The following is a 131,522-nucleotide window of genomic DNA, read 5'->3' on the forward strand; positions in this document are numbered from 1 at the left end:
AATCATCAAAACCTTATAAAATAAAAAATCCAATTTTATTGGACTCCACATGAGTAGATATATGCAGTGAACATATGATATGATATAATTTAGTAAAAAAAAATTATTGTACTTTTAGATATATACTTTTCTATAATTAATTCATAGCTACAGTTCCGTGATCCAATTATGGTGAAACTTTTATGGTGGGCTAATAATTATATGATTGAGCTGTAGTAAAAAGTTCATGCTCATTGGATTTTGTATGCTTGAGAAGCTGAAGAATCTCTGATATAGCATGAAATTTAGTTGCTCAAGCATAAATGATAAAATGAGTACAAAATTTTTACTATAGCTCAATCATATAATGATCAGCCCACCATAAAAATTTTACCACAATTGGATCACGTAAACTGTAGCTATGAATTAATTACAGAAAAGTATATATCTAAAAGTATAATAATATTTTTATGAAATTATATCATACAATATGTTCACTGCATGGATCTACTTATGTGGATTCAAAAAATTTGAATGTTCCATTTTATGATTTTTTAATAATTTACTATAATTTTTAAAGATCCAGCTAAAATAAATATAAACAAAAAGGAGAAAAACACTGAGAAAAACCAGTTAGGGAGGTTATGTGTCTAATATCGGGAGTGCAAAGAGTTTAGGTAGACGGTTTTGTTGTCTGTTTCCACGGATTCGTCCAAAAGTTAGGAAGCTAAAAATAATTTTTTCCTTCGACCATCAGTTGTCTTTGATCCAGATGGAGCCGGTTGGCAACCCTATAGCAAGGCGGGCCCGATTTTGATGGGAGCCTAGCCCATGAGAAACACGACACGGCCCAAACCTGGCCACACGGAAGCCCAATCCGCTAAAGCCCACAACACCGCCGCCCCGAATCAGCGCCGCCGGTCTCCGCCTGAACCAGCGCTGTCCTCGTCGGCTCCTGCGCTCCGCGGCCTCCCACTCCCGCCTGCCTCCACCCCTTCTCCCACCGCGCCGGCGACCTCCTCTAATCTACTCTCCGCTCACGACACGCCCCCTTCGTCCTCGGCGTCGACGGCCCCCGGCAACTCCTCGCAATTCTGGCCCCCACCGGTAAGAAACCCTAAACCCTGGAAGGAATTCGCAGCCCCTCAGGACCTCTGGCGATGCATCTCACTCTCGAATTCGGGTAATACTTCTTCCAGCACTTCTCCCTTTCCTCCCGATTTTCCACTCGCCTTTGTGTTTTACTCTGCGCGAGCGCGCGGTTCCTGACGAGCAAAGCTGGTTTTGGGTTTGCAGGGGTGGGCTGGAGCTGCTCCTTAAGAGCTCCACCAAGGTGCACAAGGTGGAGGTCCCGCCCAAGGACGGCGAAGGCAAGGTTACGATGAAGGGTTTGCTCTCCTGGGTCAAGGCCAATCTGATCAAGGAGCGCCCGGAGATGTTCGTCAAGGGAGATTCCGTGTATGTGCCTGCCTTGCCCCCGTTTCTCTCAATCTCTCTTCATCGATTCGTGTAGGTGTAGTATTGATGATTCCAGTTGCTGCCGTTCCTCTTATGGATGGCGATTTCCTGATAGCACTAGTGCGGATTCTTGCAGTGGTGGAGCCAGGATTTAGAAATTAGGTATTCCCATATCAAAAGAAATATTTCCAATACAAAAATTCTAAGAGTTCGCAGTGCTACAAAACCATTCAAATTAAAGATGTTCCATGCAATAAAAAGAGATTACAATTATTTATAATTTCTCATGTGTTCATATCTAAATCCCATTTGACAAAAGTATTTGCACCAGAACAATTAGTTTTATGCTTCAACAAGTAGCAAACTAAATAGAATGCACCTAGCTCCACAAAGATTTTAAATCACTGAATTGTTATTCATTTTACAGCTCCAAAATCCATGTTAAAAGAACATACACTGCTTAAAACTATATATTAATAGTTATTGTGCAAGAAAATCAGAAATTGGGATGTGAGGTTCCATCACCAATGGTGCTAGTGTTAGTGCTAGCCAGATGGCTGATGCTCGATTAAACTAGGAGCTGCTGCTGGTCCATGCCCTGCTGCTGGCCTGCTACGGTGCTACCTCGTTCTGATGCTCCTGGTAAGAGTGTGGTATGGGCACTTGATGACGTTGGGTGTTGCCGGCCTAGGAGAGTGGTGGGAGTGCTGCTGAGTGGGAGAGATATCGGCCTCCTGGGCTGTCAGCTGTGGCCAGCGGGCTGGTCTAGGAGTTAGTAGTGCTCTTTATCGGCGTTGGGCTGATTTATAAGTTAAAAACTAGAGATTTTGACCCAATATAATATATACATGTTTGTATGCTTGACATATACTTGATCTTTTGGTAAAATAGTTAGGTATTCCCAGGAATACCCATGCATCAATACTGACTCCGCCCCTGGATTCTTGGGAGATAACGTGCTCTGATGGTAGCCTAGTTCATACCAGTTAAACGGTAGCCTGTTTGCTATTCACTTCTACTTTTGATGCTGTTATGTAGTTCAAATTGTTTTGGACCTCTCTGTGATTTCATTTGACTACACACACAATTTTTTTTTAACACCAATTAGACAAGGCTTTAACTACAGCCAGATGCTAGCCTCAGGATTAGGGCTTCAAAGCGCTACCCATTTACAATGTAAAATAAGAGGTCTTTCTCACGGACTGCAGTTGGTGCAGAATACCTGGGACCATTCAGCCCTGAGCTAGGTAGGCTTTACTAGCTGTTGTTATTATTTCTTTCCAGTTGATTATTTTGAGCATGTTCATGCGGTGTGATGTAACTTATCTACATGTTCCTTTGTTACAAAGTTGCTCAGCCTCCCATGTAGACAAGTAGTCAAGCAAAAAGAAAGAAATACCAATCAAACTTACTGATGGAATATAAAAAGTTAGCATTTACATAATGCTCATCTAGATGCTAGCTTTCACTCTCTTCTTTTTGAGGAGGGCAAATATAGGTACAAAGACATAACGCCAACCCACAAAGCTGTAGAGCATTAGAGCTAGCTGCCAAGCACAGCTAGGTGTTCAATTTGGATTCCGGGGCACAGGCACAGGCACAGGCACAAGCAATCTGCTTATTAAGACTTCATAGCGCACAATCTAGTGCTTAGCATTGCAGTAGCCAGTAGAGCAGTAGAGGGCAACACAGCATGAAAATGATACCTGTCCGCCTTTTCCGGTTATTTTTTTCCTTGCAAATGATTTGGTAGAAATATATAGGTTGCTTTTCTTGCCCATTAGAGGTGTGTATGCTTTGTCAGTTCAGAAATGTTAGAGCGTATTCAACTATTTCAAAACTAACAGTAGCCAGGTATTTAGTTCTCATGGTTTTTTCTTTGCTTCATGCATACAGGAGGCCTGGGGTTCTTGTCCTGATAAATGACTGTGACTGGGAGCTGTGTGGTGGTCTTGATGCAGAGTTGGAAGAGAAGGATGTGGTGGTTTTCATATCCACTTTACATGGTGGTTAGTTTAATTATCGGGATGTTACATCTTATGATTTTTCTGATAATTGCATCTTGTATCATGTTGGAAAAGGATTGCGAGTCGTGGAACTGAACCTGATGATACCTGTATCATCAACTATAGTTCCATTTTCCTGACTGAAACACAGTCATATAATATTGTACACAACCGATCCTGTATTTTTGCAATACTGCTGTGCTTGCTGTATACATAAGTGGATGGCCAAGTGTTTTTTCATGTCATGACTACGGAATTATCCGAAAAGGGAACAATTTTGATGTATGAACGTGTTATTACTTTTTCTGGTGCTGTGTCAGTTTTAAAGCTAGTGAGAAATCTGGTGATGATTGGTCATGTTGTTTTCGCCATGGGTTTGCTACTGGTGCCACAGTTCATGAAGCAGGGTCAATCACTCGGTAACCTCTCTGCAATGAAGCGTAACATGCTGAAGTACGGATTTTTCTTGTGGCCAAAATAATTTTTACATCTTAATTAATGAACTAAGTAATAGACCCATTTGGCCTCTCCTTTGTTGGGCTGGCCTATTTGTGAAAAAGAAAAACTAGTTCAGATGCTCGAAGTTAGCACGATGGATTTTAGGAGCAAGATGGCCGTCTCATACGTCTCAGGCTCTCAGCCAATGGCCGTCAGGCCAAAGTTGCGTAGAAGGAAGCAAAGGAAAAGGGAAATTAACCAATGGCAAAAGAGCCAAAAGCATCTGGGCACGTCCAAAAATTGGCTAGGCTCGCGCCGATCGGTAACGCACGAGATGCCGTTCTTCCGTTCAGCGTATAGAGTCGAGCATTTGCTGCAAGTGCCGTCGCCTGGCATCGGCCGGCGACATCACCCGCCATCTCGCGCCGCGTCGACGTCACCCCGCACTCGGCCGGCCGCCGCGGCGGCCACGGACAAGACGCTCGCTCCTCCTGCGGAGCTGGCTGCGGGCGGAGTCGAGATGAGAGGAGAGGTTGGGTGGAAGGAGGCGCAGCACGAAGGGGGCGGCGGCACCGCGGCAGTGCAGTTCCGGAGAAGAACGGGGGAACTGGGGATTGGAGGGGGAGTAGCAGGAGTACATTCTCCGCGGCATGGCTGCAGCCGTCGCCGGCGCCGGACGGGAAGGGGAGAGTGCCCGGGGGATTGGAGGGGTGTTTTTGCATAAATCTGGATCGCGATTATTAATCACGATCCGAATCAGGGGGTTTTAGACAAATACGTAGGGCCTATTTTGTAAATAATCGGATCGCGATTAGTAATCGCGATCCAATTTAGGGGCTTTTCGTAAATATTTGGATAGCAATTAAAAATTGCGATCCAAATGAGGGGGCATTTTTGTAAAGTGTGCTTGCCTTCTTCGTCAGCCATGGCTGCTCCGCGCCTCCGCCCCTGAGCTCCGATTCCGGCCGCGGAGTTGGTGGCGGCGGTGTCCAACCCCACCCACCACGTTTTGGTCGTCGGCATACGGCATCAATAAACTGGACGGATCGTCATCAATCTCCGCCTCCTGACGCCGGCGCCATCGGCGACGACCGACGAGGGCAGCGAAATGATGAGATCGGCGGTTGTTCTATGCATTTCCGATTTTCCATTGCTGTCCGGTGCACCGCGTCCACGTAATTGACGAGCTGGCTAGTAGTTTCTGGTACTATATAGGAGTAGGCTGCTGCGCAAGTTCCAGCAGACAGCAGAGCGCCATTTCAGATGGGAGAGATTAGGTCGGGTCGCTACTGAAGTTTTCAGAATAGGATATGTTCCCGTCAAACAAAAGAGAAGATGCCAATTCGGTAGTTTCATTTTCTGCTCAAAACATCGAGTTCTTGTTCAGGCTGGTTACTACTATTCATTTCTGTACCTGGAGATGTGGTCAGTCAAGGGCTGCATGATGAATCAGACGCTGAGAGGGAAAAATTGACAAACTGCTTCCTGCAAACAAATGGTATCTTCTTTTTATTCAGTGGTGTGTCTGAGAAGCAAATGAAAACAAGCAACGCGACCCAACACCAACGCAGTACAATACATCTCGCAGCTCCGTAGCAGGTCGATACACGAACACGAGCTGACGACCATCTAATTAAACTTGTTCTTTTTTTGCACATACTTAGCATCTAAACTTGTCACTAACACACTGGCTATCGCCTAGATGACCATCCAGGTGAACCCTTTTTTTAGATTAAGGACCATCCAGGTGATCAACTTGATGAGATCAATATATCATCAGACTGTGGTTCCATTTTCGTGACTGAAACACAGTCACGGAATCTTGTACGCAACTGTTCCTGTATTTTTGCAGTACTGCTGTGGTTCTCCTTGAGTGCTGTATACATAATTGGATGCCCAAGTGAACTGTTCCTAAAAGTGAACAGTTTTATTAGCGAGATATATTTAGTTATATATATACAGGATGTCACGCACATTTGGCTAAGAGTAGCCAAGATTAGAACGCGGGCAGCGTCGCTGGTGATGGTGGTCGTCATGCATGGCTTCAGATAGTTCAGAGTAAGCGCTGAAGCGCTGCGCGCGCGAGACGCGCCGCCGCGGCGGCGGCCGCCGGGAAGCGCCGGCCGAGGAAGGAGAGAGTCAGGAGGATGGTCCCCACCAACCACAGCAGGAACCCGACGGCGGCATGAGCCACCACGGTGATGACGTGGTCGGCGTCCGCCAGCAGCTGGTCCGGCGGCTCAGCCTCGCCGCCGCCGAGGACGGCGGCGCGCAGGAGGAGCGCGCCGCCCAGCGCCATGTACGTTGCGGCGGAGGCGCGGAGGCGCCGTGCGACGCCGTTGCCACCACGACGTCGGTGGTGGTGATCATCGGGAACGCGCTGGCCGCCACCCGCAGCCGGTGGAGGAGCTTCGTCGTTGAGCTGGCGGCGACGTGCGAACCCGTTGAGGACAGCGGCGGCCGCCATGCCGGGCTAGCTGCTGCCGTGGTACTTGAAATGCTGCGCTGGTGGCTTGGTGCTCTGCTTTGCTCGGCGAGGGAGAAGCACGGGTGCTGGGCCAGCTTATATGGGGCTTCATGAGGTTGGTGTCGTGAGTAGGGGAGCACCTTTGCAAGGAGAAGCTGTGCATATTCCTTTTTGTCTTGATATCCTTATCTCAGTATGGAGTATAGATTTGGAAAACAGTAATCTCAGCACACATTATCCCATTCTTTTTTACTCCTCGTTTTGGTCACTGACATGGTCGTCATGACTTCTAATAAACACGTGCTTGACCATGATCTTTGTAACTATGTAGTAGTATTTGATATTGAAGTCTACAAATTAGAAGTATTTTTAATTTATTAGTATCATACATATATAGAAATGAATTTCAATGCTTCCCTTTTTTCAGTTTGTGCGTGATCAAAGTTTTTAATGTTTGACTGGATCATTCTTGATAAAGCGGCTCTTATATTTTCAAACGGAGGAAGCAAGAAGTCATCTATGTATGCATGCCAGCATCTAATCGGAGAAACTGAGGCCTAATAAGGCTGCCTGCTCAATTCTACGTAAATCCATATGGTCTAACAGTAACAGCAATAACGTGTAGATCTACTCGCTATGTCCCTTTCTGGATGTTTATTTTTTTTGAGCCAATGTCTCTTTCTGGATGTTAACGATACCAATAATTATGTGTTGGAGCAAAAAGTTAAATCTTGGACGTATTCACCACGTCCCTTTCAAAAAGATGATAACGATCACCAGAGTCCAACAGAACAAAAAGGTTACTCTTGCGCATATGTTAACCTCGGCATCTCCTCGAGAGAGTAGGTTATAACGTAACTCCGGCAAAAGAAAAGAAAAGAACTTATGCCACGCTTGTTTCTCAAATTTATGAAACGTGTTTAATTTCTCAGTCAGGTAGCATGTTTATGTTTACACAAAGCTTCTTTGTCAAGTTGATGAAATTAATCTGGCGAGACTGTTTGTAGCAAGTATGCAAACGTCCAAGTTTTTCTGTCAGTCTACAGCGAACTCTGTGTGTGGCTTTGATGTATTACGCACTGGCTTATAGATGCATGATGTATGCATGTTTCCGAGATTTGATCATTCAAACTCTCTTTAATTTATTCTTGAGACGATCGAGCTAGGTTTCCTCATCAGCACACCACTAAAGTATTAGGGCAAAAAGTTAACTCTTGGACATACTCATCGCGACGTCCCTTTCAAAAATGACGATGACGATCATCGATCACCAAAGTCCAGCAGAGCGAAAAAGTAAACTCTTGGACATACTCACCATGTCCCTTTCGGCACCACCCGGAGAAAGAAAAGGTTACAGCCCAGCTTCCCTTAAAAATCAGGAAGGAAATTAAGCATTTGTTCGCGCTATTTTTCCTTTCTCGACTTGATAAGGTATGTTAACTTCTTCTGAACGTATGCGGGTTGACAGGCAGGTAGTCAAGAAACAAAAGGATGCCTGCTGGAATTGCCGGCGTGGAACATCTTCAGGGCGTCCATGTGTCGAGCTGAGGAATGACTGCGAAGCAAAGCTTAGTATATGGTGGTACAAGTCGACATGGACGTGAGATCTAGAATAGCCATGCATAGCAATAATTGGTGTAGGAGATATTAGTTGGGGGTATGTGTGTTCTTGCGCTTGCCCCTACTTTACAGTGCAATAATCGATCCTAGTCAACGCGATTTTGCCCCTAGTGGTCAGGTCAAAACAGGGGCAAAATCGCGTTGAATAGAGGTAAAATCACATTAACCTGTGAATAGCAAGGGTAAAATTATAAAGTTAAGGAAAGCGAGGGTATAATCACAATTGCACCGCAAAGCAGGAGCAGGAACACCGGTTTTCTTTTAGTTGTATATGGCCGGTGATTAATGTGATAGCTAGCAACTCACCGAAAGTTTTTCTGAACTTCAGTTCAGTACAATTCAGTAGCTACCAACCCACGTCGCAGCTTGCTGCCGTCATCGCTCTTCGCTCATCAACTCCCCTCGCCCATCTTCAGCCGCTCCGTAGTTTTGCATGCTTGTATACATATCACCTCCTGGTCATGGTCAAACTTAACCGTCAAACCTGCCATGCTGTCTTTGTTCTCTCTCTCTCTGCCTCAAACATGTAGGTGCACTAATGTGCCCTAGCTACGAGATTAGCCGCTTCAACTTCTTTGCACACAGTACGTGAGTCTCACTTTGCGTAGGCATGGTGTTTGATGAAATTACTGCATGGGAGGCCCTTTTAGTACATATTCATTCATCTATGACTCCATGCACTTTGCACACTATATTCTCGATCATGTTTGATGCAGCATAGTTTCAGTGCCCTTTTCAGAAAGTAAGGACCATTAGGATGGACAACATTGGATCAAATTTGTCCCCAGCCTTAGATTGTCAACGGGCTTTCAATTACAATCATCGATTCTTTTTTGCTTCAATTAGGTCGTGGCAGATAAATCTTGCATTTTAGTCGTCTACAAGTCTTTTTGACTTTTGGGCTCTGTATGTAGTGCCATTCCACGCCGCCGTTCTTCACGGAAGAGCCGAGCATTTTGCCTGAGCGAACGGATCGTCCGATGAAGAACGGATCAACGCGCCGATGCTGCTCGCACACTCTCGGTTCGCTGGCGTCGTCTCGTCTCGTCTCCTCGCATCGGCCGGGGACATCACCCGCCACCTCGCGCCGCGTCGACGTCGTCTCCCCGCGCTGGCCGGCGGCCACGGATACGCACGCCACTACCACTGCGGTGGCCACGGGAAAAGACGCTTCGCCTCCGGAGCGGGCTGCGGGCGGAGTCGAGACAAGAGGAGAGAGGTTGGGTGGACGGAGGCACACCGCGGCGTTGGAAGGCGCAGCAGCAAGAGGAGGGCGGCGGCGGTGCAAGTGGAGATCCGGAGAGGAATGGTGGTTGGGGGGGTGTTCTGGGATTGGAGGTGGAAGTAGCAGTAATCCATTCTCCGCGGCATGGCTGCGGCCGTCGCCGTCGCCGGACGCAAAGGGGAGAGTGCCTGGAAATTCGAGGCAAATTAGGGGGTCGTATGTAAATATGTAGGGTCCATTTTGTAAATAATCGGATCGCGATTAATACTTGCGATCCGATTTAGGGGAGTATTTATAAATATATGGATTGCGATTAATCATCGCGATCCAAATGAGGGGGCATTTTATAAACTATGCTAAAAATTATTGGACTTAATCTTGTCGTTTGTGTCAAGCTGTGTCCAAGTTGGTGTGTCATGTGCGTGTGTATCCGTAGGTGCATGTGTATGAGTTAGTTTGATGAGAGAAGACCATGCTGCATGCTAGTGATTGCATGCAGAAAATCTGCAGGTGCTCGTTGGTTGGACGTTGTGGCCGAGTCAATTCAGTGGAGCATGGATGCGTGGCGTGAAAAGAGGATCAACTAGCTAACTGCATGCATTGGATTGCGGCTGATCGTGGCCGGGTTGTGCGGCTGATCGTGGTGTGTGCGTGCGATTATTTAAGCCATGTAATCAGATGTGTTTAGCTAGTTGTGGTAAAGAGAAATAAAGTGCAAGTGCTGGTGCTGGTGTGCAGCACCGGATACCTTCTCTGTGCGCTTGTCTCGGAGTCTGTGTGTCTTGTGTAGTGCGTGTATCCTTCCATGCATCTAAGAGTGTTTATGGAGTTTGTAAGTTCGTAGAGAACCTGATCAGCGTGATCAGTGCCAACAAAAACTGACTCGCCGGCCATGGCGGCTCCGCCCGAGAGGCGCCGATTCCGGCCGCGCCCTTGTAGGCGGGTAGACCCAGGAAGATCTACCCCTCCGGCGCCGGCGCCGACTCCCACCTCTTCCACGCGTCCTGGTTCTTGCCCATGGTCTTGAGGTCCCTGCACGCACGGCGCGGGCGGCGACCTCTCCTGCCCCGGCCTCGTCGCCAGGACCAGCAGCGAGCTGAGGCTGAGCAACTCCCTGCTGTGGCAGCAGGCGTTCTCGGAGCTCGTTCTTCCCTGACGTCATGCGGCCTGATTTTGGGGAGGACGAGTACCTCCGGTCTCCGGAGCGTTGCGCTCCTATTACCGAAGCAGAGAGCCAGTCAGCCATGTCCAGCGGAAATGATATTTCCTCTGTCAAGCAATATTAATACTCATCTATTTACATTTAAGCTAGGATATCTTATATTTATAAGTGATAATATTTTTCTAATAAAACTGGGGCATTGTTAAAAGAAAAGAGTACTAGAATTGTAACATGGACCCATGGTGATAAATAAAGCAGGAGATTATTCGCGTGATCGTTCTGAAGAACCTGACGACCTGACAGGAGTTTGAACGTCTGCGTTGCGTAGGAGCAACCAATGCAAGAGTCACAAATGCATAAACGATTACTCGAGTCCAGCCCATGCATCATCCCTGCAGCCTTTTTTTTTTTTGCTCCTTTTGTTTGAAGCAGCTGTCCCGTACGGTTTGTACTGCACTAAGTATAGCGTATAATCTCAGATTCTCTCCTAAAATCATTGCTAATATCGCGTTCAGCATGGAGCTAGCGTGGCGTTTAAATGAAAGGATGAACTGTTGTTTGTCTGTCATGTACGTAAATGAAAGGATATTTGGACGAATTGACGCAAATCTAGCTTTTTAATTTCAAACCTGTGAACGTACCGGTGTTTGGAGGATCGAGCAACATGGACTTCACGATGATTGAAAGAAACACCTGCTACGTACGCGCACTCCACTCCACTCCACTCCACGTAGAAGCATTCCCTTGCACAAAAAAGTCCTCGAGGTGTGCACTCTAGCCTACAGTTTTCACTCATGGCACGTTGGAAGGCACCACAACGAAGACAGCAGGAGAAGCAGTGACTTGTGAACAATTCACTTGCGTGGCGTGCATAATCGTAAGGGAAACTGATTTTTGTTTCGCAAATGATTTGAACCATCAGAGCTAGTAGCGAATCCAGCTAAGGAATAAAGAGGGGGTTCATCTTCCTTCTCTTCTTCTTCCCTCCTTCTTCCTTCATTCTTCATAAAAATGGAGGAGAAGTTTAGAGGGTATCTATTAATCTTGCGGAGGTAGGGAGGCTTGCCCCTAGCCCCCTGTAGATCCGCTTCTAATCAGAGCTGTCGTTCATTTTAAATGTGTTGTATGTTCGTGAATCCGTGGTAGAATTTACGATCTTCGTTGGCTCTTTAATTTTCAGATCTTTTTGGAAATAAACAATGGTAAACATCATGTTAATGTGCATTTCTCTGCTGATTGATTGATTGTTTATAGATTTCCAGCTTTTATATGTTAAGGCACATTTCTATGCTGATTTATTGTTTCTAGATTTCCAACTTTATATGTTAAGGCGCATTTGTGTGATCATTAGTTGTTTCTAAATTTCCAGTTTCATATATGTTTTGGTTCCTGGCAAATTAAATCCAAAGACTACCTTAAGAAAGAATCGTGTCATACATTTCCTTCAAGAAACAACCCACAACTTTATTTTTAACAATTATTCAAATACTAGCCTATCAATCTGTGCTCCCGCCGCTCTGCATGGACTAATTAGAATTAATATAAAAATAAAGCTTATATCTAGTAGTTATAATTATCTATCTCACACTCTCTTTCATCTATTAAATATTCTAACACATAGTCTAAAATACATATTTATCATTATCTAGTTGCAAGCCTCCATATGTGTTTGATATATATTTAATTGAAAAATTAGTATTCTTATCTCTTCCATCATACATGAATACATGTTGACACATATCGTGGGTAGTATTTTTATATAAAAAATAACATAGATAATACATTAATAATAATAGAAATAGTAATTTAGAATTTTATATTGGTGCACTTTCATATTTTGTTATAATTGTATAATTTAGATTTAGGGGTTACTTTAATTTTTAATAATGATATAATTGGATAATTTATATGCAAATTTAGGGGATTATTTGCATTATTTTTATAATAGCATTGGTAGGTAATTTACATGAAGATTATGGAGTTACTTTAGATTTTTTATTATAATGGCAGAGGTGGATAATTTAGGGGGATTACTTTAGCCTATTTTCATAATAGCAGAGGTGGGTAATTTATTAGGAAAGATAACAGATCCAAAGACTATTATGATTAGAGTTGTCGGATTGATGGCCGGATATTTCTGATTTCTAGAATTTCTCTATTTTTTAGAGTGTCCACCTAGAATCCTAGGTGGCTTCACGTGAAGACTTCAAAAAGCTTCCGATTAGTAATGGTAATGTAACTGGTTAGTTTGCAGAAACTAGGACCAGTAGATACAAAGAAATTAGAACTATATTAAGGGGAATGGACCTTGGATATGCAACCACACGAAATCTTCTGCGCTGCCATTCATTTTTTCCAGAGGATTTTCTGTGATCTATCTACCTTCTATATGAACTAGATATCATTTCACATCTGCAGGTATTATTTCATATCTTCGTAACCATACACACGCCTTAATTAGGTACAAACCCTTGTGCCTGAAGAAGCTTGTACGGTTCCAAATGTTCATAGGACTTCTTTTTACTAAAACAACACCCATATATATTTCTATTTACCAAGAGGAAAACTCAAGCGTTTATGAAAGGTCACCACACACTCATTTAAATGCGTTATTATTAATTGTAGCAAGCAGGATAGCTCAATCACCGTTTGGTAATATTGCAATTAGTAGCAAATATGTGCAATTTAACGGAAATCATTAAGTAATTTTGCCACAACTGTTGCCAAATCAGCAAGTTATTCGCCGGACTCTTCCCTATTTAAACGCTCCGTCCCCCTCGCCATCTCACTGCATCTCACCAGACCACGCGTCTCCCACACACCAAGAACCGGCCATGGTGCTGACCATGACCACCGGCCAAGAGGACTTCCTCCTCCTGCTCCTCCTCCCGACCACCTCGCCCCTCCCGCCCCTCCTAGCCGCCCTGGTCCTGGTTGCCGTCCTCCTGTGGCTCTCTCCTGGCGGCCCGGCGTGGGCGCTCTCCCGCAGCCGCCGCCCGCCGTCCGGCCCTCCGGGCGTGGTCACCGCGCTCTCCAGCCCCGTGGCGCACAGCACGCTGGCGGCGCTGTCCCGCGCCGTCGACGGCGGCGCGGCGCTGATGTCCTTCTCGGTCGGCCTCACCCGCCTCGTGGTGTCGAGCCAGCCCGGAACGGCGCGCGAGATCCTCGTCAGCCCGGCGTTCGGCGACCGCCCCGTCAAGGACGCGGCGCGCCACCTCCTGTTCCACCGCGCCTTGGGCTTCGCCCCGTCCGGCGACGCGCACTGGCGCGGGCTCCGCCGCCTCGCCGCGCGCACCTGTTCGGCCCGCGCCGCGTGGCGGGGGCCGCGTACCACCGCGCCACGATCGGAGCGGCCATGGCCTCCGACGTCGCCGCTGTCACGGCCCGCCACGGCGAGGTGCCCCTGAAGCGCGTGCTGCACGCCGCGTCGCTCAAGAACATCATGGCCACCGTCTTCGGCAAGCACTGCGACGACCTGGCGAGCCAAGAGGGCGCCTGCTGGAGGAGATGGTGACCGAGGGGTACGACCTCCTGAGGACTTTCAACTGGGCCGACCACCTGCCATTGCTCAAGTGGCTCGACCTCCAGGGCGTGCGCCGCCGCTGCAACAGGTTTGTTCAAAAGGTCGAAGTGTTCGTTGGTAAGATCATTCAGGAGCACAGGGAGAGGCGCGCCAGTGGAGGCGTCGCTGATGAGATCACAGGTGACTTCGTCGACGTCCTTCTCGGCCTCGAGGGAGACGAGAAGATGTCAGGGTCCGACATGATCGCTGTTCTTTGGATACGATCGAGTTTTCTGTGTAGCACAATGCATGCTCTTTAATTTTTTTTGATTGCTTTTGAATTTACGCGCGTTTTCTTCTATATATGTATTTTTTTGTTTTTATCAGGAAATGATCTTCAGAGGTACTGACACGGTGGCAATCCTGATGGAGTGGATCATGGCGAGGATGGTGCTGCACCCTGACATCCAGGCAAAGGCGCAGGCGGAGCAGGACGCCGTGGTGGGACGCGGCCGCGGAGTCGCCGACATCGCCAGCCTCCCCTACATCCAGTCATCGTCAAGGAGACGCTGCATATGCACCCTCCCGGCCCGCTCCTCTCGTGGGCGCGCCTCGCCATCCACTTCGCGCACGTCGGCGGCCACCTGGTCCCCGGCGGCACGACGGCGATGGTGAACATGTGGGCCATCGCGCACGACACGGCCATCTGGGCCGAGCCGGAGGCGTTCCGCCCTGAGCGCTTCCAGGAGGAGGACGTGAGCGTGCTCGGCAGCGACCTCCTCCTGGCCCCCTTCGGCGCCGGCAGCCGCGTGTGCCCGGGCAAGATGCTGGCGCTGGCCACCACCCACCTCTGGATCGCCCAGCTGCTGCACCGGTTCGAGTGGGCGCCCGCGGCCGGCGGCGGCGGCGTCGACCTGTCGGAGCGCCAGAACATGTCGCTGGAGATGGCCACGCCTCTGGTGTGCAAGGCCGTCCCCAGGGCCCAAGCCTGACCAGCCCAGGCCAGCCGCCGCCAGGTCTCCGACGATCCACCTCCATGCATGGCCGCCGCGTCTCGTCTTCTTGAACTGGTCTCTCCGGGCCGACGAAGGAAGCTAGGAGTAGCTACTAATGGTCGCCATGGGTGCCGCCGTGAGAGTATCTCCGATCCTACTACTATATGTGTTCTTGTCCAAGTCCTTTATTTCGCACGCCCCAGCCGCTAGGTTGTGGGTGGTTCGTGTTCTTAGTCGTGTCCGACAATAATGTGGTGTGATCGTTTGTGACCTTGGTTATATGGGTGAACATGAGCGGCAATATTAAGAATGAGTTATGAGAAAAATTTGGCCCAGTCTCTTGTCTTTTTTATTATATATATAAATCTCTAACTAGTTGATGGTTCTTTGTTCCCCATCCTCACGCATGCAAGACGAAATGCATCGATCTGAAATCACGAAAATCCTTAACCTATGTTGAGGAGTACATGGTAGCATGGCTACACGCATGCAAGACGAAATGCAAGGAGCTAGCATGCTATGGGACTTTGCTGAATTTCTCGATGGGAAAAACCCAAGCAACCTGCAATATAAACACGACTGCCATACACGCACCAAAAGTCCAAAAAGCCGCTGCCATGGCGTCCTCCAAGCTCGTCGCCGGCCTCTTCCTCGCCCTGGCGCTGGTCGTCGCCACCACGCCACACCCCTCGCAAACCACCAGGAGCTTGGCCGAGCACGGCTGCTGCGGCACCCCGTCGCCGGCGCCGCCACCAGACGCAAGCCCGCCGGGTCAGGAGCCGGCGACGGCGTCGTGCATGTCGTGGTTCATGGGGATGACCCCGTGCATGGACTTCTTCACCGACGCCAGCGTGCCGGCGCCTTCGAGCGCCTGCTGCAGGGGCCTCGAGTCGCTCGTCGACGGCGCGGCCGTCTGCCTCTGCCACGCCATGAACGGGGACATCGACAACCTCATGCCGGCGAACACGGACTTCACCCGCGTGTCGGACCTCCCGGCGGCCTGCGGCGTCGCGTTGCCGGTGGAAAGGCTCTCCAAATGCGAAAGTGACTCGACCATCTATCTGTGCCTGCGTGTGTCCTACTACTTGAGCAGTTTCATGTTTTTTTTGTGTATATATAGCATCTAATCTATGATGAATGCTGGTCTCATTGAGCAGCGGAACTGGTGCCGCCGTTGTTGCCTCCTAGTCCTGCCCCATAAGCATCTCTCATCACATTGTGTTTCTTCTTCTTTTCAATTACTTCTCTAGCAAATTTTATCGTGTGATGCCAGGGTTGTTAGTGTTCTTATCAAACCATGTATGCATGCTTGTTATGTTTTGCAGGAAAGCCACCACCAGTAGCACGCAGCAGGCGGTTGAAGAACAGCAAATTCAGTTTGGAATAGATTAGCTAGATTAGATTAGATGCGTGGATTGCAGAATTGCAGTAATGTCTCGGAGGAAAAAAGAGTTAGCAGCAGTTACCCAGTGTATTTTGAATAAGAGTTAGCTTTGTGTTAAGAGCACCTGCAAAATTGCATGATATGATCAAAAATAAATTGTTCGAAGTTTACCGGATTCGAATTTGGACTCTTAATTAAAGATGATTACGCTACGGTACCTTTCGTGATTTTTTGCTGCTTACATGTGGCAGAATGGCACGAACTGAGTATAGCTCGGTCATATTTTCTGTGATGAGCCTACCAATTCGGATTTGAGTTTAGACTCCATGAACTAACGACGCTATTCATTGGTAGGCGATCGACATGCTCGTTAACAGAGATACATCTGCGGTGACTTTGTTAATTTCTTAGATCTACTGATGAAGTCGTTCCGAGGTTCTCGTAGGAATGGGCCGGATCTATGCAGATATCCTTGTGATACTAATGTCATTTTTTAAAAGGAATTGATACTAATGTTTTTTGGAGAAACATGTAGTTAAAACGTTTCTGCCACTTTATCTTTTCCTCCTTTCCGGATCTAGCAAAAGTACGTGTTCAGTTATGAGTTTTCTGATTCTTAACTCATCTCTTTTCCTTACTAGCTACTGGTCTTACAAGCAGCAATCCCTGCTTACTAATGTCAGAACTGCTCCAGAAAAGCAAATAAACTTTGTGACGCAATTACATTCTTGTAAATTTCGGACACTGTGGACTGCACTATGTAGGGTACAAATATTCTCAAGTTGCTCACTGCTTCCATTTTTTTAAGGGAACGGCAAGAGAATTGCCATAATTTCTGTTTGAAGAAAGAAGGTTAAAGAAATACAAACAACTCCAAACCCCACGCAACAGGGGAGGAGAGAAAAAAAACAAAAGAAGGAACTCCAGCAGCAACTATGCTAAAAGCAGCAGCAGCAACAACATTTTCTAAAAAGGTAATCTATAAATTCTAAAATCAAATTATGTGCTGAAATCTATTCACATCGATAGGTTTAATCTCTAGATAAATCACCACGCATAAAAGTAGAGAGGTGATAAGAGTCTAATACTTTTGGTAGATAGAGAACCTCGAGATAAACTGATCTTCCGAACAACATGGCATATGTGGTGATTTTTGTCAACCTCAAAATTTGGAAATTCATACGAGTCCAATCTTCTCGGTGCAAGTGCAACCCTTCAAAAAAAAAAATCTTCTCGGCACACGAGACCATGGATGGAAGACCTCGGGATAAACCGATCTTCCGAGCAACAGTTTTGCCGTTTAAATCCTCTATCTCAACACCAAGCCGTCCAATAAATAGAGGCCCCCCTGCACGTACGTCGTCCCACACAACGGAACAATCCCTCGGCACAATCGGCATCCAAGCGATGGCGCCGTCCAAGTGCTCGATCGCGTTCCTCCTCGTCTTCGCCGCCGTGGCAGCCATCCTCCGCCCCTCGTCGGCGGCCAGGGTCCAGCTGGAAGCGGAAGAGGCTGCTCCACAGCCGCCGTCCTTCTGGCGGCCCCGGATACCGCTCCCGCCGATCCCCTGCATCCCCGGTCTGCCGCGTCCCCGGTTCCTGCCCCCCTGCGACGGCTCCGGCGCGCCGCTGCCACCGCTGCCACCGCTGCCGCCACTGCCACCGGCAGGACGGGTGCCGCTCCCGCCGATCCCCTGCATCCCGGGACTGCCGCGCCCCCGGTTCCTGCCACCCTGCAACGACTCCGGCGCGCCGGCGCTGCCGCTGCCGCTCCCGCCGCTCCCTTGCATCCCGGGCCTGCCGCGGCCCAGCTTCCTGCCACCCTGCGACGGCTCCAGCGGCGCCGCGGCGTCGCCGCAGCCGGCGGAGTGCAGCACGTCCCTATCGGGGCTGGCGCCGTGCGCGGACTTCCTCACCGCGAACGCCACCAACTTCCTGGCGGCGCCCGCGGCGGCGTGCTGCGACGGGGTCAGGTCGCTGGTGAAGGACGCGCCCGTCTGCCTGTGCCACGTGATGAGCGGCGACCTCGGCGAGATCCTGCCGGCGCCCGAGCTGCGCCTGCGCGCGGTGGCGCTCCCCCGCGCGTGCGGCGTCGCCGTGCCGTTCGGCACGCTTCGCCAGTGCTTCAGTAAGTCGTATATATATGTATAATTGTATATATATAAATTTCCATGCGTGCGCTAGCTTGATCGAGCTAGCAGTCGACATCATGAATCTATATGTGCCAGTGAAGAAACTTATCCATGTATATATGTTGTGGTTGGACTGAGCAGGGGGGCCTGTGCCGCCGATGGACGCGCCAGCACCGCCGTCGTGAGCGGAGACGGAGCCGACGCCGCCGGCAGCAGATTGATATGCTCGTGGGGTGCAGCAAGCGGCCGGTTGGATGATATGTTTCGTCGTCAGGAGTAGTAGTTAGATTAGATTGGGTAAAGATGTGGCTTGCAGAATCTTAGTAGACAATAGTTACATCGTAGCAGTGTATTAGGGATATCGTTCGTATGCGTTCTTTAGCTAGAGGCATGAGAAGGTCTGTTAAGAAGTAATTGTCGTGTCAATCTGGAGAAGTCATTGCACTGAAGTAACATCCTCAGTTCATGCATTGTTCTCGCTCGCAGGGTGTTATTTTTGCGATTTAATCTACTATTTTAATTTATCCGTGGGATCTGGTTCGCACAAAGTGCGCCTAGCTATGAGATAGATGTGGGCAATAACGTCCGAGCCGTCCAGATAGATTTTACAGCCGAGGCAGAGTTACTCAAACGATGGACGCATTTTTTTTGCCGATAATTTTACAAGTTACATAGGCAGAGCATTTTCTGCCAATAACTTTTAGTATAGTTACATAGGCAGAGCTTGCCCTTTTGCTCGAGGCAAATGACAAATAAACGCGTCGTTGGCCCATGAAGCAATGGTGTTAACAAGAGGGATTCTCGAGTGCCCAACAGATCACCCTTACAAAAACCTCGATTGATCCGTGGATCTTGGACAGGGCTGGCCAAGGCCCGGCCACAGGGGCGCTCCCTTATACAAATTAAAGTAGGTCATGCCATGACGTTTAACCTTGCCAGGCAGCTACCGGGTCCTTCAATTATGCGGCGATCCTACGATGTGGTGCGCGGGGGTCAAAGAAACTCTCTCGGAACATATACAGATTCTGAAAATATTATATGTATAGCTCATATTTAATAAACAGACAAATATAAGTACTATTGATCATATATATAGGCAGGCCGGCCGCGACGTCGGCGAGACGGCAGCCAGGTCACGACACCAAGATCAAAGAGGGTGACGACGAAGCTTGTGCGCTAGAGCTAGAGCAGTTGCAAGCGCGAGCTCCTCGAGCGCAGTCTGTGCGACGCCGGCGGCCACCGCCGCAGCAGGAGCACCGTCCCTGCCATCCACAGCAGGAAGCCCACGACGACGCGGTCGTGGTCGCGGTCGTCGCCGGCGCTGAGCAGTAGTGAGGCGCCCAGCGCCATGTACGAGACCGAGCACGCGCGGAGCCGCCGAGCCACGTGGTGGTCGGCCGGGTCGAGGTCGCGCGCCATCGGGGGGTTGCGGTGGTGGTTGAGAGCCGCCGCGGCGACGGCGGCGAGAACCGCGTCCATCTGCGGCAGCAAGTGGGACCAAGTGGCTATGTATATATGAGATGCGTACTCCTCCGCGGCAACCTCAAGCTGGATACGTGGCTATATAGTCGCGGTGAATCGGTGCTCCCGGCTGGCGGCTGCAAACTTTTTTGCCACTTGATAGTAAAAAACGTGAATTGTTACTACTGGCATGGCCGCCAGTGACATACGCATTGTTACCCTACTGGCGTTCCAAAAGAGCCATTTCAAAATTAAGGAAACACTTCCACAAAAAAAAAAAGGAAAACGACGCTATTTCCACATCACGAAAAAATTAATAGTACTAAATCCATTTATCTAGTCGTAAACTAATAATCCTCATGGGAAGTTTCAGTTTGGCACGAGCCAGCTAATTAGAATACTAACAGTATACCGCAGATGCAGAAGCTTTCTAAATTTATACCATCATCCAACAACTCCATGCACGCTACTCTTAGTTCGCCGAACGTTAGTACATAACGGTCTGCAGGGTCTGCAGGGCTAAAAAAAATTATTACACCAATCCAAACTCTACAATCTGCAGGACTCGAACCCGAGACACCTTGCCTCATGCACAACTTCTTTACCCACCCACCTACATAGCATATGAGATTTTGAATGGGATGCCTTCGTTTTAAATTAACCCATGAAGGACGCTCTAGTCCCGATTGGAGCCACCAACTGGGACTGACTAAAGCTCCCCGCCGCTCCCTAACTGTTGGGCCCGGGATTAAAGCTTTCATTAGTCTCAGGCCCAACAGTAGCCGAGACTAATATCAAGGATCAAAGACCATTTCTGTAGTAGTGGAATAGTGTTTCATAAATTTCAGGTGAAATAAACAAGGACACTTTTTGACAGTTAATACGAATGTTTTTTCTTTTATGTTATAATTGCCAACACTGAATCTATCTACTTTGTTCAGTTTGTAATCATCAAACCCAAAGCAACAGGAGGGTATTTCGGTTGTGCTGCGTTTCGGTATATACCAAACTGAAAGTAGAATAGTGATGGGAATGGGACTGGAGGAGAAGTACTGTATAATGTGACGACGTAGCCAAAGCATATGGGAGCAAAAAGTCTATGAGCGAGCATACCAGTCGTGGAGTAGTTCTTTTATGCGGCAATTATACGCTCCTGGTGTGGGGGATCGGAGCAGTTCGAGAGGATCTTTTCTTCTTATTGTTTTTTTAGAAAAGGTGCACTTGTTCGTATCTAATTAAAAAGGCTGAAATGATGAGCATTATAAAACATATAGATCTGCATCCGCTGACATGATCACTGCTTCGATATCCCTCGGAACATTAAGAACTTACCATGCAATTACCTCAGCTTACCGTGCATTATTGTGTAAATGGAAACTAAAGCTACGACGTTAAAAATCTTAGAAAAGTTCATTATTTCTCATACAGCAATATAAATAGATGAAAGATCCAAGACTATCCATCATTACAAACCTAACTGGATTTGATAAAACATGCACGCCATGAGGCTTAACGTTAACGTACATATCAAAATTTAACTGTAGTATTATATGAATTGTGGTCAGGTAAGAGGATGTTACGTTTTCCACAGAAATTCATATTTATTCAATTGAAGAAGTACAATTACTCAATGTTAGTGCTACAAAACAAAATGATGCGGCTGTGCAGATGTGTAGTTTCTCTATCAGCTAATATTTTCTCCAATTAATTAGTTGTCCCATGCAAAGTTAATGATCTTTTGTTGTTTATTGGCAATGCTTGGTGACAGAACGGAGAGGTTTTTGTCACAAAACAGCAAAAGTTGTTTCCACTATCTATCTCCTCCATCAATCAGCAGTAAGCTTTGTCTTTGGATGATGTTAGATTCTGCGCGGTGACCTGCCGCCGAGCCAATGCTTATGTAACGGCTTGAAAATCAGGGCTCCAAGCAAAGAGTATAAGTGGGCATGCTTTTTGCTTTTCCTAACTTCACACATATAGGCTACGGGTAGTTTCTTAAGACACAAAGGTTTAAAGTGTGACCTGATAAAACTAGAGGACAGTTGCTACCGTTATGAATCACAAAAAATTTACATAGTGCTGTGTGAATTGACATGATGACCACTACTTAGCTTACAAATGTTGTATCCCTAAATCTTGATTCTATTACATATTGGTAAAGATACTCCTTCCCCCTTACCTATTTGTCCATAGCTATACTTATATAACTATGCTTTAGTTATGTCAGCAACAACTGATCGACTAATATCCTCTCCAATCAATTTATCCCCTTAAGTTTTACTGAACTCCATTGGTAACTGACCAACGTCCAATCTTCATCATGGGATGATAGAGAGGTCCGTCATCAAAAGAGGATGATCAGATTGGACAATCTCGTGCTGCAAATATGTTTTTTTGATAAAAAAAATATTGTCTCTATTATTGCCACAAATTAGTGGTAAGCTCAGGCACAGAAGGATGATGTTGGGTTATGCGGTGACCAGCCGATGGGGTGGTGCTCACCTAGATACCATGAAAATCAAACAAAATTCTAAAGAGTACAAGTGGGCATGACTTTCTCTTTGCCAGCTCCAAGTATAGGGGACTATGGCAGTTTCTTGGATGCAAAAGTTTCAAGTGTACCTTTTTGGGGCTTTTTGGGACGTAAGTGGAAGAAGCATTAATGACTCTTTTTTTATTTATTAACTTTCTATGGTTCAGGAAAAAAAGCTCTTGACTTGCGGCCATTCATAACTCGGCTTGATGAAGAATTTATATATGATAGGTATGCCACACTTCAACAGTTTTGATCCATGTGACCTAAGCTTGTCCAGATGGGAGGCGTTGGGAAAATGTCGATTATCAAGATTCAGGAGGCTATGCCAACGAATTACTCAAAACTATCTGTAGAAAGACTCATGGGCTTGGCACTACTCCCACTTTTCAGTAGGTAGGTTCTTGATCTCCCACTTTTCAGTTTCACCGCCACCAGCACCGTGCGGAAGAATCAGATGGATATGCAACATCGCAAAAGGAATGGCGCAGCTTCAAGTCCAAGTCCAAGAGGATATCTGCAGGTTCAATTCGACGAGATTGGCATGCAAAGATCGTCCTTAGCTAGCATGCCAATGAAGTATGAAGTTGCTTGCTGTCCGGTTGCATCGCATGAACGGCTCGCCGTTGGCGAGCGTGCCCAATCCCGGCACCTTGTTCTAGACGGAGCGCGCATCGAAGACAATCTTATCCATGACGTTGTACGCCCCCGCTGAAACGCCATGGACGACGCAGGACGTCCACGCCGTCCGCAGCCGCGGCCTCCATAGTCATGAGGATGCGATGATCCGCCTGCCGGCAAGGTGGCGTCAGCCGTCAAGGAATGGATGGCTCCAGCCTCCAGTTGAAAGCGGCGGCTCAGTTCCGGGGAAAGCAGCATGCGTGGGGGCGCCGGCGCCGGCGCCGGCGCTGGTGCCGCATATGGGCACGCTCGGTTGTGTTGCAGATAAGCCCCTGTTATTTGTCAGATAAGCCCTTCTTCCTCCTCGTTTGGGTTGCCCTGTCCTCGTCGCCACGATCTGCCGACGCCGGCGGCCGCCGCACCTCTCGCCCAGTGCAGGCGCAAGGTCAAACCCATTGCTTCCCCTCAAACCCCATAACCAGCTCTTCCCTCGCCCGTCCCACTTGAGATTTGGTCAGCTCCCGTGCGGCATGGACATCAGAGCCGCGATTCGCTTCGCCGGATCTGGCCGGTCACGCTTCGCTAGATGATCCGCTTACCTCGGCTGATACGTTGTTGAGTTACTGCCGAGGTAATACGATAGAGGCAGGCAGGAATACTCAGCGTAAGCGGGCAGCCATTTTAGCGAGGGCCTGCGCTCCGGCAGTGGTGGTCGGGGCCGGGCATGTAGACGAAGCAGCAGTCGCGCATGCACCGCCGCGTTGAACGGCGTCGGGTGCTTCTCGGTCGACTCGAGGACGACGGAGCCCAGCCTGAGGGGGACGACGATGGAGGAGAACGCGGAAGGACGGGCTGACCGACTGACCAACAGAACTTGGGCTCCTTTTATTGAAGGCCGTCGCAGCGAGCCGGTGGCCTGAGGGGATCCAAATAATGAACGGCAAGGGGCCCACGACGGGGGAGGCGGCCCAATAAAAGGCGGTAGCAAGCTGCCTCTTCTACCATCATTCTCCTCCGTGCGAAAATGAAGTAGTAAAAAAAAGAAAAGAAGAAAAAACTTGTCCGCGCTACAGCTAGTTCATGAGAGGCAACGAGCACATCCTCTAGGAATAGGAGTCACTAGGAAAACCCCAGCCAAGGGATGCTTACGCTTCAGCTGAGGTGCTCCAAAGAGGAGGAGTCCGATTCCACAACCTAGCTTCCAGAGGGCAGGAGCGTTGGCCAACAAGACAAGGCGGAGCACTGACGACGGAGGAGGTACAGCGGCCTTGTGGACTGCGAAAAATGTCCGGCCTTTTGCGATGAGTCTGAGTGGTCTGCCGCCGGAAATGTCATGCGAATCTTCCTCAGCCTGTGACCTTAGCTAGTTTCTTAGGTTTGCAGATCATCAAGCTACTGCCTCTTCTAAGAAACCTCCACGGGCGCCTTTCCGTGCAACAGGGTCAGGAATGGGTGGCATTGGGAAGCTTAGTTGCAGCCACACGGTTGGGGATCGAGTAACATCGCCAGTACGAGAAGCAAGCGCTGCCCTTGGTACGCCTACATTGGCAGAAAAAGACTGCAGTAACGACATCCCAGGGAGTTGAATCGGCGTTTCAATAGAGATAAACGAAAAAAAGGGTTACCCAGTGTTTTATTGCAACATTGTTTACTCGTATACCTCATAAAACTCTACAGGATCATGCATACAAGTGATACCAATCGAGTAGTACAACCTTCGTTCAATGTTCTATGCCTGGAGCTAGTTACACGCATCTTACTGGAAATTCTTAATTCAATCATCTTTTCGAACTGCAAGCCAGATAAGCTCATGCTAAATTACATAAGCAGAAAAAAAAAATTGCGATCCCTTTACAGTCATGCGTTCTGACATAATTTAAGATCACAATCAGCCACGCAGTCGCGGGTAGTCATGAGACTGCAAGGTGTTACCAACAAACCAATAAGCTGGTGCAGGCCAATCCTTAAGTTCAGAGATCCTGGTGTCCATCTTATCAGTCATAAGATGGCCTGGGGGACAGTTGAACATGAATGTATGTTACTATGTTTAAAGAGCATACATTACAAAAAAGCAGCAATATCGAGTAGATATGTAAAGAATAAATGCAAAGGATGATGAAATTAAAGGATAACTGGCCACATCAAGTAGCCTTGATGCAATTGATGGTCTGCTGCGCCAGTCTGAAGTCTGAAGATGAGGAGCATATGGAAAGATCACAAGGATAGCTTCCGTCACTTGATCCTGCCAGCAAACCACCGGTGATGGAGGATGTTGAGTGATGCAGGCATGGCTACTCATGGCCGGAGTAAGATCAGAAGAATGCTAATTGATTTTTTCCAACAAAAATAAAGAAGAACTTAGGAACATCAGCTATTCACAGGTTGACCTGAGTAACTGACTATTTTTGTAGCCAAACAGCTGTTTAGATTATGCTTAGCTTGTCACCTGCAAACTTAATGTACGGTTCTCAAGTTTAAGGACTTAATGTGCACATTTCAGGTTCGAAGACCCACAACACTTCTACACAATCTTAGACACCTACGGTGCACTTCACTCCAAGCAAAAAATGAAGCTACCCTGTTTGTATATGCCTTGTACCCAGAATGTAGACCATGTTTGATTCCCTTGTGCACCTTTACCTCTAGCCAAGTGTAAGCAAGGAGTTGCTTTGATTGAAACCAGAGCTTCCGAAACCAGTAATTTCTGTGCCAGCCATCCTGACTGAGAAAGGGTTGGCAAGGCAACCCAGCATGCCTTAGTTTCCCTGAAACTATGCAAACGCACAACCCCTATATAGTTCTAGGCACCATTCTCTCTTCAGCTTTTGTATTTATATTCTCCAATCCAGCATTCTAGCTGTTGCCTGTTGGTGACCACTATATAATGAGCTAGAAAAGACATGATGTGAAGCAAAAACATATGACAATAAAGGGCAAAGGATATGGGAAAAACATAAGTACTCTGCTATCAACTGCGTATATATTCTTGTGACTTCTCTTTCTAGAGTTATTTTCTGCATTAGAAGAAAGAAAAAAAGAGAGAAGAGAATGCACTCCTCTTGTGAAACCAGGTATGTGTTTGGGAATAAGTGGCATCAGGAACAATCCAGCTACATCAACTGTTGCGTGTTGGGAAATGCATAAAGCCTAGGCAAGTCAGGATATTGAAGCTTCACCACGCAAGAAATAACGTGATGGACATATCAAACAGCAATGCTTGTTTATTCGTAGTAGTCGTGAACTCAGCTTGTGCGTCCAACCACATAGCAGTTACAGAAATCACTTTACGGTATGCAATGTAGTCGGTCATAGTTATCGATACTACAAAATGAGCTAATTAGCTAGTCTCAAGGCAGATGAGCAGTACAAAGGGGGCGATATTGTTTGATTTTGACCTGCAGGTCGGGAATAATAACTTGACAAAAAGCAGCAGATACACAAATAATCCTTGAACAATTCTCTTTGACCAGTCACTGGCTGACGGCTCCCCAGCCTATATCTTTAATATGAATCGGCAATTCATTTGAACAGCTGTGATCCAACTAATCTTGGATTGGACAGTAAAATCCATACTTACTCGTTCCTTTCCTGCTGGATAATCTTTGAGGTATTCGGATCCGTACTTACACATACATTTTCTCAGGCTACAATCGGGGCAGAAAAATGGAAAAAAAAAACAAACCAGAAGAGGAGGGGTGGTTAGTACCAGCAACGGGACAGCAATCTCTGGTCAACTAATCTTGGTGCCGACGTCGGTGCGAGCTCCGGCGGAGGCCCAGGGCGGGGAGCACGTACAGCCACGCCACGGAGGCGCAGAGCACAGCCGCGGCGGCGATCTCCGCCGGCGCCGGCCGCTCGGCGAGGCCGACCCTGCCGGCGCGCCACCGGCGGACGAGGATGTAGAGGGAGGCGACCGCCAGCGCCCTGAAGAAGCGGTCGGTGTGGTGACCGCCCGTCGCCGAGGGCGACGCGACGCCGGCGCCGGCAAGGTGGGTCGAGCTCATGGCGAGATTTTGAGGGAGAGTTGGGGACCAGCGAGTCAAAAGGTCAACCTTTGGAGTTGGGCTAAACAGTCCCCTTTGGTCAACTCCAATAGCTCATTTTCTTCTTTTATTTTTTTTAAAAAAAGCCCATTTCGAGCTTAGCCATATGAAGACTGAGCTGACTAAAAAGAAACAAAAAAGCAGGAAAAGGAAGCAACAGATAAATTACACCATCCAACTATTTACACATGCATGCTCTGTTTTCCTCTTCTCCTCCTACCTGCTGGGGATATGTTGGTCTCCAGGTAATTGTCCAGGGCATTTATTTCCCTTCAATTTTGTTCTGAAACAGCTCATGATAAAAAAGGTTTTAAAGACTCTTCCGCGTGCCGATTGGATATGCGCGTGTTTAATTCTCGGTGCTCTCCTCTCTTTGTGTTCATTCTTTTTTCCAAAAGATGGGAAGTATCTTATACAGTTATACTCCATGCATCGGACTTGCTTAAGAATGAGCTGTGTCAGGAAATCGAGCATACCCATCGACCAGCAGAAAGAAACACGTTGGGACTATCATTTTGCAGTGCTATTGCTACTCTGCAGTGCCACGCTAATTCTTCTCATCAGCAACATTCTAAATAAATCATGGTGCAAATACAGTCTGCGATTTTTACTTGCGAGTAAATCATGTGTAAATTGTTTTCTTCGATGACAGTGTAATTTTTCTGGAACTCAAATGCAAGTAATCCGTCTATATTTTGAGCCAACTCTACTCTTAAGGGACTAACCCCTCCTATTTCTTAAAAGAAAATAGTCGCGGTCAGAGACCGAGCACATCGAATTTTGTCCTGATACAATTGGTTTGCAGGATAGATTCATACTAATAATACATGATTTCTGCAAATTTAAAATCGTTTGACCAATTGTGTGATCTTTTTTTTCGAAGACTTGGTTTCATGCATATGTCCTTGCGTCAATATATTAACATTTTTCAAAGAATCGTTCTCTTCTCTTTTGAAAATGATCGTTCATGGCTTGCATCAAACCAACCAGTAACCACGTACATGCAAGCCACTTGTCTAACTTTATGTCCACCCTAACCAATTAAATCCTACAATAATCGTAGTACTATCGTGATCTGAAAAAAGTTTTACTTGTTAAGTTGTTCAGCTACTTTCCATCAATTATTGTGTGTGCGGTACATACATACTCTCCTCCTTCAGCGTCTGTACACAAACACACCCTTCCTTAAATTAACAGAGGTCACTCTAGCTGCCTTCGCTCACCACATTAACAGAGGTCAGTGATCAGGCTGATAATTATCCCAGGAATACCTGTGTGTGACTGTCCGTGGGGTCCTAGGGAGCCAGGTCAGTAAGGCAGGCACAAGGCCGGCCAGATCAATTGATACCGGATACATGGAGACATCATCATCGAATGTATATCGGAATTGTGGAAATCTGCTTCTTCATTCCTGGATTGCTTGTACTTTTCTTTACCATTTTTGACCTTGTTTTGTGTCATGTTACCATTACTCCATTAGAGCCCACCCGTCCGTTGGTTGCCTCATCGTGGAGACTGACGCGCTAAGGGGGGCGAGAGAGAGAGAGAGAGAGAGAGAGAGAGAGAGAGAGAGAGAGAGAGAGAGAGAGAGAGAGAGAGAGAGAGAGAGAGAGAGAGAGAGATGACTGTCCGTGCGCCGTGCAAGAAGGCTGCACATTTAACCGCTCATTATACATGTGTGTCCAATTAATTTAGCGAAGGTACTGTCAAAATCTGAAACTTTACTCACTCCTTCACCAACTCCCTATCACCAATTACATATTTACATGTATATATGCAGTGCACTCTATTCCTTCGGCTGATGTATATATATAATAATACACCCTATCATCTTGTTGGTGTTGGTTTTCCGCTATATAATTCTAATTCTAAGATACTTCAAAACAATATATAAAAAAATTTCAAAAGCACTCATATTTTTTAAATATATTATAATTATACCTTAGTACTAGTATATAAAAATTAGTAGTATGGTCACATATCCAACGTATATACCATCATAGATGTTCTAGTATGATCACATACTTCACGTACATGCTCTTTGTTAGGTCAGATACGTCCTACATCATGAGATACATATGTAGAAGTAGTTACAAGCGCGTGTAGAATAGATTTTGTTATAATGCACCCACCCTCTCAGTTGCAACCGTGACGGTTCTAGCTGCAACCGGATCGGTTTGAGTTGCAACCGGTTTGTGTCCAGTTGCAACCGGATCTGTCTGAGTGCAACTGTTTCACCACCGGAGGGTGAGTCAGGGCCTAAGATCATGCCGAAAGGCGTAGTTGATGGACAACAGGTTAATATTCCTATACTATCCCTTGTTGGTACGGAGGAGTCTAGGTTAGCCGAAAGATGGTTATAGGTTTAAGGACACAAGATGACACCTACTTTTTCTCAGGGTAAGAAAGGGTAGAGAAAATACCTCGAGCCGAGATCCGAGTACTAAGCGCTGAAGTATGAGCCCTGTGGACTAGCCATTTCTTCTCCACAAGGCTCGTACCAGGCGCTACGGTGCTGAAGTATATAACTCATGCCATACTCCCAGGAAATGATAGTTGCAGCTAATTCGCATCCAGTTGCAACCGGGTCCGTCTGAGTTGTAACTGGTTTGCGTCCGGTTGTAACTGGTTCGCGCCAGTTGCAATCAGTTCTGTCCAGTTGTAATTGGTCTATTCTTCCAGTTACAATCGGTGTAGTCTCTCGGTTGGTAGATGCATTTTGTACAGAGAATGCACCTTGTTGCATTTTAGTCTCTTCGTAGCTATGGTATAATGCACCTAGGTGCATTCAACCCTCGGGTGCGTCAGGCTGAACCACCTAGTGCACCTGACCGAACATGCATGTATGTTTTCTAATTGATTTTTATCACCCGCCAACCATAAAAAGTGACGTAGCACAAAAATTCCACCAACCTGCGTATATGTATGGATGGAATCTTTTGTTGGTTCCATTCATTCAAACAAATTTTCTCCTCAACCGTAGATATGATTATGTTTGTTGCATCTTACTCAAAAAACGTACTTAAAAAAACAAGATCCAATATGAATATATTTTATATCTATTTTGCGAATTGCATCTCCATGTATTACCGATGTCCAGTATCGAGTTGCAACTAGATATAACGATGTGTACTATTTGCATCACGTCACAGTAACCAGGTACACTTGGAACATATATGGTTACAACCAAAGTAGCAAGAGGATTGCAACTAGTATAGCAATTGGGTGCAACTGACCTGTAACTAGTTGGGTTGCAATTGGGTAGTAACCTATTGTACCAGTAGTAATTATATGGTAACGAGTCGTAACCAGTACTAACTGGAGTTGCAACCGTGCACTACAAGTTGTAACTAGCAGGCTAAAACTAAGGTGCAATTCCGTTATTGCTGAGATTGCAATTTAAAGTGCACATAGTTGCAACCATATATTATTATAAAAAATTATTGAAATATACCGTCCATGGATCTCATTTTGTTTGGTACATTTTTTCCAACAACATGCTTCAAATGGATTTGAAATCACATCTACGGTTCAAGAGATATCGCATTTTTTAATTCAAATCAAGGAAAGATTCCTCCGCAATGGTGGTTTATGGAATGACGAGGCCTCACATGGTTGGTTGGCTTTATTATTCTTTTGCTCGTGAGCGCGGATTAGTGCGCTGATAGAATCTGTGCATCCGTAATAGAAAATGCACAGATTTATAATAACCATCACACTTCTACCTATAAATCTATAATAATAAAGCCCCTCCATTCACCGCATGCCTTTGCACACCATTGTCAAGTGTGTGGCAATTGGTCTTGGTCGTCACTGCAACTTGCCCCCTTTGTTTTTCTTTTAGAAATAATGAAAAGCCATCCCCTATGCGCTGATGACTAGCTAGTTTGAGAATAGGTGGCATCAAGGGAGCTGAAGGTTATCCCACAATGCAATGCTGGAGCTTTGTGCTTGCACGCATGTTGCACAAGTGCCGTTGTCCGGGATGAAGTAGACAAAGAAGGAATACAAAGCAAGGGAGAGATTCCTGTAGATCATCTTCTTGCTTGACTTATACCATGAAGTGCACAAAACAACGTAACACTATCGACGGTTACCTTCTTCGTGCGTGTACTTGGAAAGTTGGCATAGAGAGGATAATTATCGGTAGTACGTAGTAGCTAACTAGACTACTGACTAGACAATATCTTGAGGTTAGTTGTTGCAGAAATTCATACGTCATAGGAATAGGTAGGTCAAAGATTATTAACACGATCAATTAAATTGTGTATAATTTATCATTTCGAATTTTGCAACAAACACATCCGATCCACTCCATTGGATCCAATATTTCAGAATGTTTCGTATGAGATAACCATTTTTGACATATGTATGTACACATATGCGCACCTTCCTCTAATGTTCCACATGTATGAAATATGCGCCCCTTCCTCTAATGTTCCACATGTATGAAATAACCAATTTTTCTTCAACAAACAAAGCTTAGTAGACCACACAAATTGCACATGGAAATTTTATTTCATAACACGCCGACGTATGGATGTACATTCAAATGTATTTTCTATGTGCAGATTGTTACTTTTTATTTGACGAGCATTTGCAAACCTAGATCGAATGAACCATCCATCAATATTATCACCGCCGAAAAAAGCCACCGCAAAATTAAAGGAAACAACTGTAATGGGGAAAATCACCTTTTTGACCTTTGATTGCACGGCATCACATTTCATCATGACATCCAAATCAATCATCGAAATCCCTGTGTAAACCATGATCAGCAATTTTTCGGATCCCCACATTCTATTGGAATAGATTCCCAGCCAGGCGAGTGAGTAGTGGCAATTTGGCATCAACTTGCAACAAGCATTGTAAAAAGAAATCATCGATATCATTGGACTTGCTGAAAAGGTAGAAAGGAAATGAACAATATTCCGATCGCAAATTTCATACGCACACGCGATCGAAGAGGTGATAACGGTTGCGCGGCCACCCGCTCCCGCCGCGTGGCGCTCGTCTACTGGCTGGCCCCCACACGACGCGAACGGTTTCGATCACAGCCGTCACCCCGCGCCACCCAGGCGTGAGCGCGAACGCGAGCCACGAACGCCGCGCCCCATCCCCGATTCCCACCGCGCGCGCGCGCCATGGCCGCCACCGCAGCAGCAGCAGCAGCAGCCGGAGGCCTCGTCCACCTCCGGCCTCCGCAATCTGCCGCGTCTCGCTTCGGCGCCTCTGGCGCGCCGCCGCTACGCTCGCGGAGGCCGGGCCAGCACCGGCCTCGCCGCCACGGGGCCGCGCGGTCGGTCGCGGTCGGGGAGGCGGCGTACGCGGAGCCCGAGGCGGCGCTCCTCGAGGCCCTCCTCGGCGTCCAAGGCCGCGGCCGCGCCGTCGCACCTCGCCAACTCCAGGCAAGGAAACTTCTCGGTTGACTTAAGCTGATGACAGCCTCCCCCGCATGCCAGGCGCGCGCCACCTGCTTGATGAAACGCGCGTAGGCGTGCTACTGATGGATTTCTCTGTGGCCCGCGTGTGTGCAGGAGGTGGAGAGCGCCGTGCAGGCCCTCGAGGCCCTGGGAGGCGTGCCTGATCCGGTACCGTTCAATTTCTATGTGCTTTGCTGCATTGTAAATCTAGTCACAGCTTACTGGGGGTGCTTATTAGTGGCTGGTTAGTGAATTCAGTTGTCAATGATTCAGTTTTTGTACTCCAATGGCTTAAACCTTCCTTAGTCAAGTTGAAGCGGAACTGAAACGTTCTGCTGGGGTTTAAGTTTAGATTACCATGTTTACTGACTTGCAGAAATAATATGCTGGAGCTGAGTCTTTGACTGCTTAGAGTTTGGTACGATCTGTTCTTTTGCAGAATGAATCGGTTAACATCTTGAATTTTATATTGCAAACTTGATCCACAAGCTTAACTGCACGGCACTATTGTTCGTTTTGGTAGAATTTGATTGAGGTGACAGTGAATATCTGGAATACCTAGGCAGTAAACTCGGTGATGTGCTGTATTTCTTTGTAAAAATTTAAGAGAAGTGACCCAGAGAAGTTGGAAAAATGTTAGCATGTCTGTGCCTAATAAATCTGAAAAGGTTTAGAAAAAGCATGAGAGCAAAGCTGGCTTCCCTTTTTTTTTAAAGAAAGAAAGTTAGCCTTCTTAGACTTCTTGGTTTCTCTGCAGACAAGTTCAAGTTTAATTGAAGGTAGCTGGCAGCTCATCTTCACTACTAGACCAGGGACAGCATCCCCTATTCAGGTTAAGGAACAAAAATTGCTTCTGTATGAGGGGAATAGTATATTTCATCTACTATTTATCTGGTCTCTAGAGGCATGACTAAAATTATTGCCATTTCACATTGCCTGCAGCGGACTTTTGTTGGAGTTGACTCTTTCAGGATCTTCCAGGAAGTTTACCTCCGGACAGATGATCCAAGGGTGGTTAATGTTGTAAGGTTTTCAGAATCAGTTGGTGATCTGAAAGTAGAGGTAATTTCTGTGTCAATATCACAAAAGTTTTTAACTATGCACAGGGCTTTATAGATTTCCATCCTTCCTATGTGATCCTACATCTTTTGTGATTTTTTCTTTACCAATGCCACCACTTCATTTATTATTATCTTTTGTGTTTAATTATGCCTTTTGGAGCTTGGTTTGCTGAATTCATAATGTATCTGCATTAAATAAAGAGCTTTGCTGGGATGTTGCACTTATATACTATAGTAATGTTTTAGTATCATGTCCTAGGGCAGTCTATTTATTCTTTGATTTCGCTCCCACAAAAATGAAGAAAGATTCCATTTTAGTGTCATGGTGATACAAGCTGATCCATATATAGACTGTTGAAGATTCAACAATCTGTTAATACTTGAAGTCTTGAACAGACTGTTGAAGATTCACTAACATATTGTGGAAGATTCATTAAGTGTTATATCAATCTTGTCAATAATAAAAATAGAGGAGTTTGGAAATAAGGACTTGTACTTCCTTAACGAGAGTTAACTGGAAAGAAATATGCTGATTTTATATCACGGAAAGAAATATGCTGATTTTATATCGGGGCTAATGATACATGCTTCTATGTTACTGCTAAGTGCTACTTTATAGTGCTTTTATAACACTTCTCCATGACCTCATGGTGAGGCATTTTCTGAAAATAAAAACAGGCAGAAGCAACTATTGAGGATGGAAAGCGCATTCTTTTCCGTTTTGACCGAGCAGCATTCACCTTCAAATTTCTGCCATTCAAAGTTCCATACCCAGTGCCATTTAAGCTTCTTGGAGATGAAGCAAAGGGTTGGCTTGACACAACATACTTATCCCATGCTGGGAACATACGTATTTCAAGGGGAAACAAGGTACAATTACATAACCTTGATGTTATTTTACTATCGGCAACATCGGGGTGTTCATACATCCGCCTTGAGGTCATGAATTTAAGGTTTCCATGCTTTGATTTCATCGTCTTTCCAAAACAATCTGTAGTGCAGGGAACCACATTTGTCCTACAGAAGAGTCCAGATGCAAGGCAAATTTTGTTGTCAACTATATCTGCAGGGATAGGAGTAGAAGAGGTGCGTCATTGCAAATTGCATCATCCATTGTCACGCTAAATGAAGTTAGATATGCAATCTTTGTTTTTGGCTAGACAGGTCATTGATGATTTTATTTCAAGCCAAAATGGAGCCGAAGTTGATCTAGACATTCTGGTGGGAGAATGGCAACTACTGTGGGGCTCACAGGTTAGCCAGGATGCTTACTCAACTGGATTCTCATACTACTTATTTGCGTACATTTAGGATCCTCAAGGTATTTAGCCTTTATTTGGGTGTAGATTGAAGGTGAAAGTTGGTCGTCTGTCGCATCTGCCGGTCTCAAGGACTTCCAGGTTAGTTACTTAGTTTCAGAACAAAGTCAAGCCTTGTAAAATGATAAAGTGATAGTGCAATACTGTAATGTGTTTATTGGCTTAGGGTAGCTCACATGACTAACAGTAAAATGGACTTCCATTTAGATTATAAAAGAATGCGGCCAATTGAAGAATTCAGTGAGCCCGTTTCCAGGCGTTAGCCTCAATGCAAGAGGCAACATTTGGTAAGTCTGTAGAGCATGCATGGATTAATTGTTATATGTGTTTCCTGTCGAGGATAGTTTTGCATAGTTGCATCTGATCAGTACATCTTAGTGAAGAAGAAATGGAAGTCTTTACTTCACCTCTTCAGTGTGTGTGATCTATAACTGTTAAAGCAATCTGTCTTCTGTAGTCCTATAATGAAAAAAAACACTAGTCTGCTATACTGACAGTGTTACTGTAGTAAGTGCGAACATGCAAAACAAATTGTACGCTGTGCACGTACAGGGAGGGAAAGTGAACGTTTTGCATTAATACGGGTGAAATCATCACACAAAGTGTGCCTTTTAATTTTCGCACTTTGATTCTCAGTTCTGACTCAGAGCTTTGCATTGCACATGCAGCAAAACAGGGAACAACAATACCTTTAGCGTGTCCATGAAGGAAGCAGCTATTCAAGTTGGTGGTGTGCAGTTTCCCTTGGATGCTAAAGGAGAATTTGTCATGGAAATATTGTACGTCACTCATGATTTCCGGAAATCCAAAAAACGCAAGTTGTATTTAGGAAATATGTGGGTCACTGGTTACTCAGCATAGCAGAGAACTAATGCTTATTCTGAATGAGTTTTTTTTTTTTTGCAGGTATATCGACAACAAGATAAGGATATCCAGGCTGAACCAGCACATGCTAGTCCACTTACGCATCGCAAATGCAACATAAACAACATAAATGAAGGATATGTGGGCATGTTTCTTTTTATCATTGTTGAGCACAGTTTGAATCAATATGATTAGTTTGAGCAATATAATTTTGATTTCTAAGATTGTTCATTGGTGTACAACTAACCCTAGTAAAGCAAAACTCGATTGGTGTTATTCTGTGTCGGCATGATTTACATGTACTCAAACGTTTCTCAAAAATATTGAGCATTTTTCATGTTGATGTTCTGTAAGGCCTGTTTAAACTTCAAAGCCAGATTTCTCAAGGAATTTCTTATGCAACTTCAGACCAAATGAAAATGGCACAAATATTGAAAACAGTGAAAATTCGTTCAAAAACACACCCAACAGGTGCATCTTTGCAAAATGGGCAGAATGTAGAGTTGAATGCCTTTCTTGCAAATGTTTATTTTCTTTTTATTGTGCTGCCGGATTTCTGTAACAGGGTTGAACCGTTTGAAATTGCTTGCCATACTCATAGACTCATATTACGCAGTTGTGTCTGAATTGAATATCAGAGATCGCACGGCAGCACATAACCTGACGAATTCTGGGCTATTGGAACTTGAAAGCCCTTCAAAATCTGCATGACATCTCCACTGCGTCACACAAGAAATGTTCACAGGATCCAGTTCTGAACAAATGGAAGCAATGAAACATTGCCAAAATAAGGAGCTCAACAAGAACTTAGTCAGCAGCAAAGATGATGATGTAACCACATGTTAGCCTGTCGACAACATTCAAACCTAAATTGCAGTACAGTACCTCAGCCAAGATAAAATAATGACTGGTATAAACAATGTCTTCCTATCACTAAAAAATACAACAATGACCGGTGAGAAAAGATTCTACATGATACAGTACTCGTATTATTTGGTCAATTTTGGCTTCACTCAATTGCCCCAAGAGCCAAGAGCAATGCGACATTTGGGGTTGGGGTGGTAAGGGCTACCACAAGCACATGGCAACTCTTCAGAATTTGCAGCTACAAGTTTCAAAGGTACTCATGTAGCACCGATCTTCATTCAAAATTGTCTATGCTGCAGCCAAACTATCGCATAAGGTCTGGTATGCTGCACTGCAATGCTTGAATTTCTCCTCCGCTGTAGCCTGTCCATCGAACAAGACCAATATGCTTAATCAGCTACATAGAACAACAATAGTTAATTACTTGAGTACTAATTGAAGAGAAACATCCAAAACATTGTCTACAAAACTCAACCTCTCCCAGATACAACATTGCAATGGACTCAATCCAAACCAGAATCTCATATCATATCTTCTAATACATCAAGTAGAGGCTAGTTCTGAAAACACGAAACACTGATTAACACATTTGTTGTAAAGAATCAAGGTGCTGCTGACTGATCCTTATTGATCAAACATAGTGAAGATGTATTAGCTATATATACATGATATAGTGCATCACATGAATGACGTAGATGCATTCCGAAATTAATTGGATAAAGAACAGAAGGCGGGGGGGGGGGGGGGGGGGGGGAACAGAATCTGTAACTTCAGTGTCTAATCATTAATTGATGTAGCCATACTGTTTGATGTTCAGTACAATCCTAACTGAAAGTGGCACCTTGTGTGCTCAGGGCATGCCATAGACTACCAGGTACCAGCACGTTATTCAGAGAAAAAGGGAAGTCGCACATAATTTTGTAAAGCAAGTAAAAGATAAACTTTGGATGTCGAACAACTTACCTTAGATGATCCATTGTGGCGATCTGGGTGCCATCTAAGTGCACATGCTCGGTATCTAGTATCATGAGAAAGGAAACAAATGATAAAATAATCTTGGATCAGTTCAAAAAAGAAGTAAATTATACACTATCATGGCACAATCTCTGCCAGAAAGGAAAAAATGACTCAAAGCCATGGAAGTGTTCAAAGATCTTACGCGCTTTTAACATCTTCAAGTTTTAGCGGGCCAGAGTTGCTCAACCCAAGAGCTTGCCGTGCCAAAGATACCTCCGATGGAGTGGATATTTCATCCTCATCGTCTGTTTCAGAACTCCAGTTTCTGGATTTTTCTGAGCGAGCACGTCTGGAGTTTCTCCACTGAAAATTATCAGAGGAAAAAGACCAATAATATGTGTTCTGGTCTCGAAAAGCATCACGAAACAGAATCTCTGGTTCATCCTCATCACTCGTGCAAAACTCAAATCCTCCTGATGCCAAACAAGAAACAAATGAAGTTTAAACTTCGCAAGGTTCATTGTAAAGTCATCCAAGGGTTTCTATTTTCCATAAGACTGAAATACATCTGTAACATTTCTAATAAAAAAAGTTAGACATGACAAGCAGGCTGAAGGAATTTCAATCAAGTTAAGATTTGTAGAGAAGAATAATCACAATATGCTTATAAGATAGGAAAACAGAAAGGCACTGGACCTCTGCTTCTGAAATTCCCGTAATAAAAATCATGTGTACGGAAACCATTGTTGTTTGAATTCCTAACCCAACGATGTCCTCTAAACCATGAAGGTCCACTAGATGCATCAGTCCTCTCGTCTTCATCACGCCAACTCTGAACATCAAGAAAAACATAAGCCATATATAAATGGACCAGAACACTTTATATCTGCATTAAGTATTTGAGAGACATTGTTATTGAAAGCTGCAACCAACGTTGTAGTAAGAACAAATTGCAGACAAATGTCTTAAAAAATGGAAAGCAGACACAGAACAGAGGATAAATAAAGGGTAAAACAAGAAGTTTCTGTTTTATTTTATCCCAAATTTCACATTACTATTGAGTTCCACACTCCTTATAGACATAAAAGCCTCAGAATCTAAAGCATCAAACTACCAAGTCATCTTCCAGGAATATAAACAGCTGATTCTGAACCACTAATGTATTCCAAAATCTCACAGTTCAATTGGCATTTTTGGATCCCATTTGCAATTAACGTGATGTGCTGTGGAATCTAGCAAGAGTTTCTGAACACAGCACACCATTCTAATGCTTTTTAGGATTTGGTCCTCTCTACTTTGCAAAGGAATATGATAAAACATAATAATTAATATGTTGATATAGTTTGAATAATAAAAGTATCACAGACTTACAGGATTTGTGGGAGCTAATAAGCTACCTACTCCTATGTTTTCAACATAATAGGAACATAATTGATACTAAAATAACATGAAAATGTGAAACATTTTCATTACACTGACCTGGAAGAGGTACTCTGCATACTCCGACATATTCCGTACCATCGACCTTTTATTTTCTCTATTCCTCCTACGTTTTGCGTAATAGTTGAATCTCTGCTCAACCAAAAGATAAATTGTGTTGGTTCTTTCTCCATTCAAAGCACAAACTATTTTGCAATACGGAACCACATATCTTGTGAATAGTCAGTTAGCACAAACTTCTAGCCAGATACAATGCTATATATATATTATAGAAACTTAAGTAGGCAGAACAGAGAATCCAGCTGAACAAGCACTGTTGACGAAGTTTCACATATATAACATCTGTAAAAAAAGAAAACCTGAAAATCACAGTGCAATTTTACCACAGTCAAGACCTTATCAATCTGATGAAATTTGGTGGCCAAGTTCCAGATGTAGCATCAAGCACGAAATGAGCAATGCAGAAAGCAGTGCACGAGCACCCAGAGGAATAGAAGATTCACAAGCATCAAAGACCAAGCAAGAGTATCCCCAACTTCTGCATCTATTGCCACCTATAATGCGAAATTGATCCAAAGGGGTCAAGCAAGAACACTGATCCGACGCGGTAATCCCTCCCCAATTGATAATTTTTACCAAGCTCGTGAGTATAAAAGAACAGCAACGGTGCCGCAGACCTGGCTCCATACAGGCATTTCATCAAACAGATTCCCGGCCAGATATGAACCACGTTCGGATCAAACAAAAGGAGGCATCTTTTTACATAAATGAAAACGAGGGCCTGCTACTACCACATCACAAAGAAGGGGCGACGGATGGATGCGAGATTACGTTGTGCCACTGCGTCTTGCGCTTCCGCTGCAGGACGGGGGTGGAGTGGAACGCCGCGGCGCTTCCCAGCTGCTGATGCGGGGCCGCCGCCGACGCCGCCGCCGCGACGAGGGGGTGCCGGCGTTGGCCGGAGAGGAGAGCCGACTTGATGTTGTTCATCGTGGCGGGGTACGGCCGCCCACGGAGACGGCGGAGGAGGAGGCGGGCGTTTACCTCCGGGGACGGGACTTGCGGTGGCGCTCGCTCCGCAAGAGGGGGAGGAATGGCCTGTTTGGGCATTGGCAGATAGCTGGGTCCGGCCCGTTAGAGGCCCAAAAGTTACTTCTATATCTTTTACCGCTTTTAGATAGAGAGAATCAAACAAAGATAGTATTTATTCGTTCTGCATTCAGGAGATAGATGCTTGTGCATGGTGGGCAGAAGTGACGGAAACACTGCCGAGGAACGACCTGATCGCTGTCACTATATGGACTCTTACCAAAGTCCGTTGTCTACACATTGCTTCATCAACAGGTACATAGCTGATCTTGAGCTCATCAAAACCTGAACAAGGAACACCGAGAGGGGTCCAAGAAGCAGTGCCTAGATGGGTCGCTCCACCAGCGAACATGATGAAGATTAAAGTGCACGCAGCGATCTCCAAGCACGGGATGGTGCAGGAACTTTTCAAGGGGCTTCAGTGCTTGTCATTCATGGTGTTACGGACCCAGAAACGATGGAGGCAATTGCTTGCAGAGAGGGTCTTGATCTGGCCAGCGACCTTGCGTTCAGGAAGGTCCGGCTTGCGAGCGACAACGTGAATGTTGTGAGAAGTTTCAAGAGTGATGGCAAAGGAGTCGACGGACATATTGTCCAGGAGATCAAGGCTAGAGCCGGTGGTTTTGAATCTTTTGATTTTGTTCATGAAGGTCGAGTGTCTAATGTAGATGCTCATTGTTTAACTAGAAGTTGTGTTAATTGTGAATTAGGAAGACAAGTGTGGCTGTTATCACCGCCTGACGGTGTTTGTACCTCAGTATTCCTGAACAATCAATAAAGGGTGGTGACTTCCTCAGAAAAAAAAACAAAGATAGTATTTTTGACGAATTCTATTTTTTTCCTGAAAATGGTTCAACATTAACTTACACAGAAAACTGATAATATGCACATTTTACTTGGTTAACATTTTATAAAATAATAGTATTGCGGAAGTGATCCAAAGAGGTATGTATAGTTTAGAGAGCCCCAACATAAATTATCATGATATAAAAAGAAAACAATGAGAAAGAACCATACCAACCTGCAATCCGCTCCTAGCATTGTATAATCTCTATCCCATGACATGAGTGGTTACTGAAACTTATATTTTTTTTATTATTCTATATTACTAAAAAATTGATCCAGTCATAACCAGTCAGATGGAGAAATTAAAGTACTTAACAACAAGATTTATGGTAGCAAAACCTACTCCTAACAACAACTAAGCCGAATGCAGTTCAAGAACACCTCTTTAAACATATGAATTAAGAAAAACAACTATCAGATAAATAGTTAGATCTATATCTATGTCCTTTAAAATGATCGCTCCAATATTAATTGTACAGTTCTACAATATTGTTACCAAATAAATAAATTCAATTGAAAAAAGATTCATAGAAATGTTTCCCTGAGACACTGCAAAAAGAAAAACTTGCTTGCTAATAAGGACTTCAACGCTCTTCAACTCTAGTAAAGTTAGTGTTAAGGTTGAGCAAAATTGATAATCCGGAGCAAACCTTCCGAGACAAAGAGCATGGAAAACACATTAGAGAAATTAAAAAAAGAAGTGGTAAATGCTGAGATGACCTAAAGAGCTTTTCAAAATAAAACTATTTTCTAACATTAGCTCTCACATCCATGTTTTAAAATCATGATCTTTGTAGATCCCATCACGACCAGTCGACCACCATCCATGTTTTGATTCATCTTATCGACTCTTTTATTGCTATCGTTGCCGGCTCCATCCTACCTAAAAGTTTATCCCACTCTTACTTAAGCATCATTTGTTGCCGTTATATCAAGATTTAAATTGATTATTTGGTTGCCGTCACATCATGAATGTTTAGATTGACTAACTGCTCTCATGTGAAGATTTAGATTGACTAGTACAGCGATAGCACGTAATGGCACCATGAAATGATAATTTTGAATGAGTAAATTGCAACCACCATACAACAACTTGTGTGTTAGTATCATTTTGATCCAACAAGTAGCAAACCGTGTAAATGGATGCACGAACTTGTCAAGTGTGTGCATATACGGTCACATATACGCTATATAGTTGTATTTTACCACCCTCACGTAGAGGCTTTATGCATGTAACCCCTACATCTATTTTATTGTTCCGTTGGATGCTTCTGCTTCCTTTTTTTTATCCCACACATATTGTTCTGAGGCAGTTATGTAATTATTGTTTTGAGATTTCTACTAAAAATATGTTTTCATCAACATCTAGTTTGTTTCACTACATGTCTAGCTTTGTTTTTTAAGGCATTTAAGTAATATTTATTACTAAAAGTTGTAACATGTTTATGTGTTGTGTGTTGCGGTAGGTAGGTTCGTTGGATGATTCTTTTACTGCGGAGATACATTCTTAAAGTTTTTTATTGAATTAGGAAAATATGACATATGAATGAGCAGCAATGATACATATTCTGTTTGACCAGAGCATGATCCCGTAGTGATGGCATCCGAGACGATCAACCTAGGCCAACAAAATCCTGATACCTCCTGATCAGGATGCATCTACTGGTATGCTACTGATAGATACTTCAGAGCGTAGGTATATATTTCAACTGTTATGCAGGTGCGCACTAGATTTTAGCAATTTTTTTGAAAAAAAATTCATATCCAAATTTCCTTCGTACTATAGTGGCCAGAGTCTTTTATAATAAACTAATTATCAGTGTAATTGATTTATAAATAATTTAATTTGTACTTAATTGGAATCTCCTACTTCCGTTTGCCCTGGCCCCTCTATGTTGCTCTGTCGGTGGAGGATTTTTTTTATTAGAACGTTGTGGATATAGTTAAGAGTTTGATGGAAACATGGAATAAAAATAGGAAATTATGTGCATAAGAACATCCACGTCACTTACCATTGGATCAAAATACAGTAATATAGAGTACATATGACTGTATATGTGACTGTATATGTACATATTTGATAAGTTTATGTATCCGTTTGCATGTTTTGCTACTTGTTAGACCAAGATGCTACAACCATATAACTTGTTGTATTGTAGGCGTAATTTTTGAGCTTTTAGTTGCTTAGATATTGTTTGAAATTTTGAAGTGGCGTAGTAGTTGCGTAAATCCAATTTCTCCCCACAGTTACACGGCCCGTTTCCTGGCAAAGCGCGTAGTACACCGGCGCAGCATATCCGCCGCCGCCGCCGCCGCTATCTTCCTCGTGCTCGCAAACCCGTCGTCGCTTTGACTCGCAACCGCGGCGGCACAGAAAAAAGAGAGAAAAAAAACGAACCACTTCGAGAAGCCTCCTTCCCATCCCCTCTTCGCCCCTTCCTCGCGAAGCAATCCCAGAGTCCAACTCCGGCCAGATCCGGACCCCACCTCTCCCCCGGGCAAGCCCTAGCATGCCCCGCCGACGGCGGCGATGAGGTCGCTCCGCCGGGTCCTCGTCCCGCTCGTCCTCCTCGCGGGGCTCGCCTTCCGCGTGGACGACGGCGGCGCCGCGCTCCTCCCGCCCCCGCCCCCGCGCTCCCCGCGCCCCCGCCCCGCCTCGCGCTTCCCGGAGGAGCTGTTCCGGAGGACGATGCGGCGGCGGCGGCGGCATCGCGCTCCACGGACATCGCCGCCGCGGGGGCGAGCTCCACCGGGATCGTCGCCCCGGCGTCGCCCAAGAAGCAGAGTCTCCAGGAGCTCTTCGTCCTGCCGCAGCCCAGGCGCCACGAGCCGGCCCGCGCGGTGAGCGGCGAGTCGGAGGCCGAACCCCGGTGGGTCTCCCTCCCCTGTTCCCGTTTGTGGCGGTGGTGTTGGTGTGGGTTTGCCTTGTACGCGGTTGCAGCTTCTTGGCGGAATGGCCGTCCCTGCACCTGAGCTTTTGGACCATTCGGCGAACGAAATGTAGCTAGTAGCATGAGGTTTCTTGTAGCGAAGGGGCCTTCTTGGTTTATCTGTCAAAAGTAGAAGCGCTTTGGGGCTCTTCTTGTTCCGTGCTGCTATGGAGCAAGTCTTGCTGATTAGGTTTCTTGTGATGTAGTCACTTCTTCTGCACCATAGTAGTTGTGGGACTGAGGGTTCCTTACAGACGTTTAGATGATTGTTGGCATGATTTTGGGGCCACTGGAGTGGAAGGAGGCATGTGAGCTATGTTTTGTTGATGGGTCTGATTGATTGACTGGAATTACTTTTGCTTGTTCTGTGAACAGCTCCGTGCTTCAGTTTTACGACAATGGCACAATTCAGCTTGTGGACCGGTCATCACAGTCTCCTCTGTGGGAGATCTCCACAGGGCCTCCGCTTTCAGATCAAATTACTACTGCTGAGTCTGGTCTGAATTACCTCATATATCCTTTGAACGGGAATGAGGACATGAACGGGAATGGGACTGAACTTTGGGAAGTTTATAATGGAAACAATGTGGTATGTTTTTCTCAGGCACAGTGCTTATCTGAAATTTTCCTGATACAGATGTTTGTTTCTCACCCTTGTCTCTATTCCTGCAGATGCTTCCGTGGAAACTGGAGGAATTTGTTGCCAGAAGTCCATACATACGGGATTCTGTTGTTACTGTTGGATCAAAAGCTTCAACTGTTTTTGTAGTTGATGCTGACAGTGGTGAGATTATTTACAAGCGCAGCATTCCAGCTGCCTTGAATGAATTGGAAGGACCAGGGGTTGAAGGAGCACCATCCAAGTTAAATGCTCGTACTAGTGATGACAGTGATAATATCATAGTGGTTGTGAGAACTGACTATTCTCTCAGTGCATCAGATCTTGGCAAGCATTTATTTAACTGGACGAGAACTTCTTTCACTGCAAACTACTATGTGAAATACAACCACCCTGACATGCTTGATCAGTCATCCTGCCTGCGAGGAGATATTCCATGCATTAGAACTGAGGGTTTGCCACTTGCTTTACCTGATTCAGATTCAGCTACTGCAATTATCGTGAGAGATGGGAACCCAATAATCTCCAGGGATGATACTGATGCTCTGAAACCACTTAAAACAGCAAAGAAGCTACCAAAAACTGCTGGTAAATCAAACGTTGTCTTGGATGATGCTCAAAATCAAACCTATGATGGTGCTCGATCTCATTTTATCTCTCCTGATCCTGAAGCTACCAACAAGTCCACTAGGAACACTTATAGATGGTTGTTCCCTGTGTTTCCCATATTTCTGGTCATAGGTTCTCTGCTGAGCTTGACTTCTGCAAGCAAGTCATGTAGGCAGTTTGTGATTCAGTTTATGAAGCCATTGATGCGTGACAATAAACCGGTGGACATTAGAGGCAGGTCAGAGGGAACTCCTAAGAGAAGAAAAACACGGAAGAAAGATGGGCTTGTCAATGGCCATGAGACCTTGTCAGTATCTGAAAAGGAGAGCAGTGAAACTGGTGGGTCAACTGAGGCACCAGTTAGGGAAAATTCTGCACTAACAGATAAGGGGGTCACAGATGGCCTTGGTGGTCGTCAGATTGGTAAACTCTATGTCTCAAATAAAGAAATTGGTAGAGGGAGCAATGGCACAGTTGTTTTTGAAGGATCTTATGATGGTCGTCAAGTTGCTGTGAAACGTCTGCTGCGTTCCCACAATGATATAGCTGAAAAGGAGACTCAGAATCTTATTATATCTGACCGGGATCCTAATATTGTTAGGCTCTATGGTTGTGACCATGACAGTGATTTTGTTTATATCTCCCTTGAGAGGTGCCACTGCAGCTTGGCTGATCTAATCCAAAAACACTCCTCTTTATCTTCTGGAGAATCTATTGCTAGCAATGAAGTTAGTATCAGCATCAAGTCAAAGATTTCAAATGGTAAGCGAATAGATGTGGAATTGTGGACGCAGGATGGGCTTCCTTCAGCACAACTCCTGAAGCTGATGAGGTATGGGAATGGGTTCCCTTTCTGCTTTCCGCTTTCTGCTAGTGACGTTGATTAGGTTTTATGTTGCTGTAGTGCTTATGTGTAATAATTTCAGCACCATTTCCTTCTTGATTTGTAGTGCCTATATTTATTAGATAAATGTTTTTTAAAAGGATCAGGCTCAATTTTCAAAAAATTGCAAATAGTTTGTCTTGTGATGTGCGCTGATCTTAGCGTGGAATCTAAATAGTCAAGGTTTTTTTTTTACCGACTGTAGTACAACTTTTTTTGTTGTTGTTGCCTCTGAAACAGATGTTGCAATTAGTTAAAAACAGAGGACAAAATGTCCTCGTCATGATTAGCAATACAAAACAAAAGGCTCTGATTAAAAGCCACAACAGTTGCTAACATGTCGACTTGTCTGCGTATTGTGCAAGAATGCTTCCGCTACATTCTATTTGGAATGTCCTTAACCTGTAATTGTGTGGCTTCTTATACTTATTGTTATGCTGGGTGGGACATCCTCCGATGCTTACCTGTAATACCTGTAGTTTCACTGATTTTTTGGTTTTTCTTATGCAGAGATGTGGTTGCTGGTCTTGTGCATTTGCACAACTTGGGAATTATACATCGTGATTTGAAGCCTCAGAATGTCTTAATAAGCACAGAAGGACCTATTAGAGCAAAGCTTTCTGATATGGGTATCAGTAAGTTCCTGCAAGATGACATGACTTCTGTTAGCCATCATGGCACAGGTAAGGAGGTTTCTCTTTTCAGAGTTGCATATTAGGAAATACACTCTTGCATGTTTTTTATCACAGTTCTTAGCTAGCAATTTAATCCTTGATAGTGTATTGCAGGATTCGGAAGCTCTGGCTGGCAAGCACCAGAACAGCTTCGTCGTGGTCGTCAAACTCGTGCAATGGATCTGTTTAGTTTGGGCTGCCTTATTTTCTATTGTATCACTAGAGGCAAGCATCCGTTTGGTGAGTACTATGAACGGGATATGAACATTGTAAACAATCGCTTTGATCTCTTTGTTGTGGACTACATACCAGAAGCGGTACATCTTATCTCTCAATTATTGCATCCAAATCCAGAGATGAGGTAAGAACTAAGGTCCTGTACAGTCTAATGTTCTCGATTTTCATAGGTCATGTATCTGTCTTCTTGATTTCACTGAACTGACTTTTTATAACATTAACAGACCAACGGCAATATATGTGATGCATCACCCACTCTTTTGGAGTCCTGAATTGCGCCTTTTGTTTTTAAGGGATACCAGTGACAGAATTGAGAAAACCAGTGAAACTGACCTCATAGATGCACTGGAAAACATAGGACCTGTGGCTTTTGGTGGAAAATGGGGAGATAAATTGGATGCTGCTTTGGTTACAGACATGGGTCGTTATAGAAAATATAACTTTGAGTCCACTCGTGATCTTCTGAGGTATATCAGAAATAAATCAGGTCATTACAGAGAACTTTCAGATGATCTCAAGGTTCGTTGCGCTGCACTTGTTATTGTGTTTGATTTTATCTTTTGATGTATGAATACAGTTAAATTATCGATTTGTTGCTGGCCCAATTAGATAGGCTGCATGCACTACCTGATAGTTTTGGCTAGATTTCACCATCTCAACTGTATGCCAAGGAACATGCAAGAGGAAGAAGTTTGCTAATGAACAATAGAGAGAATTTTATAGGATGGTTAACTGAACAAATTATTGTGAATTAGCTTGTTTTGACATGTCATTTTAACTAAGTTTCTTCTTCATGCCTATCATCTCGTCCTGTTTTATGCCAAGAAATGTTTTGCTTTGCATAAGTGGATGTGTAGAATAGCGGTGCAAAGTTCAACTGTAAGTGGTATTAGGATTCGAAGGAAATACTAGTTCTGTTATGCCTAATTATGGTATGATGACATCTACATTCATCATACATGGGAGCTAAAGCCATGTTGAACCTGATAAGTTTCATAGTTTTCCCTTGGTATTTTAATTACATGGCATTACACTTAGATTTGAAGTATCCTGCCACAGGTGGCATGATGTTGTACTATCATCTTTTTGATTATAGAAGGGCACTGCTTCAGGGATTTCTATGAATTAGGATACTAGGCTACCCGCCTACCATCACCTTCCCCCCCTCACATTTTAGAGAAGTTAAATGCAAACCCTGTGGCAAATTTTAGATAAATTGTGCTTTCTACTACAAATTGATTTGCTCGCTAGTCCAGTCAAGCTTTGTTTTGTTCTCATAAGGCAATGAATTGATCAATATGAAATCCAGGCGATACTTGGGTCACTGCCAGAGGGATTCAATCGCTACTTCGCAAGCCGATTTCCAAAGCTGCTAATCGAGGTCTACAAGGTCATGTGGGTGCATTGCAAGGAAGAGGAAGCTTTCAGTAAATATTTCAATGGAAGCTCGGTATAGCTGCACGGAGGGGATTGCCTTTTCCTCATTGTACAAACTAACACTGATGTAGCGAAAGTTGTATGTACATGTGATATGTGTATACCATAATATCATAGAATAAAAAGAGTTCAATCTGTACATTATGTAGCATAGAACTGTGCTGCCTATAAATCAAAGCTTATTGTTCATTGTGGCCCTTGGAAGTTGGAACACAAGTTGTTGAATTGTTTAGTCTTTGAGTTCGCTGGAAAGTGGAAACCAGTTATTTAGAAGCATTAGATAAACTCATTAGATCCTGTCTTTTGAGCAAGACTCGCTTTGGCCTGTTCGATCTGGACAAGACGTACTCGGATACCACGTCAACACTTGTGTTTGTAGGATCAAGATGTGTTCTCTATGTCTACAAAGAGCAACAAATTTGTATGAATGTTCATGTATGCAAACTATCGGACACTAGAGCACTGTGGCCTGGGTAAATCAATGGTCCTGTGAATGTTGGGTGAAAATGTCGTGAAGTACTATAATTATTTTCAATCACCACCTTTTCATATTAATAAATACTCTCTTCGTCTCACAAACACTGTTTGTTTAGCCTTTAAATTTTATCCTACAAAAAGTGTTCTTTTAAATTATAGTAAAATCCATGTAACTAAAGCAATATCAAATACAAGAAATAATTCCATAGAGAAGGGTATAAAGCCAATCAAATGGTTAAGTAGATGTTATGCATTTGCAGTTATTGAGAATCTAGGGAACTAAATAAACAGCACGGTCTCCAAATAACAATTGTTATAGTTAATTAGGAGTAACATGGTCATTTCCACTTCCACTACCAGTAATATGTCTGAAATTTTATAAACGAACAGTCTTTGTGAGACGGAGGGAGTAGGCACTAGCGCAGGAACTTGTCTCGCTCTATTTTGTTTACATCCCTTCGGATTAATATTGCTTGTCATTAGGGATGCAAGTTATATATATTTTGGATCATTGGTTAACATAAAAAGTTAATGGCATGCAAGTTATATATATTTTGGTTCATTAGGTCGATCCAAAAAGTTAATAAAGTGAACTAGAATGTCAATCTGCTTAAATAATTTAGGAGGAGAAATGAACTAGAATAACATGCCATCATAATTAATTAGTTGATTTAGAAAACGCTATTAGATACCCACTTAGATCCTTGCTATGATGGAAAATAATGCAACAATCTTCTATGCTCTTCGTGCATCACTTCTAATACATACTCCATATTGTGGAGGCCCGCCTAAGGCAAGAAGTGACAACCAGTCAAAAAAAATCTCCAATTGTCGAGTATGTTGAGAGACAACGGATGCGCAAGATGGTGGTGGATCCTAAATGTAGCCCTAAATTTAGATAATGATTTGAATTTGAGTTTCAAATTCTAAATGTAAATTTTAGGTGATAAAATTTCGACATGATTCTAAATGTAAAACAGAAAGCATAGAAATGGGCACATGATAGAGAAGGGATTTTGGTTTGTGATGAGGACTAATGTATTTGCTAAATGCTACTTATTTTGGTTATTGACCGGTTCACATTATTGTATTCTCATAAAAAAATTAGTGCATGCATCAGAGAGTCCAAACAGCCTGGAGTTGGTCGTGAGAGTTCCAGGTGGAGAGGAACAACATGAACATGAGTATACATATATTGTTGCCGTATTCCTTAAATTGTTTTAGATGATATCTTCCTTTTAGAATCTTAATACTGCAAGTGGCACCATGCTTTGTGTAAAAGGTAATAGCATATTGTGCTTTCTGAAAAATGATTGATTCAATTCAGAACACATGAGATGGAGATTAAAAAACATTTTTATTGCTTCTACTGTAATTATTGAGTTAATCACAATCACCTTTAGAATTAGCCAGCATGATCATTGCCTGGACCAATAACTACGAAAATTTCTGTGGTGTTTCAATTTCATACGATATATATGAAATTTTATTTGGTTTTTGATTGCATTTTTTTATCTGCAATTACGACATAGTTCACTTGGCTTTCTTAAAAGTTGCAGTTTTCTTTAGCCCACTGAATGCGAGAGATCTATGCGTACTTATTTTATTATTTATTATACGGAAAATTTTGATATGATGAACTTATGCAATGGGACGGGACAAACTAATAGTTGTAGGTGTTCTAGCATTGTAAGTTGCATTTTATAGAAGCTTTAAGATACATATTTGTTATACGAATAAATTGGATTAGTGTATACAGTTTTTTGTTGCCCGTAACTAGTGAACTTCTAAATTTTCAGGTGAACCCGCAACGTCTCAGGTGGCGACTTCCCGTAACCGTGATGGCGTAAATCCCTGCGCCACGGAAACAGAGCGTAAACCCAAGGCGGCCGCCGACGATGGAGGCGCTCCTCCGGTGGGCGGCCGAGCTTGGCGTCTCCGACTCGCCGCCTCCGCCGTTCCATTCCTCCGCCTCCGCAGCCGCATCCTCCTCGTCTCCGTCCTCCTGCATCGGTCGCTCCCTCGTCGTCGCCGATTTCCCCGATGCCGGCGGGTAAAACACCGGCCCCTCCCATCCGCTCGCGGTTTTTGGTCTCCCAGCGCTCGCCTCACCGCGTTTGCCTGTCTTCCGCCGCAGGAGGGGCCTCGCGGCGGCGCGCGACCTGCGGCGCGGCGAGCTGGTGCTGCGCGTGCCCCGCGCCGCGCTGTTCACAAGCGACCGCGTTATGGCCGACGACCCCCGGGTCGCCGCCTGCGTCAGCGCCCACCGTCACCACCTCTCCTCCGTGCATGTAAGCACGGTTTCTTCCATGAACAGATGTGTTGGAACATGCTCGTTTGAAGCTGCCCTCGATGTTACCAGGAATTTGGGGATATGTGGTGATTAGGATTGGGGCGCACATTATTGCTGTAGCACAATTGTATTAGTGCCACCATGAATTTGGGTCAAATTTGGATGCAAGTTGTGTATGTGCTATACAGTTTGTTGCATCAGATACAGTTGGTGTGCTCAATTTTGCAAACTTATAGCATACCTTTTGCTTATGAAATCAAACTAAATGCAAATTAGAATATTCTGGTTCAGTTACTAGCAAATTGCACAATTATATTTACTGGTACTCATACTGGTGTTTCTGTTTTTTGCTTTCAAAGTGCCAGTATAGACTATTGCTGTTTTCCTTGTTGCGTCTTCTTGAGCATTCCTTTTAGTGCTTACTGACCTTCTCTTTATAATTCTATTACAGATATTGATAGGGTGCTTATTGGCTGAAGTGGGGAAAGGGAGGAATTCCGTCTGGCATACCTATCTGTCTCAGCTGCCCAGCTACTACACTATCTTGTCTACCTTCAATGATTTTGAAATTGAAGCTCTCCAAGTATAGCTCGGTAGTCTGTCAACAAATTCTCTATTCTCCATTATCCTTGGCTATACATCCCAATGCATCCAGTGATTTTGTTATTATCAGGTTGATGATGCCATTTGGGTTGCACAAAAGGCTATCAGTGCCATAAAATCAGACTGGGAAGATGCAACACCACTGATGAAAGAATTGGATTTTAAACCTAAGCTTTTGATGTTTAAATCCTGGATCTGGGCGTTTGCAACGGTACAGTTGCTTTATTCTCAGTTTGTTTCAGTTCTTCAAAGTTGGTATGCTACCTCTGGCTGTTGGTTTAGTTACAATGTGAAATTCGGACTAACTCATGATTCTATTTAGGTTGTTTAGCCCTATATCTTTTTCTATACTGTACCTGTTTGTTTTCTGAAGTTTCATTTTCCCTACATTTAGGTGTCTTCACGCACATTACATATTGCATGGGATGAAGCTGGTTGCCTATGCCCTGTGGGTGATTTGTTCAACTATGCTGCTCCTGATGATACTTCATTTGAGGAAGATGATATAGCTGGAGCTGAGAGATTAACAGATGGTGGGTATGAAGATTCTAATGCGTACTGTTTGTATGCCAGAAAAAATTATAAAAAGGGAGAGCAGGTTTGTTTCTATTTTTTTTTGCCAATATAACATTATCTTGCTTCTTTTTTTCTTTTTAAGTCTGTTTTTTATACACTTACGTTCTTTTGATGTCTCTGTTTTTTGTACACTTATGTCATTTTGTACAGGTTCTACTTGGTTACGGGACATACACAAACTTGGAACTTCTTGAATACTATGGTTTTCTTTTGAGCGAGAACCCTAATGAGAAAACTTTCATGCAATTAGATGTGGATATTTGCTCAATTGGAACTTGGCCAAAAGATTCGTTGTATATTCATCCAAATGGACAACCCTCATTCGCATTGTTGTGTGCATTAAGACTGTGGGCAACTCCCGCAAACCGTAGAAAGGCTGTCAGTCATCAGATTTACTCTGGGTCAATGCTTTCAACTGAAAACGAGATGGAGATTATGAAATGGTTGATCAGCAAATGTGAAGAAACTTTGCAACAATTACCTACTACCGCCGAAATCGATGAAAGTCTGCTTGTCTTCTTACACAAAATACAGAATAGTACCAACTGCAGGACAGACTTGAAGCAGTCAGGTTTTGAGCAGGAGTTTGCTGTGTTCCTCCGTTTCCATCGATTGGACCTGGATTGTTCTGATAACAGTCAGCTCCCGATTCAAATTCTGAGATCTCTGGAAAGATGGGAACTAGCCGTCCAGTGGAGATGCAAATATAAGAAGACGCTGAGGAAATGTATTTCAAACTGTGAAAGTTTAGTTCATGAGCTTTCCTTGCAACTAAACAAACAATAATCAAGGACTACACATCATGTACTAGTAGTTCTTTTTTCCTTTTCTTTCTTTCGATTCTGTAGTAGAGTATCTGCCTTTCTGAACTGAAAGCTAACTTTTACTGCTAAATTGACGGTTCTTGATTGATTCGTGTTTGAACCTCGTGAACTCATCGGCATTTTGGCCGGTTACAACGTGTAATCCTGGTTACACTATCTCAATTATTCCATGTTTGTGAAGCATAAGTCGTTACAGGCTGGATTAGCGCTCATCCTAACGAAAGTTTGTGAGCGCCAACCTAAAAGGGAAATTGAACAGATGGGAGAAATAATAGTCGACCTACAAAAGATGTCGCATGCACCAAATTCAAAACAGCGTGGTACGCCCCTCAAACTGAAACGGCTAGGTGGGGTCCACAGTTAACTTCCTATCACATCATATTCCAGCCAAGATCTGTCTGTACCTAGTAGAAAAACAGCATTACTCTACTCGATCGCAGGCATCTCGCTTGGACAGTGGTACGTGTTACACGACTCTCCAACGAAGAGAAGTGTGATTGCCCTATTCAAATTAGGAATACAAGCAACACCAGTTATCTCAAGGGTTACAGAAAACAGTTCGCCTAAAACATGCGGACATCTCAATCGATAGTCCATCAAACCAAAACAAACCATGTGTGTTAACTTGCTCAGGTTAGCAAGAAACCATTGGCATCCTGGAGACTAAGCGTGTGTCAAGAATTCAAGATACAACTCCGATCCGCCACTTGGAGCACTGGAGACTAAACTTGCCTAGTAACCAAACAGATCATTACTAAGCTACAACTTTACAAAAATATTTCTGGGCTTACTAAAATAGGCGGCTATGCAGATTAGAATCAACAGTTATGTCGAGGATCTGTCAATTATCTGGACCATCCATCAATGAAGTGAACTGTAGTGGAATCGCTTTCATACTAAAAACAGCTACAATGTCAATTATACAGATGAGCAGGAAAATAAATTATATCTCACATTACTGAGCCAGGAAGTATACATCAAGTTACAACTAGAATACATTAATTAACCTTGTCCAGCTAAACAATCTGTCACATGATCTCTGTACATACAGAACAAAAAAAAAGTGGCTTTGCTCACAAACAACTCACCCGAACCGTTTGTACCTTATCACGCGGCTCTCTCACAAAGAGATCGATAGAATCCTTCCTCTACCTTCCTACCGAAACTAGGAAACTCAAGGGAACATAAAGAAAAATCGCCGAATCGCACGGATCTCGGAACTGATCGAGACCGTCCATTCATATCGAGGAACCACCGAAGTGCGCCTCACGCGGAGTGCTGAAGCAGGGCCTGGGGCCACCAGCCCACCACTCGTCCCCTTCCCCACCGAAACGGCCTGGTGGGTCCCACCTGATGACGTCCCGGCGTCTCGTTTCGGCCCCGCCCCCGCTCCCCCCCCCCCCCGCGCGCCTATATATCGGGCCCTCCCCACAGTCAAAGAGTTGCCGGAACAGCTCGCGCAGTGCGTCGAGAACCACGCGACAGAGAAAGAGAGACGGCGCGCGGACGGCGAGGCAGCGGGAGACAGCCGCTCTCTCTCTCTCGGCCGCCGTTTCTCATCTCTCTCGTCGCCGACCGTCACAAGGTTAAACACAGAACAACAATCGGTGTATATATCTTCCAGAATAGTTCTAGTTATTTTTTCTACCATCGCGTATCCGTTGTTCGTGCGTGCTGCTGCCGTGTGGTGCTTGGATCTGCGACGGCGTATTCTGTCTATGTCTCTTTCAGATTGCTTAGATCTTTCTCCTTGTTCGAACATGGGGAAATGATCCAAACCTTCTCGGCCGTCTGTGTGTTTGGCTTCTGCTCCTCTTGTTTGGATTTTGTTCTGCCACAAGGACGCACTGGCGCGCACGGTTTCTCTGAATCTGTGGGGTTTTTGGATCCTTGACTGTTTGTTGGAAGCTTCTAATCATGTTTTTTTTATGGATCTTGTATACTTTAAAAAAAGGACTGTCTTGTGCGATGAGAGCAAGGTTTTCTGGTCTTCCATGGTCTTCGTTGGTTCCTATAGCGTCTGTCGTGGAGATTTTCAATGAGGAATGTTTGTGTAAGTAGGGTCCACCGTCTCTCTTTGTTTTTTTTTAATTCTTTCTTTGTTCCTACACGCTTGGACATTTTATCAGAGGCCTTTCTATACTTCAACAGTCGAGCGTCCGTTCGCATTCGGCGGATTAAAGTTTAATATTCATGCTTCGATCAATGGGTTGAATGAGGCGGCGGCAGCTACCGGCTAATGGAATGCGGCAGTTTTTATAACAAGGATGCGATTTGGTTCAGTTTTTATATTAAGCTACCAGAAAATGGGGAAGGGGGTTTTGGATGGAGTCGGCGGCGGGATGGGAAGATGAGAGGGTTCTGAAATTTATGTCTACTCATTTATGGAATTTTATACAGTACCAATCTCGTTTCACATTTCTTGGATAATGTCAAGATTGGTGAAAAATGTGATTTCTTTCCCATTTTCCGGTTTCCGCCTTCCATAAACCATCGGAGTTTCCGCCGCAGTATCAGTCGTTTCCTTTTCCATGCCCTTCCGCCTCCTTTATCTTAGCTCGAGCGGTTGTTGTTTTGCTTTCCCAGGGTCGTGCGTGACTCGTGAGTACGTGCCATGGCGAGCCATCACCGCGGAGGAGGCCGGGCCGGCGGTGGTGGCGGCCGGGGCCAGGCGAACCCGAACGTCTCTCAGGGGGGCCGGGGCTACGGCGGCGGCGGCGGCGGAGGCCGAGGCGGGCAGTACTACGGTGATGACAGCGGCGGACGCGGTGGCGGCAGAGGCGGTGGCCGTGGCTTTGACGGCCGCGGCGGCGGGTACCAGCAGGGAGGCCGTGACGGAGGCGGTGGTAGAGGCGTCGGCGGCTACCAGGGAGGAGGTCGTGATGGAGGTGGGTTCCGAGGTGCTGGCGGGGGCTACCAAGGAGGCCGTGATGGGGGCGGTGGCCGAGGTGCTGGTGGCTACCACTACCAGGAAGGCCGTGGTGGGGGCAGAGGCGGTGGCGGCTACCAGGAAGCCCGTGGCGGGGGCCGAGGAGGCGGCGGTTACCAGGAAGGCCGTGGCGGCTACCATGGTCACGGTGGTCGTGGATGTGGCGGCGACTACGGACGCGAGCGCGGCCACGGCGGGCAGCCGAGCCAACCCGATCTGCGCCAAGCCGGGCCACCCCTCGTGGAGCGCTACGCAGCCGAGGCCGCCGCGCTGCGGGAGAAGTTCAAGACGATGGACATCCACCGCGACGAGCCCTTGTCGCCGGTGCGCCCCGGGTTCGGCGCCGCCGGGACGCCGTGCGTCGTCAAAGCTAACCACTTCTTCGTCGGCCTCGTCGACAAAGGCCTCCACCACTACGACGTAAGACAACCGCTAGCTCGTTCCGTTCCGCCTTGTCATGTCAGTCGTGGCGTCCGTCTCTCTGACCGCCATTGGCATGGCTATGCGTTTCCGCATGCAGGTGACGATCTCACCGGAGACGACGCTCAAGGGCGTGTACAGGGAGGTCATGTCGAAGCTGGTGTCCGAGAAGCGGCAGACCGAGCTCGGCGGCCGCCTCCCGGCTTACGACGGCAAGAAGTCGCTGTTCACCGCCGGCGAGCTGCCGTTCAAAACCAAGGAGTTCGAGGTCACCTTGCCTGGCAGGACGGAGAGACGGTACAAGGTGCAGATCAAGCACGCCACGGCGGTCAGCCTGCACCAGCTGATGATGCTCATGGCGGGCTACCACACGGACATCCCGGCGCACGCGCTGCAGGTCCTTGACATCGTGCTGCGTGACATCGTGCTCAACGAACGCAACGACATGGAGTAAGCATTTGCTTCTTGGATTTTCTTTTTTCATCTCAGCATTCTTGATGCCAGTTGACTCAAAATCTGTACCTGTTCTCTTGAAAATGCTCAGGTACATTACTGTTGGCCGGTCCTTCTTCTCTCGGATCATAGACACGGTGAGTCTTGGCCAGGGTGTCGAGGCATGGAAAGGTTTCTATCAGAGCATCAGGCCAACGCAGATGGGATTGTCTGTGATCGTAGGTCGGATTTCACTTGTACCTCTGACCTCTTATTATCTATCAAGTTTTCTATGGTGTCTTCAGAAAATGCAACTGGGATGCTTGGATGGTAGAAATGATCAGCCCTGGGGGGGGGGGGGGAATGGATACAATGTATTGCAGGGCAAATTGATTTCATATGGCTAGTTGACATATAGTGGGGTCGATTAGAAGTTCTGAACGTTTGTGATTCAATTGCAAGTAGTCTTTGAAATTCCAGTTCAGATTTTTGCATGTTTTAAGATATCTGATTGCTGCGTATTTTTGATTGCAGACATGTCTTCAACAGCTTTTGTTCGACCCATGTCACTGATTCAATTTGTGATGGAGATTCTGAACAAAGATAACCCGAGGACATTTGGAAATATTACTAATATGGATTATGCCAAGGTAAGCAATTGTTGAATGCCTGGACGCATAGTTCATTGTGCAAAATCACACTTGAGATGGATGTGGTTGTTTTTTTTTCTTTCTGAATTTGCAGCTCAAGAAGGCGCTCAAGGGCGTGAAGGTTGAAGTCACACACCGAGGAGACGCACGCCGGAAGTACCGGATTGCCACCTTGACACATAGTCGTCCTTCTATAATGGAGTAAGACTTCTTTAGTTCTTTTCCTCCATGTTGAACAAAATTCTAGCGGTTAGCACTTATTTTAATATTTTCTCTTGAAATCAACAGCTTTGAATCCTCATCTGGAGTTCGGAAGACTGTCACGGATTACTTCAGAGAGGCCTACCAGATGGAATTACAGTATGGTTTTCTCCCATGTCTCCAAGTTGGCAGTGATCAGAGGCCGATCTATCTCCCTATGGAGGTTGCTAACTTGACTTCAATTTGGTACTCTTTCACTTCCATATCTTCTGTTACTGATTCTGATTCGATTCGTATTTCAGGTTTGCAAGATAGTTCCTGGACAGCAGTACAGGAAGAAGCTGGAAAGCCAACAGGTCTCTAAGCTAATGGACTCAACATGCCAGCGTCCATCTGCCCGTGAGGCAAACATTCGTCAGGTTCTTGCTATTACTACATTTTCTGTTTTATCGGATTTAAAGTGTGTGAAAAACAAACTTTATGTTTTCTCTAAATCCCTTGTGCTTAGGTTGTTAAACGCAATGACTACAATAGCACTGAGCGTTCGAATGAATTTGGCATAGAGGTTGACTATCATCCTACTTCAGTTCAGGCTAGAGTTCTGCCGGCTCCCACTGTAATCCTACTTCCATGTATTATGCAGTTTTGTTTTGTGCTTTTTTAACTTAATGCATTTTTGTGATTATACCATGTTGAATTTTTGTTTATGTAGCTGAAGTACTATGGTACTGGATCTGAAAGTTTGTGCTACCCAAAGGATGGGCAGTGGAACATGATGAAAAAGGTATGTCATGAGCAGCTGAACAACCATTAACATTACAGCTACAGCGGAAACCTGTTTGAAGAACCTTATCAAATCCAATGTATAAATTGATAAATTGATTATGATTTATAATAGAAGCTTGATCGGTTGCTCAAATTTTGTTCTGTCTACACCAGGGGTTTTTTCTGTCATAACCCCAAAGGCTTAGCTAAATATGCACTCAAATGGATGTATTTCTTTGCATTGGAATAATTTAATTAGTGATGTAAAGGTTTGTTATTGATCTCCATTGTTAACATTTTATTTTTGTTATTTTCAGCGAGTAGTAGATGGTGCAAGGGTTTGCAACTGGGCCTGCATTAACTTTTGTCATGATTTACAGATGAATCATGTTAAAAAATTCTGCTCTGATCTGGTTAAATGGTCTCGAAACACTGGAGTGGTAATCCACGTTTTCATTATCCGTTCCATTGTATCATCATCCAAAATATTCTTGCATGACTACTAACATTCCACTCTGTTTTCAGGACATGGATGAGTTGAAGCTTCCTATATTCATTGCTCGTCCTAGTCAAGTTGAAGCTGATCTTAGTAAGCGCTGTCAGGATGCACGGAACCTGCTGGGAGGGCAAAAGATTGGCCTTCTGCTTGCTATATTGCCAGATAAAAATGGTAGCTTATATGGTAATATTTATTATAGCAAACTTAGTTTCTTCACTGATTATGATGTATATGTCATGCCTGACGCTACTCTGAACAACAGGAAATTTCAAAAGGATCTGTGAGACAGAGATTGGGATCATGTCGCAATGTTGTCTGGCGAAATATGTTATTAGTGCAAGTCCTTCGTACTTCGCTAATGTTGCTATTAAGATCAATGCCAAGGTTAACCTAAACTAGATCTCTTCAAGTGTTGAGCAACATGATACTGAGATACTATCTCCACAGGTTGGAGGGAGGAACACAGAATTTGCTAACCCCCAAGAAAGTTTACCGGTTGTTTCGAGCGAACCAACGATTATATTTGGTGCTGATGTTACTCACCCTGCTGCTCTAGATGATACTGCTCCTTCCATTGCTTCTGTAAGATTTTCTTTTCTGTTTACAAAGAGGATAGGCTGTAAGCATCATCTCACTAAAATAACACTTTCTGCCTGGTTCCACATAGGTTGTTGCCTCCCAAGACTGGCCCAAGGTGGCCAAGTATAATGGTGTTGTCCGTGCACAAGGTCACCGTCAAGAGCTCATCAATGGCCTGGAAAACATTGTCAAGTATGATCTTCACGAAGTGCATCTATGAAATTTGAATAACACCCGTTGAGAAGTAACTTAGTTTACAAAAAATTGCAGGGAACTCCTACATGCATTCGAACAAGGGTCTAAGCAGAGACCAAAGAAGCTTATATTCTACAGGTTAGATGTTTCAGCTGCTCTCTTCTGATCACCACACCAAGGCAATTGACAATTTCTTCAACCTCTTTCAACCATAGGGACGGAGTAAGCGAGGGCCAATTCAAACAAGTGTTGGAACAAGAAATCCCGGAGATAGAGAAGGTAAAAACAATTTGAGGGAAAATTTAGCACGTCAAGTGGTCCCTAAATAACAAACGTCGTACTTAATGCTTGCCATTCCTTCTTCAGGCATGGAAATCTCTGTACAATGAGAAGCCACATATCACCTTCGTAGTTGTGCAGAAGAGGCACCACACAAGGATCTTCCCTGACAACCACAATGATCGCCGCTGGGCGGACAAGAGTGGAAATATTCTACCTGGTTAGGAACACAGACTATTTTCAGCTGTTGTTTAGTCCCGTGTTTTGACAATAATTTTGCTCACATGTTCCTGAAATTGCAGGCACTGTAATTGATAAGAATATATGCCACCCAACGGAATTTGATTTCTTCCTGTGCAGCCATGCTGGTATCAAGGTATGTGCCTAATGCGTCGCGACTAATTTGGTCATTCTTCTTGCCAACTGCATCTGAAGATTAGCTGCTTGTGAAAATGCAGGGAACAAGTCGCCCTACGCATTACCATGTGCTGCGGGATGACAACAAGTTCACTGCAGATGGTCTGCAGTCTCTCACATATAACTTGTGCTACTTGTAAGCATGCTCTTCCCTGCCATCCTGTTGCTTGCTCCATTCAGTTGTCTAACGCTTTGTCCTATATTTGTCTTTCAGGTATTCAAGCTGCACTCGCTCGGTATCAATCGGTATGTCCCCTCTTATTACTGAGAATTTTAGTTAAACAGATGTAGCTCTTTTTTTAAAGCATGGTATATATGCAATTTCTAGTGCAAAACTAAATAAAACTGTAGAGTTCTGATCAATATCCATAACCTAATCCCTGTATGTCTGAAGCAGCGTAGAGAGATTACAGAACAGCACAATAAATTGTTCTGCTGTTTTTTTAAATTGTCAGCTCCTCCTGCATACTACGCCCACAAGCTCGCGTTCCGTGCCCGCTTCTACGTCAACCAAGGCTCCGACGTGGCGATGAGTGGCAGCTCCAGCAGTTCATCTGCTCCTACTGCTGGTCCGTTCCCACTTCCAGATATTAAGGATGAGCTGAAGAGGTCCATGTTCTACTGCTAGTCCTTGTCCTCCGACAGCCTCTTCCTGAACTAGGGTTTGCTCTACTGAGGTTCTTGGAATGTGCTCTGATCGAAGGATGGAGGCCTCAGGCCTGGATAAAAACGTCTGCAGTTGCCGCTTTTCTGTTTTCTTTTCTTTTAAGTACTGCTGTTTGCAGTGACCGTGCTACATGCTTGTGGCTCGGGGTGTTCTATGGATAAACATCGAAGTATTTGTCCTAAGTGATTGCTATTTCCAACTATTCAGATCGCCCGAGGGGTGTGTGTTTCCTCAACATGCATGTAGTGGTTTAGCTTGCAGTACTGCTCGATAAAATCTCCAGGAAGTTGTTGCATGATTTGATCATTCACTTTGTTTGACAGCTGAGAGTAAACCATCAACGGTCACCAGTCAAGTCCTGGCAACAATCTGAGCCACCATCTTACCGCCATTGCGTTGCCACGGTCGCGCCGTGCGTCGCGGTGGCTGCTTGCATGCAGGTGGGCATCTCGCCGGAGCCGACGCACAAGGACCTGTGCAGTGCAGGGAGGACGCATCGCGGTTGGTCAATCATTCATCTCACAGCACACAGGCCTATTGGAATCGGAAGCGGTGCTACTCCAATCAGAGTGTCAGCAGAACGGCTTCTCGTCTCCGATTGGTTAGCCGGCGTACGCAGTGGCGGATCGCAGGCGCGTCCTGTCCGTCCGTGTTCTTCGGGTTGGAAAACTTTAATTGGATTGGAACATACACAACCGATGCAAGCCTGAACAAACAAGAGGATGGCATTCTCTGCGTCGTCAGGTTCCACAACGAAGATGGTTCACGACGACCCCACGATCTCCAGCGCGACGGTGCAGCGGCGGTGGCGCGCCGCCGCCCGCGTCTCGGCAGCCGCCGTCTGCGGCGTCAGAGGCAATGGATGGCGGCGTGCTCCGGCAGTACCGTGCTGCGCCGTACGCCCGACCTGCTGTGGCCCGATCCGTTTTGGCAGGGCAACCACACTCCGACGTGCAGTGCTCGTCGACGCGGGTCGCCGCCCTCCGTCTCCGTCGTCCACCGCAACGCAGCCGCGCTCCCTTTCTTCCTCCTCCTCTTCCTCGAGTTCGGCGGAGGCGGCCAGCAACATCAGCGCACTCCGTCCAACGTTGGAGGCTGGAATCCGCATGCTGGGAGCTCCGTCTCGCTCCGCCGGTGTCAAGCTTTTCCCCTCCGTCGATGTTACCGGCCACCGGGCGCAGGGGGACAGTCAAATTCGCAAGTAGGGGGTAATTTGTAAAATCGCGATCCAACATTTTACATATACCCCCCTAAATCGGATCGCGGTAAAATTTAGGGTGGTATATGTAAAATACCGGATCGATATTATTAATTTCGATCTGTTTAGGGTGTTTTATAAAAATAGTGAGGGGGGCATATGTAAACATTTCGAAAAAGATCACAGTATAGCAGTAAAATACCGTGGTTTATTTTTCCTTCACGAGCTCTATATAAGCCGGTGGGGCACGGCGGTGGTGGACCACTTGCTTTCTCCCCTACCCTTTCTTCTCTCCCAGCGTAACACAACACGTGGGTGCTCGCTCAGCGGCGCGCGCGTGGGCAGTTGCTACTTGCGGCCATGGCGCCGGGCAATCACCACGGGGGAGGGCGCCGCGGCGGCCAGCGGCGGGTCAAGGCAAACCCGAGCGACGCTGAGGCGGGGAACCGCGACGGGCACCCCGACGACGACCGCGGGCGCGCCGACCAGAGCCAGCACACCGATCTGCTCCAAGCCGGGCGGACCCTCGCGGCGAGCGACGCGGAGAAGGCTCCCGCACCGCTCCTCGAGGAGTTCGCTGCGCTCGGCATCCGCGTCCGCCGCGCCGAGCCCGTGTTCCCGCCGCGGCCCGGGTACGGCGCCGCGGGGACGCCGTGCGTCGTCAGGGCCAACCACTTCCTCGCCCGCTTCGTCGACGAGGGCCTGCACCACTACGACGTAAGCGCCCGCCGCTCTCTCCTCCGCACTCCGTTGTTGGTTTTGGTCTGATCTCACCGAGCGCCACTGCCGTGTGTTGCCGTGCTTGTGGTGTGGCGGTTCGTTTCGTTTGCAGGTGACTATTTCGCCGGATCCGACGCCGAAGGGCGGGTACAGGGAGGTCATGTCGAAGCTGGTGTCCGAGAACCAGCACACCGAGTTCGGCGGCCGCTTCCCCGCGTACGACGGCCGCGACTCGCTCTTCACCGCGGGCGCGCTGCCGTTCGACACCAAGGAATTCGAGGTCACCCTCTCTGCTTGCGTCGACAAAAGGTACGTAAACTCTGCTTCTCTCGTCCCATGTCGGTCGCTGCGGAGATGCGATGCAAATGCTCGACGAATTGTGCAGGAGGATGAGAGGCAGAAAGTACAAGGTGGTGATCAAACATGCCGCGGGGATCAGCCTGCTGCAGCTGAGGATGCTCTTGGCTGGCTACCCCACGGACATCCCCGCGCAGGCACTGCAGGTCCTCGACAACGTGCTGCGCGATGTTGTCTTCAACAAACGCGATGACATGGAGTAAGTAATTGACCAAACTTTCACTGTTTCCCATTATCTCAGTGTGTTCATGATTTGGTATGAATGTTTCTTCATCTGGACTATGCGCAGATACATTGCGGTTGGCCGATCGTTCTTCTCGCAGAAATTAGGATGTGCCAAGGATGGTACCCTGGGTGCTGAGGCATGGAAGGGGCTCTATGAGAGCATCAGGCCGATGCAGAACGGCGTGTCTGTGCTTGTAGGTCAGTTTTCACTTCGCTTCTGAATTTAGATTTTCTTTTTCAGTATTCCACATTACGATCAGAAACACAGATAGGATGCTTAAATGGCCGATTAGGGGAAATGTAGATATAGTGTGGTACTTTTGTAATTTGATTTCATGTAGTCTTTGGAAATGGAAATAATTTCTACTTCAAATCAAGTGGATCCTGTGATTTCTAGTGAATGCTTGAAAGATAGGATGCTTAATGGCTGAATTGTCCAGTAGGTGAAATGTAGATATAGTGTAGTACTTGTGTAATTTGATTTCATGTAGTCGTTGGAAATGGAAATAATTTCCAGTTCAAATCAAGTGGACTCTGTCATTTCTAGTGAATGTTTGAAAGAGAAACTTGTGATTGCAGTTCTATGTGGCTAGTAATATTGCAGTTCAGATCTTGTGTCTTTGCCAGATGTTTCACGTGCTGCAAATTTTTCATTGTAGACGTGTCTTCATCAGTATTCATTCAACCCCTGCTACTAATTGACTTCGTTCAGAAGACTCTGAAGATAGATGTCCTGAATAGGAAATTGACCAAACCAGAGCATGCCAAGGTATGCGGTTTCTCCTGCCAGGATGCAAAATGCATTGTGCAATGTCTAACTTCACATGTATATTCTTTGCTGTTGTTTTCTGAATTTGCAGCTCTTGAAGGCTGTCAGGGGTGTGAGGATTGAAGTCACACACCGAGGAAGTGAACGCCGTAAGTACAGAATTACTGGCTTGTCAGTGAACCCTACTAAAGTTTTGAGGTAGGATTGCTCTCCTTTGCCTTTCTGTTCAACAAAATATCCTAGCCTCTCTGGTTTAGAGATATATGGTTCCATAAAGTTTTGTCATCAGCATTGTTTCTAATGAAATGTTACTTGGGCCCTTAACATATCAGTTTTAAATCACCGAGTGGAGCTACGAAGACTGTCATTGACTACTTCAGAGAAAAATATAATCTGAAACTGAAGTTCAATTTTCTCCCATGCCTCAATGTTGGCAGCGAGCAGAAGCCAGTCTATCTTCCTATAGAGGTTAGTAATTATGGCCTTCTCAACTTCAACATGATCTATTATGCTTCTATATTCTGCTGCTATTTCGAATGCCATTTTGGAATTCAGGTTTGCAAGATAGTTCCCAGACAGCGTTACCAGAAGAAGCTGGATGGCAGTCAGGTTTCTACTCTAATGAAGTCAACCTGTCAGTTCCAGCCTGAACAGCTATCCATTTGTCAGGTTCGTGATCTCACTGCACTTAGTGCAATAATGTGTCAGCTGTAAACTCTGATCAAACATATCTTTAGTTATCTCTACCTAACTTTCACCTTTCTTAGGTTGTTGAGAGCAAGCAGTACAACAGCACCAAACGTGCAAATGAATTTGGCATAGATGTTGATGACAAATGTACAGTTAATGCTAGAGTTCTGCCGCCTCCAAATGTACTCCTACTTCCAAGAATTCTGATATAGTATTTTAACAGTTTACGATTGTCTTATGTGCTCTCTTTTTGCCTGTCTTGTAGCTTAAGTACCACGATTCTGGATCTGAGAAAACATGGTCTCCAATGAATGGATACTGGAACATGAAAGACAAGGTAAGTCATGAGCGGCTAAACCAGTCTCAATGTTAGAGCTTCAATGAAGATCCATTTTAAGAACCTTTTCCAGTAGTGTCGTTTACTTTCTATTATGCTCTTTATTGAAGTCATGACATCAAGAAAAGTTTTGCTTTAACTTCCCATGGAATTTTGATTAAACATATATTTATTCTTAATCTGTAACATTATTTAAATATTTCATTTGGTTTCTTTTCAGAAAGTAGTAAATGGTGCCAAGATCAGAAACTGGGCATGCGTTAATTTTTGTGAAGATTTATCCAAGAATGCTGTTGAGCAGTTCTGCTTTAAGCTAGCTGAAATGTCTCGTACTACTGGAGTGGTAATATATTTCTTCATCAGCCCTTTTGACTCTATCTCATTATAAACTGTCCAGGCAGTACTCCCAGCTTACTGCTTTCACTTTAATTTCAGGAGTTAGCCGATTTGAAGCTCCCAGTACTCACTGCACGTCCAGATCAAGTTGAAGATGATATTCGTATATGCTATCAGGAGGCGCAGAAAGAGCTGAGGGATCAGAAGATTGACCTACTTCTTGCTATACTGCCAGATAACAATGGCAGCTTATATGGTAATGTTTGTCATAGGATACATAGTTTCTTCACCTCTGTTACATATATGTCACGCCTGATGTTACTTCTAACCACAGGAAATATTAAAAAGATCTGTGAGACAGATATTGGTGTCATGTCACAGTGTTGTCGAAAGTCAATTGTCTTCACGAAATATAACAAGATATTGGCAAATATTGCTATTAAGATCAATGGCAAGGTATTAAACCTCGGGTTCACTTCTTCATGTATTGTTTCAAAAATCTGGCTTATCAACATGATATGATACATTCACCATCTTGTCAGGCTGGAGGAAGGAACTCAGTATTCGAAGATGCACAAAAGAGTTTGCCGGTTGTTTCGAACAAGCCGACGATTATATTTGGTGCTCATGTTACTCATCCTTCTGCTGTTGATCATTCTGCTCCTTCCATTGCTTCTGTAAGATTTTCTTTTGTTTGGAAAACGGATAATACCTTCTCCAGTTTGATCTCATTAAATTAACAGATTCTTCCTGAGGTTCTGTTTACTGTTTAGGTCGTTGCATCCCAAGACTGGCATGAGGTGGACAAGTATAATGGTGTTGTTCGTGCACAAGGTCAACGTGAAGAGATGATCGGTGGCCTTGAAGACATGGTCAAGTAAGACCTTCACTCTATGTAACTATTTGAAACATGCATGGTGCCACATAGGGTTGCATTTTAATTTATTTTACTTTTGAAGGGAGCTCCTTCATGCATTTGAAAAGGAGTCCAACAGGAAGCCCCAGCAGCTGATATTCTACAGGTTCGGATCTTTCGTCTTTATGTGATTTGCTCTTTTGATCATCCTCCCATGAAAATTGACAGTTGATTGCTTTGTTTTGTATTTGGTTGCTAGGGATGGCATAAGCGGGAGCCAGTTGAAGCAGGTTTTTGAAAAAGAAATCCCAGAGATTGAAAAGGTGGCATGATATGAGGGCAAATAATGCTTGCCAAGGTCATGTTTCATAGAACATTTAGTAACAACCATTGCTTCTTCAGGCTTGGAAAGTGCTGTACAATAATGAGGAGCCACAAATCACCTTCATCGCAGTGCAGAAGAGGCATAGCCTAATGCTGTTTCCCAACGACAACAATAAGCGTCATAATTCTAATATGAAAAATGTTGAGCCTGGTTAGAACTTAGAACCACGAGCTTATTCACAGAAGTTATTTTGGTATCCTGTTTCATCAGTCATCTTGATGGTATATTTCTGAGAAAAAAAATTGCAGGCACAGTGGTTGATAGTGAGATCTGTCACCCAGCAGAATTTGATTTCTTCCTTTGCAGCTATGCTGAGATCAAAGTAAGATGTTTATATCACAGATAACTTTAACTGTCTTCTTGAGGATTTTGTATCCTAAAGAATAAAGATTGGGTGATTATGGCAATGCAGGGGCCAAGCCATCCTGTGCAGTACCTTGTGCTGCGAGATGACAACAACTTCACAGCAGATGAACTGCAGGCTCTCACGAATAATCTGTGCTACACGTAAGCATGCTGTTACTAGCCAGTTTCCATGTTGCAGTTTGTGCTGTTTAGGTGCATGACAATTTGTTCTGTACTCCTGTTTTTGTCTTGTCAGTCATGCAAGCTCCACTAAGGCGACGACGATAGGTATGTCATCCTTCTGTGCATTTTCTGATAATTTAGTTTAAACGAACTTGCATCATGTTTTTCCTGCTTAAGCATGGTATCTAGTGAAAATTACATTCAGACTCGAGTCACATACTTCATAAAAACTGAAAAAATTCTTGTTGAATCCATAACCTACATCCATGCATAGATGGAAAAGCACAAGGATATATCTGCATAAGCAGTGGAAATAAATTGTTACTACCACAAGTTTGCCCTGTGTGTGGAAGGAAATTTAACGAGATTCTGCACTGATTGTTTGTAATTGCAGCTCCTCCTGCTCACTACGCTCGCAAGCTCGCACAACGTGCCCACTTGTACCTTGCCCAAGGTCCCGACGTGGCGAAGGCGGTGGGCTCCCGCTCTGCAACTGCTCCTGCTGGTGGTCTAAAGCAACTTCCAGAGATAAAGGATGAGCTGAAGAGGTCCATGTTCTACTGCTAGTCCTCCTCCGCCTCCTGAATGGACGACGCTTTGCTTTGCCGAAAGAACTGAGTGTGGTCTGAGTGAGACCTGGAGACTGATGGCATCTGCAATAGTTGTTCAGTTGCTCTTCTCAGTAGACACGAAATGGACGGATTTTTTTTGTTTGAGAGTTTGTTACGGTTTGGTATTGTATTTCCACTTTTCCGGTGAACAGGATATATGTTTGTTGAAATCTATGTTGGATTAGCGTTTCCAGTAATCGTGTCGTGGAGTGAAATCTGGAGGTGGAGTTGAACCAGACAGTGGCAGACCCACACGGGCTTAGCAAAGTAACTCCATCCCAAAACGGGGGCGTTGCCTTGCCTCTGCTCCTTGCCCCAAGCCGGAGGCCACTGGTGGCTGGCTGGTGCTCAGCCGGTCGGAATCATTCTGCGGTCGGTTTGGCTTGCAGCGCTATGGCACAGCTTAAACTTGTCGGGTGGCAATTTCTTCTTTCTTCTTTCTTCTTCCTCTCCGGAGGGTTGCTCTGGCCTCTCTCATGCTGGTGGGCATGATGCTGACCCATCAAAGGTAATGATAATCAGAATAGTTACCGGCAAAACTGCACATATTGTCATGGCCTTGCAGACGCTGAGGAGAAGTAACAACTCTGAAGACATGCAGTGCTCAAACTCTGAAGAAGCCAAGAAGAAGGCGCCAATGAGCAAGAAAGGAGTTAGGCGTTTTGTGGGCCGGTCGTGGGCAAGTGGAGGTGTGAACGGGCCGAGAGCCCATGTAACGGGTGAACAATATATATATCCCTGGAACTCGCAACCGCCGGACAGGATCTCTGAATGAGACATCATCTTCTTCCCCAGTTCTTCGTCTTCCTCCTACTGCCCCCCTCTGATCCCGTCCAGTTCTTACCCAAATTACCCTACCCCTGCCGCTGGATCCATTAGGATAATAACACATGTGTAGCAATTTTCTTTCTTCTTTTCTCTTTTTCAGATCACGGTGAGTGCAACTCTGAATCGATCTCGATCATCTGGTGTTCTTGGCTGTGGCCCCTGAAAATTCTTTGTCGGGCCTAGCGAGCAGAAACGGCGCACGGTCAACACGGGCCGAGCGTATGCAGTCGAGGGACTTCCTTGGGTTGTCGGTTGCGGAGACAAAGGGGGCTCCATCAACGTCACCTCCTACATATTTGTTGGGGTTGTTTGTTTTTCCTTCTTCACAAACGGGAAAGTGGGGAAAAGAGAGCACGCGACGGAAGAAACGAGTGTCGTGTTCATCCTTTCCGCTGCTTTGGAGTCAATCATTCTTTCAAGTGCCAATCTTCTGCTCTTCTTTTGTCTGATCTCCGATTTGTCCCTGCTTGCTTGAGAAAGGAACGCTAGGGCCTATCTTTATCAAGTTTGCGCTACTGCTCGTTTCGGGCTACCAGCAACTTGCGCCGAATGCCATCATCGCAAACGTTGCTTCTGCATATAGAAATCAAGCGAATGTCTTTGTGTCTTGTGGGCAAAAACCTCAAGTATTATACATTGCTCCCTCCCTCCAAAAAACAAGTCGCTCTAGGATTTAAAATTTGTCCCAAAAACAAGTTATTTTACCCCCATTTAGTGTGCATTCAGCAATCACTTAGCGCTAAATATAGCTAATAAATAGAGGTAAGCAAGATTTCACCTCCTGTCATACAATTTCAAAAATGACTTAGTTTTTTGGACAGAGGGAGTACAAGCTAAGAGTGAAACCATAATGAAAACAATTGTACATGACAGAGTCAAAATTTGTTATATGTGGAGTCATGCGTTTCAGTTTAGTAGTTACATCAGATAAACATATCATCTGCAAATGATTGGGGACATGTATAGTTGATTTGAGGAGCAATAACAAATGTGGTGGGTCAGTTGAGGGGTTAATTCATTAGTTTTTTCCTCTAAAATATTGGATTCGTGCCCGATGGGGTAGGGGTAAAGGGTTTCTTGCATTGTGTTTTGCCCATGTGCGATTGGATTTTGAGGGAAAAGCTATGATTTATCCAAAAAGTATTTAACTACCATAGCAAAAGGTAGCAATTATGACCTAATTGTTTTGGGGGTCTTTTTGGAGATCAGAAGCTTACACCAATGGAAGTTTTTCCTTTTTGCAATGCCAAAGTATGCTTATGTGCGCGTCACCTGCACAAAGCTTTTTTGTCCATGAATCTTACAAAAAGCGTATACTCTTCCTCCATCCAATGGTCCTGAAATTTTTAATCACGACAATAAGAGGAAGGCTCACACATTGTTCCTTAAATATGCCTTCTTCATAAAGATGTTCAAAACCAAATGTATGATGACTCATATCAATTGGTTGTAGCAAAGATAAAGCTTGACCTTGTGTGATTTACCGACAACACCAAAAGGAGAAAAAAAAGGAATAAAAGCTCATATCTTCATCTCAAAGTTATCAATCTTCACCCTCTTATACCTTTTTGGTGTAATAATATTAATGTTCCCATTTCTTTAATTAATCTCTATGTGTGATATAATAGAACAGTACAAATAAATATCTAGGAGTATCCTAGCAATACAGCAAATCATCGTCTTGAGGCCAATGTATATTGCTCAAACTAAGGAAGTGAGCCTAGCTCAACTGATGCAATTGTGCGCCCAATTCCGAGTCCTCTTTAACTTGAATTTGGGTGCATATTTTCTTCTTAATTAAAAAATTACCCAGGTTGGGTTTGGTTCTCAAACTATATAATGTATTTTCTATGTCGTCTAATTGTGGTTGCTATGAATAAAAATATTGCTTCTCCTTGATGTGTGTTATGACTACAGAGGCTTTGTGGAATGGATAATGCCAGTTGATAGGGAGGGTGCCAAGATCATTTTTTTTTCTTCTCTTTAGTTTCTTCTCTTTATTAAACATGCCAAAGGACGCATTCTTGTATTTAATTTCTTTTCTTTTATAAGGTGATTGATGTGAAAGAACGGCTTGTAGTGATTGAAAAATAGAATATAGTTCTTCCCAAGAAGTGACTGATGCAATGCATGCGTAGCCGAAGTTCCTTTAAGAAAAGAGACACAATTGTAAAGAGAACTAATTCCAATTCCATAGACTGGTCTGGTAATATTATAGGAGATGATGCATAGCCAATGTACGATTATCTAGGCAGCTACCTAGCTCTAGTACACAAGAGTTTGTGCAAAATCGTAGATACGAACAATTAACTCTCGTGATTCATCTAGTAAAAAAAAATCAAATCATATGCATAACTGTTTTACGAAAAAAAAATCTTATGCGTAACCTAATAAAGCCACGTAGATACTGACAATGAATTATATGCTGTGCCTTTTTTTTATCTGATTGAGAGATTAACACGTTTTATAAGGCCAACCCCCCTAATAATCAAATCCAGCAAACCCTAACTATGGCTAGTACAAACCCTCTGTTCCTTTTAGCCTAACTATATACATATGCTTAATAGAACAATATTGCCTCGTTCCTGGTCAGTTGCATCTGTTTTTCATAGTTTATCTAACAGCTAGGTAGTGCACTCTAACTCCTATGTTTTTAATCTTATCAGCACAGAACTCATCTAACGTGAGCTAACATAAATATAATTGAACAGACCCAACTAGCTGGATACATATAATTAACACTGTATTGCTTAGTGGGGGTTGACTTGGTTAGTTACTTCGGTAGCTAGCTAGCTAGCTAATACTCCTAACCTGTGCATGGCATATACGGATAAACTCGATAATCGATCATCGTTGACACAAGTCAACTGTAGCCAGTAGATTGTGCTTATATATGATGGTTCCTACCTGTCGATAGCATAGACGTTAGAGAGGCCATTAAGTTTGACACACTGAATTGACCCCTCAATAGGGATAGAAATTAAAAAATATTTGCTTTGGTCACCATGACAGGCCGTACATAGTTGGAGTTAGCTAGGAATGTGTGATACCAGGCACGCTGCGCATTATCGGTTAGCGAAAGTGTCGTGCTAATGGAGGGCCCTGCATTGTAGTGCCAGTGGCACAATATTATACTGGCGTTCTTTGTTTTACATGCCACAAAAGTAGGATGGTGCTGGGCAAGGGGGCTGGAGGAAACTAAAACAAGGAGAACGAAAGGCTGTGTCGTAAAGGGCCTCGATCGGTCGACATTTGTTTAACTAAAAGCAAACTGTAGAGTGAGATTGCTCTCCTTCTTACTACATTCCTTTTGGTTATGGAATGTCTTTCGTATACCTAATTAAAGCTGATTGTACATTCATATCCCTTTGGCTATAGAGTTTTAATTCCCATGACCACTGGCAATGCAAGGTTAATCGGTTTTTACTTTAAAAAAACATGCCATGTGGAGAAACCTATGTATCTGTTCCTTTTATGAGAAAAAAAAAAGGCAAACAGGTGACCCATTGGGTTTTATGTATATTTCACCCAAGAACTTAGGTATTAATTGGGAAAAGTTGGCGACGTATATAGCATAGCTATTGTCGATGGATCTGGTTTCTCATTAAATGATTCATTTGTACATACATATATACATAGCAAGAGTCAGCCCCACTCTAGGTAGCACTCAAGTAAAACTTTAGGGAACCTTTCATACGATGAATTAATATTGAAATGTGAGATGAGGAAGCAGAACGAAACATGATCCTAAAAGCAGGCATGCATATGTAACAAAGTGCATCCTCATAGCGACAGGTGAGCATTGTTGTAGATTAGGACTCATAATAATTGAAGCAAAGAACTAATTGCCGTGAGACGGTGGTTAACAATGGGCGGAAAGCAATCAGCGTAGAGAGGAGAAGAGAGGAGGAGGGCAGAGGGAAGGAAAATAAAAGGAGAGGCTTGCAAAGTGATGAACGCTGAAAAAGCATGCTCAAGTGGAGAGAGATGTCACACGATTGTCTAAGGGGCTAAGGCTCAGGACCAGGGGTGGTGTGTGGGGAGCCACCACTCCCCATCACAACCACCAACCACATCCGGTCTAGCTCAAGCAACACCAAGCTTTTAGCAATGGTGAAGGAGAAAAGCTAGCTTATAGGTGACACTGCAATTCAAAGGGAGAGGGAATAATGTAGCAACTAAACAATTCAAGTGAACTTATGGAAGTCTATCTTCTATCCCTTTGGGAGGAGGGGGGCCTCATTGCAAATTCTTATTCAATTCGAGTGTTGACAAAACTGCGATGATTAGTGCTGCGAGGTTACTTGCTAGTGTTATAAGCTTTGCAAGCCTAACCGCTATGATTGGAGCAAAAGGAATGTTCTTGGATGTGGGGGGAGAAGAAGGTAGAAACTATTTGGCGCTATGCGTTTGAGATGGAATGAAACAAAAAAGTCATCTCGTGCACGCATCAACCCCCATGGTCTATCCGAGTCAAGATCTCACACAGAGCTCATGATCACTAAAGTTATAACAGCAGCGACAAAGCATGTTAACCAGTCAACTAACACTCAAGTGCATCCGTGAACGATTTAGTTTGTAGGTTCACTGTCTACAGTTAGTTAGCTATAGCTCAAGAATGTCCCACATCCTTTGCCTTTGTTGGCAAATTTGACACATATAGGAATTAACCTGTCTTCTCCTTGAAATTTTTCAATGGAGAACAGTGATGGATTCAAGGGCCATATTTGTGTGAAGCAGCATGCAAAAATTGAGTGGATTGTTTTGAGCAAAATCTGAAAGAGTTTATGGGAAACTTGCTACTAGCTATTTAATTCCTTCTGTAGACGATCTTTCGTTATATATCTCAGCTGTCAAACACTAGCTAGTACTAGCTTTTATTTGGTCCACAAGCAGAAAAGGAAAATGAAGTGAATGGCATGGTCTATCCCTTAGAAAGCAGTTTGTCACGGTGAATCCCCGGTTTAGGGAACCCGCTTCTTGGCACATCCGATTTTCGCCGCCCGAATACTCTTTTGTTCCTTCGGTCGGGTGCAAAGGAATGATAGGATAGGAATGGATGCGACGTGGTATTAACAACTAATTAATTTGGACTTCTACATGATGCTGTGATTGTGCATGCATATTTACGTAATAATAGTGTCAACCTCATGGAGATCGACCGGCCGGAGCAGCCCAGCTGGCAGACGACACCCTTTGGCGCGTCCTCGTCGTCGTCCCTGCCGGTAAAAATCGCCGTGAAAGGACGGCGGTGTCGCGCGTGCCCCCGCCACCGGGCAGACAAGTCCAGTCGAGAGCTGTTGGCACGGTCGGCCGCGGCAGCATGTTCGTTCAAACTTCAAAGCGCTCTCAAACGCCACATGAAAAAAAAATGCTCTCTCGTCTTTCAATCCTTCTAATTTGGCACGCATACAGGTTCGAGTATGCATACATGGAAACCCTACCTAGCTTAGCTTGGAGATCGATCAGAGGTGCTGCATGTTCAAAGTGCAATCGTCGTATATGCCTGGCCAAAGGCCGTCGGATGTGAAATGAACGCCTGCGATATAGGGTACTCTTTGGATATTGTCACACTGTATAGTATTTGTGTCGCTCTAGTTAGTGATGGATCGTGCTCTTAGAAATAATCTCCATGTATATATTGGATCTTTGTCCTGTGCTGATCAGCAGTTGTTGTGCTCTTGGTAAATTGAATAATTTAGCATGGTTTATTTTAGCTTCAGCTTCACCAATTTCACGTAAATCGAGATACCGTAGCGTGAAATTATTTATAAGCCCATGCTAAAATAAAATAGAAGCCAGGTGAAGCCAGTTTTTTCACTTCACCGGCTTTGGCTTCACTAGTGAAGCTGTTTTAGGTGAAGCCATGCCAAATGGCTCCATAGTTGTAAGTGCGCTGTACTTTCTTTCTCCGTGCGCGCATGCCGCCCCTGACACTTGATAGGGAGGTTGACAAACCCTAGCTGAGATCCAGCAAAGACCCTTCGGTCACGTGTGGTCTCAGCGCAGGCTGCTACGCCTTACGCCAGCAGTGAGGTACTGTGACAAGATTCCATGCGATTTGCTGCCGCCGCTGCTGCTACGGTTGGTGATTTCGACACTAGCAGCTGGCTGCTAGGGCAGACGATGTGGGTGGTGTGGTCCTCTGAATTCCATGGCGGGCGCGTGTGTGGGCGTGTGGCCGGCTGATGGCGATGTACTGATGCACTCCACCACAAGGGAACAAATTTGACAACAGCACATGCTCATCAGCTCTGGTGACGACGGCAGGAGCACTGCTCTCTGATCCCAGCTGGTAGGTGGTGCAAATGCAGAATTTAGTGGGGCCCAAATGTCTGCTGGCGTTTAGGGTTACAGGAAGAATGCATGTGTTGCTTCTCATCCTAAACGGTTGCTCGAGAGGTAATAAGAGATAATTTTGTTTGTGGTGCTCTAATCTGGGTTTTAAGTATGCTATGTACTTTTTTTTTGCGAAACAAGTATGCATGCTAAGTACTTATGCAGTAAAAAATGATCCTCATAGTGTTGACATTATATTCAATTATTTCAGATTTATATAGAGTTTACACATGTAGATTGTGCAATAAAGTCAAATAGGGGGATCGGTATCTTAATGTGTGCTTCTGTGTGCTCGCATTAATTGCTTGCTAAGATTCTCTTTTAGCATCAATGAATGTGGCCGTTTGCTGTTGGTTTACAGTGCGGGAATGTTGTCAAACAACGAGGTGACACCAACGCTAAGAAAAAATGGCAGAGAAAAGTTCGCTGATTCATGCTAGCTAAGAACCAATAAATGGGAAAATTGGAACAACAAAAAATAAAATGGACCACCACAGGAGGAATATAAATATGTGATGTTGTGAATAAGAGCAAGCATGCACCAAAATCGTCTAATAGAATGAAAGAGAACTCGAACCCAGATGGTGGGTGTGTATGTCCACACTCCCCACAATGCAAACTGAGTTATGCAGCCCCAAAAATTAACACGACAAATAAGTAAGACTGTTTTGGTACTAAATTTTTAGATGGTGATTCTAATACCAGCTATTAAAATTTAAATTGATAGAACACTACTAGTAGTAATTTGGTGCCTCGATGACACCACAAAAAAATTTTGGAACCCTAGTATATAAATCATTTATTGTTGCTTTAGATTATATAAGAACTTGTTATTGATTTATCATTTCTTCAAAGAAAGTCTCAAAGTCCAGGTTGACTTTGAGAAGTAAACATCTCCAAAAAGGTAAAAAAAGCTTACATGTTTTTTCTATTGTCAATCACATTTAGTCAAACTTTTTCTATATGCTCGCTCTATATAGGATATTTTGGGTGCCTCGCATGCTGTTGGTGTTGGAAGCATGCAGAGTGCGATCGACTTGATGAGTGTGCGTAAAGACTAATCTTGGATGGTAGTAGTGAATAAGGTCAGATCTAAAGCATTTCTCCTTTGCCGCAGAATTCAAGCCCACACACTGTCTGACTGCAGCAGCAGCTGTGGTCGCTTTCAGAGCGCATCGTTTGCTCCTTTGACATTCTTCTGTGGTCTTGCATGCACATCCCCTTCAATTCAGTAGTCCAAATCACATCCATATCACCCAGACTTTTTTGCTGCCAAGATACACCAACACCATATCTTGTACACACATCTGTCCCATGAATATATCTAGACACATTGCATATGATATTTTGGAATGACAGGTGGTCAAAAACTCGATAATAAGTCAACCACCAACTTATTAGTGCACACATGCAAACCGCACCAGGTTGACTATTGGCTATACATGAAAGAAGTACGACTGCTACTGGTCATATGAGTTAGCGAAGTATATAATCAAGAAACTATTTATTAGATAGGATGAATTGTATCCAAAGGAAGCACTCAACTTGTGTAGAAATAACTCCGTAATATGAAATGTTTAGCAATAATATGAGGTGCTTTATGTTTTCTTCACCGAAAAAGGTCTTTATACTTGTGAGAAATTTATATTCTAGTGTAACATTTGACAACCATGGACAATCTGAGTTGACACTTGACGCCGATATTAGCGGGCGACACAAACAAATGGGAGAGCGGAGGAGGAAGGCAGCTTTACAAGACTTACTCGAAAACGCGTCTGAAATTATTGGGGAACATGATGACAAGCAATAGATGTCAAGGTTGAAAACTCTTGTTAAGGTTGAAGTCTCCACTTGAGCCACCACTACAACAAGCATGCTTCAACTCGATCGCTTGCCTTTCTTTTTTCCCACTGCACCTTTCAGGCTCCACTAAGAGTTGAGCCTCATAGGTGGAGGTCAAAATTTAGGTAAAGATTCAAATTTTGAATAATAACTGGGTTTTCCGTAACCCGAATAAATCCAAATGTGAATGACTATCATGCCTGGTGATGCGGACCACCACCGATTGTTTTGACAAGGTAAAGGGGAACTAAAAAGATAGATATGCTGACTAGCTGCTGAAGGAGATATTATTTACATGTTGATGTGGACAAAAGATAACTCGCACAGGCCATGATTGGCTTCAGGAACAACTTGGGCATGCACTCTAATCTAGTGCACACAGTTAGTTATAGAGGAATTTGTTTTTGCCTATAACACAACATGGCTCCAAACTTGCCATGTAGTGTAACATTGTTTGTGTCCTCTGATTGCGGTGCACGTAGTCCTCTAATTTTGCTGTGAAATCCAGGTGCATGCATGTAGCATAATTTTGGCATGGTTGGTTAAAAAGACCGTCTTAGGTTGGCAGGCATGGCTTCCTGCAATAGTAATGGGCATGATGGTGAGGAAGAATGTGCAACAGCCAACAGGTAGCACAGCACCAGAAAGGGCAGAATCAGCAGTGATTTCTGTCCGAGATAGGGTAAACTAGCCACTCTTTATCTCTGTGTCCCTCTTTCTACATGAGCATCACTTTCATGGTAGAAAAGCTTGGTATGCGAGAGCCTTTTTGTTGGTACCTACCAATTATTCTAGACCATGCATGGATCTATTATTTGTTATCCAATCGATTGATAAGCATAGCTAATTACAAATTAGTTGTCGGGTCCTATTCTCTTATTAGTGGTAAATCTTGGTTCTAAGCAAAACAAAATGCATGTATTTCTTTTGGGGGTATGTTGACAATCATACTCGACGCACTTGTTCATTTTGGTATAAGTATGACATAATGTCAACATAACGAAGAAAAGGTTTGAGGCCAAGCTAAGAGGCAGTGGAGTTTGATTTGGATGGTGAAACTAGTAAGAAGAAAGGGAAACTAATCCTGTACTTTTTTTGTAAGGAGAATTAATAACTTTGGCATAAGCAGAAGTCATGCACTTTTTGCCCCAACTAGCCAGGACAAGAAAAAAACTGTCTGGTCCATATATGAGAACTGATCCATGTTAAATTCTTATGATCCAAACAGAGTTCTTGGTGGTAGGGTCAGAGATGAGATAGAGAATCCAGTGATAACAATCGAGGGCATGCATGCTCCAAATGATAGTCTGAAGGCATCGTATGCATGTTCAGTTTTACCTTTGACTTCACTGACGAAGGTTTCAGGCGGTCTTTCAGCCGAGTTTCTGCTTGTCCACTTAGATTGCAACAATGGCTCGGATGGAGAGTGTCAGTTGCTTCAGTGCACAAATATGGACCCGTCCACTGAATAATCTTACTGCTAACGTATAACTGAAAATTTGCATGCTTTTAATTAGTGTATATGGAACCAATATATTAATTACTGCAGATATGTGCCCGTCAACCGAACACTAATCTCAGGAGGCAGCCCAAGATTAGCAGAAAGCTAACACCACTTATTAGGCACTTACTGACAAAGCAGGGAGTGACACACACACAGCCAATGCAAAGAGCCCCTGGTCGAAAAGGATTGAGATGTCCAAAGTCACAAGACAGGGACTCTTCCACAGTAGCCCTCCCTGCTAGGGAGGCCGGCTGACGTCACTGCGATGTAGCCATCCATTCCTCCTTTAAAAAGCTAGCCTCAGACTCCCAGCCCACAAGCAGCTCTGCTCCTCTCCCATCACCTCCACTCCACGCACGGCCAAATTCTTTCTCCCACCTCTCTCCTCGATCGACCTCTCCCCCACCACTACCGCAGGAGGAGCTCAGCTCGTCAGCTATAGCCTGCACGAGCTGCTGGTAGCTGCCGTGCCCCGCGCGCGCGTGCATGCAGTGCATGGCGCAGGAGGGCTCCGAGGCATCCGTCGCCAGCTCGCCGCCGCCGCCCCCGCCGTCGGCCTCCTCGTCGACCACGTCCTCCGCGGCCGCGGCCTCCTGGTGGCGCGACAATATGCACCCGGCGGCCTACGGCGCCTGGCCGCCCCCGCCCGCGGCAGCGCGGTGGCCCCTGATGGCGCCGGCGGCGGCGCCCGCGCAGCACCACGGCCGGACGACGTCCTCCGGCGGCGCCGACGACGACCTATCGGCCTCCAACGCCACCATGACGTCCTTCACCAACACCTCCACTACCAACCACTCCGGCCTCAGCATGGACTCCTCCGTCCCCGGCGTCGAGGCCGCCGCCGCCGCCGCCGCCGCCGAGAGCCACCTCTGGAACCAAGTCCTCATGTGAGTACGACACGACACGACACGACACGCGCGCACAAACGTATACCCCTATACTCGCATACATGCATGTATGTCTCCATGAACACATGTCGAGATCAATAATACTACAAAGATTTGCATATTCGATCCGGAGGAGGGTGATGAAAAGATGGCATGCGTCCACTACCCTTTGTCCGAACGCCTCCAAAGCGGCCTCGCTTTGCCTAGCTAGATTCTAGCATCTAATTTCCCGAATAATCTTTGCGCATGTCTAGCGAGCTAGTGACACCGATTTTTACGATTAATCTCGCTTGATTCCGGGCTAGCAAGCTACTAGACTGGAAGAAGTTGAACAAAGCAGAGCAAGAATATGTGCAGCAAAGTTAGTATATGTGTACATGTGCAGTAGTAGCTTCTAGTGGCAGGCCAGGGGAAAAGAAATCACACAAAGCACAAGGATCAGGAACCAAAGCAAAGGGAGAAAGGGGCTTTCGGGTTTCGAAACGGCGCGATATAGCGGGGAAAGGGGCTACATGTGTACCACATAAGTATTGTGATTCTTTGGCTACAAGGTTCTTTGCTTGTAGCCTAGCTACCTCTGGCTAGGTTCTTGCTGCAAAGTGTTAACAAGCTAGACTTGCATATATGCAAGTCCGCTGGGATTATTGGAATTAGCATAGATATATAATTAACAAGTGAGATTGCTTGGAATAGAATTTCTTCTTTGACGGACATGCATGTTAAAGTTGCTGCCACCTAGGGTTGGGTAGAAGTAGAACCTAGCTAGATAACAATGCCAAACTAGCTAAGTAGCCACTAATTATTTTTGTGAAGAAGCAACTAAGATCTGTCTGGTACGGATCACCAAAAAAGTGGAACCATATCAAGCATCCATGTCCCCTTGTTAGTACTTTAATCCAATTCCCAAAGTTGATCTCTCTTTGGCTACTACATTCATTCTCCACACGTACTTAGCTTCGCTTGGAGCAAAGCTTTTCGTCTACTTTAATCGATTGCACAATGATAGATCATCAATGCTAAATTAGTTCTCATAAGCAAGGGTTCATGAACAAAAACTTTCCGGCAGTTCGGTGCAATCAGTGCAGCTTCTGTTTCACCTTTTGCACTCCCTCTCCTCAGGGGCGCCGGCGGCGAGGTCGGGAGGAGCATGCAGGCTGTGCACGACGCCCATGACGACAGCGAGAACTTCCTCGAGCTGCTCAACTCGAGGACGCTCGCGCCGGAGCTCTTCGCCGAGCCGCCGGCCTGCGACTACCTCAAGAAGATGGAGTACGGCAGCAGCCACGGCGGCGGCGGATGGCCGGAACACCAGTTCACGGCAGCCGCGCTGGAGAAGCACCTGAGCTCCGGCTACGGCGCCGCGGTCGCGCACCACCACCACCACGCGGCGGCCGGCGCGCCGGAGCGGCTCACGGCGAACCTGTCCGACCTCGTGAGCAACTGGTCCATCGCGCCGCCCAACCCGTGCCTCGGCGACGCGCGCCACCGTGCCGGCGCCGGCGCGGCATGCGATAACGCCGCGGTGGCCGCCTTGGGCCACGGCGCCAAGGCCGGCTTGTTCCTGGACTCGGGTGGCCTCTGCAAGCACGAGATGGGCGGCCACGGCGCGATGCTGCAGGAAGCAGGCGGGGGCAGCGGCGCCGGCGGCCAGGAGTTCCTCCGGCCCGCGGGGTACAGCTCCATGCTCGGTCTCAGCAGCAGCAGGATGTACGGTTCCGGCCCCGCCGTGGACGTGCCGTGGGGCAACGATGCCGGCGCGGCGAGGAGCCTGTCGGACCTGATTTCTTTCGGCGGAGCGCCGCTGGGAAAGCCGGAGCAGCCGGCGCCCACGGCACCGAAGGCGCAGGCGGAGTACAAGAAGCAAGGGCAGGAGATCTCGTCGCCGGTAAGAACGACTACGACAGCTATAATGCAAGTGACATTCCCGAGCGAGCAATCCGCTGATCGATCTGAGTGTTTCTTCAGGCGAAGACGAGTAGCGGCGGCGGCAGCAAGGGGAGCTCGGAGGGGAAGAAGAAGAGATCGGAGGAGCAGCAGGGGTCGGATGGGAACACCAAGAAGTCCAAGAATGAGGCCTCCTCGCCCACGTCGTCTGTCAAGGTACACACGTAGGCATGCAACGAACCATGCAGGTCTTGTTGTCCATTTATTTGACACGTACATATTCCTACTACATACATATATTTTGGACCGAGCGGAACTCGCTCGCGCGATCCCCAAGTTCTCATCAATCGCCCCACCCACTCCCTTGACCATTAAAAGACGATCCGTAGATTGATGCTCCATACGGATATCTTTGACAAGAAACAAAATTTTCCAAGGAGGTTAGGCTTATCTTGATCCAGATATATATGTATGATCCTGCTATCAGATTCTATGCATTATTGCTTGCTGTTCTCGAATGCAAGCAACTGCAATTAGAGTTGGAACAAAATCTAGTTATTACAAATTAGTATGTGATTCAGCAAGGAGCTCGGTTTTTATAATACTATAATAACTGACTAGACTAGGACAGGACACATTATCAAATGAGCGAGATGCTCACAATCTATCATATTAATAATAATATTGGTCGAGATGTTGATGTTGCTTGCTTTAACAGGCATCGCCGGTGCCAAAAGTGAAGTTAGGAGACAAGATCACTGCACTGCAACAGATCGTTTCACCATTTGGAAAGGTATACGTACGCTCTCGTACTGCGTGCATGGGTAATTGGATTGTAAGTTTCATGAGGTGTTTTCCATATATTGACACTGTTACAACCTCTTATTATGTGTATATGTCTCAGACTGATACGGCGTCAGTTCTGTATGAGGCGATAAATTACATCAAGTGGCTACATGAACAAGTGCAGGTAACAACTTCGACTCTACTTCATGTTTGGTTCTCTTATTGTTTCTTTTTCAAATAGTAGTACTTCTAAATTCTAATAATCCCTGGGAGTTATAGAAAGATACATCGTGAATGTTTATTTTTAGAAATTTATCTTCTGTAATCCAGGGATTATTCACGATTTATCTTTCTACTAACTCACTTTTTCCCAGGGATTATTCACTGAATATTTACTTTTGAAAAAGTATTTTCTGTACCAGTAGCCTAAGTCTTTTGATACCGTCCCTTTTTAGTGCATGTATACGTTGCTTAAAGACTTCAATCAGTGAGAAAGGGTGCCAAAGCTTTCAGCCATTGGCAATTTTTTGTGATGGAGAGACTGTTACAATCTTTTTATGACCTACATAATATGACCAGTGCCATTATTGATTTGCAAAAGGGATATTTTTAAGAAGGCCCAAATTTTGTTACGGAAAAGCCAGTCCTTATTAAGATCAGGGGAGGGCCTGGAATAATGATATGATGCAACGAGACCAACCACCAGGAGACACGTGTCCTACCTCCAAAGCCTATGTCGACTCATACCCTTCCTAGTGGACCCCAGCAAGTTGCCCTTTGCTCGTATTTTGCACAGCATGGATGTTAGTAGTGCTGCTACTTTTGTGTAATGGAATGCATGGTCATGGCCCCCCTTTGGCAGTTTGGCTCTATCACTTCATGATATAAAGAATCGCATTGTGCCTTTCGGGAGTTTTGTTTGAACTGACGACTCCTCCTGGTGTTTGTTGCAGTTGCTGAGTGATCCATACATGAAGACAAGTAGTAGCAAGGTACAATACTAAAGATGCCTAACTCTTTTCCACTGTTGAGTTATGTAGTAAAAATTCGGTGACAAATCACCTTAAAATGGGAGGTATATTACAAGTATGTGATGAAAATGTTGTTATATACTGGCATAGAAAGCTACTATATGTATAACATGTGCTGCAAGTTAAGACGGGAATATTCCTATGTTGAAAGCTTTTATTATTGAATTTGCAGGTGCCCATTATTGAATTGTGGTCTAACGATCAGCACGCTATTTTTATCAGGACTACAATGCATGGGGAGGGTTGGATAGGAAGGAGAAGTCAGAAGCAGAGATGGACCTGCGAAGTAGAGGCCTATGCTTGGTACCCGTCTCATGCACGCCTCAAGTGTACAGGGATAACAATGGCCCGGACTACTGGACGCCCCCGTATAGAAGCTGCTTATACCGATGAATTGATTAGTAACTATTGTTATTCGATTGGTTACCTTAATAATTTGTGGTGAATATATATATATATATATATATATATATATGTGTTAAAGAAGACAAATCATGATTAGCTGCATGAGTTAATTTAAATTAAAACCCTGATGTACCTGGTTCTTAATTAGAAGCTTCGTGACATTAATCGATCTCATCAGCATTGATATTGATGTATTAATTCTTTTGTACTCCAAGTGAGAGAGATATGTTATCACCTTGGTATGATTCAGTTTTGGCTGAGCTAGTTCCTTATTATAATGGTTAGTTAGATCCCTAGCTATCTTTCCCATTTTCCTCTTTGCCAATGGGAATTGAAGGTATCGGAAAATAGAGTAGGAACAAGCAGTTACCTCTTGATCTTCCTTCTAATAGGGAGTTATAATGAAGCATAACTTTATATGTTCTATTATTTGCAATCACGGACAGCATTGAAAGCATGTCTTATAGACATCTTTCAGTAATACAACTTGAAACAAAATGTAAAAATAGATATAAGTCATGGTCCATTGCAAAGGAAGTAATTCAAAACGTCTAATTCATTTGTTATGACCAATGCTGAAAAAGCCATCTTGCTAATAAAAGGCAACAACAGCGACATAAGGCTTGAAACAGATGGATTTGCATGGACAAATCTTCTACGAGTGTTGACAAGGGAGAGAGGTGGGAGACTGGGAGCGATCCAGTGGAGGCACTAGATAGGGGGTGAGCTGCCATTGCTAGCAGAGAAGAAAAGGCAAGATTAAGGAGTGGATGAGGAAGAAAACGATGTCAAGATTTGCTAGGGCAGAGCGAGCAGTTTGAAGAAGGCAACGCCAACGACATCCCATAATGAGGGAAGGCGAAGTGCAGCCGAGATTTGAAGCATGGTAGTGACTGGTTGCTAGGCATGCAGTTGGGAGAGAGGGAGTAATGGGGTGGTAGAATTATACATTAGGATCAATATGGAAGTTTTAGGTACTTCCGTTTATTTTTTACTAGAAAATATGCTCGTATATTGCTATGGCGAAACTCATATATATATATATATTATCATGCTATAATGCTAAACATAATTTTATAAAAATATAATATATTGTACGTTATTTATGCTATTTTTAGATAATTAAAAGAGTAACAATTGTAGTCTCACCACAACTATCGTTTGTGCACAAAACTCTCTAAAAACAAAGCTAAAACGTGAGAGGTACGAGCTTCTAAAGGCCACAAGGGATTAAAAGTAAATAAAAACTAAGAATGAGGGGCTAATAGAAAATATTCATGTAAAGAAGAGGACTACTAATTGGTTCGTGAAGAGATCAGATGCTCTTATGCAAAACTTGGCGCAGTGTGCTGACCAGCCCGGTTTTCCTAGGATCTCACGAGCGGGAAACGGTTTTTCCTAGTCTGGCATTGTTTATCCTTGGTTTCATGCGAGGAGCCGAGGAGGCATTTTCTTCTAGGCTTTATTTTGGTTCTACACGATTTTTTTGCGCGGCGGATGAAACCACATAAACTCTTCTCCTTTTAATAATAATAGAAATATATTGTAGTGGGACCCGTGCACATGAATTAAGGTAAGTGATGCATCATTGTTACTGTTAAGGTGATTGGTTGTTTACCATGATGAATAGATGCATTTATACAGAGGCAAAAAAAAAAGGAAATAGAGGTACAGTGTACCCTAGATTATTGATGGACTATATAAGGGATGAAAGGAAGTAATATATATTGGTTATTAAGGGTGAAAATGAACAGAAATAATGGGTATAACCCCTTCCAATTTCCATTTTCACATTTTGTCTCGAAAAGAAAATAAAAGGCGGGAAGTAACAATTCATAAATCCCCAGCAAGTCAAACACATATAAACACAGTCACATGACACAATTTAGTAGTTTATGGTCTCTAACTTACTCTCGCATAAAATGAACTAAGAAAGCTCGGAAGATAGAAGAAGGAGGATACCTTGACAAAATAGTAGGAAATACGAAAACGGTCAGAAGAAAAAACTAGAATATTTTCCGTCATATTTTCATTTTTTTTGAAAAATGTAAAATGAGCGGGTTAAATGTAGAAAGCAAAATGGAACAGGATGTGATTTGTCTGTTCATTTTCACCCCTACCGCTATATGATCAGCTACTTCTAGTTGCAATATGCAGTGACTCGAAATCCAAGCAAAGTGGTTCAGATCCGCTTTAGAACGAGTGCAAGACTGAAGAAAGAAAATGCAAGTGCACGATGCGAGTTATTGAACATTTTCCTGCCTTAGCCATAAGTCCAAAGCCACTAAGGTAAAAGAACACAGGTTTTTCCTGATAACAAAAATAGAAGGGCAAACACATCAATGAACTCTGCTTTCTCCTCAAAAGAATTGTATTATTATTCTATATATTGAACAATAGCAGCGTCATGTAACATGTATTACCTTAAGTAGCCGATATTTTTTTTACCGAGAAATGTAGTCATGATGCGTTCAACTGTGTCCACCTGGAATAAAATTGCCTGGAGATCTGTATCTCTCTGCCCAGCTGACTCCCCAAGTGTTTTCCTTCGAAAATCCAAGGTGCAAATTCATCTAATTGGTTCCATAGGAGCAAAAAAGTTTAGACTCAACTGTTCCTCCTTTCCTGCACTTGCCAAGACGTAATCTGTCTGATGATTACAAAGTAAGCAACTATGGAGTTTAACAATGTGGAAATTATGTTGACCATATCTGTCCGATGACATCCAAAGATGAAGAAAACAACTACAGAATTTAACAAAATTGAATCCTTGAAAGCATGTATATTAAAAAAATGACCCTCGCCAACTAATAATGTTTGGATTCATCATTACAGCATAATGTCAACAGAATTTCATTATTGACTGTAACTCCAGAAAACAAATCAGACAAACAGGTGATCATGGTAGCATCAGATACCAAGAAATCGACCATACAGGCAGAAAGTAGTATCAGATACCAAGCAGAAAACTGTATGGTCATCACTCAACATATAGTTATATAAATAAAGCGACGGCTCAGACTCTACTGTTAAGCTTGTTGTCAATAAAAATTTTTTCCAGTCAGTTTGATAATCTTAGGTCTTTAACAAGCAAACAAGCTGAATATTGACATCAAAATGTTAACCATACAAAACTACAGCAAATCGTAACACTTTTGAGATTTTTAAGCACTATGCTGGTTAGTAAGTAGAGATACACACAAATCTTCTATCTGGCTTTTTATATCTTGAAGCAAGCCTGACACACTTCTGATCACCAGGCACTTTAGCTCCAGTTTCAGAACCTAAAACTAAATCAACATTTCCTTGTGAAGTATAAGCTGATCCTAAATATTTTGTACATATCATTTCTTGACTAACTGAACTGCAACATTATTCTTTCCACTTTCTATATATGCAACCAGTGCATTATGCGAAGACATAAGCTCATCAGTTCTGTATTCAAGATGAGCAATAGTCCTTAGGCCTTCTGATACTCCAGGTTTCCCATAGCAAGTTGCCAAATGGATGCAAGTAACTGTATCTGGCTTGAGCCCTAAATTATTCATCCGCACAAACAAACTGAAAGCTTTTTCCACCTTCCCGCAGGAAGCATAGACCTTGAAGCAAACATTATATGCCCATGCATCAATTGTCCACTCAGGCCTCAATAACTGCTCACAATTCTCTAGTGCAGCAGCATGCATGCCAGCTATGGAGAACAAAAATGCAACAATAGCTTGCTTGGCAGAACCCTTGCCATCATTATATGCTGACTCTAACTGTAAAACTTCTTCTGCTGAAACATGGCTGTTCTGAAGTAGAGAAAAAATCATTCCAAAAGTTGAGGCATCTGGTGGGATGTTAGCCAAAATCATTTCCTGCACTAACTCTGCACAATCTCTAAGGTTGCCCTTGGCCACATAACAAGCCATAACAGCATTGTATGAAGCACAGTCAGATAGTAAGCCTGATTTATGTAATTCACATGCAACCTTAACGGACTCACTAAGCAAGCCCATGCCCTTGTAGAGGTATACCATGGTAGTGTATGAAACACCATCTGCGTTGTTATTTCTCCTCAGGCTTCCAAAGATTTCTTTTGCCTCAGTGACCATCCCAAGATTTGCATAAAGGTTTAGCATGGCATTGGAGGCAATAATGTCAGGGCCGCCATCCATGTTCTTCATCCTTGAATACAAATTCTGTGCTTCCTTCCAGCAATTGTATTTGCTGTAGGCTTTAATAAGAGAAGTTAGAACAACCTGGTTTGGAGAGATTCCAGATTCTTCCAACAAATTATTATAGTGCAGTGCTTCCTTAACATTTCCTGTCTCTGCAAACATATCAATCAATAGTCCATAAACGATGATATTCGGCTCAACACCAGAGGACTTCATTTCATTGAACAGGCATATGGCCTCTGGAACCAAACAATGGTGGGAATAACTTCTAATGACAGCAGAGTATGTCTCACACTTTGGTTCAAATCCTGCATCTTTCATTTTACCTAATAGTTTCTTAGCTCTCTGTGGAAATCCACCAACAGAAAACATTTGAATCAAGGAATTATATGTGCACTCATCTGGCGAAACACCAGAACCTTCCATGCTCTCAAGCAGAGAAGAAACTCTATCATACTGCTTTGCCCGACCATAAGCCTTTACCATCACATTATACTCCATTATGTCCTTGTTGTTCCCATCTCCTCTTCTCGACAAGAAAATATGCTCGGCTTCTTCCCACAGACCCTTTATTGCAAAAGCATCTATCATGGCAGCAAAATTCTTGGATGAAACCCCTTTTCCTCTGCAATGCCTCTCAAAGAATGTGTTTGCTTCATCAAGCAATCCTAGATCAACATACATCTTCATGACAACAGGCAGGGATTGCTCATGAACAGAACTGCCTGAATTCAGGATCCCTTCAATCACATCTTCTGCTTCACGCACCATCTTCCTCTCGCATAGCACCTGCAGCACAATCCTAGAGCTCACAGCATCCACATGTAGCCCTGCCTTCCCAATTTCCCGGTAATACTTCAGAACTCCATCTAAATCTCCAGTTGATGCAAATAAAGTCATCATCACATTGTATGTCTTAGTGTCAGGATTGATACCCCTAACTACCATGCTGGCAAACAGAGCCTCTGCCTGTGCCATGTTGCCGGATAACCCAAATACGTTGATCAATGTGTTGAATGTATACGTGTCTGGCATAACCCCATGAGCAGGCATATCCAGAAACATGTCCAGTGCGTCCTTCAGCCTCCCAGCCTTCCCATACAGATCAATCAGCGTGTTATACGTTGCCACAAGCTTCGGCTTCCTAGGACCTTCATCAATGGCTAGTGCACCAGAAGCAAAGTTGTCGTCACGGATGTCAGCAAGCAAGAACTGCATCGGGCCGTCGGAATCAATCGCGATGCCGTCAAGATCAAGGAAGTCAACCTCGAACCTGCCGTCACACCAATTGCGGAAGAGGGCGAGCCCGTCGGCGTAGCGGCCCTGATCCTTGAGGACGCGGACGAAGGTGTTCATGGAGACCTCGTCGGGCGCGACGCCCTGGGCGCGCATGTGTCGGAGCAGCAGGAGGGCTCCCCGTGCCAACCCGGCCTTGGCGAGCGTGTCGGCGAGGGCAGCGTAGGCCGGATTGGAGGGCGGGAGGGCCATCCCGAGCCAGGCGCGCCGGAGCTCGGCCCACCGGCGCGCGCGGGCGAGGTGGCGGAGGAGGACGGCGTAGTGGACGGGGTTGGGGGCGTACCCGGGGAGCGCGCGCAGGCGGTCGAAGAGGTCCCGGGCGCGGCGCCAGCAGCGCTGCCGCGAGAGGAGGGAGGTCTGCTCCAGCGGGGACATGGCGGACAGGGCTTCATCGGAGGGGTGGAGGGCGGAGGCGGCGGGGCTGGGGAAGGGGCTGGCGGGGGTGCTGGAGGAAGAGAGGGAAGGTGGCGGGGGCAGGCGGGTAAAGTGGATACGGGAGGCGGCGGGGGGAAGAGTAGGGAAGGGGCCCGAGCGGGCATCTGCGGTCGGTGGCGCGCCGGCTCCGGTGACGGCGGCGCCGGCGGCCGGCGGGCGGTGGGGAACGGGAGGCATTGCTTTCGGGAGAAGGAGACAAGTGACGAGGGGTTTTATGGCACGTGGGGACCACTTCTCAGAGGGAGAAGCCGTCCTCACTCACAGTCTCCTCGCCGCTGCGTGCGAGATGCGTAGACCTGATCGGCGAACGGTTGATTTATCTGGGCTGAATGGATCACATTTAGGCCCAGGCCTTGATAAACTGATGCCCGGAGCAGCCCATTTTCCTGGTCCAGAATTGCAGGGCCCTCGCTCTAAGATCGGCCCAAGAGGAAAGTGTGTGCCTACTTGTCCTTTGGAATGATGCTAAAAAAAAAAAAACTTGTCCTTTTGAATATTTTTCACAGTATAAAGAGGTTTTCAAAGTTGTTGGATCGTGTTACCAAATGGTTTCAAAGTTTCCAAATGGTTTCACCAAATAAATGTGAAATGGGTCTGCGCGCATGCTGCTGTTGTGCACTAGGTCATGCTATTGGGCTCATTGGAATTGCAACTCAATACGAGAAGTGCAGATAGCTAGGCATCCACATTTATTTAGAGCTACCAACGATCAGATCAGCCCATCATATTCATGTTGGTATATCTAGATATTTTTATTAAGTTTCAAATTGCACATAGTTCATGAAGATCAGCTGGGGTGTTGCAACTCATCCAAATGATATGAAACACTAGAGGGCAAGGCGAGACCAACACATGGGCCCAACAAGACAAAAAAGAAAGAAAGAAAGAAACGCATGCAATACACAGCGCATGAACCGGTCTATCTGGATGCAAGTGAATGATCTCATCTTCAAGGAAATCAGCCCTCATCTTAGGCATGCAAGTTCTTGTTCGAGAAAGAGTTTGTTCTGGTTGTTATTAGAGCAAAGGAAGGCTACTTAAACCCGATAAACAATGGATAGAAGCTCTTTAGTAACTTCTTTATTTATTTATTTTTGTTTTTTTCCTCATTGCGCTTTTAATCTTAGTTTGTACTCTTAAGACAAAATGAAAATACAATCTTGAGCAATGACAGTACTGAGGAACACCTTTGCACAAAAGCTCGTAGCAAGGAAAGGAGCAACGGCGAGATAACAACTCCTGAAAAGCAACCACTCAGGTAAACTCAAAATGCTAGGGCAATTGCACAGCAGGTCATAAAACTGACAGTCCTAATTCCTGAAGGTATTCACAAATAAACAAAAAGGAATCCAAAAATGGATCTACCAAAAGAACCATATCTAGCCATTTTACAGCGAAGTCCTAATGCTAATGTGTTGCATTTCTCTTTTCAGAAAATCTACACTGTACAGATCCAACACATTGTCTAGTCCCTTTGAAGCACTAACAAATCTCCTGCAAGGAACATCTTCCCTCCCTCAGATTACTCGGCAAATGTGCTGCTGAAGAAGCTTGACCCGATGTCGGTGCCACATCATTTTTTAAAGAAACCAACAACTGCATTTGTGGAGGATGCATGATACGATATTGCTGCCAGATTAACCTGTTCGAACAAGTAACCACAGGTAGTTGCTTAGTGTGTTGGCAGAGTTTATCTTTGATGTTGAATTTAGGTATTTGGCACATGACAAGATGAACCGTGCTGTTGGATCTTAATGTGCCTAGCTAGTATCCCAGCAACGTACCACGTGCTATCAGCTGAATTGCTATCATAAAACATTTTTATTAGTCTTTTAGTGTTGCTGCTAATTCTTATCACAAAATACATTTGCTCAGGTGCAGCTATTATCAGGGTATTGGCATAGTGTTCACGTTTATATTTACTAATGTATTTTACTATGCTTGATGTACTAATGATTGAGAAACACCTTTAGAAGCAAAAAATATAGATATTTTAAACCTACTATGATATTGAGGCACCTTTTTCTTTCTCTACTTATCGTAACCTTGCTTATATGTTCCTCGTCCACATTAACTTCTTTAATTAATGTAGGGAAAAATCAAACGGGCAGATATATTAGTATGATGCAGGTGAAAAGCTCTAATTAATAAGATTTACCATTAGTTGAACCTCCAGTAGTTGGCCGAGAATTTATATCAGATATTGGAGGATCATCACGGCTGACAAAACTTTCATGGGCTTCGTTATGGCCAACCATAGACTGCTCCCTCATCTCATAGGCTTCTTTCTCCCTGAGTTCGCTTCGCTCCAAAGAACTCAAACTAGGTGCAGCTACCTCACTAGAAGAGGCCTCCATTCTTGTTGGTGAACCCTCTTCTTTGATGCTTGCTTCAGCATCAAGAGTACGAGTATGACCTGCAAGTTTAACTCTGTACTTTAATAAAAAGAATGGCAATGTTATGACATGATCAAAACTGAATAATTATTGCAGTCTTTAGTTACCATCTTGCAGAACAACTTCATCAATTGCTAAACCAATAGGTGTAGGCTTCTCGCTTCCTGAAGGACTTGAATCATAAACAGGATCAGGAATGTGGGTATCATCAATGATCACTGCTTCCCTGGCTAGAAAGTAGGAAAACACTTATAAGATGTGGGAGTCATTATACCAATCGCTAGTTGAAAAAAGAGATATCTCTCTCTGGGGTTACCTGATAATTCAATGTCATTCACTTCAAAAGCATCATTAGTGGTTTCGGATGATGACGACGTCAACTCAAGATCATTTGAGTGTGGGGACATCTGATGCAATCCATTGCTTGCTATATCTATTTCTTGATGGTGTTGCATAACACTAGGATCATCTGATAATGTATTCAGTGAAAAACTGAAATAACTCTGTGATGCTTCTACCCAGTCATTTGTATGTTCACCAGACAGTGATATGTCATCGTCAGAGGAATCGCTAATTAGTACAGGCGGATCCATGTCAAGGGCAAGAGAAACCTCCCTCACATGCCGAGAAATATGTGCATGTTCCTCTGTTTGACTAAATGAAGATTGTTGTCCTTGGTTTGAGAAATCCTCCAAGACATCCTTCTGGCTTTCTTGATCGGCAACTGAAGAAGTACTATCCGAGTCTTGAACAGAACTGGACTTTGAGTTGCTCTTTTCACTAGTTTCTCCTTCAAGAACTGGATCCGCAATTTCTTCATTAGCCATTTTTTCTGTAACGAAGTACGGTTTGAACCGGGAAGGACGTGCATCTTGCCAAAAGTCAGTGAGGAATGGTGCTCCTTCGGTGAAGCTCTCATGCCTCCTTAACAGTGCTCTCCTTTGTAAATGGGATGCTACAGGAATAGGTTCTGCATGGCTTGATTTGGCTCCTCCAGAGGAACTACTCTCATTTTCTTGCTCGTTTGGTAAATCGAACGGGTTTCCTATTTCCAGCAGCGCAGATGGAGCAGAATCTGGGAAGTTATCTTCATTGTAAGGAACATCAAATGGATTTCTCCTAGGAGCAAATACGGCAGGAATTTGAACATTGAACTTTGATAGCTCTTCAACTGTAGGTAAGGAATCACTGCTACCAAAGTCTATCAAGTTCTTGTCTGAGTATTTTCTCGCTCGGCGCCTAGCAATTAAGGTCTCCAACCTTTGGTTACGCTCAATCTCCAAGCATCCAATTTTCAGTATGTTCTTCTGGTCATCAGCAGTCCATGCCACAACTTTAACATGTCCTTTTCCCTCACGTACCTTCCCACCATTGCCCTGATGATTCTCCATTTCATCTTCAATGCTGCTGTCATAGGAGTCATCATCTTCAGAGGACTGTGATGAATTGCTGCCCGACCTAAGAGGATGAAATGCATGTAGCATTGGAATGTTATCAGTATCTGAGCCACCTGATTCACTAGATCCTGGTTCAGAAGAAGAAGCTACAACATGAGATCTCTTCCTAATTTTCTTATCTCTGCTTTTGTGCTTGGCCACTTTCTCTTCTGATGGAATCTTTGGAAGAGGTATATTCGGACACCGAGCTTTGTCAATTTTTTTGTAGACGTGATCCTTTTCAGGATTGTTCGGTTCACCATAAGCAAGGATAAATCCAAGAAAGATGCCGGCAATTAGGAAGATTGGTGATGTGGTCACAAGGAGAGTGAACCAGCCGAAGAAGTACTTGTACAATATAAGTAGAAGCACCAGCAAGCAGAGAACCCAGGGATGGTGCTTGAAGAATCTGCCCGCAGTCCTTAGCGGGGTCATTTCCTTCAAAATCTTTCTCCATTTCATTGTACAGTTTCCCACGTTCTGCATATGTAATAAATGTGTCAGCTTCTATATTAACATTTGACAACACTTAGAAAGCACAACAAGAAATAATTCTTTTGGGGTTATGAATCTCAGGTTTTGCACAATGCACAAGCAAATTAATAATAATTCACACTTTTTATGCCATTACTGCTTTGCACTCACTGAGAATCACACTTTTATGATATTACTACTTTTGTGGTATTACTTCTGATTTTCCCTACCCAACAGCCATTGTAGTTTTTTTTCTGAGCAGAAAAACAATTGCATTTAACTTTCCAATCTAATTAACCTCCTCGGTTGTATTGTATACTTGGGTTTACTGGATCAAGTTTCTGTTTTGAACCAAACCCATTTAAGCTATGGAAACGCAAGGATGGCAAAACTATAGTTCTTCACCGTCTAAAATCTTTATTGTTAGTTTCCCTAACCGTTCCTGATTATTTTTTTAAGATTTTTAGTACTCGGCATGCCACGACCAGTAGCTGGGCACTCAGAATTGGTATTAGGAATTCATGGTGAAACGCATGAATTTTAGGATTGTTTCATAATACCACATTAACAAAAACAAAGTTGAACGCATGGTGAAAACTGAACAAACATGAATTGGCATCACATTATGTGGGGACAACGTTGGGGAAAAAACATTCGCCGGATCGATGAATCATGATGGCTCTAGTCCATCAGGTGCGTAATTTACGTGAATTGGTGCCCTAAAAATCTGGAGAATGTAAACCACCGGGCATCAAACAAACACGTCTGAGCTAGGTTTACGGTTTGGGGCGAAAATAATCGAAGCCCTAGAATCGAGCGCTGACGGTATAGAAAAAGAAATTGCATTTGCAGCAGGAATTCGTACCGACATGAGAAGAGACCGAGCAGAGTCGGGGCGGATCTGCGCTCCACGGCGGCAGCACCCGGGAGGTCGCGGCGAGGACGGCGAGAGCGCCTGCGGCGCGGGAGGAGGAAGGCAGTGTGGGGTAGGAGGATCAAGGTTGAGAGGTGCGGCGAGGCGCGGAAGGCGGTAGAGGGGGGGTGATTATGCATCACTGAAGGTGACAAATTCGCCACGTCACCTGAAGAGTGGAAAGCATAAACACTACGGTCCACGGTGGAGGAAGCAGATGTGTCAAACATCCTGCTTCTATTTTTATTTACACACGTCGTATTAAATTTGTCCTAAATTAATTTTATCTAACTTTAATCAAATTTATAGAAATAATAATAATATTTACAAAACTAAATTTGTTTCATTAAATTTACCATAAAATATATATTTTATCTTAATAGTGTATCAATTGGTTAGTATTGTTATTGCTCTATCTTTTTAAAAAAAATTAGTTAAAGTTAGCCATATTTGATTTAAGACAAACCTAATACGATATGTAAATAAAAATAGAAAGAGTACATGCTTGCAATGATGGATCTAAGAGAGTAGATAAAATAATAGATCCTGAGTGTATCAAATATATGTAAGAAAAGGACACATCATCCCACGTAGAAGAATGTTTGAAAAAAATCTTATAAAATTTAAATCGAATATCCAAATAAAATTTTAATCGCACCATTTAATCTCTTACGACAAAATCTTCTCACTTGACTATATTTGGATAATTTTTTCATAAATATTTTTAATACATAATAATTGATTTCAACTCCAATGAGCAAATATTTGAACAAATAGTTATTTTCTGCAAATAAAATATTACACACAACATGCAAATAATAGTATACCACAAACAAAAATTGAACATCACGCACATTTTATGATATTGGATCACATCACAAACAAATTAATCCATTATGCTTAACAATTTTGTTTACAAAGGGAACAGATAATATAGCATTGTGAATCAATTAGTCTACAAAGTGAACAAAATTATTCGTATACATAAATATGTATAACAAATATTTTAACATCATGGGCGAACAATTTAGTCTATAAAGTAATAGATAATTTAACACCGTGAACAAATTAGTTAATAAAAATGGACAAAACAACAACAGCCCGCATGATCAAATTGTTCTGCGTGACGCAACAATCATGAGTAAATTATTCTTGCAACAAACAAAACATGTGCACTAAATAAGTTAGTACATAAAAAAATAAAGAAGGAAATAAGAGAGAAAGAAATGAACAAACAAACTAGTATTCCAGAAAACAAAAGAGAAAAAGAAATAAAATAGAATAAATTAAAATAAAAATAGAATTACTGTAAAGAAAATAAAAAATAAAGAAATAGAAAAAAATAAAAGGTAGGAAAAGAATATGAGAAGTAACAGAGGAGAAAAAATCAACCAAAATAAAATGGAACATGGGACACATCTTCCTTCTCTCACAGAATAAGTAGAGCAGTGGTTGAGCAACCTCCACGTCCCCCTTTCTCTATTGGGTGAATTTAGTCATCCTTCATATGGGCAAAAGTGGACAGCAGCAAACTGTGCAGGCAGCATCATGTTATTTTGTCATAGAGCAATGTTCGGTGGATGCCTAACAAAAGTATAGGAAGGAATAGTTATCCTGTGGATTTGATCAGTTCTATCAACATAGTAGGTTCGACCCGGTACGTAAAAGTACATCTAGCCTTATTCTTATAAAAATCAGGTCAATTTAGTTTTTTTAACTCACTCCATCATGGTTTTAGCATTTAAAATTTGCATAAGGGTATAGCTATTTATAAATTTTATGGGCGTTTTCAGCCACGAACTATAAAAAAAAATACTCCTCCCATTCATCCGATTTAATTTGATTGCATGTAAATACATTTGGCAGGATGCTCGTGGTAAAAAAACAAATTATCAGTGGGCATATGGACTGAATAAATGAGACAATTTAGACCTCCTTAATATGTTTGAAGAAGTCTAAAACTAAACATATTTTGGGATGGAGGATGTATGCGGAAAGTAAATTCCTTTAGTACTTGTCCGGTTTGAACGGGATTAAAGGGGATTGGAGAGGGTTGGGAGAGATTAAATCCCCAACAAATCCAAATCTCCCTCGATCCCCCTCAATTCTCTTGGGGAAAGAATTAACCGAATAGCGTTTTAGTTGGAGGTTACACTCAATGTCAACCGCTATTACGTACAAACAAATCTCTACTATTACTAAAGCAAGCAATGATTCATTTATCCGTCAATCAGAGTTCTTGTCGGAATCCGGGTGACCATATATTGAGTTAAGAATTCGAAATTATTTAGAATTAGCAGTCGACGAGTAAAATAGAAAAAGATCGAAGTACTCAACCGACATGTACTATGTATTGTTATGAAAAATACATATGGTGAAAAATACATATAGCTAGCAACGTACGGCATATTTGCTAGTATTATATTTAATACGGATATACAAGTTACTTATTATAATAGCGGGCATATTTGCTAGTATTATATTTAATACGGATATACATGTTACTTATTATAATAGATAAAATAGTGCATGAGTTGTCTGCAAACTGTCTAAATAGCACCCAACGGCGATATTGTTGATGAAGTTTATTCAATGTCCGAATAACCCCTAAACTATTTCTTGATTCAATTTACCCTCTAAACTATATTATTTTGTCCTATTTATACCTTAATAAATTTGTATTTTTATTTATCCACATACAAGTGAAGTTTTAAGTTAAAATTTTGCGGGATGATATCAGATAATAATATGTAGGGTGCACTCTACACAGCTTGTAAACAAAGAAGCTAATAAAATTGGCTTCACAATTTTTGGATCAACGGAGAATAGTTAAGCATGTATTTATCATTCTGAAAAGTTGATAATTATTTCACGGTTCACATGCTTTTAATAGGCATATTACAACGTTCCAACTTAGCAAAGTAGTTCAGAGACATCAACCGCAAGACTCCATGATATGATTGTTCATTACAAAATGAACATTAAAGAATAGTTTTATACAACATCTCGTCCCACTTTTTACAAGCAATCTCAAACCAAGAAACTGAACAAAAATGTCAACCACTGCTCAGAAAAATGCCGATCCGTGTTACAGAACATAGGCCAATCTCTTTTTTGCTGAGAGCAGAATATCAGCAGAAACAAGAGAATAATGCTGTGTGACTGGTCAGAGTATATCATTCCCTTTCCAGTGCATGCACCATAATATGGACAGCAATCTTCTGCAACTACTTTTTTCAGCAAATTCTGCAACTACTTCACACTCACATATATTCCCGAACAGGCATTCTTAATTACCCACTAAAAAGTCCAAAAGAATGCTATGTAATTTTGAGTGTGTCAATCTGTGAGCATTAATACAATCTGTTCCAGAGTATGTATGAGAAATATGTACCTCCGTGTAAATTCTGTGGGCAAATACAAAACTTTTTACAGTTAGCAGGAATAGAGATATACAAGAGCGCCGGCTGGTACCTGCCAGGTCCTCAGTATTGAGGAAGGTTGGCTCTGGATAAGTAGTTATTATCCTCAGCAATCAAATCAATAGTAGAAATCTAATGCAAAAGAATGTGCCTCTCCACAATGAACATATATCCAAGCCGGTGAAAATAGTATTTGGTCAGCGCTCAGCACTAGCGTGATGTGTCACCGGTATCTCCCGATTTGCACTTTACTCATGCTGCTCTCTAACCTCTGTATACTTGCAGCAACCCTACCAATATTTGGTTTTGTGTCAACACTGTTATCTTCGCTGCTGACAACACTTCCAGTGTTAGTCTGTACATCGGTGTTCTGGGCATCACTGTTTGCAACAATTCCAGTGTTGGATTTTACATTAGCATTGGTCACATCATTGCTCTTAACACTCCCGCTGATTGGTTTTACGTCCACACACTTGGCATCATCAGCAATGGCAACACTTCTAGTGCTGGGTTTCGTATCCGAGCTTCTGGCATCACTTCTAGCAGTGCTTCCAGCGTTGCACTTCGCATCAAAATTCTTGATATAAGAATTGACAACACTTCTGATGCTGCGCTTCTCTCTGTTGACAACACTGGAAGTGGTGGTGTCCACATTACTGCTCTTGCCATCACTGCTGGAGATGCTGCCAGTGTTGGTCTTCGTATCAATAGTTTTGGAATTTCTATTGGTGATGTTACCTGTGTCCAGCTTTACACTAGAGCTTTTGGTATCGCTGTTGGCTATGCTCCCAACGTTGGGCTTTGTATCAGAATTCTTGGCATCTCTGTTAGTGATGGATCCAATGTTCAGATTTACATCAGCATTTTTGGCAAGTCTGTTGGCAATGCTTCCAATATTGGGCTGCACATCAGCATTAATGGAAGCATTGTTGGTACTGCTACTGGTGTTGTATTTTGCATCAGCAGTCTTGTCACAACTTCCAGATATGCTCCCTTTTTTGCACGTGGCATCAATATTTGTACAGTTGCGAACGGTCCCTGTACTTTGGGCCAGATCAATGTTCTTGGCATCATTATTGTTAACAGATCCACAATTTTTATCCTCCTTACATTGAAGCCATGGATGCTTTAGGCACTCTGTAGCTGTCGGCCTCTTCTCAGGTGCAAAGTCAAGTAAAGGGCAAAGAAATTTGGCAAATTCCTGGGCATCAGATTCAGAAATTTTGTATTTGTCAACAAGGATGCGCTCAATAGATGACATTTTCAGCCTTCTTATCCGCTTTAGATCTCCATGGCGGTCAAAATACTCCTTTGATCGTGTTCCCATGGTGGCAATCTGAACTCATTTAAAAAAAATTATACAGATTAGTTTGGTATTTCAGAAATCAAGGATTGGTACAGAGACGATGTGGCACGTTACCTTTTTTGGCATTTTGCCAAGTAGCTCCATCATTAAAGCCAAGTGATCCTACAATGACAAACCTTCAGTCCTCAGTGAAGTAACTTAAGGTAAAAAAGCTAATGATCAACTAAAATTTTCGAGGCGTGGTGCTCATCCTCCTAGCGTTCACCAAATGCAACTAAAATTTCAGTTCATATATTGGAACTGCACTTCGGAATGTTGCAGATTGATCTAATATTCAAAGTTGAGACCACTAGTAATTTTTAATCACTTGAAGACTTAAAGAAAAACCGTTCCCCGGATAACTTTTGGGTGCACATATTATTTGTTGGTGCTGTTCGAGGTAAACAGGAGTAATAGAATTGTTTGCCCAGCTCCAAATTCTAATGCTAAGCATAGTCATGTTGACTATGACTATTGTCTGATGTTAGACATATACTCGTCTTATGGATGACAGCATGTGCGTCCAAGTCGATGCTTACTTTTTCACAATTTCAATTCATTAAATTGGACAAATCTCTAGTGTGAATGCACTGTAAAATTGAAGCTAACTCGAAGATCAACACAATAGCTAGGCTCATTAGGAATCTGATATGTACCTCATCTTCACTGTATCCATGGCCTTCCTTGGGTGTAAATAGCATTTCTCCAGTTGCGAGCTCGAAAGCAATACATGCAAATGACCACATGTCAACAGAAAACGAGTATCCCGCACCTAGGATGATCTCTGGCGCCCGATACTGCCTTGTCTGAATAAAATCTGTAAATTGCTTGTCAGCCCAACAAGCATTCCCAAAGTCCACAATTTTGCATGTCAGATCAATCCCATCTAAGCTCCTTTCTGAACGTGAAGATTCCACAACTGATTTTCTTTTCTCGGCAAGCTTTGCAAGTACCCTCCTTGCTCTCATCTTTAGTTTCTTCTCGATCGGGTTAAGACCAACTTCTCCATTATTAGGATTCCCCTCAGGTCTCTCAAGGTTAGGTTTAAGCCCAGAGCGAATGGGGTCCTTCGAGGGATCAATCGTTGAGACAAGGAGAACATTCTCAAGCTTCAAATCTGAATGGATGATGCCAAGCTCACTGTGCAAGTAATCAAGACCTACCAAAATCGACTTGCATATTCGCTTCACCCTATCAAACCCAATGCCTTTGTACCGGTTGTACTGTACCAACTTGAGCAAGCTATCTCCGAGGAACTCAAAGACGAGACAGATGTGTTGCCCGTTCGGTCCCGTGTGCTTGAAGTGATCTATCAGCTGGATGATACATTTGCAATTCGATGGATCCCTCTTTGTGATTTCCGACAGGAACTCGATTTCATGAAGAGCAGCCTGCGCAAACTCGGGCGCACTCTTTTGGATCTTGAGGGCCACGTATTTCTGCAGAAAAAAAGAGTACAATTTGTTACAACAATGTTTAATTCCTTTTGTTCAATTTCGTAACTCTTGTCAAAGAGACCACCCTATCCAGAGCAATAATTACAAACATGTTATAGTTAAATGTAATCCATATTTTCAGAAAAGAGAAGCATTAAAAGAGTTGCCCCCCAGTACTGACAACCGAATTTCTTTTTGTATTGCACTAGAAAATAAATGGAAACTTCAATTTGGCACGATTCCGCTCCAGCGTGTAAGACCTGAACCCACCTGATTGCTTGGTCAAGGAAGAGTTTTTCCCAATGGCAGCGGCAAACGGATGAACCAAACTCCCAAATGGGGAAACGGACAAATTCAATCCCCCCTAGTCTAGCGAAACGAAGCCTACAAAAATCCGCCAGCTGCCCAGCTCGCCCGCCAGCCCTGTCGCAATCCCAATCCCATGCCCATTCCCCTCGCGTGGGGCCCACGGGCAGGGCGCGCGGGCGCGCGCGCCAACCCCGCGAAGCTGCGGCGACCCTTGTGATCCGATCAGGCGATCCATATGTGCAGAGGCTATTCGACAAAGCGCGAGATCTAGGCGGGCAATCGCATTACGAGGAGGAGAGCAGGGGATCGCGGATGCGAAGGCGGGCGATCTTTGGCTCCCCCTCGATCGCCGGGAAGGGCGGGAGCTACCGCGATCTCAGGCGGATCAGGGTGGTGGCGAGGATGGAAGGGGCGGGAGGGCGCGTACCTGTGATTGGACGTCGAAGGCGAGCCAGACGGTGGAGAAGTTGCCCCACCCGAGCTTCCGCTGGGCAACGTAGCGGCCGGCTGCGAACTGGTCCCCGGGGCGGACGGCGTGGTAGCCGCCCTTGCGGTAGCCGTCGACGCCCTCGTCCTCCTCTTCCTCCTCCACCTCCACATCGTCGCCCGACAGCGACGGCGACAGCGACATCCTCGGTTCCTCCTCCAACGCCCGCGTGTGTCGGGGACTCGGCCCGAGTGGTCGCGCGCGCGCGAGTGCCCGGCGATCCCACCGGCGGCGAGCTAATCCTTCCTTCCTTCCTTCCTTCCGGGTTAATTGGGCTGCGAATCGCGGGGGCAGGTGGTGGTGGTGGGTTTGGTTGGGTCAGGCGGTGGGGGGTGGGAGGGAAGCGAGGGAGGGAGAGGAGGACGCGGGGAGCTTTCCCACGTCGCTCCTCCTATTTTGGATGTATTTGCACGTTCGCCCACGACGACAGCTTCGCCTCGCCACCTCCTGCTCGTCAGCTTCTTCGAAGGAATCGAAACTAGTCTCCTTTTTCGATTTGATTGAAACCATCAGCAGAGGCTATCATTAGTCGAGAGTCATGATTTGCAGTGCGTATACATTTTCAAACTGTTTTCTTGTGAATGTTTCGTTACATGCAGTAGTAACCAAAGTGAAGACAGAAACTGCAATTTTACAAGTTTATTAAAGGTATAAGTTTGATCTATGTACCGTTAATTGCGATTAAAAACGTAGTATGTTTAAAACACTTTCATTCAATTCTACAAACTCCAAATCATTTATGCATGAATATCAGAGTCGGAGCCGTGCCAAATGCGCCCTAATTTTGCTTATATAGCTCATATATATACAAGCTCGCATGTGTACATTATTGTATGTCTCTATTTTTGATAAAATAAAATATTATTGTTTGAAATTCGGAAGCTTGCTCTCTCGAAGCTTCAAGTTTTGACTGCGAAGCTTGCTTGTACAGCGCCTCTGGCTATATTTCTGAGTAAAAAATTATTGGTCAATGGAATATTCATGGGGAGAAAGAGTGTATCAATGTCGTAACAAGCTGTCTCGTGGAAAGTTTCCCAAGATTTCCACATTCTTTTTGCAAGAAATGCTTCGTCGCCTCTAACACTTTTGGATAGGCGGTGCCTTCATTGAAAAGCGAAACTGACTATAATTTATCCGGAGCAAAATGGAACCCTCTGTAAAAATTAGAAAGTCCGAGATGCCATTTGTGAATCGTGATGGACGGGAAGAGTTGTTGCGTCAGAATTCAGGTCATCAGGTTGGTGCCGTGTGCCTTGGCCGCGTCATCCTCCAATGACTTGGGTTTGGTAGATTCTCTGAAAGCTTTGAACATCGGCAGGCAGCCCATCATTCGCTGCTGGTACCCACAAAACTAACCAACGTTATTGAACCTTATTGTTCCTCGCTCGCGCATTTGATTGGCCGAAATATTCCCCCTATTTTGTTTTATGCCCTTTGATTTCAATTAATCAATTTAAGTGGGACATTTGGTCTCTTTCCCACTTTGGGGAGGATGGCTTGGAAATGTGGTCACATTCTTTTATTAAAAAGCAATGACACACTTCTTATATGATAAGGGAGATCCCTAAAAAGGCTTTGGTTGGATACAGCATGCGACGATGGTAGTACTGACCGACACCAAGGATATTTTTTCTTTTCATTTGTGCATTTGTATATTGATGGTACAAAATTATTTAATTATGGAATGTTTACTTTCATGACTAATATAATAGTTAAAAAAAAACTCTATACTAAGTATAAGCGAATGAAAACAGCGTATCCTGCAACCGCAAGAATGCATGCTAATGAATTCGGCCTCTTTCTCCTTTAAAAAATTGAATTTTTTATAAAGTTACTTCAACTTGGTGTTTTTTTGAAAGGAACTTCAAACTTGAAATTGGAGCTGACCTCGGGACTCGTGAGATCCACGTCCATGCTCCGAGTCCGAGTTGTACATCCATCGCAGCCATCTCACGCCACTGCCACAGTGCCGCCTGATCTTAGGGCCCCACCTGTCAGCCAACGTGGCACGGCCGCGATCCAGCTCCTCTTCCTCGTCTCTCCTCCGGCCCTCCTTTCTTTGCCACCGACGGCGGCCGTCCCCCGCCTCTCTTCTCCCCCTCCGCCGAGGCCGGCCGAGATCGCGCGGCTTCATTCTCCTTGTAAACCATAATCTCTTCCCGCCTCACCCTCAATTTGACGGACGCAAACCCTCCCGGTCCAATCCCCGCGAGCGGACCAGATTTGGATCCGGCTCGGCGAGATGGATCCCGAGGAGAGCGCTGCGCCGGTGCTGAACCAAGGGGAAGAGGCGGCGGAGGCAGCGGAGCCTGCGCCGGCAGAAGAAGAGAGGGCGCCGCCGGCGCAGGAAGTGCCGGCGGGGGAGGGCAGCCCGGCTAGCGGCGGCGAGGCGGCGGCGCGGGCCCACCCCGAGGAGGAGGAGGAGCTCGCGCGGCAGGTCATGGAGGTCGGCCTCCAGAACGAGTACCTTAGGTCCCAGATTGGCGGCGCCCGGCCGGCGGGCGGCGCGGACGAGGGCTCGGAGCTCGTCAGGGGCTTGAAGGAGCAGGTGGAGAAGCTGACCAGGGAGGTGCAGGAGCAGCGGCTGACGCGGGAGGCCACGGAGAAGGCCCTGGAGCACGTCAACGTGGCCTACGCCGAGGCCGACGGCAAGGTCCAGGTGCTCACCGCCAAGCTCTCCCAAGGTTAGCTGCCACTGCTCTTGAGCCTTCGCTGATGAAGTGTAGTCGGCCACCGAACACTGATGAACTTGGAACGACTCTCACTTTTGCTAAGCTTATGTTTTAAGCTCATGTCTTATCCCTGCTTTCCTTACTAGTTCGCCACATTGCAAGTGACAAGCTGTCTTTGCTTGTTGTAAACTGAAAACTCTACCAAACTGAAAATCTTTCTGTATGTACCACCAAGGGAAAAACTTCATTGTGTGTCAGTAAGACCTATCTTGCTAACACTTTGATTCATCCAGCATAATTGCAGGCTGCAGATATGCTATTGAACTTGTCTGTTAGTCCATATTATTGGAATAACTTCTCCTCCTAATGTATGCCTGTGACTATAAAATACAAGTTGGCAAACTAGCATACCAATCACAATGGCTAGGCTATTGTTGGTTTTAGAAAAATCGTGTTTTGCAGAGGAGCGGATTCATCGAGAACTGGTGGGAACGAGGTTTCTCTGATCAGCATACACTAATAAGTCATTAATGACATAAGTAACAATGTAACAAATACCCCAACAGGCAGGCCTCTTTTGGCAGAAATATGCAGGTGAAAAAAGGGTTTGTATGAAAGTTAACCTTAATTACTTGGAAGTGCTGAACCATTGTTACAGACAATGCTAGCTGTAGCCTATTTACCGACTCGACCTGTGGGGGGAAAGACCGCCCCCCATGGTATTCTGTTAAGAAAGAAGACCCTTCTCACACAGGCTGAGAAAACCCCCGAACCCCCGTCCCATCCGTACACAGTGCCCGAGACCCATGAGAATGGGCGACCCACGCACATGGGGGATCAGCGACCAGGGCCGGACCCAACTGTGCTTTGGCAGACGAGGGTTTTTTTTTTGGTGCAAATACCAGGGTTCGAGACCTGGTCGGCTGGCAGGACCAACGCCTGCCCAACCACTGAGCTATCACTCAGTTTGCGTAGCCTATTTACTGACATCTAGTGATCCTGTGGCTGAAAGTGTTTCTCTAAGATAAACTCTATGGAGCAAGTGATTCTGGGTGGGAAGTGAATCAGGAGAAGCTAGTTAGCTCCCAGTATCTAGTTTAGTTAAAAGAATCACTGCCGTTTGGTGGAGCTTCCCCTATGTATGTATTATGACAGTTCTGAGCCAATCACATCTTAAACATGTGCATGATTGCTTTTATGAATTTATTTATAGAATTGCTGTATCTTAGCTTGATCAGAGTACACCTTGTTATATCATTATAATCTATCATACAACCTTGTCCTTGCTGCTATTGTTTTTGTTCTTTGTTTCAGAATCTAATTCATCACTAGTTCCATGCATGTAGCTGAACAGAAAATGGAAAAGGAACTTAAAGAACGTGACGACAAATATGTTGAGCTGGACACTAAGTTCCAGAGGCTTCACAAGCGTGCAAAACAACGTATACAAGATATACAAAAGGTAGCAATCAACTTTTCAGCTGTCCTATCTGCACATTAGCTTGAGAATAGTAGATCTTTTAAAAGTTTGGTGCTTTGGTCTTCTCCTTACATATGGAAATTTCCGCTGCCCTATCTGCACCTTATGTTGAAAACAAACTAATTAAAATCTGATTCAATGAAAGGCATGGTGTAATTGATTCTTTCTGCCTGTTTCTCATGTGTCATGAATGTCACATATCAATGTATTGCCGCCACATGCTAAATTTTTATATCACGTGAAACAAGAAGCAGTTGAGTTTTAGTGTCTCTTCCAACACATTACAGGAAAAAGATGATCTGGAAGCTCGATTTAATGAAGTCAATCAGAAGGCTGAGCAGGCTGCTTCTTTGCAATTAGCGGCACAACAGGAACTGGAACGTGCTCGTCAACAGGCTAGTGAGGCCTTACGGTCAATGGATGTTGAAAGGCAGCAGTTGCGGACAGTGAACAACAAGTACGCAACTTTATTAATGTCATTGTACAATGCACATGCCATCTTCCCTCCCTTGGGGTTGGTGGATTTGAGTGGTATAGTTATAAGAAACCTGACTATGTTGGATGGCAGGTCCTCCATTATACTTATAGTCCTATATTTATACCTGTAGCTCCTCAATTGCTGATGCAAATCATGTTTGCAGTCCTTTCATGTAGATTTCCACAACATGTTGATTTAACATACTATACATCTGAAAAGTTAATGCAAACTATGTTTAGGTTGAGAGCTAACCTCGATGAGACACGTCTCGCCTTGGAGGCCAGAAACAATTCCCTTGAGAAACTGCAACAATCAGTGCTTGAAAAAGAGCAGGTATGCAATATTGCAATGTAATGGTTTTTGTCATTTTTTTTGTTTGATGATCTTTGAAAGTGGAAATGCATGGCCTAAGAAGATTAAAGAGTTGCAGGGCATGTAGTTGAAATCCTAAAAATTCTATTATGACTTTAGGCGGGTACCAAGATCTTCTATCTGCCTATCTGGTGCTTATATGAAGAGCGGAAGGGGGGATATAGGTCTAGCTAGCATTAGGATGACTTTGACTGAGTGAATTCAGCTACTTATTTCCAAAATGTTGGTTTATATGTCTAAGCTGAAATAAGCAAGTGAAACTGTAAGAGATTCTTGCTCATTTCAACAGTCTAATATATATGCTGTATGATAGGATCTTGATGTATTTGGTCCTAGCAATTATCTTTTCTTCTGAGCTAAACTGGTGATATTTTTGTCAAATCTACAGAACTCTTAATATAATAGTGTTAGCTTATTTTAGAAAACTGATGTATCCGCGTATCCGTATCATGTTGATACTGATACATGCATCCGTATCCGTGTTACATAGGTTTATGTAACAAATACACAATTCACTGATGTGATGTTTGTAAAGTTGCTAGAGAAAGTTCAAGGATCCCTTCAATCTGCTGAAGATAAGAGGATGGCAATAATTTCAGAGCTCACTGCTAAGCATCAGAAGGTAAGAGAGAAATTCAGGAATTCAATTTCAAAAGCATGATTTCAAAAAAAAGAAGATGGTAATCTAACCTAGCTTCATTTCTGTCCTCAGCAATTAGAAAGCTTGCAGGCACAGCTAGCTGAAGTTTCTGCAGAAAGGATGAAGGCATCTGAAACCATACAGTCTCTACAGGTATTGGATCCAGTAAATAGCATCATTATATATCATAAAACTATCATTTCCATTTAGTTTTAATCTGTGTTAAGCTATTGGCTAAATGCTTTGTAATAGTACCATTTCCTTGGTCTGCTTTATTGTTTGCAAAATATGCTGAACAGATTGATCTCAGTATGCTGGGAATAAATGGTGAATTATAATAAACAACCATAGTTAACTTGAATTTTTGCATATAATTATACTTTCGCAGGCAGTGCTAACAGAGAAAGACTCAGAAATAGCTGAAATCGAAGCAGCATCAACGGGTGAAGCTGCCCGGCTTAGAGCTTCTCTGGAGGAGGTTAAAGGAGAGCTTGCTCATCTAAAAGATGAACATGTATGTTTCTCTAATTTGTGCTGATACATACCATTGTTGTACAAAGTTGAGCATCCCTTGTCATAAATGCCAAATTCAAATTGGCAGACATATGAACAGCAGTACTTCTAATGCTGAGTTTCATATAAACTATCATGATTTTTAGATTGATGAGCTTACTGCTTGCTTGCATTTGAGGCTGGCATAACGGCACAAGAAATGCTGAATAAAAAGACTTCTGTGACTTAGAAACTCTGCCCATTATTCAGAGGGGACAGAACATGTGGTCATTTTTTAGTAGAGTACGGTAACCTGAAGTTTAATAAGTTTTTACAGCTTGTAGACCTCACCTAATTTTAATTTACTGTCACATGTTCTCTACATGCAACCATATTTCTACATATTCCCTGCTTTATTCAGTTCTTGTCTCGTACATGGGCTTGCTGCATAATTCACTAATTTGCACTGCGATCAGTTGATTTGAGAAGTGACTGATTCCAGTAAAAGCAAGGCATTACTGTTGGCTTGTCTTCTATTTTTACCACTCCATCACTAGAATAATTTTAATTTTAGTCGAGACGACTGTTGAACAGCTCTTGCTTCTGCTTGTTAGAAGATCACTTATGATGTCTAACTTCTATAATTACTCAGGAAAAAGAAAGGCAAAGCTGGGAGGCAACTTGTGAATCTCTTAGGTCAAAGCTGGAAGCATCAGAAAATACATGCCTTAAATCTGAAATAGAATCTGCCAAAGTTAAAAGTAAGTTTGCTAGGACTTCCCGATTTGATTTTGGTGCAATATTGATACATCTATAAACCTGTTTGGATACTCCGCAGGTCAATTGGAGTTAGAGTTGTCAACACAAAATCAGTTGTTACAAACCAAAGATTCTGATCTAATGGCAGCGAAACAAGAGGTATATTGGTATAATGAGCTTAAACTTAGTGAACATGAAGCAAACTGAATTTTCCTGATATTTTTATTGCAAGTTTTGCATGGCTCATATATGTCTAGGCCCTGCGCAGCTAGAAGAGTTCATATAGTTCATTCCTTAGTGCCACTTTTTAACTTTTCACTCCCTGCTCGTTGTACACAGTATAAGGTAAAGTAGCGGATGGGAAGAACCTTCTTTCCATCCTTTTAGTTGTAGCCCTTCTCTCCAGGTTATAAGTTGTATTAGGTGGCGAAGCTACACATTATTTACTGTCACTAAATTATAGTCATATCATTCATGATAGCTTGTTTTTATCTAGGTGACAGCAATATTCAGCGCATGCAAATCTTTGATCATTTCATGCGCATTGTGCTGTCCATTAATATCACGAGCTTCTATGCTGAGGTTGGAGTAGGGACATTGGAGTACAGATGCAGGATGAATAAAAACAGGGAATTCTTTTATAGTCTGAACGCAACACTGAATTGCATATTTGTGTTATGTATATTTCCCTTAAAAGATGCCTTCTACCTTTTCAGTTAGAAAACTCGCTTGTGAAAAACATGGCTTGGCACACAGATGATTATTTTTAAGCCTGGGGAATACATTAAAATGGACTTGTTTTCATTGAATTTTTTTTGAAATATATGACATGTGCTGCAACTTATAATTATATAAAAGGAACTTCAAATTAAGCCTTTCAAACTTTGCAGATTAGTCGATTGGAAAGTGAATTTTCTGCGTACAAGGTCCGGGCACATGCACTTCTACAAAAGAAGGATGCTGAGCTTAACGCAGCTAAAAGTTCAGATTTGGTTAAAGAACATGAAGAGGCAATAAGGGTATGCCATCCTTTTATCTAGATATCTGATGTAACTGAAGATTCAGACTGGTATAATTGATTGCTATTGCTTTCAATCAAGGAAGCCGAAAAGGAGGTGGCAGTTGCTTTAGCAGAACGAGATAAAGCAATCCATGATCTTCAAGAAGCGCAATCCAGACATTGCGATGAGATTGAGGCAAGGTAGGAGCACTTAACTTTCTGCTCTGCAAAATGAAATCTGATAGGCTTCCATCAGCGCTTGATGTGCTTCACATGAACCTCCAGCTTAGTTCGTCAAATATGCTACCTGCAGTAGGCAGTAGCTGCAGTTCTCTTAACTTTAACTATTGCCTGGAGATCACTAGCAAAGCAGTATACATTGTAGCAAACAAGCAGACTATGCATGTTATTACTATTGTACTCTGTTGTTAACTTACTGTTGTTCATATCAAAAAACCTGTTAGCTGATGCATTGATGTCATTCCATCAACCTTTGCTTGTGAGTTGTTATTTTGCCAAGTATTCACTCTTTACTTTTATTTTCATTCAGAGATATTGCTCTTGCTGATGCTGAGAAAAAGCTAAAGAATGTAATGAAGAAGTTAGATTCTGTTTCTTCTAATTTCATCACAGAAAAAGAATCGTGGGAGAAAAACATGGCAAGTGTAGAGGAAAACTGGAGATGTAAGATGCTAATTCTATTTACTTCAGAAATATCTCCTTTCTTTTGATGGGAAATGATGACCAAAATTATGAATGCGGATGGTGCAGTGAAATGCGAGTCTTTGAAAGCTCAAAGCAATGGCCATGTTGACGATGAACTTCAAAAGAATTTAGGGGAGTTGACACTAAAATACGAGAAATTGAAGGTTTCTTCCTAGACATTGCTCATGCTATCTGCATGCCCTTATTATGTTTTCGATCCAGGATTTTAATATATGCTTGGGTTTTTAGGAAGAGCATCAATCATTCCGTGATATCGCTGATAGAATGATTGAAGACAAGGAACAAGAGATAGCTAAACTACTCAAGGAAAACAGGGATCTTCACCGTTCTTTAGAGGCTAAACCACCAGTAAGTCCTTTAGCTTAACCCACTCATTGCTACCTTTATTCATTTATTATCTATAGTAAGATAGTAGTCAAAGCTCCATACTGGGGATTGTGTTGATGTACAGAACATCTTAAATTTACTTATGGAGAGAATATATACCAGCTGCCACTTCAAATCAAGAATATAATGACAAAACACTTGGGGCCTATTTGGATTTATAGTTTAGATAAATGTGGTATCAAGAAAAAAAAGTTTTAGAAATCAGAGATACAATACTTACAACGGAGCATATCTAGTTTTCCAAAACCAAAGTATTCTGCAGGACGATAGCATTTTTCAGAAACTCTTAAAAAAAACATTGCATCAAAACAAGGTCTTACTAACTACGTTCACCATTGTATTGCAGAATTCTCTTCCCTTATGATACCTTTTATTCTGCAAAATTTAAAATAAGAGCTATTATTTTGAGATAACGTTGATGATATTATTGCATTGATGTCACAGGTTAGCAACAATTATTGCCAAAATCAAGGTAATTTTGTTGTGTCAATATCACGTTTCATTGTCCATTCTCTCTTGTATCCTTCCTCTTAGTTGAATAGCTGAATTTTTTGTTTGTCACTAATTGTCAGTGGCTTATATTTGCAGGACCCGTCAAGGATACAATGAGTGTTGAATTGGCTGAGCAGCAAATTCTGGTACTTTCCCAATTTCCTGAAGAAGAAGTAGGGAATACATATAAAATTTTGCAACTGGAATTAATTGATATTTTTGCACTCTTCTGATTTTGTACGAAAATTTTCAACTATTTATTCAAACTAGAACACTTTCTTGGTTACTGATACACTGACCGAATGAATTTACTTAGATGAGAAAGATTGTCAACTTATACTCCATGCCCACATTTTCAGCTTCTTGCACGGCAACAAGCACAACGAGAAGAAGAATTGGCTCAGTCACAGAGGCATATCTTAGCGCTTCAAGTAAGTTACCAGCTTAGCAGGATTTCCTCACGTGCTTCCCAGTTGTGGTGTCAAGTGGATAAGATTTTGTTTTCCTTTCTTTTTTCAGCAAGAAATTGAGGAGCTCGAGCGTGAAAACCGTCTTCATGATCAACAGGTGGGTCATTTGAGATGTTGAGTTATTGACACTTTTTTAGTTGTGTAACTTTGTCTAGGTGTGTGATCTGGCCATTCTGTATCTCACATTTATAGTCAGGGAATGTCAGTTAGGAATAGATTTGATTTTTATTACCATGATTTCTTCAATGAAAGAACCATACTGTGTAGTATCCATGTTAACTCATAATTTCAGTCGTTATTCCTAGAATCTGAAGTAGCTTTGCTAAGCCTATTTAGCTAATTGACTTGTGCACTAGCATTGCAGTTGCTATTGTTCTTCTACACTCCAGCTGATACTGAAGTCATGTTTTTTCTCCAGTATAAACAATTTGGATACTTGGCCATGTTGCTGTTGCTGTGAAAAATGGGTTTGAATTTTAGTTGCTACTGTATTGGATCGAGTACTAGAGGCTTAATCCTCATGCCATAAGCTCTATAATATCCCTTGTTTTCTGGAATACCAGGCGCTGCAGATCTAGTACTTGGAAATTTATGAGGCAATGAACGAGTTGTAATTCCCCAGCCCAATATTTCATAGTAGTAGTAGTTGGCCCATGTGGCCCAGTTGTGGTTGTGGTGGCTTAGTACCACCTTGGAAGTTTAGGGGGTGAGGACCAGCTTATATTCCTTGTCGTTCCAAACATAGCACCTCTGGGTTAACCCTTTTACACAAAGCAAGGACGAAAGTATAATAGAGGTGCTATGTGTATACGGGCCTGTTCCACGTGAGGAGCTGGACCATAAGCAGATTTTGGAGCGGGATGTTACACTTACACGAGTAAAGCATGTGCACATTAATGTTCACCCCTTTATTATCAAGGGGAAGTTTTCGAACTTTGCTTGAACCAAATAAGCATGTAGTGCTTTCAGTTATTTGCCACATTAAATGGTTTTTACATGATAAGGATTTGTGGAATTCACCTTAAGTGCTCTAGAAATTAAGATAACGATTTTTTTAAAATAGATAATTGATATTTAGTTGTAGAAAACAAGACCCAGTTAAGATGTTGATTTCATCCCCTTGTTTCATCGCAGGTCTTTTTAACAATAAGCGCTTCACTTTATAATGTCAGTTTATTTTGGTCTTTGTGTTTTTGAGTTACTCTGATGTCAATCTTTTTATCTTTATCATTTCTGGTGTCTGTAATCTTGCCCTTAAATATATCTTGTGTCATGATTAAACTGAAACTAGAAGAGTTATTGGTTATGGATTTGACATATCTTGTTTTTCATGAGGCCTCAAGTAGGCATGTCTTATTTTGCCTGTTCTTTACTGTAGGAAGCAATGTTGAAAACCGAGCTTCGCAATATGGAGAGATCACAAAAGCGAGAAGGAATAGATATGACATATCTCAAGAATGTGATTCTAAAGCTTCTTGAAACAGGTAATTGAAACTGTCTAGTGTCTCTAGTTGCTATATGTGAGTATTAACAGATGATGTGAAACTTTAATGAGGATTCTTTTGTCACAGGGGAAGTGGGGGCCTTGCTGCCTGTGGTTGCGACATTACTACAATTCAGTCCTGACGAGGTACTCGTAGAAGTTTATTCTTACTGCTGATGTTTTTTTTTTGCATGGCTACTTGTTTCAACATGGTATACTACATCTGGTGTGCCTTAGAGCCTCAGTTCTATTCATGTCAATTTGAATAGGAGTTTGACATTTCCTGCTTGAAACTTGGCAGCTCAAGAAGTGCCAGCAAGGTGTCTTCTCAAGTGTGGCTTCTTCACAAGCTGCTGCGTTGTCAGATGGTACAACCACACCGAATTCATTCTTTTCTAGATTCTCGTTCTAGCGGAGTTAAGTGGCATTGCTTTCGAAGATTTCACACAGTCAAGCCTGGGTAGAGGATGTTCTGAGCCTGAGATCCACAGTTTTGCTGATTGTAGATGACGTTCATTCATTTATTATTTCCAGGCGTCACCACCCCTTGTCACCTTTTGTAGAAGTAGTGTGTATAGAGGTATAAGTACTTTGTTCCACAGCAAGCCAACATAAGAATGTAATGAAGGATAAATTGTATACTCAGGTTAGGTTGTTGGGGCGAGTGGTTTATAGACTGCTGTGTAAGTTTTTATTGAACAGTATGAGGATCCAGGAACTATTTGACTTTGGACTGTTGAGTTTTGTCGTTTGAGCCTCAGTGCACTCCATGCTTCTTAGAGTGTGTTTTCTGTTACTGGACATAACACGGATAACTTTAATATCATGGAAAACAGTAATATCATGTTATTATGTCGCACCTTTTTCCTAGCAAAAAGAAGGAACTGCCGGTACATAAAGTCCATGTTTAGGCTGTTTGGAGGGCTGCATACGCATACAGGTAGCTCGGGTTGGGCTCAGCAGAAACCACGCTGACGCATTTCTTGTTGCATATCTTTGATACAGCTTCCTTGCATGATTTTGATCTTGATACAGTATGATCAGCCGAAACCACCACACACGCGCAGAGGCATAGGAAGAGGGAAAAGGAAAAGAAGATTCCGAAGTTCAGATGGAAAAGGAAGAAAACAGAAGAAAATGGACTGATAATTACATGAAACAAGAATAAACAAAAGCATACAAAGCAAGGCAACGCATGTAACTCGTGGTGACCTCGTCGGCCTTCTACCAGCCGTTCTCTCCAGCCTGCAACCTTTGGGCACGGGAGATTTAAGGAGAGCACTCAATGCAGAGACAAACGTTGCGGTTACCGTAATAACCACGCCAGACCCACCACCATCATCACCCTAAACCGCCGTGATTAGCGTACCATAAACAGCGCGCCCCGCACAAATCAGCGGCCGCGCACGCCGCGCCTCCGCGCCCCGGAGGGCCCGCACGTCAGTGACGGCATCCAGGCCACGTGCCGTGAGAAACGGACACGCTGACGCAGGACCAATTCGAAAAGGGTGGAGACTGGAGAGCCGAGACGACCGTTGGAGGAGCCAGAGCCCGGCAGGCCGGCGGCCGCCCCTCCGCTTAAAAACCTCCTCGTCTCCCCTCGCATCGTCTTCCAAACCCGAGCAAGCAACCTCCTCCGTGCGACCGCCCCATGGACCGGCGTCCGCCGCTCGCCGTCTCCCCGCGCCGCCTCCGCCCGCGCCCGCACCGCGTGCCGCGGCCGCCGCTGGTGCCGGCCTCCTCCGTGAAGACGCCGCCAGGTACGGGGCCCTCCGATCCCCTATCCTCCCCTTTTGGTTTCGTTCGGGTCATCAGCGATGATGGGTGGATCTGACGAGCGTTCCTTGTCACCTCACCAGGGTCGATGAAGAAGGCGGCGGCCCCGATGCGCGCGTCCATCTGCGCGATCCCGTCCCCGATCCGCCTCGAGCCGAGCCCGATGCGCGCCTCCATCTCCGCGCTCCCGTCGCCGGCCCGCTTCGAGCCGAGCCCGGCGCGCGCGTCCACGGCCGCGGCGCTCCCGCCCCCGACGCGCGCCAAGCTCGACTTCCCCGCCACGGCGTCGCCCCTCGCGAAGGCGCCGGGCGGGAAGGAGAACGTCCTCCCCGCCGCGGCGCCGTCGACGCCCCCGGCGGTGACGGGGTCCGCCGAGAAGGAGAACCTCCTCCCCGCCGGCGCGGACGCCCACAACGAGCTGGTGGCGCTCAACCTCGCCGCGGTGGCCAGGGCAGCGGGCACGCCGGCCGCCGGCCCGCTCTTCGTTCGCGGCAGGCTCTACGACCTCTACTCGGCGCGCCGCGACGAGCGCCTCAAGCGCAAGCACGGCTTCCCCTACTACGAGGACTCCGCGTCCGCGGCGCTGGACCCGGAGGCTATGGCCGAGGACCCCTGCGTCGCCGTCGAGCTGTCCAAGCGCCGCGTCGCCAAGAAGGCCTACGCCACCACTGGCGCCGAGTCCGTCAGGAGGTCCATGCCGGCCGCCGACTTCGCCGCGGGCCGCTCCGGGGGCTTGGGGCCCAGGTCCTCACTCAGAAGCAGCAAGGAGATGAAGAAGGCCTCCGCCGCGTCCGGCACCGTGTCGCAGGCTGTCAAGGAGAGGAGGGTCAACCCCAGGTCGTCCGCTCGTAGGATCTGAGGGCTGGAGCGCCTCTCTTCTGAGTTGTGTGATCTCCGGGAGAGGAGGAGGTGCTTCCTCTGTTGGATGCGTAATGTGGATATCGTGATGCAATATACCTATCTAGTAGATGTCAGTAAAGAAATATTGGGCAGCTATTGATTGAGTTATTGGAAATACTATTTTGGTATTTGGAGCTCGTTTGGGGGAGAGATACAGATGCGTATTTTGCAGTACATTGTGGTGAAGAAGTTGAATCACACATTTTATTGAGCTTCGTTTGGTTGATGGTCATATTCTAATTTGGTTTTTGCCATGATTCGATCTGCGTATATCCGATCACCATCCGAATTCGGTTCTGAATTCTATCTGTGCATACCTCGATCACCATTTTGAATTCGATGCTCATTGTGACTTGTGAGTAGTTCGATCTGCTATTTTCAATGTACCTTTGCTTGATGGAACGAATCATTTTTTTTTTCTTTCGTGGGGATTTGCATCTTAATATATTTCTGTTAGAAAGACAATGAGTTCAGGATCTGTAGTTCTTATACATTTTGTGATGAACTCTTTTGACGAATTCATCTCGAGTCAATTGTCATCCAATGCGGCACTGTTTTATGATGCTCTTCAGATTCTTACTTTGTTATTCTATCCAGCAGCTTAGATCTCTGAGTTAAGAAGCAGACGATCAACCAATCTATGACATATCTCAGTTTGTATGACATAAGTCAAAACTGGCAATGATCCTACTGCTATCTGCTCTCCTACTGCTATCTGCTCCTTTCCATTGAAAAAAATACGTTGTAGCTCCTGTACTGAACTTTCGGTGTCTTTTCGTTTGCCTGCTTGGGTTCACATTTCTGAGGCAATTTTATGAGATGTGATCATATTCTGACCTGAATCCGTGAGTGGTGTATGAGGCATGAATCTGGAAGCACACAGCGTGGTTTCACAATTTACTGACCTGAACCACGTCTCAGATCAGGGCTTCCAAACCACAGCATGCTTGATTTAGTCCTGGAAGCTGCATCTTTGTTCTGAACCAACTAAAACCAGCTTCTTAGCCCACCCAACCTGAAGAGGCTGCTTCATCTTTATAAATCTTTCTAATACTAGATGTGCCTCTCATTAATTTATTCCTTCTTGCACAGATTACACACAACACATGCATCTCGGAGCATATATCTAATGTTTTTGACAGGAACAAACAGCATTAGATAGTTGCATAGATGTCGCGTAGTATAACACAATCAAGACGTTGCTGCAGTTCCTGCAAGCTTCCTGAGTAGCCTGCTCGCCACCGCAAGACCATCCCAGACCTCATCGCTGCTGCTTGCGACATGGCCATTGCCCTTCCCTTGTTCTTCGCTGTCGTCCGGGAAGCAATGCGCGGGCGCCTGCCACTGCGCGTCCTCCAGCACCACGCCGGGCTCAAAGCTCATCACGAACTGTTCGATCCCCGTCACTGCAGATTGGACACCGCGTTAGATTATTTTAAAGTGAATGCCACTTTGCAGGTGCTCTTGAACGCACAATCGGCGAGCATTAATTCGTCTAATCCATCCCAAAAATTTTCCAGGTGGCCGTCGCTACGGCTGCTGGCACTCACCGTCGATGAAGTTCCAGCGGACGGGCCGCCCCGTGCTGGCCTCCTCGTAGTAGACGATGAACCCGGCCTTGCCCCAGACGTGGCACTCGATCCCGCCGGTGACGCCGCGCCCCATGTACTCGGCGCCGCCCCCGGAGAGCCACCAGGGCGGGAGCACGCCGACGGGGAACCGCTCGACGCGGCAGGTGGAGGAGTTGAAGTAGAAGCTGGTGCCGTTGTTCCACTCCACGTCGTAGAGCGGGTCGGCGGAGAGCTGGTGGCGGACCAGGTTCAGGTTGCGCCGCCGCGGCCAGTCGTAGTAGAGGTCCGTGATGCGGAGCGGCGGGCCCGTGGAGGCCACCGAGTAGTTGGTCAGGTTGGTGAACATCACCGCGTGGAACCGCTCCGGCCACGGCGTCGGTGATGGAGGCGGGCCGGATGCATCCTCTGTCGTCGCCGTGGCGGCAGCGGCGGCGGCGAACAGGAAGAGGAGGAGGAGCGGCGGCGGGGGCCAGCGGGTGGGCGCCATGTCGCGCGAGCTGGGGGCTGCAGCGGGTTGGCAGCAGGCCTTATCTTTGTTGTGGGCTCGTGTCGGCTTGGTGGTGAACAGAGAGGCTGAGAGGCTGAGAGCTGCCTCCATTGGGGAAAAAAAAATAAGGAATAAAAAAAGAGTTTTTTCAAAGAAAGGAGAAGAAAAAAGGCTGAGAGCATCAGTCTATTCCCCCCCCCCCCCCATCTAATTGGCTTCAATCAGAAAAACTATATCATACAAATTAAGCAATATAAATACATTATTTCATCTTTGAATTGGGAGGTTTTTGCTTCAGGGATTTTTCTAACGTAACCCTCATCAAAATTACTAAAACATATCTACTCAACATGAGGCGATCCATACATACACCGTACTTGGTCAGTTGTTGGACATATCTATCAGTTGAATTTGTAAATGTTCTGCTCAAGAAAAAAATATGCCCTCTTCAAGTGAGAAATATTCCTCCGGATCAAATAAAAGAAGTCAAGGCAATATATTTTCCGTGGGCTGTCACGTACTCACCACTTTCATCAGAAGATCGATAAGCCAGGAGGAGCCAGCAGAAGTGGTAACAATGCAACTTCTTTCGTTAACATCTTACGTCGAGGGCCGAGGCTGAGAGACCGCTTCACGACGGCGCTCGCCGAGCACCGCCGCGCTCCGGCCGTCTCTTACGACCCTCCTCATTACTCCGTCGGCTTTTCATCGCCCCCCGTCTTCCATGCAGCAAAGGTGGCCAAACACCGACCGCTCCTGGTGTCGCTGGAAACGGCGGCGTCCTCTGCGCCACACCGCTAGTCGCCGCAGCGCCGTCGCGTTCCGGCGCACCCGGCGTCCGCATCCTTCGCTTTTCCTCCTTTGTGTCACGCGGGTGCCCCATGTTTCCATCGACTGCGACCGCCCGACCGCCAAGCTTCCTATGGCTCGTGCAGCAGGTGGCAGGAGCTGGCAAGCGACCTGAACGGCTGCTCGCTGCTCGGCATAGCGCGCGCGCCCAAGCTCAACCGAGACGGTTCTGAATCTCCCGGACCAATTCATCGGCGTTGCGCAGTCGGTGACTCCAAACTGAGAACGTTCGGTAACTGCGAGGGAGGCGTATCAGCATGTTTGGCGTCATGGAGGCACCACCCGTGCTGCCGTGCAGGCGTGCCATCGGTTCTGAAGCTCCGAAATGCCTATCCAAATCGAAACGCAAACTCAATCTAGCTCTGAATCTCCAAGCTACACCATCAGCTGTCATGGTAATCGATTTCACATCCTGCAGTAGCTGGCTCACTACACCCACTGCATTTTTATTTCTCTCTGAATGCCTGAACAAGTAACCAACTTATCTGAGCTGTTGAAATAACTTGGTAGCTGTTGTTGCTGCTGTGTTTTTTTTTTTCTCAGTGAAGACCGGCCATGGAAGGTAAAGGAAACCATGGTGCCATTGTCACTTCCTCAGTCAGGTGCCTCAGCCTGTGTTGAGGGCAGCGAAACTCGCAGAGGCTATCCAAAACGTAACTGCGGCACGGTCTCCGTCTGCCTGTGGGTGGCGCCGATGCCAGGGCGGAGAGACGGCTGCTGAGTCCGGCGGCGTGGTGGCCGGCACACGCGATGCGCTCCGCTCGTTGGTGGCACACGCGATGCGTGGACTCGGATAGTGAGCCAAAGCTGGATGCTTGGCGCAGGCCTCAGGAGCGACCAGAAGGACCAACAGTCGCGACGCTCGGTGCCCCTTGCTGTGGCGCGGTCCGTGCGCATGCGAGCGCGCCGTCGCCGGCACCGCAGCTCTGGACCCCCACCGCCTACACACCGACCTGCTTGCTCCCTCCGGCGCGGCGCCCCTCGGCGCTTCACGTTGCACCGACCACCGCGCGCTTCGGCATCCTCCGGTTTTTCGATTGGGAGATAGGAGCAACCATGATCGCTTCTCCTACAGCGGTCGTCGCGCCTGGCCGCGCGCGGACGGCAATGCTCGCATGGTGCAGGGCGGTTCGTGTCGCCCGCCGCCGCCGGGATCCCAGGCACCTCGGCCCCTCTTCCTGGCTTCCCTCGCCGCCTCCCAGCTCACCGGCAGGAAGCGATGGCCGGCGTAGCCCGAGTCGCGGCGAGCCGCGACCATAAGGGCGGACGCTATTTCGTTTACCGTCCACCCCCTAGGTCCCGGAGAGCCGTTCAATCCTCGCGCAACGGTCGAGATTCATCCGGCGATGCCCGCGGGCCGCCGCCGCCGCCGCTCGATTGTCTGACCGGGCCGCTGTGGTCGCATCGAAATGCGACGCCGCTCCCGGCCGGGGTCCCGCCGGCCTTCCTGCGCCGCCAAATCGACGCGGTGGTGGTGTGGCGCGCCGTGTGGCCGGAAACCGTCGCCCACGTGATTGACTGGCAGGGTCACTGCTCTTCTGCTAACTAGCTGGTGACAATTTGCATTATATTACCTAAGCTCGGCCCCTTGTTCATCCCCAGCAGCTTTACCGGCGACAGCTTCCCCAGGGTCACGACTTCCACGAGCCTCCGGTCCTTGATCGTGTCCAGCCGCGGCGGTCACGAGACCGTGGCGCAGAGACCGCCTCCGCCCGCCTGCCCGCCCGCCCGCCCGCGGCCTCCCTCTTCCACGCCGATCTGCTGCTGCCTCCGGCACGGCGCCCTTCGATGTTGCACGTTGCATCAGGGCATCCTCGGACCGGTTTTCTGATTGGCAGCTCGGAGCAACAGCAACCATGATCGCTGCTCCACCGGCGGTCGTCGCGCCTGGCCAAACGCGCGCGGGCGCCACTGCTCGCACCGTGCGGGGCGGTTGGTGTCGGCAGCGCCGCCGCCGCCGCCGGGGTCCCGGCACCTCGATAGGGCGATCGGCTTATCTTCTTGGCTTCCCTCGTCTCCTCGCAGCTCATCGGCAGGAAGCGCTGGCCGGCGTACCCCGAGTCCCCGCGACCATAGAGGGGGACGCTATTTCCTATACCGTCCGGGGTGGACGGTATTTCTTTCATTTACCCTCTACCCCGTGGATACCTGACAGCCGTTCATTTCTTACCCAACGGCCGAGATTCAGCAGGCCATACGAACGAGCCATCCAGTCGCGGCCCGCGCTCCCTTGGCTGTCGGCTCGATTACGGAGGTGCCGGCGGCGCCGCTACCCGACACGGACGCGACGGCAGCGGTGCGCCAGGGTAGACGGCTGACCGCCGAACCCGTGCCGCCGGAACTCTGAACGAGGGCGAAACGGTGCCCGAGATCTAAACTCTGAACGAAGTTTCGCAATCTGAGCGCACCGGCGACGACGTTCCGTCCCACCCAAGGAGCGGGCATGGCTGCCGCGCGCGCCGGGGCTCCATCGGATCTTCCGCTTCGCCACGTTGGTGAGCTGGCGTGCTTTCCAAGCGGGAAAAAAATCGCCTACAGCGCGCTGCAGACTCCTCGCCGCTGCCGCCCCTCACGTCTTCGATTGCGCAGGCCCACGTGACAGAATCGGCTGGACCTGGACTCCTCGGCTCGTAGTCAATTTTCTCCGCGGCTCCGTGGAAACTAAGCCGTCGCAGCCTCTCGTTTTTCGCCCTCAAGCCACCGCACCTGGTTTCTGCGCTGCCGCCGCTGCCTGCCGGTTTCCCTGCTCGCACCTGCCCCCGTCCCGGCCCTGCCGCCTCTCCCTTTTCCTGCACGCCCCTGCCCCAGCCGCCGCCGCTGCCCCTGCCCCCGCCGCCTTGCTGTTTCCCTGCTCGCTGCCTCCGCCTCGACGCCGACACGCAACACCACCTTGATCTCGGCACGTGCACAACGACACGTCCACTCTCCATCACGCTCAACTCGGCGGTCAGCAAAGCGTCGGTCCTCACCCGGCTGGTGCTGCTGCAGTGGCTACAGCCTCGTCCTCCATGGCCAGAGGCAGCAGCAACAACACGCTTACCAACTGCTCGACGAAATGTCTGAGCAGCAACATCGATGTGGCCGCTCCTGTTGCAGCGTTAGATGGATAACGGAATAGCAATTTACTAGTAATAGCAATGGTCTAGCAAATTGTGTATGCATTGCTCAGGGAAGATGTAGCAGAGCAAATAAACTGTGTTGCAACATCCAAGAGTGTAGTACAAGAGTTTGTATGTTTGTAAAATAGTGACACAAATATATGGATATGAAATAACAAATGTACAATGTATCATACACAATTTATTCAGTAACATGCATGGCTGTCAAATTTTCAATAACTAAGCTATCCTATACTTCAAATGTTGTATCATTTGCTTCTGCATCAAATTGTAATTTCCGTGCAGATGAGGCATTTTGATCAAGACCAAACAAAAGACTTGTATATCCTCCTTGCATCAAATTAGGCGCAGTGGTCGGAAAGTTGATCAAGATATTGCTAGAGGTATTTGGTACTGCCGCATTGCCACCACTATTGTCACTGGTGTTCCTTATTTCTTCTCCTACAACATATGAAATATATTTGCAACAATTAAAAAATATAAGTTGGTAATAAAAAATTCAGTACATGAATAAATCATTACCTTTCTCTTCACAACGTTTCTTTTTCTTCCTTGTCTTCTTTTCCACGACATTCTTTGCTCGTTTACTTTTAGGGCCTTTTACTACAAGAGGAACTCTAAATGATATTTGACTATTTTATGAGTCTACAACATGATCATTTGAAACAATTAAAGGAGCTTCATTTTCACGCATCTTGTTTAGTGAATGATCAGCCCCCACTTCGCACTTGTCTAATGACCTCTCCAAATCATCAAAAAGTGGTTCTAGTGCCGAACACTTGAATGCAAGAGATGTTGCCTTTCAAAAGTTACATGCAGCACGTGCTTTCAAATTCAAATTCCCCCGTCCTTTCTTCTCAACATAATGCCTTCTTTTTGCATATTTTGTCCATCTACTTAGTATATATTGAGATGGTAAAATAAAAATATCATTCTTATTAAATACTTTGAAAGCATGCTTGCATAATATACCTAAAAGATATGGAATATAGTGATCAGCAATATATATTGCAACCGCAATTCTATCTTAAAATTAGGGTACATACCTATGGATTCAAACTTTCTGCAAGAGCATATAATTGTCATATCTGCAATGTTGAATACAACTGTTGCTCCATAATCAGAATGCATATGTGTAACCATGAATGTCGATGTTGACCCCTTGGTCTCTAACAGTTACAGGAATACTCATGTTGTTTTTAAAATTCTGTCTGAAACTCTTTATATATCCTCCTAGTATATGATTCAACAGCAGACTTGAAAAAAAGCAAATTTGGGACACAAGTAGGATCTTTGTAAGTGTTTTAAAATCTTCATCCAACTCATTTTCACGTAGAGAAGCGGAAACCTTGTCACATTCGACAAGAAGTTCAGAAAGACCGAGTTTCCTACGAAATCTTTTCTTAAAGACATTATTCATACCTTCACTCCTTTGAGTTGTTGTCATATCAGCAGTAAAAGAGTTACAATAAACAGTTGTCCATTTTTCCCTCAAATCGTACGGTTTTAGCAGCCATGAGTTCTCTTGAAGGTCATATTTACTCAACAACTCATTGCACATCTTTGTGAAATACTCCTCTGATCTATCTTCATAGACACATCTTTTAAAACAATATAGAAACTCAGGATGCTTATGAATTACATGACTAAGATATTTAGTTGCATTCAGATAAATGTGCCATAAACAAAGTCGATGACTTGTATTCGGAAATATACAAGCAATTGCTCCTGCCATGGTTGCATCTTGGTCAGTAAAAATTGTGCTTGGCTGCTTGCGTGACATTGCTATCAAAAAAGTTTGAAACAGCCAAACAAATGATTCAATAGTTTCATTAAACAACAATGCGGCTCTAAAAATTATTGTTTGCTTGTGATGGTTGGTTCCAAGGAGTGGAGCAAAAGGCATCTCAAACTTATTTGTCTGAAATGTGGTGTAAAACGACACTGCATCACCAAAGCATGCATAATCCATAATAGACTAACCATCGGCCCAAAAGAAATTGGCTATCCTTTCATCTTGCTTATCAATTTGCATGGCATAAAAAAATGTAGGATCCTCTGTGTGCTTGTTCTTCAAATATTCCAACAATGTCTGTGCATCATTAGATTCTAAGTACTTGTTCCGCTCGCGGCCAATCGTATTATTGCAATCCATCCTTAAGAAGGAAACTTTGTCAGCCCCACCATAAAACTGCTTCACGAACTCATAAACTTATGTTGGCTTCATCCCAGCTTCTCGTATTTGAGCAATGAGTTGTTTGTCTGCATCTATAACATTTCATTGGGACCTCAACATGTGCTTCTTTTTTGGTATGGCTGTGATCAAGTTCAATATTTTCCACTGTCCAAACCCCCTCTCCGCTGACACCAAATTTAATAAGAGCTTTGCAACCCGTCCTTATACTGGCATGTGATGAACTTGCTTCTGCATGTCCTTGGCTGCTGCAAACTAACACTCTGGAATATATAGTTTTATGCGCTCGACGCTTTAAATCACTCTTTCTGATGCTGAACCCACTGTACTAGTATAGGTGTTATACATCTTATAGGCATCAGTCTCAGACGTAAAAGACATTCCGACTTTAGGAACATTCACAGCTGGTCCATCTTTATTAACAATCTATTATAAAAAAATACAGTCACACAGATCGATAGCAATTAGAACATATGTAATGAATAATCATAGAATATTTTACTTGTGTTATCGGCTGATGTTGGTTCCACCATCCCTAACAATTGCGGAGTTCTCATGCGCAACAGGGACTGTGATCTGGCTTGCCATGTCCTCACGTGGTGCGCTGCTCTCATGCCCTCCTTCCTCCATGTCAACTCACGCCGGCAAGGTGTTTGTACAACAGCTGTGCATGTATGAGATAAGAACTTTGAGGAGAGGAGACGAGATGAAGCAACACAAGATCCAACGTGCGAGACACAAACCTTGAGGATAGGAGACGGCAAGGACGCAACACCGGAACGGTGGCGGCGCGGTAAGGATCGGCAGCGGCGGCGCGGCAAGGATAGCTAGTCGGCAGCGGCGGCGGCAAGGATCGCAAGCAGTGCCGCGTTTTCCCTTTTGCATAACGTAATTATCGGAACAATCCAAAACTAACCCACGTCGTGACTCCTGCCATCCGCGCGAGATAGCAGAGCCGAGCCGAGCGTGTTGAGTCCCAGCCAATCGAGCGCGCCGTGGGCTATTTCTGCTTATGGACCTGCGTTCATAAAATGTGAGGGGCGGCAGCGGCTTGGTACTGCAGCGCGCCGTGACACCGTGTCTGAGCCATGCCGGTCTAGGATCAACATGTTTGTCTCTCCCTGTTCTCTGTTAAGCTCCATCTGGCAGCTGTAATTTGGTTCTGAATGGAACGAAATAGATGGATCTCGCAGGCGGCCTCAGAGCTGGGAGACTCATGCTGGGCTTTGAATTGTTGTTTGTTTTTTGTTGCCAGGAGGGAAAGATGGCCGGCCCGAAACGAGGCATTCTCTGTCTTCATCAGCCCGAAATGGCCCAGAAACCTGCATATGCCAAGTAATTCTCTGCGCCTTGTACAGTTGTACCGCGTGGAATCCTAGCTACAAAGGATCATCATCTAGAGACTAGCCGGTCACGCTGCGCAACGCATCGCTGTCGCCGGTCGACACATCAAACCTACTCTAGCTAGTTGCAAAGGGAAATCTCTGATCTCATCCTGCCTCTGTGGTGTTTTCCCTAGTCTCTAGTCTCTGGTTTCGACAGTAAAAAATATTGGAACAGTAATTGACTAGCATTTAGATCAGAACCTTCGACTCAAGTTGCACTGGGCGCATGTATGTCGGCAGTACTCCCTCCATCTTCATCCCTTGTCAATAACCTTGTCACATAAGGGCTCAGTAATTGACTATTTTAGAGCAACTTGAATGTCGCATACAGCGTCCCGTCACGCTCAAACTGATCTGGAATTCGGCACAAATCAATTCTTCCATGTCCTCCCTCACAATTAAGGGATCCCAGTATCTGTCCGGATCGGATCGAGGAGAAAAGGAAAGCTATTAGCGCGACCATGGACTTCTCTTTTGATATGAACGGGGTGCCCGATCTTCCGTCAGGTGAAGGATAACTCGTTTTGGTCAGAATGCGACACACCGATCTGGCTTCAAGTCAGCAACTCGAACCCCGCAATCTTAGCACCACAACTCCTCTGGTTATCAACCGTAGTCACAATCCGGTTGACCTTGCCGAAAAGGCTAATCCCTGCCTGCGAAACGAAGAACACAAGCAAGAACTCGAAAGAAACGCAGCACTCAAATTAAAGTGATAACTGCAGATGAATGATTAAGCTCGAAAGTTGGGGTTCTACAAACCGAAAGACGGCGACTGTTCAAGACAGATTGATCTAAAGCAAAACCCAAACCCTAATGAGGGCGGCGGCTACTGAGATATACGGAATAAGGGGCGTGGCTTCCCCCTGGACGCGCCCCTAATGGGCTCAACGAAGATACACGGCCCAAAAGTCAAATTACAATGTCGCAGCACCGGGACAGATTCTGGACGCCAATTTCCTTGGATAGTTCCCGACGACTCAGAACGAGTTTAGGCCTGAAACCAACGCCAATAGAAGCTCCATGAAATTAGCTTTCCGTCCATATGTGGATCGTCGAATTTGGACTTCGGATGTGGCCTGGGCGTCCAATTTATGTCAGGCTGCTTCTGGACTCCGAGATGGACTGGAAGTTAAATTGGATTGGGTCTCCATGTGACTTGGCGGCCCTTGCTGTTCCTCCACACCTCCATGCTCCTCTCCAGGTGTTTTCTGGACCTCTCCTTGGTTCCTAATCATATTGTAAAAGTTAGGTAGCAAACCATTCTCACAATTATTAATAGAAACGCTTAGGAGCGAGCTCACCTCTAAATTTAATTGTCACGCACGAGCTCCTGTAATTGGACCTTTAAAGGTTTGAATGTATATCCATAGGAGTGATGTCCTCGTCATCTTTGGCAAGTGCTGGAATCCATTTCTCAGTGGCAGAAGGTTAATTTAATCTTATTGTGGTGTTAATATAACTTTATATTTTTAGAAACAATTTCTCCTACAAAACCCGCTGTAAATAAAATAACAATTACAATTTAAGTAAAACCCACTTTCAGTAGTCCTAGCTCATTTTGGCCCAAATCAGCCTGTGCATATTCTACCAAATAGCAAAGCAGATTTTACATCAAGATGCATGCCACGCACGGGCGCACGCTGGTCACTGCAGCCATCCCAGAGATAGCTACAGGTGGTCGGCGTGAGCTGTGTGTGATCCCGTAGGACACATGCGTGGAAACCGGGCAGCCGCCGCAACACCCGTGCATGCACTGACACCCGGTATCAAGGTCGTCCTTGTGCCCTTGGACGCATGGAACCCTACAGAGGTTGCAATCACGCCGGCCGGACGAATCATCACTGATGAGTTAGACATGCGTCGCTGTCGCTTGTGTCGCCGATCCGATCTCGCCTTCTGTTGCTTCCCTCGTCCTCAAGTCCTGATGATGGGCTAGCTAGCTGCCGATGCTCAACGGAGAATCTTGTAAACAAGGCTTCATCATCCAAGTAACTTGATAGTCACATGTGTGCACGCATGGGCATCTCGTACTGTTGCTAGCCTCGCTTGTGATCTTTGTCCTGGAGCCACAAGCTGAGATTCTTAATCAGCAACTGTTAAGACCAAACAAGGTCACGCTAATCAACTGACTGCGCTCTGATCTGTTGGGGCACGGTGAGCGAATCTAGTGATGGATTTGTTCCTCACATGCAATGGACAGAAGAGTCTGCAGGAAGTCAGATATAGTGGCAGATATCTAGCTAGCTGGTAGGAGATCGAGCTAGCAGAGCACACTTTTCTGACCATTAATCCGTTTGCACGCCGCCGCCGCCGCCGCCGCCGGCGGCGGCCGTGGGAGGTGTAGTACCGGCATGCCGGTTCATCAGTCATTTTGCAGCAGCGGCGATGGTTTATATATGTTTGGTTAAGTGTGATAAATCGTCGAGGTAGTAAGATTTGGCTATCTGATAACTTTGGTTTGTTGTCAAAACTTGACTTTTGTTCCATCGTTATCCGTTAATTTATTTGATCACCTTTAGTCATTTTGTTGACAGATGTTAACGAAAAAAATCAGGGTCTTGTCAGCCAAAAATGTTAACAGATGTACCTTGTTTCTCCTTTTGTTTTCCTCTTTCCCGTAATGATAATGGAATATGGAACCACCAAAACTGACGGTTGCTAGTAATCGAACCTCTCGTCAAGTTGCACGAACTAGGCGCGTGTCGGCAGTGCTGCCTCATTTCAATGCCCTTACCACAAGGGTTCAGCAATGGACCATATATATACAGCAAATTCAATGCCCTTACCACAAAGTGCTGCCTCATTGCAATGCTTCTCCTGTCACGTTCGAACTGATACTGAAGATATGGCACAAACACCACAGAAATTAAGGGTTCCGAGAAACTCCCAACCTCTCTTAGTTCAGAGAAAAGACATGTTAGCGTGACAGTTACCTTATTAATTGTGCAAGTTGTAAATAGCCATTGGCGTGCCCAAAAACTCTATGTATGTCCTAGGTTGGTTATAGTCTTATAGACTCGCTGTCAAGGGGCATGTCGACCATCACACGCGAATATAATCTTATTAGTATCTAAAAACATTTTAATAGACAAAAAAGGCTTTGTGAAATTTGATAGGGAGAATTCCCTGGAAGGCCCTGGAACAAATCACGTTTCCTTCTATGGTCCTGAAAAACTGAAACGCCCTTTTATGGCCTCCTTTTTATTTTCGTTCTCTTTCATGGCCTCCCGTTAGATCCGTTAGGCCAATCTATTAGAGTTTAAGGTTTGAGATGAGAAGCAAAATTTTTTTAACTGAACTACCCCTGCCACTCCCACAAAAACACCAGACCCCATCTACCCATCCTATCCCGTGAGCGCCGACAGGAGCAAAGGCAGGCGGCGGGCGGCGTGCGAGCGGCGGCGCGCGGGCGGGCGCGCGGGCGGCGGGGAGCGGCGGGCGGGCGGGAGGCGGCGGGCGGGCGCGTGGGCGAGCGGCGGCGCGCGGGCGAGCGGCGGCGCGCGGGCAGGCGGGCGCGGCGGCGGGCGGGCGCGCGGGCAAGCGGGCGCGCAGGCGGCGGCGGGCGGGCGCGCGGGCTGCGGCTGGCGGCGTGCGGGCGGCGAGCGGCGGCGCGCGGGCTCAGGAGCAGAGTCACCCCAGAGGCGCGGCGGAGGGCTCCCCAGGGGTATTATTGTCTTTTCACAGTCACTTAACTAGAAGTTAACTGCAGTTGTAATGGCAGGGTCATGGAAGGGAAGGAAAATGAAATCAGGATCAAATAAGAAAGTTGCAATTTTGTAGGGCTATAGAAGGAAACGTGATTTGTTTGAGGGCCGGGAATTTTCTCTTTGAAATAATCTTGTCCGTGCCATCGGGTGGGGCCTAGTTTCCCGAATGGGTCTTGGATTCCTGCATACGTTTTCTAGTTCCATTCTCTCCTGTCACGGGTGTGCACTTTGGCGTGAGGAGACCTTCAGGGAGACGAGGCTAGGCGATCAAATGATTTGCTGGCTGCTTATGGATTGTTGACACCTGACAGGAGGCCGTCACCCGTCATTCTTTTTTCCATTTTCACGCGTGTACGTCGCTCTTTTGGACCAGGACAACACGCCCAACAGCAGTGAGCTAGTTGTCAGTACCTGACAACGCACATCCAGGATAGCACTAGGAATCAACCTAGCACGTAGTTCAGGCTCAACTCAAAATGCTGTTAGAGGAAGGGTGCGTTGTTGCAGAACCGATCGATCAGAAATATGGTCCAGTCCAGTAAAACAAGGAAGATGATGTACGTGCAACTGATTTCACTGCTTGCCCTATGATTTATGAATGCCCTTTGGACATAGTAGGCTCAGGGCAAAGGAATTTCACAGGATATGAAGAATTTCCCCCATTTCGTAAGTTCTAGCAAGACGTTCTCATGTTTCTAATTCCTTTGAAGGCCTCTTTGGAACCCATAATTATCAAAACACAGAAATAGGAAAAGTGCAATAAAAATGTCAGGAATCCTTTGGCACCATATTGAATCCAATAGAATGAAAAAAAAATACACTAAGAAAACGCTAGGAATGATGACACCGTTCCGTTTGGCAGATTGTGGATAGAAGAAACACACACACACACAAAAGAATTTCCAAGTATTTTGGCCCCATGTTAGAAATCCTCTAAAGCTCTTATGGAACAACTCTCTTTCCATAGGAATTTCGCCGGAATTCTATAGGCATAACCCTTTGTTCCAAATAGCTCCGTGTATATGACATTTATCTATACGATTCAAATTCCAATGCATTTTCTCTCCTATCGAACATCAACTCGAGCCTACTTTCCCGAATGGGTTTTGGATTACTAGAGACGTTTGTCCGCGCGCAGTTTTTTCCTCGTGTTGCCGTGTTGCCGTGTGGAGACTGCAGGCCGGAGAGGAGGAGATAATTTCCTCCTGCGGATGATTTGGCAGTATACAGACTGTTGCGTTGACAAGGGCTAATTTCGTTGGATGGATCTACCGTTGGCAGTGATCGATAGTAGTAGACCAGTACTCGTTCCATGCATGTATGTTGTTTGACGTGTTCCTTCTTTTGGACCGAGCCAACACTATAACACATGCACCAGCAGCGAGGTTACTGTCGGTAAGAAATACGGTCCTATTAGATCATAATTATAATTTTGGTAATTGAGTGATAACAATTTAATAAATTTGTGAGCCCAGATTTATAGGATTTCGACGATCCAGATCGTTGTCAAGATGTCCAATTGACCGCAGCGATGATTTGGATAAAATGCAGCAGGAGATGGGCGACCAGTTAAACCCACGCCCTTAAAAATGAACGGATCAGTGCAATGAGGAGAAGGCATGGCGATCAAGTGGAGAAAATGCTATAGCACCGGTAGAAACGACGCTCTAGAGTTAACCGTCGGTGCATTCGTAGTTTATTGATACACTACTGAATTTGGAGTTGCTGCGTTCAGGTCTCAGGATCGATTGAACCGATGGTGCGTCGGTGCAATGATGCAAGGAAGTTCAGGCATGGTAGAGAGACGTTCAACGGTTAGCGTGCAGATTCAAAATGATCGGTTAAACCGATGGCTATGACCTGTTTAACCGACGCTTTAGGTTTTTTGGTAGAAAAATATGAAACGGCTAGGAGTGGATCTCTAGCCTATATAAAACCTCACCCGGGTCATTTGAGGCTACTGGAGTTCACGTGAAGCACCTGTATTCTAAAGAAGTTCTCCAAACCATCCATAAGCTTATTGATCAAATCTTTAGGCTTTAGCACAGGCTTTTGTGGTAACAGTGCTAGGATAGCTCTAGAGAGAGTGAGAGAGCAAGGTGTAGATAATTTCTGTTGGTTCTTGAGTGAACCTCAGCTGTAATCTTGGTGTGCCGACCCCTCGAAGTCTTCGTGGGTCGTCAGCAAATCTTTGACCCTCCGGCTTGGTGTGGAGCGTCGATGATGGCTTTGTGCAGGGGGTGAGGAAACCCCTTCTTCGTGGAAATCTGCGTAGGTGAAGGTGGCATCAAGGTGACCGGGAAACTTGGCGTGAGCCTTAGTGGCTGAGCCTTTGTTGCAAGTCAAGAGGAGTCTCGGAAGAG

The 131,522-nt window shown here is 44.9% G+C and overlaps 17 protein-coding genes and 1 pseudogene across 20 annotated transcripts; 12 read left to right on the forward strand and 6 right to left on the reverse strand.

Moving 5' to 3' along the window:
- The first annotated feature begins 886 nt into the window (after positions 1 to 886).
- Positions 887 to 3,728, forward strand: LOC112883557 (ubiquitin-related modifier 1 homolog). The gene is made up of 3 exons (XM_025948867.1): positions 887 to 1,162; positions 1,276 to 1,437; positions 3,334 to 3,728. Exons 1-3 carry the CDS (start codon positions 1,140 to 1,142, stop codon positions 3,449 to 3,451), a joined length of 303 nt encoding a protein of 100 aa, XP_025804652.1. The 5' UTR covers positions 887 to 1,139; the 3' UTR covers positions 3,452 to 3,728.
- A 9,461-nt stretch (positions 3,729 to 13,189) lies between these two features.
- On the forward strand, positions 13,190 to 15,051 carry LOC112882845 (annotated as a pseudogene).
- A 418-nt stretch (positions 15,052 to 15,469) lies between these two features.
- On the forward strand, positions 15,470 to 16,239 carry LOC112881205 (non-specific lipid-transfer protein C6-like). The gene is made up of 2 exons (XM_025945887.1): positions 15,470 to 15,896; positions 16,178 to 16,239. Exons 1-2 carry the CDS (start codon positions 15,470 to 15,472, stop codon positions 16,237 to 16,239), a joined length of 489 nt encoding a protein of 162 aa, XP_025801672.1.
- Positions 16,240 to 17,643: 1,404 nt separating this feature from the next.
- LOC112881206 (vegetative cell wall protein gp1-like) lies at positions 17,644 to 18,553 on the forward strand. Its single transcript, XM_025945888.1, has 2 exons — positions 17,644 to 18,364; positions 18,510 to 18,553. The coding sequence occupies exons 1-2, from the start codon at positions 17,644 to 17,646 to the stop codon at positions 18,551 to 18,553; spliced, it is 765 nt and encodes a 254-aa protein (XP_025801673.1).
- A 6,213-nt stretch (positions 18,554 to 24,766) lies between these two features.
- On the reverse strand, positions 24,767 to 27,035 carry LOC112882158. Its single transcript, XM_025947145.1, has 2 exons — positions 26,690 to 27,035; positions 24,767 to 24,993 (listed from the first exon to the last, which is right to left on the reverse strand). Exon 1 carries the CDS (start codon positions 26,985 to 26,987, stop codon positions 26,718 to 26,720), a length of 270 nt encoding a protein of 89 aa, XP_025802930.1. The 5' UTR covers positions 26,988 to 27,035; the 3' UTR covers positions 24,767 to 24,993; positions 26,690 to 26,717.
- A 5,075-nt stretch (positions 27,036 to 32,110) lies between these two features.
- Positions 32,111 to 35,969, forward strand: LOC112883603 (probable plastid-lipid-associated protein 12, chloroplastic). The gene is made up of 11 exons (XM_025948930.1): positions 32,111 to 32,434; positions 32,564 to 32,617; positions 33,207 to 33,281; positions 33,392 to 33,511; positions 34,189 to 34,380; positions 34,513 to 34,596; positions 34,675 to 34,764; positions 34,857 to 34,910; positions 35,037 to 35,116; positions 35,498 to 35,608; positions 35,736 to 35,969. Exons 1-11 carry the CDS (start codon positions 32,171 to 32,173, stop codon positions 35,812 to 35,814), a joined length of 1,203 nt encoding a protein of 400 aa, XP_025804715.1. The 5' UTR covers positions 32,111 to 32,170; the 3' UTR covers positions 35,815 to 35,969.
- A 512-nt stretch (positions 35,970 to 36,481) lies between these two features.
- On the reverse strand, positions 36,482 to 40,061 carry LOC112881605. The gene is made up of 6 exons (XM_025946384.1): positions 39,789 to 40,061; positions 38,997 to 39,089; positions 38,214 to 38,349; positions 37,720 to 37,990; positions 37,524 to 37,578; positions 36,482 to 36,923 (listed from the first exon to the last, which is right to left on the reverse strand). The coding sequence occupies exons 1-6, from the start codon at positions 39,945 to 39,947 to the stop codon at positions 36,849 to 36,851; spliced, it is 789 nt and encodes a 262-aa protein (XP_025802169.1). The 5' UTR covers positions 39,948 to 40,061; the 3' UTR covers positions 36,482 to 36,848.
- A 3,361-nt stretch (positions 40,062 to 43,422) lies between these two features.
- On the forward strand, positions 43,423 to 48,494 carry LOC112880707 (serine/threonine-protein kinase/endoribonuclease IRE1-like). Its single transcript, XM_025945450.1, is given in 8 exon segments — positions 43,423 to 43,476; positions 43,479 to 43,762; positions 44,198 to 44,411; positions 44,495 to 45,882; positions 46,444 to 46,616; positions 46,722 to 46,968; positions 47,069 to 47,363; positions 48,154 to 48,494. Coding segments are annotated over 8 exon segments (2,802 nt in total). The 3' UTR covers positions 48,301 to 48,494.
- A 2,067-nt stretch (positions 48,495 to 50,561) lies between these two features.
- Positions 50,562 to 53,150, forward strand: LOC112881544 (protein SET DOMAIN GROUP 40). Its single transcript, XM_025946286.1, has 6 exons — positions 50,562 to 50,811; positions 50,896 to 51,049; positions 51,503 to 51,634; positions 51,725 to 51,865; positions 52,049 to 52,252; positions 52,381 to 53,150. Exons 1-6 carry the CDS (start codon positions 50,657 to 50,659, stop codon positions 53,014 to 53,016), a joined length of 1,422 nt encoding a protein of 473 aa, XP_025802071.1. The 5' UTR covers positions 50,562 to 50,656; the 3' UTR covers positions 53,017 to 53,150.
- A 3,124-nt stretch (positions 53,151 to 56,274) lies between these two features.
- On the forward strand, positions 56,275 to 61,281 carry LOC112881987 (protein argonaute 18-like). The gene is made up of 20 exons (XM_025946926.1): positions 56,275 to 56,403; positions 56,504 to 56,853; positions 56,948 to 57,078; positions 57,370 to 57,485; positions 57,580 to 57,686; positions 57,774 to 57,909; positions 57,989 to 58,105; positions 58,195 to 58,302; positions 58,399 to 58,470; positions 58,769 to 58,891; positions 58,977 to 59,133; positions 59,213 to 59,334; positions 59,398 to 59,532; positions 59,618 to 59,721; positions 59,940 to 60,003; positions 60,091 to 60,223; positions 60,306 to 60,379; positions 60,462 to 60,556; positions 60,635 to 60,666; positions 60,876 to 61,281. The coding sequence occupies exons 1-20, from the start codon at positions 56,275 to 56,277 to the stop codon at positions 61,046 to 61,048; spliced, it is 2,478 nt and encodes an 825-aa protein (XP_025802711.1). The 3' UTR covers positions 61,049 to 61,281.
- Positions 61,282 to 62,566: 1,285 nt separating this feature from the next.
- LOC112882096 (protein argonaute 18-like) lies at positions 62,567 to 68,282 on the forward strand. 2 transcript variants are annotated; one of them, XM_025947079.1, is made up of 22 exons: positions 62,567 to 63,002; positions 63,118 to 63,314; positions 63,391 to 63,561; positions 63,652 to 63,785; positions 64,247 to 64,356; positions 64,448 to 64,554; positions 64,689 to 64,824; positions 64,912 to 65,025; positions 65,124 to 65,228; positions 65,312 to 65,383; positions 65,604 to 65,726; positions 65,819 to 65,975; positions 66,054 to 66,175; positions 66,262 to 66,396; positions 66,493 to 66,596; positions 66,679 to 66,741; positions 66,835 to 66,898; positions 66,978 to 67,110; positions 67,209 to 67,282; positions 67,373 to 67,467; positions 67,562 to 67,593; positions 67,883 to 68,282. In XM_025947079.1, exons 1-22 carry the CDS (start codon positions 62,646 to 62,648, stop codon positions 68,053 to 68,055), a joined length of 2,778 nt encoding a protein of 925 aa, XP_025802864.1. In that variant the 5' UTR covers positions 62,567 to 62,645; the 3' UTR covers positions 68,056 to 68,282. The 2 variants fall into 2 exon arrangements, with proteins under 2 accessions (XP_025802864.1, XP_025802863.1); XM_025947078.1 differs by having other exon boundaries at positions 65,819 to 66,175.
- Positions 68,283 to 78,854: 10,572 nt separating this feature from the next.
- Positions 78,855 to 83,854, forward strand: LOC112879427. The gene is made up of 7 exons (XM_025943674.1): positions 78,855 to 79,499; positions 80,619 to 81,384; positions 81,465 to 81,599; positions 82,102 to 82,176; positions 82,288 to 82,353; positions 83,123 to 83,161; positions 83,423 to 83,854. The coding sequence occupies exons 1-7, from the start codon at positions 79,099 to 79,101 to the stop codon at positions 83,591 to 83,593; spliced, it is 1,653 nt and encodes a 550-aa protein (XP_025799459.1). The 5' UTR covers positions 78,855 to 79,098; the 3' UTR covers positions 83,594 to 83,854.
- Positions 83,855 to 86,541: 2,687 nt separating this feature from the next.
- Positions 86,542 to 89,686, reverse strand: LOC112879368 (pentatricopeptide repeat-containing protein At1g73710). Its single transcript, XM_025943604.1, has one exon. The coding sequence runs from the start codon at positions 89,674 to 89,676 to the stop codon at positions 86,950 to 86,952; it is 2,727 nt and encodes a 908-aa protein (XP_025799389.1). The 5' UTR covers positions 89,677 to 89,686; the 3' UTR covers positions 86,542 to 86,949.
- A 1,072-nt stretch (positions 89,687 to 90,758) lies between these two features.
- On the reverse strand, positions 90,759 to 94,836 carry LOC112882261. 2 transcript variants are annotated; one of them, XM_025947274.1, is made up of 5 exons: positions 94,671 to 94,836; positions 92,212 to 93,811; positions 92,003 to 92,125; positions 91,658 to 91,915; positions 90,759 to 91,141 (listed from the first exon to the last, which is right to left on the reverse strand). In XM_025947274.1, exons 1-5 carry the CDS (start codon positions 94,674 to 94,676, stop codon positions 91,137 to 91,139), a joined length of 1,992 nt encoding a protein of 663 aa, XP_025803059.1. In that variant the 5' UTR covers positions 94,677 to 94,836; the 3' UTR covers positions 90,759 to 91,136. The 2 variants fall into 2 exon arrangements, 1 of the variants encoding a protein (XP_025803059.1); XR_003226631.1 differs by lacking the exon at positions 90,759 to 91,141 and having other exon boundaries at positions 91,888 to 91,915; positions 92,003 to 92,121.
- A 2,811-nt stretch (positions 94,837 to 97,647) lies between these two features.
- Positions 97,648 to 102,066, reverse strand: LOC112882260 (serine/threonine-protein kinase SRPK-like). Its single transcript, XM_025947273.1, has 4 exons — positions 101,658 to 102,066; positions 100,142 to 100,924; positions 99,561 to 99,608; positions 97,648 to 99,476 (listed from the first exon to the last, which is right to left on the reverse strand). The coding sequence occupies exons 1-4, from the start codon at positions 101,859 to 101,861 to the stop codon at positions 98,364 to 98,366; spliced, it is 2,148 nt and encodes a 715-aa protein (XP_025803058.1). The 5' UTR covers positions 101,862 to 102,066; the 3' UTR covers positions 97,648 to 98,363.
- Positions 102,067 to 103,735: 1,669 nt separating this feature from the next.
- On the forward strand, positions 103,736 to 113,928 carry LOC112882259 (protein GRIP). 2 transcript variants are annotated; one of them, XM_025947271.1, is made up of 21 exons: positions 103,736 to 104,401; positions 105,736 to 105,851; positions 106,157 to 106,326; positions 106,587 to 106,680; positions 107,255 to 107,341; positions 107,432 to 107,512; positions 107,748 to 107,873; positions 108,504 to 108,612; positions 108,690 to 108,769; positions 109,501 to 109,629; positions 109,711 to 109,811; positions 110,161 to 110,294; positions 110,382 to 110,479; positions 110,565 to 110,684; positions 111,168 to 111,195; positions 111,312 to 111,361; positions 111,575 to 111,646; positions 111,735 to 111,782; positions 113,064 to 113,169; positions 113,257 to 113,315; positions 113,470 to 113,928. In XM_025947271.1, the coding sequence occupies exons 1-21, from the start codon at positions 103,960 to 103,962 to the stop codon at positions 113,578 to 113,580; spliced, it is 2,361 nt and encodes a 786-aa protein (XP_025803056.1). In that variant the 5' UTR covers positions 103,736 to 103,959; the 3' UTR covers positions 113,581 to 113,928. The 2 variants fall into 2 exon arrangements, with proteins under 2 accessions (XP_025803056.1, XP_025803057.1); XM_025947272.1 differs by having other exon boundaries at positions 104,272 to 104,401; positions 105,722 to 105,851.
- Positions 113,929 to 114,673: 745 nt separating this feature from the next.
- On the forward strand, positions 114,674 to 115,996 carry LOC112882792 (skin secretory protein xP2-like). The gene is made up of 2 exons (XM_025947939.1): positions 114,674 to 114,928; positions 115,028 to 115,996. Exons 1-2 carry the CDS (start codon positions 114,820 to 114,822, stop codon positions 115,801 to 115,803), a joined length of 885 nt encoding a protein of 294 aa, XP_025803724.1. The 5' UTR covers positions 114,674 to 114,819; the 3' UTR covers positions 115,804 to 115,996.
- Positions 115,997 to 116,876: 880 nt separating this feature from the next.
- LOC112881645 (uncharacterized protein At4g14100-like) lies at positions 116,877 to 117,999 on the reverse strand. The gene is made up of 2 exons (XM_025946434.1): positions 117,395 to 117,999; positions 116,877 to 117,250 (listed from the first exon to the last, which is right to left on the reverse strand). Exons 1-2 carry the CDS (start codon positions 117,900 to 117,902, stop codon positions 117,036 to 117,038), a joined length of 723 nt encoding a protein of 240 aa, XP_025802219.1. The 5' UTR covers positions 117,903 to 117,999; the 3' UTR covers positions 116,877 to 117,035.
- Positions 118,000 to 131,522: the final 13,523 nt, after the last annotated feature.

Source organism: Panicum hallii, chromosome 2, assembly GCF_002211085.1.
Source record: "Panicum hallii strain FIL2 chromosome 2, PHallii_v3.1, whole genome shotgun sequence".
NCBI classification, from domain to species: Eukaryota; Viridiplantae; Streptophyta; class Magnoliopsida; order Poales; family Poaceae; genus Panicum; species Panicum hallii.

Coding starts and splice junctions, on each gene's coding strand:
- LOC112882260 (XM_025947273.1), bottom strand. CDS start 101,861: ATGTCGCTGTCGCCGTCGCTGTCGGGCGACGATGTGGAGGTGGAGGAG. Junction 100,925..101,657: donor CCTTCGACGTCCAATCACAG/GTACGCGCCCTC, acceptor TTTTTTCTGCAG/AAATACGTGGCCCTCAAGAT. Junction 99,477..99,560: donor TTGGCAAAATGCCAAAAAAG/GTAACGTGCCAC, acceptor AAATGAGTTCAG/ATTGCCACCATGGGAACACG.
- LOC112879368 (XM_025943604.1), bottom strand. CDS start 89,676: ATGCCTCCCGTTCCCCACCGCCCGCCGGCCGCCGGCGCCGCCGTCACC.
- LOC112881987 (XM_025946926.1), top strand. CDS start 56,275: ATGGACATCCACCGCGACGAGCCCTTGTCGCCGGTGCGCCCCGGGTTC. Junction 57,687..57,773: donor AGTCGTCCTTCTATAATGGA/GTAAGACTTCTT, acceptor TGAAATCAACAG/CTTTGAATCCTCATCTGGAG. Junction 58,892..58,976: donor GGTCTCGAAACACTGGAGTG/GTAATCCACGTT, acceptor CTCTGTTTTCAG/GACATGGATGAGTTGAAGCT.
- LOC112883557 (XM_025948867.1), top strand. CDS start 1,140: ATGCATCTCACTCTCGAATTCGG. Junction 1,163..1,275: donor CATCTCACTCTCGAATTCGG/GTAATACTTCTT, acceptor TTGGGTTTGCAG/GGGTGGGCTGGAGCTGCTCC. Junction 1,438..3,333: donor TTCGTCAAGGGAGATTCCGT/GTATGTGCCTGC, acceptor TCATGCATACAG/GAGGCCTGGGGTTCTTGTCC.
- LOC112881206 (XM_025945888.1), top strand. CDS start 17,644: ATGGCGCCGTCCAAGTGCTCGATCGCGTTCCTCCTCGTCTTCGCCGCC. Junction 18,365..18,509: donor CACGCTTCGCCAGTGCTTCA/GTAAGTCGTATA, acceptor TGGACTGAGCAG/GGGGGCCTGTGCCGCCGATG.
- LOC112881544 (XM_025946286.1), top strand. CDS start 50,657: ATGGAGGCGCTCCTCCGGTGGGCGGCCGAGCTTGGCGTCTCCGACTCG. Junction 51,635..51,724: donor TTGAAATTGAAGCTCTCCAA/GTATAGCTCGGT, acceptor TGTTATTATCAG/GTTGATGATGCCATTTGGGT. Junction 52,253..52,380: donor ATTATAAAAAGGGAGAGCAG/GTTTGTTTCTAT, acceptor CATTTTGTACAG/GTTCTACTTGGTTACGGGAC.
- LOC112879427 (XM_025943674.1), top strand. CDS start 79,099: ATGCAGTGCATGGCGCAGGAGGGCTCCGAGGCATCCGTCGCCAGCTCG. Junction 82,177..82,287: donor TCGTTTCACCATTTGGAAAG/GTATACGTACGC, acceptor TATATGTCTCAG/ACTGATACGGCGTCAGTTCT. Junction 83,162..83,422: donor TGAAGACAAGTAGTAGCAAG/GTACAATACTAA, acceptor TATTTTTATCAG/GACTACAATGCATGGGGAGG.
- LOC112881205 (XM_025945887.1), top strand. CDS start 15,470: ATGGCGTCCTCCAAGCTCGTCGCCGGCCTCTTCCTCGCCCTGGCGCTG. Junction 15,897..16,177: donor AAGGCTCTCCAAATGCGAAA/GTGACTCGACCA, acceptor TATGTTTTGCAG/GAAAGCCACCACCAGTAGCA.
- LOC112881645 (XM_025946434.1), bottom strand. CDS start 117,902: ATGGCGCCCACCCGCTGGCCCCCGCCGCCGCTCCTCCTCCTCTTCCTG. Junction 117,251..117,394: donor CCGCTGGAACTTCATCGACG/GTGAGTGCCAGC, acceptor TCCAATCTGCAG/TGACGGGGATCGAACAGTTC.
- LOC112882096 (XM_025947078.1), top strand. CDS start 62,646: ATGGCGCCGGGCAATCACCACGGGGGAGGGCGCCGCGGCGGCCAGCGG. Junction 63,562..63,651: donor AACAAACGCGATGACATGGA/GTAAGTAATTGA, acceptor GACTATGCGCAG/ATACATTGCGGTTGGCCGAT. Junction 65,026..65,123: donor AACAGCTATCCATTTGTCAG/GTTCGTGATCTC, acceptor CACCTTTCTTAG/GTTGTTGAGAGCAAGCAGTA.
- LOC112882792 (XM_025947939.1), top strand. CDS start 114,820: ATGGACCGGCGTCCGCCGCTCGCCGTCTCCCCGCGCCGCCTCCGCCCG. Junction 114,929..115,027: donor CTCCGTGAAGACGCCGCCAG/GTACGGGGCCCT, acceptor TCACCTCACCAG/GGTCGATGAAGAAGGCGGCG.
- LOC112883603 (XM_025948930.1), top strand. CDS start 32,171: ATGGCCGCCACCGCAGCAGCAGCAGCAGCAGCCGGAGGCCTCGTCCAC. Junction 33,282..33,391: donor GGACAGCATCCCCTATTCAG/GTTAAGGAACAA, acceptor CATTGCCTGCAG/CGGACTTTTGTTGGAGTTGA. Junction 34,911..35,036: donor CCGGTCTCAAGGACTTCCAG/GTTAGTTACTTA, acceptor ACTTCCATTTAG/ATTATAAAAGAATGCGGCCA.
- LOC112881605 (XM_025946384.1), bottom strand. CDS start 39,947: ATGAACAACATCAAGTCGGCTCTCCTCTCCGGCCAACGCCGGCACCCC. Junction 37,579..37,719: donor CTTGAAGATGTTAAAAGCGC/GTAAGATCTTTG, acceptor TCATGATACTAG/ATACCGAGCATGTGCACTTA. Junction 36,924..37,523: donor GCCACAATGGATCATCTAAG/GTAAGTTGTTCG, acceptor TTCGATGGACAG/GCTACAGCGGAGGAGAAATT.
- LOC112882261 (XM_025947274.1), bottom strand. Junction 92,126..92,211: donor GAATGACATTGAATTATCAG/GTAACCCCAGAG, acceptor CCTACTTTCTAG/CCAGGGAAGCAGTGATCATT. Junction 91,916..92,002: donor TGAAGTTGTTCTGCAAGATG/GTAACTAAAGAC, acceptor TTAAACTTGCAG/GTCATACTCGTACTCTTGAT.
- LOC112882158 (XM_025947145.1), bottom strand. CDS start 26,987: ATGAGCTCGACCCACCTTGCCGGCGCCGGCGTCGCGTCGCCCTCGGCG.
- LOC112882259 (XM_025947271.1), top strand. CDS start 103,960: ATGGATCCCGAGGAGAGCGCTGCGCCGGTGCTGAACCAAGGGGAAGAG. Junction 104,402..105,735: donor CACCGCCAAGCTCTCCCAAG/GTTAGCTGCCAC, acceptor CCATGCATGTAG/CTGAACAGAAAATGGAAAAG. Junction 109,812..110,160: donor TGCGATGAGATTGAGGCAAG/GTAGGAGCACTT, acceptor ATTTTCATTCAG/AGATATTGCTCTTGCTGATG.